Source organism: Coregonus lavaretus, assembly GCF_964263955.1.
Source record: "Coregonus lavaretus genome assembly, chromosome: 38".
Lineage (NCBI taxonomy): Eukaryota > Metazoa > Chordata > Actinopteri > Salmoniformes > Salmonidae > Coregonus > Coregonus lavaretus.
The window spans coordinates 3,780,558-3,924,736 of NC_140025.1; the positions used below are offsets into that span (position 1 = coordinate 3,780,558).

Genomic DNA, 144,179 nt, shown 5'->3' on the forward strand with positions numbered 1-144,179 from the left:
CTTGTATTCTTATGTGAGTGGTGTGGTGTATTTCTTTGATTGATTGAAATGTAATGGATGCTATATATAGAAAACAGAGGGGAGTTTTGAGATCCATTATACACATTGTGGATCGTACGAGAACCAGTGTACCGGAGATTCCTTTCCTTTTCAAACACAACAGCTTGCCATGTCTTTGGCCACTCAGAAACTCTACATCGCCTTGAGTTATGCAGTTACTCTGATGTGGGTCAACCATGTCATGTTGTCCTTCTCTTTGAGGAACTGTTTGATCTGGACTTGAAATTACTCTAATGCAAACCTACATACTTTGATGACCACTAATCTCTTTATGTGTACGTTTTCAGTGACCTGTTACTATATCATTTTGGATTTCGAGATTAGCGAGATAATCCAGATAGGTAAAGTGATAACATGAGATTGAATCTGTCTTGGAGATAGCCAGGCCTGTTGCTGATGAAATGATAGCTCAAGTCCACCCACCTCCTAAGGGATATGTCTGGATCTGACATTGTGCCAGCAGCCAGCATCAGCTCACGTCCTCCACGTGTTAGTCTATCAACAATGGGACTCTGATAGTGTTAGGTTGAATCACTCTTTTCGTGTCTGAGATAGAGAGATTATGTTTTCACATGCAATGGTGGGAAAAGCAGGACATCAATTATGTGGGCAATGTAATCTTGATATGGGATGTCCATCACCTTATTTGTGTGGGTTTATTCCTCTTAGAAAAACCTACCAATATCACAGAAATACAAATATTTAAACTGGCTACGGATTCACACATAATTTTGGTATCTTTGGTATCCAATGGACTGATAGTGTGGGAGTGCTGGTTTAACATCTACTGTAGTTACAATGAATAAATAACAGGCATAAGCAAACTTTGTCTCATTGGATTTTATAAGAAGTATTATAAGCACAAGATGCTTGAGTTTATTTATTTTTTCTAAGTATGCTATGCTCCACTGCATCCTTTTTTTCTGGCAAAATAGCCTATGTGAGAAAGAGAAAATTAATGACATCCCTTACCACAAACATAGTTTACTGTTGAAAAGGTGCACTTATATCAACCTCAGAATTACATTGACTAAAATAGATTAATTTGGATTGTTGTGGCAAAAAGGTGAGCTGGATTAAATCATGTAGTACCTAAAAAAGCCTTAAAATGTCTAGGGGAAGAGTCAACACATGTAGAAGTCCCAGGGGTGGACATGTGATCCCAACCAGAGTCCCATTCACCATCATCTGAACACAATTCAGGAGAGTCTTAATCAATTGTTAACTAAATGTAAAACATGTGCTAGAGAAAAAAAACATTAATTGAAGTCTGAACCCTGTTAGGATATAGAGTAGTCAATGGTGGACATTATTTTGCTCACCAGCCCAATCAGGCTTGTTACAAGAGTAGAGAGGATATTTACTATCCAAAAGGTCACTTACCTTCCGGCACACACATCGGTGAGAGAGGTCTGAGCATGTGAGCCAGGGCAGTGTCTGATATTCCAGGCCCAGCTTTGGTAGTTGTACCTGGATAACCTGAATATTTGCTAATTGGAGCACCTGTTACGAATGGAAATCAGTGTTATATAAGGTATATGACTAGCTGACAATTCTCTCTCTCTCTCTCTCTCTCTCTCTCTCTCTCTCTCTCTCTCTCTCTCTCTCTCTCTCTCTCTCTCTCTCTCTCTCTCTCTCTCTCTCTCTCTCTCTCTCTCTCTCTCTCTCTCTCTCTCTCTCTCTCTCTCTCTCTCTCTCTCTCTCTCTCTCTCTCTCTCTCTCTCTCTCTCTCTCTCTCTCTCTCTCTCTCTCTCTCTCTCTGTGTGTGTGTGTGTGAAATGTGAGCTAGCTAAAGCATAATCACCTACTTTCATTGAATATGGGTTAACTCCATTTTGGGCTCTTTGGAAACCCTGTGGTGGAGGTGAATTGAAGAAATCCTTGGCCCTTTGGAAACCCTGTGGTGGAGGTGAATGGAAGACATTCTGGGCCCTTTGGAAACCCTGTGGTGGAGGTGAATCGAATAAATTCTGGGCCCTTTGGCAACCCTGTGGTGGAGGTGAATTGAAGAAATCCTGGGCCCTTTGGCATCCCTGTGGTGGAGGTGAATTGAAGAAATCCTGTGCCCTTTGGCATCCCTGTGGTGGAGGTGAATTGAAGAAATCCTTTGGCCATTGGCATCCCTGTGGTGGAGGTAAATTGAAGAAATCCTGGGCCCTTTGGCATCTCTGTGGTGGAGGTGAATTAAAGCAATCCTGTGCCCTTTGGCATCCCTGTGGTGGAGGTGAATTGAAGAAATCCTGTGCCCCTTGGCCTCCCTGTGGTGGAGGGAAATAATCAGATAGGCAGGGAGGAGGTGGAGTAGTTTTGGTCTGTGGAACTGAAGTTTCCATGTCTTTTTGTCTTTTTTTATGTTGCTGTTTCAGACCCTTCAGCTGCTTATTTTTCTGCGGTAGTGGGGCAAACCGGGTAAGGACATAAACAAGCAATATAAACATGAGAATTGCTGATTGCAGTTAAAATAGGACTATGATTTACAAATTAAAAGGAACAGTTTGGAGTGAGTAGCCTACCTCAAATCTCTGAAGAGACTCAGCTACCACTGGAGAGATGGGCCGTTCAACCACTATGGGCTCCACTGGTGAAGAGATGGGCAGCTCAAACATGACAGGCTTCACTGGTGAAGAGATGGGAAGCTCAAACATGACAGGCTTCACTAGTGGAGAGATGGGCCGTTCAACCACTATGGGCTCCACTGGTGAAGAGATGGGCAGCTCAAACATGACAGGCTTCACTGGTGAAGAGATGGGAAGCTCAAACATGACAGGCTTCACTAGTGGAGAGATGGGCAGCTCAGCCACGATGGGCTCCACTGGTGAAGAGATGGGCAGCTCAAACATGACAGGCTTCACTGGTGAAGAGATGGGAAGCTCAAACATGACAGGCTTCACTAGTGGAGAGATGGGCAGCTCAGCCACAATGGGCTTCACTGGTGGAGAGATGGGAAGCTCAACCATGATGGGCTTCACTGGTGGAGAGATGGGAAGCTCAACCATGATGGGCTTCACTGGTGGAGAGATGGGCAGCTCAGCCACGATGGGCTTCACTGGTGGAGAGATGGGAAGCTCAAACATGACAGGCTTCACTGGTGAAGAGATGGGAAGCTCAAACATGACAGGCTTCACTAGTGGAGAGATGGGCCGTTCAACCACTATGGGCTCCACTGGTGAAGAGATGGGCAGCTCAAACATGACAGGCTTCACTGGTGAAGAGATGGGAAGCTCAAACATGACAGGCTTCACTAGTGGAGAGATGGGCAGCTCAGCCACGATGGGCTCCACTGGTGAAGAGATGGGCAACTCAAACATGACAGGCTTCACTAGTGGAGAGATGGGCAGCTCAGCCACGATGGGCTTCACTGGTGGAGAGATGGGAAGCTCAACCATGATGGGCTTCACTGGTGGAGAGATGGGAAGCTCAACCATGATGGGCTTCACTGGTGGAGAGATGGGCAGCTCAGCCACGATGGGCTTCACTGGTGGAGAGATGGGCTATAGATAGTGGTATAGAAAGAGAAGTTTAGTCCAGAAACTCCTGACACTTCTGCCATGCAATCTCAATCATCTCCTCAAGAGTCCCAACGCTACAGGAGAGGAAACACACCAGGTTGTTTAGAATGTGTGGAAAGAGGCTTCATACCGTGGATACGAAACAGTCTTCAGATCTGAACTCAATCTAGGTACTCTGGGTAATCCAGGTAATCTGAAACTCCATTACATTGGTCCAACATCTCAATCAACTTCACTGTAAAGGCAGTGTAATCATAGCACTCCAAATCCCAAAATGAATGTATCTGGTGGATTGTGTAGCTGTGCAGATGTCAATGCTGTGTTAACGAACAAAGTGCTTACTTTGCAAGAGGCCAAGGGGATGCTGCGAGGAATCCAGGCTTCTCCTGTGGGCTCTGCTGAGGGAGATCAGAGGAAGTAGGGAGGGGGAGATGGGCAGGAGCATCGACAATCTGAGAAGAACCAGCCTCTATTTCCCATTTGGCCCCTTGACCAGGTTGATCCTGGTCATACTTGTACGCATACTCATAGTTGTACTCGTTGTTGTTTAGGGTCCACCTCTCTGTAAAAAGAATGAGAGCAGAAGCTTGATCCTCTCATTTCCATAAAGGAATGGTAATACAATGATTAAACCAAGACCCAACAGAGGTGTGAAATGCTTACCCCAATGGCCATGTTCTTCATTCCAGTGGAAATATCCATAATCATCGCCCACGTAAAACCCGTCTGCATCAGCCTTAACAACATAATCAACATGGAGACAGTCAGGTGAGAACAACTTTAAAGAGCAAAACCTGTTATCAAAGCAAAAAAGCTGGAAGGTACAGTATAAATTGAATCCCTTTTAATGTTCTCAGAATGTATTGGAGAAAACATTATACCGAGACCTTTTAAAGCTAGAATCCTTAATTGAAACAATAACAAAGCGGACACCCCACCTCTCTTTTGGTAAAAAACTAAGGGATGGGCCTGGAGAAATATAACCACTCTCAAATTCAGACAGAGCTGGCCATCCATGATATCAACATTACAGTTTTAACCATGTTTTAAGGTTATACAGTGTTGTTTTCATTACATTTACATTGTTTACACACATTGGAGTAAAACAAGCTTCTATTTTGGGTTCTGATGGGGTACATATGACAGTTGAATTAAGATCATGAGGCATTTATAATTATATTCTTCAAGAATCAAATGGGTATATATCATTAACCTCTTAAGGATCGTACACTTTCTTTTGCCTAAAATGACATACCCAAATCTAAATGCCTGTAGCTCAGGACCTGAAGCAAGGATCTGCATATTCTTGATACCATTTTAAAGGAAACACTTTGAAGTTTGTGAAAATGTGAAATGAATGTAGGAGAATATAACACATTAGATCTGGGAAAAGATAATACAAACAAAAAATCATGTGTTTTCTACATATTCTTTTGTTCCATCATCTTTGAAATGCAAGAGAAAGGCCACAATATAATAATGCTGTTTAGGCGCAATTTAGATTTTGGACACTAGATGGCAGCAGTGTGTATGTAAAGTTTCAGATTGATCCAGTGAAGCGTTGCAATACGCTTAGTCTGCTAAATGGTCTGCTAAATGAACTGGAGTGAGTTTCTTAAAAGCCTTGTAGCTACCATTGTAGTTTATTTATAGCATGACTCTATCTCTGTGCAGCTGGGTTTTCAAGATAAATAATGTGTGATGTTAGCTAGAAGGCTTTCTGGAAATGCACATTTACATTTACATTTACGTCATTTAGCAGACACTCTTATCCAGAGAGACTTACTTTTTTTTTTTTTTTTTTTTTTTTTTAGGGGGGGTAGAAGGATTACTTTATCCTATCCCAGGTATTCCTTAAAGAGGTGGGGTTTCAAATGTCTCCGGAAGGTGGTGAGCGACTCCGCCGTCCTGGCGCTGGTAGGGAGCTTGTTCCACCATTGGGGTGCCAGAGCAGCGAACAGTTTTGACTGGGCTGAGCGGGAACTATGCTTCCGCAGAGGAAGGGGAGCTAGCAGGCCAGAGGTGGATGAACGCAATGCCCTCGTTTGGGTGTAGGGACTGATCAGAGCCTGAAGGTACGGAGGTGCCGTTCCTCTCACAGCTCCATAGGCAAGCACCATGGTCTTGTAACAGCTGCGAGCTTCAACTGGAAGCCAGTGGAGTGTGCGGAGGAGCGGGGTGACGTGAGAGAACTTGGGAAGGTTGAACACCAGACGGGCAGCGGCATTCTGGATGAGTTGTAGGGGTTTAATGGCACAGGCAGGGAGCCCAGCCAACAGCGAGTTGCAGTAATCCAGACGGGAGATGACAAGTGCCTGGATTAGGACCTGTGCCGCTTCCTGTGTAAGGCAGGGTCGTACTCTCCGAATGTTGTAGAGCATGAACCTGCAGGATCGGGTCACCGCCTTGATGTTAGCGGAGAACGACACGGTGTTGTCCAGGGTCACGCCAAGGCTCTTCGCACTCTGGGAGGAGGACACAACGGAGTTGTCAACCGTGATGGCGAGATCATGGAACGGGCAGTCCTTCCCCGGGAGGAAGAGCAGCTCCGTCTTGCCAAGGTTCAGCTTGAGGTGGTGATCCGTCATCCATACTGATATGTCTGCCAGACATGCAGAGATGCGATTCGCCACCTGGTTATCAGAAGGGGGAAAGGAGAAGATTAGTTGTGTATCGTCAGCGTAGCAATGATAGGAGAGGCCATGTGAGGATATGACAGAGCCAAGTGACTTGGTGTATAGCGAGAATAGGAGAGGGCCTAGAACTGAGCCCTGGGGGACACCAGTGGTGAGAGCACATGGTGCGGAGACAGCTTCTCGCCACGCCACTTGGTAGGAGCGACCGGTCAGGTAGGATGCAATCCAAGAGTGAGCCGCGCCGGAGATGCCCAGCTCGGAGAGGGTGGAGAGGAGGATCTGATGGTTCACAGTATCAAAGGCAGCAGACAGGTCTAGAAGGACAAGAGCAGAGGAGAGAGAGTTAGCTTTAGCAGTGCGGAGAGCCTCCGTGACACAGAGAAGAGCAGTCTCAGTTGAATGACCAGTCCTGAAACCTGACTGGTTTGGGTCAAGAAGGTCATTCTGAGAGAGATAGCAAGAGAGTTGGCTAAAGACGGCACGCTCAATAGTTTTGGAAAGAAAAGAAAGAAGGGATACTGGTCTGTAGTTGTTGACATCAGAGGGATCGAGTGTTGGTTTTTTGAGAAGGGGTGCAACTCTCGCTCTCTTGAAGACGGAAGGGACATAGCCAGCGGTCAAGGATGAGTTGATCAGCGAGGTGAGGTAGGGGAGAAGGTCACCGGAGATGGTCTGGAGAAGAGAGGAGGGGATGGGGTCAAGCGGGCAGGTTGTTGGGCGGCCTGCAGTCACAAGTCGCGAGATTTTATCTGGAGAGAGAGGGGAGAAAGAAGTCAAAGCATAGGGTAGGGCAGTGTGAGCAGGACCAGCAGTGTCATTAGACTTAACAAACGAGGATCGGATGTCATCAACCTTCTTTTCAAAGTGGTTGACGAAGTCATCCACAGAGAGGGAGGGGGGGGGGGGGGGGGGATTCAGCAGGGAGGAGAATGTGGCAAAGAGCTTCCTAGGGTTAGAGGCAGATGCTTGGAATTTAGAGTGGTAGAAAGTGGCCTTAGCAGCAGAAACAGATGAAGAGAATGTAGAGAGGAGGGAGTGAAAAGATGCCAGGTCCGCAGGGAGTCTAGTTTTCTTCCATTTCCGCTCAGCTGCCCGGAGCTCTGTTCTGTGAGCTCGCAATGAGTCATCAAGCCACGGAGCTGGAGGGGAGGACCGAGCCGGCCGGGAGGATAGGGGACACAGAGAGTCAAAGGATGCAGAAAGGGAGGAGAGGAGGGTTGAGGAGGCAGAATCAGGAGATTGGAGGGAGAAGGATTGAGCAGAGGGAAGAGATGATAGGATGGAAGAGGAGAGAGTAGTGGGAGAGAGAGAGCGAAGGTTGCGGCGGCGCATTACCATCTGTGTAGGGGCAGAGTGAGTAGTGTTGGAGGAGAGCGAGAGAGAAAAGGATACAAAGTAGTGGTCGGAGACATGGAGGGGAGTTGCAGTGAGATTAGTAGAACAGCAGCATCTAGTAAAGATGAGGTCAAGCGTATTGCCTGCCTTGTGAGTAGGGGGGGACGGTGAGAGGGTGAGGTCAAAAGAGGAGAGGAGTGGAAAGAAGGAGGCAGAGAGAAATGAGTCAAATGTAGATGTAGGGAGGTTGAAATCCTCCAAAACTGTGAGGGGTGAGCCATCCTCAGGAAAGGAACTTATCAAGGCGTCAAGCTCATTGATGAACTCTCCAAGGGAACCTGGAGGGCGATAGATGACAAGGATATTAAGCTTAAATGGGCTAGTGACTGTGACAGCATGGAATTCAAATGAGGAGATAGACAGATGGGTTAGGGGAAAAATTGAGAATGTCCACTTGGGAGAGATGAGGATTCCTGTGCCACCACCCCTCTGACCAGATGCTCTCGGGGTATGCGAGAACACATGGTCAGACGAGGAGAGAGCAGTAGGAGTAGCAGTGTTTTCAGTGGTAATCCATGTTTCCGTCAGCGCCAGGAAGTCGAGGGACTGGAGGGTAGCATAGGCTGGGATGAAGTCAGCCTTGTTGGCAGCAGAACGGCCGTTCCAGAGGCTGCCTGAGACCTGGAACTCCAGGTGTGTGGTGCGTGCAGGGACCACCAGGTTAGAGAGGCAGCAGCCACGCGGTGTGAGGCGTTTGTGTAGCCTGTGCGGAGAGGAGAGAACAGGGATAGGCAGAGGCATAGTTGACAGGCTGTAGCAAATGGCTACAATAATGCAGAGGAGATCGGAATGAAATGAACTAAATATCTGGGAAAGGAGAGAGTAGGGCCTCCCTCACCACAACTCCCAAATATAACTCTCCCAACTTCCACCTCAGAAACTATAATTGTTTCACTGAAACACCCGAATAAAACTCTCCCAACTTCCACTTTAGAAATTAGAATTGTTGCAAACTACAGCGGTTCAATGTTTCAAGGAATAGACTCAACTTACTTTATTCAGCTAGCTAACTATGATGCCATAGCTAACTAGCATGCTAGCATCCAATAACACACCCTTGGTAAGTACAGCAGGAGTTAAATGCTTGCATTACCTTTGACTTTTCAGGTGTCCGCATTGACCTCTGCTTGGTTTTGGTCAGAGGCTGTATCAAGGAGACAGGTGGAGGCCCTCGACTGTCAACAAACAGAACTTCTCTTGCATGTCCCATGTCTTTCTCCTGTTGACTGGGTCAGAAACAACACCAATAAATGTATGTAGCATGTTTCCTGCAGTCAAATGACCAAATTGCAATCTAGTGGCCTCATCGGTGGAATGTTATTAATATTTTTTTTATAATTTCACAATTCACAACAGTATTTCAAAAAGCCAGTGGAAAATCATGTGTTTCTCTGTCAAACGGTTTTGTAATATTTCAGTCTTCTGTGATGTGTAATATTGGGATGCAAACTCAAAATGTAATACAATTTAACTCTATATCTGACATGGTACAGGTGTCTTCTTTTTTTAAAGCCCATAACCATGTGTGTGAGGTGTATACTTTTGTTTCAAAGTAGATTTGTTTAAGACTACCAAGAAACACTCTGCGTGACCCTGATTTAGCCCACTGCAGTAAAATTTCAATAATAAACTTTTATTGCGGGTCCAGGGAGAAGTAAACATGGGAATATTTGATCCAAAGCACACACATTGAATGGATTGGAAACCAATGCATTTTGATATGACTGCAGTTCCCTTGCTTGATGAATCATTAACTTATTTCAGTCATAACACAGGGGAGTAAAACTCGTCCACTGTCAGTGATGGAGTACACCCATTTTCTCATGGGAACTGAATCAAAAATTATATTTTATATACAGACTCGAAACAAGAACAACCTGTTTATCAGTATAAGTGACTGTGTGTGGTTTTGAGTCTGTAGCCCAAGACTAAACAAAGAAGTTAGCCATGAACAGAAATCAATGGAACAGAAGGGTATCATCATCATTTGAATCGTGCAGAAGAACCATATACAGTGGGGAGAACAAGTATTTGATACACTGCTGATTTTGCAGGTTTTCCTACTTACAAAGCATGTAGAGGTCTGTAAATTTTATTATAGGTACACTTCAACTGTGAGAGACGGAATCTAAAACAAAAATCCAGAAAATCACATTGTATGATTTTTAAGTAATTAATTTGCATTTTATTGCATGACATAAGTATTTGATACATCAGAAAAGCAGAACTTAATATTTGGTACAGAAACCTTTGTTTGCAATTACAGCGATCATACGTTTCCTGTAGGTCTTGACCAGGTTTGCACACACTGCAGCAGGGATTTTGGCCCACTCCTCCATACAGACCTTCTCCAGATCCTTCAGGTTTCAGGGCTGTCGCTGGGCAATATGGACTTTCAGCTCCCTCCAAAGATTTTCTATTGGGTTCAGGTCTGGAGACTGGCTAGGCCACTCCAGGACCTTGAGATGCTTCTTACGGAGCCACTCCTTAGTTGCCCTGGCTGTGTGTTTCGGGTCATTGTCATGCTGGAAGACCCAGCCACGACCCATCTTCAATGCTCTTACTGAGGGAAGGAGGTTGTTGGCCAAGATCTCACGATACATGGCCCCATCCATCCTCCCCTCAATACGGTGCAGTCGTCCTGTCCCCTTTGCAGAAAATCATCCCCAAAGAATGATGTTTCCACCTCCATGCATCACAGTTGGGATGGTGTTCTTGGGGTTGTACTCATCCTTCTTCTTCCTCCAAACACGGCGAGTGGAGTTTAGACCAAAAGGCTCTATTTTTGTCTCATCAGAACACATGACCTTCTCCCATTCCTCCTCCGGATCATCCAGATGGTCATTGGCAAACTTCAGACGGGCCTGGACATGCGCTGGCTTGAGCAGGGGGACCTTGCGTGCGCTGCAGGATTTTAATCCATGACGGCGTAGTGTGTTACTAATGGTTTTCTTTGAGACTGTGGTCCCAGCTCTCTTCAGGTCATTGACCAGGTCCTGCCGTGTAGTTCTGGGCTGATCCCTCACCTTCCTCATGATCATTGATGCCCCACGAGCTGAGATCTTGCATGGAGCCCCAGACCAAGGGTGATTGACCGTCATCTTGAACTTCTTCCATTTTCTAATAATTGCGCCAACAGTTGTTGCCTTCTCACCAAGCTGCTTGCCTATTGTCCTGTAGCCCATCCCAGCCTTGTGCAGGTCTACAACTTTATCCCTGATGTCCTTACACAGCTCTCTGGTCTTGGCCATTGTGGAGAGGTTGGAGTCTGTTTGATTGAGTGTGTGGACAGGTGTCTTTTATACAGGTAACAAGTTCAAACAGGTGCAGTTAATACAGGTAATGAGTGGAGAATAGGAGGGCTTCTTAAAGAAAAACTAACAGGTCTGTGAGAGTCGGAATTCTTACTGGTTGGTAGGTGATCAAATACTTATGTCATGCAATAAAATGCAAATTAATTAATAAAAAATCATACAATGTGATTTTCTGGATTTTTGTTTTAGATTCCGTCTCTCACAGTTGAAGTGTACCTATGATAATAATTACAGACCTCTACATGCTTTGTAAGTAGGAAAACCTGCAAAATTGGCAGTGTATCAAATACTTGTTCTCCCCACTGTATGTGCATTTTTTGAAAAATGTAGATACACAGAATGCATCATTATAAAACATTTAGAAAAAAAAATGATTCAAGTATCTATCAACCGTAAAAATCCTAATGTGGTATATACACACTTAAAAACAGATAAATATTTGATTATAAGAAAATGGAACAGTATGCACTTGTATGGTTCTTCACTGCAAGGGTTCATTTTTATCTCTCTAAATGTTTGTACAATTTCCATTTTCAAAGTTTGCAGATGGAGAGTTTCAATACAGTACATGTGCAGCACTTGGTCTCTCTCTCAGCAGTTGCTCTATGAAATGTGCGTAACCACTTAACAATCACGTTTCCATTCTTATCAGTAAAATAAATATATTTGGCTCAGTGCATTAATTGATGGAACTCACAATGACACCAAATAACAAGCAATAACATGATACAAACCAAGAAAACAGGAACTTTGCTGACCATATATATATATATATATATATAAATAAAAGACTGGTATATATACCAGTCTTGTCATTGTAACTATGACCTGGTAAAAGTGACATAATTCAATATAATGTTTGATGAATTAACCTGTAACATTTCAAAATGGATCTGAGATACCTGAGAGGCAGGTGGGGCGAGGAGGACCCGCTGAGGGTGCAGACGTAGGGTTTGGAATTGAACTGGGAGATGACCACTTGTAGAGTGACCTGGGACGTGTCATACTGGAAGGGCCTGAATGTGACGGTCACCTCCACCTTCCCATTGGCTGGAATCACTCCTAGAATCACACACAAACAAAGGATTATACCGGTCTTGAATGTAACGCATTTGTTAAAGGAAAACATTACGTAGGCCTACCTAAACTCAACACTTCAATACCCTCAAACCATGGGAAACATAGAGAGATACTTTTTCAGACATCTCTACCCAGTCTGAGTACTAGGCTATTTGCGTAACCCCGGAAATCCATCATCATGCATTGCCTGGAAAGCGTCACCATCCATGCCAGAGACAAAACAACACAGCTCCCCCCTGTGCTAGATGCACTGAGTCCCTGACTGCTTTGTGTCAAGGTGGCAGTTGCAGACTATGAGCATCTGTCCACAGTAATTCAGACACAAGACATGATGGTGATGTTGAGGAATCACAGGTCAGGGCTAGGTAATCAGCTAATAATATTACGTGAGTTTATACAGGTGAGTCTGGGTCTCTGGGAGCCAGCAAAAAATGTTTTATGTGGTTCAAAGTTTTAACTAATCACCTCAAGGAACTAACACAAAAACATAGCTGGAACCTTATTGTGAACCAGAAATTATCCTACCATCAAATATAAAAAAATAAATTGATACATATCTGGCAAATAGACTCACAGGCTTAATACATTAATCAAATAATATATACCTACTGTAGATAGAATAATACAGGGGTTTTCCTCACTGTCTGTCTGAGTGAGCAGGTAGGATGTTGTTGCTATCTTGTTAAGGACTGTGTTATTACTACTTTATTCAGTGGCCTAATGTAAAGTGCTACCAAGTCTGCTGATTGGAGTTACCTGACAGGGGCTGGACCGAGAAGGCCTTGTGTGGCTGGATGATGTACACCTGGAACTCAAAGTCAATGGGACAGCTGCAGCTCAGAGGGATCACATGGCTGACACTGGAAGGTCAAAGACAGGTCAAAGGTCAAAGATAACAAGCATATACACCACCAGTCAAAGTTTGGACACACCTACTCATTCAAGGGTTTTTCTTTATTTTTTTACATTGTAGAATAATAGTGAAGACATCAAAACTATGAAATAACACATATGGAAACATGTAGTAACCAAAGAAGTGTTAAACAAAGATTCTTCAAATAGCCATCGTTTGCCTTGATGACAGCTTTGCACACTCTTGGCATTCTTTCAACCAGCTTCATGAGGTAGTCACCTGGAATGCATTTCAATTAACAGGTGTGCCTTGTTAAAAGTTAATTTGTGGAATGTATTTCCTTCTTAATGAGTTTGAGCCAATCAGTTGTGTTGTGACAAGGTAGGGGGAGTATACAGAAGATAGCCCTATTTGATAAAAGACCAAGTCCATATTATGGCAAGAACAGCTCAAATAAGCAAAGAGAAACGACAGTCCATCATTACTTTAAGACATGAAGGTCAGTCAATACGGAACATTTCAAGAACGTTGAAACTGGTTCTCATGAGGACCACCACAGGAATAGAAGACCCAGAGTTACCTCTGCTGTAGAGGATAAGTTCATTAGAGTTACCAGCCTCAGAAATTGCAACCCAAATAAATGATTCACAGAGTTCAAGTAACAGACACATCTAAACGTCAACTGTTCAGAGGAGACTGTGTGAATCAGGCCTTCATGGTCGAATTGCTGCAAAGAAACCACTACTAAAGGACACCAATAATAATAAGAGACCTGCTTGGGCCTAGAAACACGAGCAATGGACATTAGACCGGTGGAAATCTGTCCTTTGATCTGGAGTCCAAATTGGAGATTTTTGGTTCAAACCGCGGTGTCTTTGTGATACGCGGTGTTGGTGAACGGATGATCTCCGCATGTGTAGTTCCCACCGTAAAGCATGGAGGAGGAGGTGTTATGGTGCTTTGCTGGTGACACTGTCTGTGATTTATTTAGAATTCAAGGCACACTTAACCAGCATGGCTACCACAGCATTCTGCAGCGATACGCCATCCCATCTGGTTTGGGCTTAGTGGGACTATCATTTGTTTTTCAACAGGACAATGACCCAACCCACCTCCAGGCTGTGTAAGGGCTATTTTACCAAGAAGGAGAGTGATGGAGTGCTGCATCAGATGACCTGGCCTCCACAATCCCCCGACCTCAACCCAATTGAGATGGTTTGGGATGAGTCGGACGGCAGAGTGAAGGAAAAGCAGCCAACAAGTGCTCAGCATATGTGGGAACTCTTTCAAGACTGTTGGAAAAGCATTCCAGGTGAAGCTGGTTGAGAGAATGCCAAGAGTGTATAAAGCTGTCATCAAGGCAAAGGGTGGCTATTTTAAGAATCTTAAATATAAAATATATTTTGATTTGTTTATCACTTTTTTTGGTTACTACATGATTCCATATGTGTTATTTCATAGTTTTGATGTCTTCACTATTATTCTACAATGTAATTTTTTTTACAAATAAAGAAAAACCCTTGAATGAGTAGGTGTGTCCACACTTTTGACTGGTACTGTATATCACACAGACCCAGAGAGAAAGGACAACAGCCTACATGTTCATTGAGACCTACAATAAAATGTAAAGATAAATCAAATTCAGCCAGCGACTCAGTTCAAAAGACAATCATTTTTATCAAGAGATAAAAATGCCCTCCTATAAAAAATTGTGGAAAGTGGATTGTGTCACAATCTGTAAAATGTAAATAATTATTATATTGTATCTCTATGGCCTTACATATGTTTATATTTGGATTTTTTTTTTAATATTCTCTTTCCAAGTGTATTGTTTTGACTGAAGATTGTTGAACATGCAAGACAAATACTACTGACCCTAGCATATACCCAGCATACGGCTTACTTAGAGAACTACAATTAGCTATCTACTGTGCAAATGGACTCTAATATATTGACTGCTCACCGCATCGTTAGTGTCAACAGAGATTATTAAAAACCAATGTTTATGATGCGTTACATGACCATAATAACACACTGAGTTTATTCCTCAAACAAGCCTTTGTTGCCACTCATCATGTTTATCTGGCAGGCTAATTCAGAAACTGGTGCACTTAGCAACTACTTAGCAGACTAGGCTGTAGCTGTAGCCTATCCCTTACGGAAAGAACATATGAATTTCACATGTGAAGTGTTCCAAAAACACATGTTTTCATGTGATCATATGTGATCTTATGTGAAGTTAATGTGATAACTTGCGACAACATTTAAAGTAACATGTGATAAAATTAAACTACACGTGTGGAAACGTGATCATATGTGAAGTGTTCCAAAAACACATGATTTCACATGTGAAATTATGTGTTTTTTCTGTAAGGGATTTGAGTGGCCATGCAACTCATGTACAATCCTCTTATGAAGGTTCATTGGTGGGTTTAAAGACTATTCAAAGGGCAAAGATGCACAGTGAGACACGATTGTCCACTTCACCTCACCTTTGACCCAGTGGGACAGCTGGTATGGTGATGTGTGTTGGGATGTGCAAGTCATCGATGATGGGGTAGGCATGGACTGGTACCTGTAAATTCTCTTCCCCCTGGAGAGAGATTGAGAGAGAATAACAATGCTCCCTGATGCATTCATTTCCTGGAGTTCTAAACAGGAGGGAACCTCCTAGCAGTAAGTACTCTGGTTCCAGATCAGTTTGCCATGGAGTGACAATGACCTTAGAAGTTTGCAAGACAGCACAAACAGATCTGGGACCAGGCTTACCATGCAGCAACTATGGAGAGAAACGTTGACAACAAACAACATGTGATGCATAAACACAGCAAATCCCTCTTTTGATGGACAGTTGAATAGATTAGAAGTAGAAGTTGAAGAGATCACTGTCAGGCATGACGGCATGCGAACTTGATTAGAAATTAACATAGCACTGGATTCCAACCTTGCAATGAACCCGAATACAGTCGTAGAAGTAGCGCCATTCTTTAGGACAGAAGTGTACTTTCACTGTGTAGGACAGTCCGGGGACAAGAAGATGCTGCATAGAATATCAAAATGGAGGAATTAACCATCAACACTGACACGCATACGAATCAAAGATCATAGACGGAATGCATAACATGACATCAAATAGTAATAAACAAACACCTTTTTTAAATATTTCGTTTGGAAGTGCTTTGTTTGGGTGGGGATAATGTGAATGTTGATCACTTCAGATGATATGTTGATAAGTTTCTGAGGAAGATTAAAACAAAGATGAATTACATGACGCCTTGTATAAGAATGTACTGGTACATGAAGTGCATATATCGGCACAATCCATCTAAAGTCAGTGCTTTGTCTTTTGTTCTCTTGGAACAGTCAACACTCTTTGCTTCACTCACCAAGGTCCTCTGATAATCCTTCCCCAGTTTAAACCCACTGAAGTGAAGTGCTGAGGGTTCTGCATGGATTGCACTGTTGCTCTTGAGTTTGGTATAGGTTTCTGGAAAGTATAATATAAATGAGATGTCTTCACCATCTGCTTAGTCCCGTGTGGCTCAATTGGTAGAGCATGATGCTTGCAATGCCAGGGTTGTGGGTTTGATTCCCATGGGGGACCAGTACGGGGGAAAAGTATGAAAATGTATGCACTCACTACTATAAGTCGCTCTTGATAAGAGCATTTGCTAAATGAAGTAAATATTAAAACCCAAAACAAGTGGAAAATATTATCAAACGCCTGAGGAACCACACACTGCATAATGTAGGCTACGGTAACTCAGATAGCATCATGAGCATGCATATTATAGTTCTAGCCCTAGCGCTCTACTACAATAAACATATTATTATTGACTGAATATAGCCTGTTAAATATATGACTGAGATGTATCAAATTGTTTAAGTGTAAGGGTCCTACGGGTCTCTAGTAGGTGATGAGGGACATTAGAGGGCCTTATTTTTGTGTCCTCCACCAGTTGGCACAGGGGAAGAGGGGTCTTCTTCCTTTGACTGTCTGTGAATGTCTCTGATGCAGAGTGTGCCACTTCCATCACTTCTCCATTAAAAACAGGGCTGAAGAAGATAGCAAACAATATCACAATTCATATCACATCAGATATGTAACGTTAAACGCTTGCATTTCAAAGATGCAATGTTGTCCATATGATAATGAAAAGAACCAAATGACACAAAGCTAGCAAGCCAACTTTGTGCATGTGCAGCTACTGTGGTTGACACAGGAAAGTAAGCAAACTAGCTAGGGACGGGTTAGCAAGAAAGAGTGGAAGCTAGCAGCTAGCAGAGAGAAACAGCTAGCAAAGAAAAAGAGCTAACGTCGTTAGCTAGCTTGTTATCAAACTTCATCAAACAGTTGTTTTAGGTTCGATTTGGTAACGTTAGCTCATAAACAACACAAGTTTTTATTCGTTGCATGATGTGGGTGCTTTTCAAGGATGAAAACTGAACGTACCTGTTGTTTCACTGATAGAACATCCACCAAACACTCTCGTCACCATAGTGATTCTTCCGTGGGGCGGGATATTTTTTCAAGGGTTAGTATTAGCAAAGCGTTTCTAAACCCAGAGGCGCAACATCTGGGAACGCTTGCGAAACAGGCCAAGCAGACAAGACCGGGGTTTGGGGTTTATGAAGTCAATGAGAGAAGCAGTGGCGGCTCCTGAAAAAATTCTCAGGAGGGGCAATTTTTCTGATGATTTAGGTGACCTACACACATTTAAAAAAAGATATGTCCAGCAACAACATGAAGACAGGGGCAGCATATAAGTCAATACCAGAAGCATTTATTGACTGATCTCAAAAGTGTTGGCTTACCAGGGTTGGTGGAGCCCTCAGTTTCATCTTTGCCTCGCAAAGCTAACTCAAACACTCCGCAAAACTTCACACACTGGATTAGCCGGCTGAGGATGTGGCGGTTCTTGCTAATGTCGTAGTAAATATATTTGTTATAGTGAATATGGAATATGATATGTTGAGTAAAATGTTGTGCTAAGATCTATTTAGGTCAGGAGCTGGTTATAAGTTCTGTTCCTATCCAATAACAATGGACAAAAGGGTCCTATCTTGTCAGCCTTGTCAGCAGGTGGCCAAGGACAACACCCACGCCATAGGCCTCTCAGTTCTTCCAACTCACGAGTTCTTGCTCTGAGGACACACACACACACAAACACACACACACACACATCATCACTGTTAAACACACACACACACACACACACATCATCACTGTTAAACACACACACACACACACACACACAAAAATCCCCTCTCTTAGGCTGAACATTTGAAGACAGAGAACCCGACTCAGAGCCAATGCAACAGTGACAGTAGCCTGCAGGGGACCTCGCCCAACTCATCAGGACCAATCAGAAGATCAGAACTACTAGATTGAACCTACTTCATTTATTGCATAAAATGTCTGCACACAATGTTTCGGGGCTCTCTTCAGATAATAATAATAATAATAATAATATGCCATTTAGCAGACGCTTTTATCCAAAGCGACTTACAGTCATGCGTGCATACATTTTTGTGTATGGGTGGTCCCGGGAATCGAACCCACTACCTTGGCGTTACAAGCACCATGCTCTACCAGCTGAGCTACAGAAAGTGGATACTCATGGATGCGCATTGCAATTGTAAAATGTCAACACAATTGGAGACACCACGTCATTTTTGGAGACATGTTATTGACAGTAAACTATTGTAGATGCGACTGCTAACTAAATAAAACATTTTAGCTGGCTAGCTAATCATCTTAGCTAAATGAGGGGCAAACAATTCAGTTATTTACCGTTAATTTGAGGGATTGGGGTGAAAGAAATCGAGTTACATAGTGATACTTTACGATATACTGTATTGACAATATCGCAATATTTTAGCGCTAGTTGGCTGTACCTGCACCAAAACACCATTATTGTTCCTTCATAGCTTGTTCTCAATCTTTTCACATTGGGAGCAAATTTGTTTTCAGCACTTTTATTTCCATGACTGATCAAAACTCGTTCTCATGGCTTTCTGATCCCTCTGCAACAGACATATGGTGCGCAATAAAATCACAGTATCGAATCGCAATACGTATAGAATCATGAGACTCGCAATGCTGATGCATATATCTTATCGTGAGGTTCCTGGCAATTCCCAGCCCAAGTTCATTTGCCACAACAAATCTCTTCGCTAGCAAACGCGATGTCTTCTCCAAAACGGCAATGTGTCTCCAGCAATGTTTACTTTTTTGACGTTCTATGGCATCTCCACTTTCCAAGCATATATGACCACATGTAATATTTTGGTAAGTGATGCAAATAGTGAACTATGTAGGGCCAGGATGTAAAATATATGTAGCTGCAGCAATTTCTCTTATCTGATATGGTAAGTAATGGGGCTTAATTTATAGCTCCCTAAGAGTTTGACGAACGGGTCCGTGAACGCGATTCCAGATATATTTAACTCTGAATAAACTGCCTTTATTACACCATATCCACATCCAGTAAACTTGTGATTATCAACACTAACCTCATCGTTGTGGCGGCGGACAGCTAGCCTGTATCCCTCGTCATCCAGTTGAGTGAGTGGCAATGTCTTTTTTCGTTCGTACCAATTTTTGGAAAATCCTCGGGTGTAGGACTTTCCGCCTTTAGTAGAAACCTGTTGAATTATTAAATTTGGTCTGGGAGGTCCTAATTGTTTCGTTGCCAATTTATCTCCATTTGTTCGCCGACAAAAAGGAACTTCTTTCAAACAATCCACTCTTTTCTCAGTTACGTTCATGGTTACGTAACGTATGACGAAAGCGCGTAAGTGCAAGCCCACAGACACCCATTGAGATTGTATTGAAGGCTCTGAAATTTGAAAAAAATAGATTTTACATGGGAGTCTATTACAGACTTCTGGGCGATTTTCAACCTGACTGAAATCGCCCCAAAAGGGGGGGGGGAGCCATTTGAAGCACGACTTTAGCCTGATTCGACATTTAGTGGCAGTGTGGCACTGTGGCAGATCAGACGTATAGATTACAACACTGATAACTACTGTTGCCGTGATATAATTGATTAGAAAAAAAATCCCTTCCTTTTCCCGTTTGGCAGTGCGTCGCCCATATCGCCCTATTGAACAGGCCGCCCCTGGAGAGAAGTAAAAATATATTCATTTGTTGTACATTTTCTCGAAATCTAAAGGCACACCCTGGAGTTGAGACATCGTCTTAAGTAGTTGAACATGGTATTACTACAACCTCGTGAAAGTGACACACTGACACGTTTTCATTTTTGTCAAAAACAACTTTATATCAAAAGAGTGCCTTTGACATGACGGTCTGCACATGTGCAGTACAGCGTGAGAAGACCATTAGACCCAATGACGTATTTCTGCGCATGAGTTAAGCGAGCCAACGTTGCCATGACTTCGCCTACATGCGTTATCGGGGATTTATATTGGAGAAGCAGTTTCTGCCTATCTTCATACTGTACTGTCTTTGGTACTAGTCTATTATAAAATTGGTCAGGTGTAATAACTGCTCAAACAAAACACATGCAGTTGGTTTGGACAAAGCCAGTGGATGCTGTTTGATGACTTGCTGGTTTGAATTGGACGATTATTTCAGACTTTTAGTACCGAAAGTCAGTTTGCAGTTTATTAAAGTCTATCATTAGGTTACATTTTTCTGGTATATGATGCTTGTGACTGACAAAATGCACATTGGAATTATTGGAATCCTACTGGGCATGTACTTGAAGGTAAGAATGAACGCGCGTGTTTGAAACAGCTGGGCATGTTTGGCAAAGGTACATACATATACACTGAGTGTACGAAACATTAGGAACACCTTCATAATACTGAGTTTGTACCCCTTTTGCCCCTAGAACAGTCTCAATTATTCGGGGCATGGACTACAAGGTGTCGAAAGCGTTCCACAGGGATGCTGGCCCATGTTGACTCCAATGCTTCCCACAGTTGTGTCAAGTTAGCAGAATGTTTGGTGGACCATTCTTGATACACACTGGAAACTGTTGAGCGTGGAAAAACCCAGCAGTGTTGCAGTTCTTGACACACTCAAACTTGTGCACCTGGCACCTACTACTACCATACCCCGTTCAAAGGCACTTGCATTTTTTGTCTTGCCCATTCACATTTAAATTGACGCATACACAATCCATGTCTCAAGGCTTCAAAATCCATATTTAACCTGTCTCCTCCTCTTCATCTATACTGATTTTAAGTGGATTAAACAGGTGACATCAATAACGGATCATAGCTTTCACCTGGATTCACCTGGTCAGTCTACTATGTCATGGAAAAATAATCTAGGTTGAAGGTTATGCCTTTAGATTTTGAGAAAATGTGCAACTAAGGAATACTTTTTTAATGTTTTGTACACTCAGTGCCTTCAGAAATTATTCACACCCCTTGACCTTTTCCAAATGTTGTTGTTACAAAGAGGGTTAAAAATTGGTCAACTATCTACACAAAATACTTTCATGTCAAAGTGGGGGGGAAATGCTAACACATATTAGGAAGGTGTTCCTAATGTTTGGTATACTCAGTGTATATTAGAATCACCTTTGGCAGAGACTTTTCTACAGAGACTACAGCTGTGAGTCTTTTCTGGGTAAGTCTCTCTAAGAGCTTTCCACAGCAGGATTGTGCAACATTTGCCCATTATTCATTTCAAAATTCTTCAAGCTCTGTCAAATTGGTTGTTGATCATTGCAAGACAACCATTTTCAGATCTTGCCATAGATTTTAAAGCAGATTTAAATCAAAACTGTAACTCGGCAACTCAGGAACACTCCAGTGTAGATGTGGTCTTATGTTTTGTCCTGCTGAAAGGTGAATTAATCTCCCAGTGTCTGGTGGAAAGCAGACTGAAGCAGGTTTTTTTCTAGGATTTTGCCTGTGCCCATTCCAATGATTACAAGCATACCCATAACATGATGCAGCCACCACTATGCTTGAACATATGGAGAGTGCTACTCAGTAATGTGTTGTATTGAATTTCCCCCAAACATAACACTGTGTATTCAGGACAAAAAGTACATTGTTTTGTCAATGTTTTTGCTGTATTACTTTAGTGCCTTGTTGCAAACAGGATGCATGTTTTGGAATATTTTTGTTCTGTACAGGCTTCCTTATTTTCCCTGTCAATTAAGTTAGTATTGTGGAGTAACTACAATGTTGATCCATCCTTAGTTTTCTCTTATCACAGCCATTAAACTCTTAACTGTTTTAAAGTCATCGTTGGCCTCATGGCGAAATCCCTGAGTGGTTTCCTTCCTCTCCAGCAACTGAGTTAGGAAGGACACCGCTATCTTTTTAGTCACTAGGTGTATTGATACACCATCCAAAGTGTAGTTAATAACTTCACCATGCTCAAAGGGATATTCAATGTCTGCTTTAATTTTTTTTTACCCATCTACCAATAGGTGCCCTTCTTTATGAGGCATTGGAAAACCTCTGTGGTCTTTGTGGTTGAATATGTGTGTAAAGTTGACTGCTCGACTGAGGGACCTTACAGATAATTGTATGTGTGGGGTACAGAGATGAGGTAGTCATAAAAAAAACAAAAAACTATTATGTGACTTGTTAACATATGTTTACTCCTGAACTTATTTAGGCTTGCAATAACAAAGGGGTTGAATACTTATTGACTAAAGACATTTAAGCTTTTCATTTTTTATTTATTTGTAAACATTTCAAAAAACATAATTCCACTTAATTCCAGTGACAAAAAACTCAATTGAATCCATTTTAAATTCAGTCTGTTACAACAAAATGTGGAAAAAGTCAAGGGGTGTGAATACCTTCTGAAGGCACTGTAGGCTATGGGGAGATGACACATGCACACATTATTTTTCTTTTTAACTATGAAAGGTTCAAGCAGACTGTGAGCCGTACATCATTCTTATTCGAGAGGAGGAGAGGTGCCTTCATGAGTTGCGGCTGCATAATGTGTCCAAAACTCCCCAACCAGGTGAGATGAGACTGTTTCTATATTTTCACCTTAGAAATTCATACCCAGCATGGTTTGTCATGTATTCCTAAGCTAAACAAATATAGGTTAACATGTTCCTTCTCTATTCCATAATAGTCAATGTTCTTAGACATTTTCTGTTCGTTTTTTAAAGTTTTCTCTGAATGGCATTATATGATATACATACAACATAAGAGGAAAATCATTTCCAGTCCCATAGGTATCAAAATCTGAAACTGCACATCAGCACATCACTGGGAACCAGGCCAGTTTGACAGTGGACTACAGTGGACTGCAAGGGTATGTGGGACCACTTGAATTGCTGGTCACCTGCTTTTGTAGGGGAAACTGCATCACATAACTGTCCCAATTTCTTCAAATCAGAAGGTGAGAGACCCCCACCCCACCCCTGGCTGTTACGATGTGTGTGTTAGACCCCCACCCCACCCCTGGCTGTTATGTGTTAGACCCCCACCCCACCCCGGCTGTGATGATGTGTTAGACCCCCACCCCACCCCTGGCTGTTATGATGTGTTAGACCCCCACTCCACCCCTGGCTGTTATGTGTTAGACCCCCACCCCACCCCTGGCTGTTATGTGTTAGACCCCCACCCCACCCCTGGCTGTTATGATGTGTTAGACCCCCACCCCACCCCTGGCTGTTACAATGCGTTAGACGCCCACCCCACCCCTGGCTGTTATGTGTTAGACCCCCACCCCACCCCTGGCTGTTATGTGTTAGACCCCCACCCCACCCCTGGCTGTTATGCGTTAGACCCCCCCCCCCCACCCCTGGCTGTTATGTGTTAGACCCCCACCCCACCCCTGGCTGTTATGCGTTAGACCCCCCCCCCCCCCCCCCACCCCTGGCTGTTATGTGTTAGACCCCCACCCCACCCCTGGCTGTTATGATGTGTTAAACCCCCACCCCACCCCTGGCTGTTATGATGTGTTAGACCCCCACCCCACCCCTGGCTGTTATGTGTTAGACCCCCACTCCACCCCTGGCTGTTATGTGTTAGACCCCCACCCCACCCCTGGCTGTTATGTGTTAGACCCCCACCCCACCCCTGGCTGTTATGATGTGTTAGACCCCCACCCCACCCCTGGCTGTTACAATGCGTTAGACCCCCACCCCACCCCTGGCTGTTATGTGTTAGACCCCCACCCCACCCCTGGCTGTTATGTGTTACACCCACATCCCAGCCCTGGCTGTTATGATGTGTTAGACCCCCACCCCACCCCTGGCTGTTACAATGCGTTAGACCCCCACCCCACCCCTGGCTGTTATGCGTTAGACCCCCCCCCCCACCCCTGGCTGTTATGTGTTAGACCCCCACCCCACCCCTGGCTGTTACAATGCGTTAGACCCCCACCCCACCCCTGGCTGTTATGTGTTAGACCCCCACCCCACCCCTGGCTCTTATGATGTGTTAGACCCCCACCCCACCCCTGGCTGTTATGTGTTAGACCCCCACCCCACCCCTGGCTGTTATGTGTTAGACCCCCACCCCTGGCTGTTATGATGTCTTAGACCCCCACCCCACCCCTGGCTGTTATGATGTGTTAGACCCCCACCCCACCCCTGGCTGTTATGATGTCTTAGACTCCCACCCCACCCCTGGCTGTTATGATGTGTGTTAGACCCCCACCCCACCCCTGGCTGTTATGATGTGTTAGACCCCCACCCCACCCCTGGCTGTTATGTGTTAGACCCCCACCCCACCCCTGGCTGTTATGATGTGTTAGACCCCCACCGCACCCCTGGCTGTTATGTGTTAGACCCCCACCCCACCCCTGGCTGTTATGTGTTAGACCCCCACCCCTGGCTGTTATGATGTCTTAGACCCCCACCCCACCCCACCCCTGGCTGTTATGTGTTAGACCCCCACCCCACCCCTGGCTGTTATGATGTCTTAGACTCCCACCCCACCCCTGGCTATTATGTATGTGTTAGTTAATGATCCACTACTAAGATAATTTGTTTCCATTCAATACAAAAATGTTTGTTTTTCTACCATAAACTGTTGATTGATGCTCATATATGCGATAGACTAAAATAACAGAGGAGTGGTAAAGAGTTCATAAAAGGTCTGCTTGTGGAAACAGCGGCATCATGAAGTGATTTATGACAACCTTACATAACACAAATGAAGCCTGCAAAAACTACTGCCTGCACTAAAATACCAGAGAGATTGAACCTGCGTACTATGTAGGTCTGTGTGTCTTAGAAAATATTTGGTCTGTTCCACCATGCTCTGCATGGTCAAGTTTTTTTACTCTGATGCCGACTATTTTGATGGCCATAATTCGTTTATTTGAACAGAACAGTAAGTAAGTATTGATGAGACTGTATGATTTTCCAGGTAAAGTGTACCGGAACTGCACAGACACGGGCTGGACGGACCCATTCCCTCCTTACGAGCATGCATGTTTCAACGAAACCTTACACTTACTTGGAGAGGTGGGTACATGTGTAATCTTAGTATATGCTACATCAATGGTTTTGTCTTTGATTCAGGACAAATACATAAAAATAAGGGAAAGCCATAGAAGTGTTGAGCAGTGATTTAAAAATACATGGACAATTTTCATAAAAATATATTCTTACACCAGGCCACTTTTTCCTCCCAGTCACATGACTCCCACATGTACTTCCCCTACGTGAAGACCATGTACACTGCAGGCTACGCTCTCTCTCTAATCTCTCTCACCATCGCCATCACCATCCTCTGTCTCTTTAGGTGAGAAACAGAGAATCAAGTCTAAGAATTATTATGATAAAAATATATGATAATCCATTTGGATACCCAATAAACCAGACTGTAACCAACATGCTTATCTTAATATTGTGTCTCAGTGGAGGATTAAACATATTACAACATGGGTGTCAAAAGCATGTTGGTCAAGGAGGACATTTACAGCTGCTTTGACACTTTTCCTGTTGTCTAGGAAACTGCACTGCACCAGAAACTACATCCACATCCAACTCTTTGTCTCCTTCATCCTGCGTGCTTCCTTCATCTTCATCAAAGACTCTGTGCTCTTCACCGATGAAGACTTCTACCATTGTGACGACTACCCAGTACGTATCTACTGTACTTTGTAGTGACTGTCAATGCATGTGTAAATGGATGAACACATTGATAGAGAGAAATGTGTAATTTAGTGTGTGAAAGCAGAATAACTCACTTTTCTAACTCTTCAAAAAATTCCTGGTTTTGATAGTTATTAATCTTTCAACATGATATGAACATACTAAAATACCCCTCCTACACTATACAGTGCATTCGGAAAGTATTCGGACCCCTTGACTTTTCCACATTTTGTTACGTTACAGCCTTATTCTAAAATGGATTACATTGTTTTTTTCCCTCATCAATCTACACACAATACCCCATAATGACAAAGCAAAAACAGGTTTTTAGAAATGTTTGCAAATTTATGAAACATAAAAAACGGAAATATCACATTTACATAAGTATTCAGACCCTTTACTCAATAGTTTGTTGAAGCACCTTTGGCAGCGATTACAGCCTCAAGTCTTCTTGGGTATGACGCTACAAGCGTGGCACACCTGTATTTGGGAATTTCTCCCATTCTTCTCTGCAGATCCTCTCAAGCTCTGTCAGGTTGGATGGGGAGCATTGCTGCACACCTATTTTCAAGTCTCTCCAGAGATGTTCGATGGGGTTCAAGTCCAGGCTCTGGCTGGGCCACTCAAGGACATTCAGAGACTTGTCCCGAAGCCACTCCTGCGTTGTCTTGGCTGTGTGCTTAGGGTCGTTGTCCTGTTGGAAGGTGAACCTTCGCCTAAGTCTAAGGTCCTGAGCGCACTGGAGCAGGTTTTCATCAAGGATCTCTCTGTACTTTGCTCTGTTCATCTTTCCCTCAATCCTGACTAGTCTCCCAGTCCCTGCCGTTGAAAAACATCCCCACAGCATGATGCTGCCACCACCATGCTTCACCGTAGGGATGGTGCCAGGTTTCATCAGACCAGAGAATCTTGTTTCTCATGGTCTGAGAGTCCTTTAGCCAAACTCCAAGCGGGCTGTCATGTGCCTTTTACTGAGGAGTGGCTTCCGTCTGGCCACTTTACTATAAAGGCCTGATTGGTGGAGTGCTGCAGAGATGGTTGTCCTTCTGGAAGGTTCTCCCATCTCCACAGAGGAACTCTGAAGCTCTGTCAGAGTGACCATCGGGTTCTTGGTCAACTCCCTGACCAAGGCCCTTCTCCCCCGATTGCTAAGTTTGGCCGGGCAGCCAGCTCTAGGAAGAGTCTTGGTGGTTCCAAACTTCTTCCATTTAAGAATGATGGAGCCCACTGTGTTCTTGGGGACCTTCAATGCTGCAGACATTGCTGTACCCTTCCCCAGATCTGCGCCTCAACACAATCCTGTCTCGGAGCTCTACGGACAATTCCTTCGACCTCATGGCTTGGTTTTTCCTCTGACATGCACTGTCAACTGTGGTACCTTATATAGACAGGTGTGTGCCTTTCCAAATCATGTCCAATCAATTGAATTTACCACTGGTGGACTCCAATCAAGTTGTAGAAACATCTCAAGGATGAACAATGGAAACAGGATGCACCTGAGCTCAATTTCGAGTCTCATAGCAAAGGGTCTGAATACTTATGTAAATAAGGTGTTTTTAGTTTTCGCTTTGTCATTATGGGGTATTGTGTGTAGATTGATGAGTAAATATAACTTGACTGGCCTGCACAGATCCCTGACCTCAACCCCATCAAACACCTTTGGGATAAATTGGACCGCCGACTGCGATTCAGGCCTAATCGCCCAACATCAGTGCCCGACCTCACTTATACTCGTGGCTGAATGGAAGCAAGTCCCCGTGGCAATGTTCCAACATCTAGTGGAAAGCCTTCCCAGAAGTGGAGGCTGTTATAGCAGCAAAGGGGGGACAAACTCCATATGAATGCCCATGATTTTGGAATGAGACGTTTGACAAGCAGGTGTCCACATACTTTTGGTCATGTAGTGTATCTTTTCTCATCATATCCTGTAGGTGGTGTGTAAGTTAGTGGTGATGTTCTCCAACTACTGCATCATGGCTAACTACAGCTGGCTGCTGGTGGAGGGACACTACCTCCACACCCTGGTCAGCGTCTCCTTCTTCTCCAAGAAGAAACCCCTGTGGTGGTACATCATCCAGGGCTGGGGTACGGACACCTGTCCCCTCTACATTACAACAACACTACACATGCCATGTCATTGATGTCATCTAGCAATGTCATGTCATAGTGAACTGTTCACTGAAAAGAGGGATTGAATTTAACTAAACAGTTTTTGTTTTTCTACATAGGTTTGCCAATGATTGTCATTGTATCCTGGGGCTTGGCAAAATACTTCTATGAGGATGAAGGGTAAGATACAGATGAATGGGATGTCATAGACCATTTTAAACAGATGACAATTGCATCATCATCATAGTTCACATACATTAATAGGTTTCTCTTTCTCCTCAAGCTGCTGGGAGACAAGGGTACATGACTGGGTTTGGTGGATTCTCAGAGTACCAGTCCTACTCTTCATAGTTGTAAGTGCATCAATCTCTGTTGATAACTAATGATTAGGCCTATTCATTGTTCAAGATTCTTCAAGACAGAATACCAGGGCACATTCTCAGAGCATGCGCAGACCAGCTGGCAAGTGTCTTCACGGACATGTTCAATCTCTCCTTGTACCAGATTGTAATCCTAACATGTTTCAAGCTGACCACCATTGTACCTGTTCCCAAGAACTCCAAGGTAAACTGCCTAAATGACTATCGCCCTGTAGCATTCGCATCTTTAATTATTAAGTGCTTTGGAAGGCTGGTCAAGTCACACATCAACACCATTATCCCAGACACCCTGGAACCACTCCCAATTCACATACTGCCCCAACAGATCCACAGATGATGCTATCTCAATTGCATTTCACACCGCCCTCTCCCACCTGGACAAGAGGGGAAATCACTATGTGAGATTGCTGTTCATAGACTACAGCGCAGCATTTAACACCATATTCCCCTCCAAGCTCCTCACCAAGCTCGGGACCCTGGGACTGAACCTCTGTAACTGGATCCTGGACTTCCTGACGGGCCGGCCCCAGATGGTGAGGGTAGGCAACAACACCTCCGCCACGCTGACCATCAACACGGGGGCCCCTCAGGGGTGTGTGCCTAGTCCCCTCCTGTACTCCCTGTTCACCCACGACTCCAGCACCATCAAGTTTGCTGACGACAACGGTGGTAGGCCTGATCACTGATGGTGATGAGACAGCCTACAGGGAGGAGGTCAGAGACTTGGCAGTTTGGTGGCAGGACATCAGCCTCTCCTCAACATCAGTAAGACCAAGGAGCTGAGTGTGGACTACAGGAGAAAGAGGGGAGAGCATGTCCCGATCCACATCGATGGGGCTGTAGTGGAGCAGGTCGAAAGCTTCAAGTTCCTTGGCGTCCACATCACTAAGGACTTAACATGGTGTACACACACCCGCACAGTCGTGAAGAGGGCACGAAAGTGTCTCTTCCCCTCAGGGCCGAAAATATTTGGCATGGGCCCTTGGATCGTCAAAAAGTTACACAGCTGCATCGAGAGCATTTTGATTGGGTGCATCACCGCTTGGTATGGAAAATGCACCGCCCTCGACCGCAAAGCGCTACAGAGGGTGGTGCGGACGGCTCAGTACATCACTGGGACCGAGCTCCCTGCCATCCAGGACCTCTATATCAGGCAATGTCAGAGGAAGGCCTAAAAATGTGTCAAAGACACCCACCCAAGTTCACTGTTCACTCTGGTACCGTCCGGCAAATGGTACCGGAGCATCAGCTCTCGGCCCAACAGGTTCCGAGACAGCTTCTACCCCCAAGCCGTAAGACTGCTAATAGCCATAAATAGTTAATTAAATGGTTACCCGGACTATCTGCATTGACCCTATCTTGCACTGACTAGCCCTCTCTATACATTTTATATATATATATATATACACACACACACACACACATACATACATACACACACACACACTGAGTGTACAAAACATTACGAACACCTTCCTAATATTGAGTTGCACCCCCTTTTGTCATCAGAATAGCCTCAATTCATCAGGGCATGGACTACAAGGTGTCGAAAGCGTTCCACAGGGATGCTGGCCCACGTTGACTTCAATGCTTCCCACAGTTGTGTCAAGTTGGCTGGATGTCCTTTGGGTGGTGGAGCATTCTTGATACACACAGGAAACTGTTGAGCGTGAAAAACCCAGCAGCGTTGCATTTCTTGAAACATTCAAACCGGTGTACCTGGCACCTACTACCATTCCCTATTCAAAAGCACTTAAATCTTTTGTCTTTCCCATTCACCCTCTGAATGGCACACACACACAATCCATGTCTCAAGGATTAAACATCCTTCTTTAACCTGTCTCCTCCCCTTCATCTACACTGATTGGAGTAGATTTAACAGGTGACATCAATAAGGGACCATAGCTTTCACCTGGTCAGTCTGTCATGGAAAGAGCAGGTGTTCTTAATGTTTTGTATACAAAAAAAGAAACACACACATGCTGCTGCTGCTACTCTGTGCTTTATTTTACTTATATTTTTATCTATCCTGATGCCTAGTCCCTTTACCCTGACTTCATGTACTTATCTACCTCAAATAGTGTACCCCATACCCATGCACATTGATCTGGTACTCCCTGTATACAGCTTCATTCTTGTATATGTTTTTACTGCATTGTTGTAAAGGGCTCGTAAGCAAGCGTTTCACTGTCAGTTAACACCCTTTGTATTCGGTGTATGTGACAAATACAATTTGATGTTTGTTTTTTATAAAACTGAGAATGTAAATATTTGTTTTACTCCCTACGGTAATCATTTGTTGCCATTTCATTGCAGATTAATTTTATATTTTTTCTGAGTATCATACGAATTCTGGTGGGGAAACTGCGGATGCCAGACATGCATGGAACTGAATTCAGCCAATACAAGTGAGTTGTCAAAATCACCAGAATGTACTATTACCAAAGCATTTCAAGGATGTTTATTCTGTAGGGTAAAATAAATCACTTAAAACAGTGTTACAGTACCTGTGCTAACTTTCTGTAAGCGTTGCCCAGTCAAACCTGAAAGACCAGCACAACGGCAAACTAATGGAATCTCTCCAAACATGTGTACAGTATTGATTGATGTATTTTGTGTATTGTAAAATTGCATATTTTCCTTGTATCTTTTCAGGAGACTTACCAAATCTACTTTTCTTTTGGTGACCCTCTTTGGTTTGTACTACATCCTCTTTGCCTTCTTACCCATCAAAGTCAGTGGTTTAACTTACAAAATATGGACCTTTGTTGAGCTGGCTCTTGCATCAACACAGGTAATTTTGATTTTTACTTTTTTACTTTGCAGGAATACTATTTGATGTCTAAATTCCCCTTTCTTCCTTTCCAGGGCTTTGGAGTTGCTGTTCTTTACTGTTTTCTAAATGGGGAGGTAGGTTTTTTGTCAATTTCTCAAAACTATGATGTAAAATGAAGTTGAAATAAGTGGTATAAATGTGCTATTGCTAATATTAGGCAGCTAGCCCTGATTAACTAGTGCTCGATGATACACTTTCTCCATCCCCTCCCCCCACACACAGGTACAGTACGAGGTACAGAGGAGATGGCGAAGGTGGAGGCTGAAGCAGCATCTACACGGGGCGCCAAGACACCATGGCTCCATGAGCCAAAGCGGCTCTCCCCTTACCCAGGTCTCCTTGCTTCCCTGTTCCGGACCGGCCAGCCTGGCATGACCTTTGACGACCCCCCCCCCCCCCCCCCCCCCAATCACTGGAGATCTCTTAGACATGCCAGATAAAAACACTCATACAGAGGGACTCTCTCAAGACATCAAGGGTACTTAAGTTACATAACTTTATTTAACTTGAGGAATGGTCCACAGAATCACTTGGCCACTCTTGAAGACTTGGACATTGCATGGGAAACAGCACTGTTATTTTGTGTCATTCCCTCAAGCTCAAGCAACATTTCTACGACTATGGACCAGGCCTGAAGATCTAGGACATTTTGGGTTCAGTGGAAATCCTAAGAAACAGGAAGATATTCAAAAACAAGAAGTAGGCCTCAGCTCTTCATCATCAACATGTGAAAGATAAATCCTGGAAAGGGGTCTGGTTATGGCCAGCCTCTTGTCCAGAGAATGTATCGACATGATTGAACATTCTCACTTTTTATTATACTTCAAAGACAGATCTTTTAAGAAACATAATTTACTGTTCTTTTGCGTCAATGTACTGTATTTTCTCACAATTTGACATTTTCTGAAATAAATACCCAGATCAAAAGGCTGCACTTTTTCAAGAGGATAACAAATTGCTGGTGAGTTGTCTAACAAACTGTCATCTTGGTTGTCTCAACACTTCACCCACGTAAAATGTCAGATTTGGTCCCTTTTCTTCTTGCTCATGGTAATTTATTATAAACTGGATGGTTCAAGCCCTGAATGCGGATTTGGCTGACAGCCGTGGTATATCAGACCTTATACCACGGGTATGACAAAACATTTATTTTTACTGTTCTAATGACATTGGTAACCAGTTTATAATAGCAATAAGGCACCTCTGGGATTTGTGGTAGATGGCCAATATACCATGGCTAAGGGCTGTTCTTAGGCACGCACGATGCAGAGCAGAGTGCCTTGATACAGCCCTTAACCGTGGTATATTGGCCATATACCACACCCCCTCGTGCCTTATTGCTTTATTATAAAATGGTTCTTAGAAAAATATGTGCACTAATGTCCTAAAGATAACCTCTACATTGGATACTTTGCTTTCATTTCTTCCACAAAGGCAATATATTATTTTATGGCATCTTCTTTTGGACTTTCCTATTGGATTGAAAATAGAAACAGGACACATTGAAGATTTGTGTTACATTCAAAACAGAGAGAGTGGAAAGGCAGAATAATACATTGTCCAAAATACTTACCTTCCTGTGCTTTCCAAACATCCCATTTAGATTTTCCTTGGAAGTCAAATATTCCCGGACGCTCTGTGGACACAACATATACATTTTCAAAGTTACTCTTACATCAACAAAAATATTACTTTAACTGGCAGGTATTGACAAAGTCTGAAAGACACTTGCCCATCGGGTAAGTCAGGATTATTTTTTGGTTACCCGAAGATTATGATCGCTTTCCCGATAATGTAAAAATAAACTACACTGAACCAAAATATAAAACGCAACATGCAACAATTTTACAGTTCATATAAATAAATACATTAGGCCCTAATCTATGGATCTCACATGACTGGGAATACAGATTTGCCTCATGCAGCCCGACATCTTCGCATTGAGTTGATCAGGCTGTTGATTGTGGCCTGTGGAATGTTGTCTCACTCCTCTTCAATGGCTGTGCGAAGTTGCTGGATATTGGCGGGAACTGGAACACGCTGTCGGAAACATCAATCCAGAGCATCCCAAACATGTTCAATGGTTGACATGTCTTGGTATGCAGGCCATCGAAGAACTGGGACATTTTCAGCTTCCAGGAATGGTGTACAGATCCTTGCGACATCGGGCCGTGCATTATCATACTGAAACATGAGGTGATGGTGGCGGATGAATGGCACAACAATGGGCCTCAGGGTATCGTCACTGTATCTCTGTGCATTCAAATTGACATCAATAAAATGCAACTGTGTTCGTTGTCCATAACTTCTGCCTGCACTACCATAACCCCACAGCCACCATGGGGCACTCTATTCACAACGTTAAGATCAGTAAATCGCTCACCCACATGACATCATACACGCTGTCTGCCATCTGCCCAGTACAGTTGAAACCAGAACTCATACATGAAGAGCATACTTCTCCAGTGTGCCAGTGGCCATCGAAGGTGAGCATTTGCCCACTGAAGTCCGTTATAACATCGAACTGCAGTCAGGTCAAGATCCTGTTGAGGACAATGAGCACACAGATGACATTCCCTGAGATGGTTTCTGACAGTTTGTGCAGAAATTCTTCAGTTGTGCATACCCACAGTTTCATCAGCTGTCCGGGTGGCTTGTCTCAGACCATCCTGCAGGTGAAGATGCCAGATGTGGAGGTCCTGGGCTGGCATGGTTACACGTGGTCTGCGGTTGTGAGGCCAGTTGGACGTACTGCCAAATTCTCTAAAACGTTCAGTTCTGGCAACAGCTCTGGTGGACATTCCTGCAGTCAGCATGCAAATTGCACACTCCCTCAACTTGAGGGACATTTTAGAGTGGCCTTTTATTGTCCCCAGCACAAGGTGAACCTAGGTAATGATCATGCTGTTTATTCAGCTTATTGATATGCCACACCTGTCAGGTGGATATATTATCTTGGCAAAGGAGAAATGCAACAGGGATGTAAACAAATGTGTACACACAATGAGAGAAATAAGCTTTTTGTGCATATGGAACATTTCTGGGATATTTTTCAGCTTTTGAAACATGGGACCAACACTTTACATGTTGCATTTATATTTTTTTGTTCAGTATATTTTACACGCAATAGTGCCATATATTGCCTGCCTTTCACATACACAGGGGAGGAATCTGAAAAAGAAGAACTGGAATTCTTTGTATTTTGGTTGTTCTCAGAGCAGGCTCAACTTGCCCGACTGCCAAACATCGTCTGTCTTTCACAAAGATCAGTTTTAGGCTAGGCCTACTGGAAGTATTCACTTTTTAAATCACCTGCCCAACGGGGCAACATCAGAGCATGTTCAGGTCACCGGCCTAAATGTCCGTCCCTGAATGGTTTACTTACAGACAAAAAGGCAGCTAAACAATTGATAAGTCAAGACATTTAACTCTTGAGAAATGCATATAGAGACAAAATTATAAGCCTTGGTCTCACGAGTGGCGCAGTGGTCTAAGGCGCATTGCCTTTAAAATTGTAACTACAGACCCGGGTTCGATCCCAGGCTGTGTCACAACCGGCCGTGATCGGGAGTCCCATTTGGCGGCGCACTATTGGCTCAACGTCGTCCGGGTTAGGTGAGGGTTTGGCCGGTGAGGCTCTAGCGACTCCTTGTGGCACGCCGGACGCCTGCAGGCTGACCTCGGTAGTCAGTTGAACAGTGTTTCCTACGACACATTGGTGCGGCTGGCTTCCGGGTTAAGCAGGTGGGTGTAAGAAGCGCGGTTTGGCGGGTCATGTTTCGAAGGACGCATGACTGGACCTTCGCCTCCCGAGCCCGTTGGGGAGTTGCAGTGATGAGAAGATCGAAAAAGGGGGCAAAATACAACAAAAAAATTACAAATAATTATATATACAGTTGAAGTCGGAAGTTTACATACATCTTAGCCAAATACATTTAAACTCAGTTTTTCACAATTCCTGACATTTAATCCTAGTAAAAATTCCCCGTCTTATTTTAAGAATGTGAAATGTCAAAATAATAGTAGAGAGAATGATTTATTTCAGCTTTTATTTCTTTCATCACATTCCTAGTGGGTCAGAAGTTTTACATACTAATTGAGTGTATTTGGTAGCATTGCCTTTAAATTGTTTAACTTGGGTCAAACATTTCGGGTAGCCTTCCACAAGCTTCCCACAATAAGTTGGGTGAATTTTGGCCCATTCCTCCTGACAGAGCTGGTGTAACTGAGTCAGGTTTGTAGGCCTCCTTACTCGCACACGCTTTTTCAGTTCTGCCCACAAATGTTCTATAGGATTGAGGTCAGGGCTTTGTGATGGCCACTCCAATACCTTGACTTTGTTGTCCTTAAGCCGTTTTGCCACAACTTTGGAAGTATGCTTGGGGTCATTGTTCATTTGGAAGACCCATTTGCGACCAAGCTTTAACTTCCTGACTGATGTCTTGAGATGTTGCTTCAATATATCCACATAATGTTCCTTCCTCATGATGCCATCTATTTTGTGAAGTGCACCAGTCCCTCCTGCAGCAAAGCACCCCCACAGCATGATGCTGCCACCCCCGTGCTTCACGGTTGGGATGGTGTTCTTCGGCTTGCAATCGTTCCCCTTTTTCCTCAAAACATAACGATGGTCATTATGTCCAAACAGTTCTATTTTTGTTTCATCAGACCAGAGGACATTTCTACAAAAAGTACGATCTTTATCCCCATGTGCAGTTGCAAACCGTAGTCTGGCTTTTTTATGGTGGTTTTGGAGCAGTGGCTTCTTCCTTGCTGAGCAGCCTTTCAGGTTATGTCGATATAGGACTAGTTTCACTGTGGATATAGATACTTTTGTACCCGTTTCCTCCAGCATCTTCACAAGGTCTGTTGCTGTTGTTCTGGGATTGATTTGCACTTTTCGCACCAAAGTACCTTAATCTCTTGGAGACAGAACGCGTCTCCTTCCTGAGCGGTATGACGGCTGCGTGGTCCCATGGTGTTTATACTGCGTACTATTGTTTGTACAGATGAACGTGGTACCTTCAGGCATTTGGAAATTGCTCCCAAGTAGTAACCAGACTTGTGGAGGTCTACTATTTTTTTTCCTGAGGTCTTGGCTGATTTCTTTTGATTTTCCCATGATGCCAAGCAAAGAGGCACTGAGTTTGAAGGTAGGCCTTGAAATACATCCACAGGTACACCTCCAATTGACTCAAATGATGTCAATTATCCTATCAGAAGCTTCTAAAGCCAAGACATCATTTTCTGGAATTTTCCAAGCTGTTTAAAAAGGCACAGTGAACTTAGTGTATGTAAACTTCTGACCCACTGGAATTGTGATACAGTGAATTATAAGTGAAATAATCTGTCTGTAAACTATTGTTGGAAAAATGACTTGTGTCATGCACAAAGTAGATGTCCTAACCGACTTGCCAAAACGATATTCTGTTAACAAGAAATGTGTGGAGTGGTGGAAAAACAGGTTAACGACTCCAACCTAAGTGTATGTAAACTTCCGACTTCAACTGTTATATATATATATGCCTTGTAATAAGACACTATAGGCTGATACCTGTTTATAAGTAGGACCAGGGGTTTTGGGGCACTGAGACACTACTTTTATTGGTATTACCTGCATCATCCACTAGCGCTGCAGCAGGTAGGAAATGTTCTGGAATTGACACAAGCTGTCTCCAATCAATCCATATCCAGTTGTGCGTGTGTGTTTGGCAGGGGGATTGCCTAAGCCAGGGGATGAGTAGCTCTGCTAATCTTAAATCGCACAAAATCTATTATTTGGCAAGGAATACCATTTGTAGATCAGTGATTCTAAACCTCACTTTACTCAAACTGATCCTCCCCAACGGAGTCCAAAGTTGTAGCTAAAAAAGGGTAAATTAGAGGCAGTTTAAGGGGAGAGTCAATGAAACCAACCATGGATGTACTGTATGTTGTAGAAAACTTGGGGGGTAGCCCCAACCGGGACTTGAACCTGTGCCCAGTGACTGTCAAGCCAACACATGAACCGTTACGCCAAGAGGTCCGAACCTCTTGGTGTACAGTCGTGGTCAAAAGTTTAGAATGACACAAATATTAATTTTCACAAAGTCTGCTGCCTCAGTTTTTATAATGCCAATTTGCATATACTCCAGAATGTTATGAAGAGTGATCAGATGAATTGCAATTAATTGCAAAGAATTAATTAATTGCCATGAAAATGAACTTAATCCCCCAAAAAAACATTTCCACTGCATTTCAGCCCTGCCACAAGAGGACCAGCTGACATCATGTCAGTTATTCTCTTGTTAACACAGGTGAGAGTGTTGACGAGGACAAGGCTGGAGATCACTCTGTCATGCTGATTGAGTTAGAATAACAGACTGGAAGCTTTAAAAGGAGGTTGGTGCTTGAAATCATTGTTCTTCCTCTGTTAACCATGGTTACCTGCAAGGAAACACGTGCCATCATCATTGCTTTGCACAAAAAGGGCTTCACAGGCAAGGACATTGCTGCTAGTAAGATTGCACCTAAATCAACCATTTATCAGATCATCAATGAAGGCTTCAGGGCACCCAAGAAAGTCCAGCAAGCGCCAGGACCGTCTCCTAAAGTTGATTTAGCTGCGGGATCGGGGCACCACCAGTGCAGAACTTGCTCAGGAATGGCAGGAGGCAGGTGTGAGTGCATCTGCACGCACAGTGAGGCAAAGACTTTTGGAGGATGGCCTGGTGTCAAGAAGGGCAGAGAGGAGGCCACTTCTCTCCAGGAAAACATCAGGGACAGACTGATATTCTGCAAAAGGTACAGGGATTGGACTGCTGAGGACTGGGGTAAAGTCATTTTCTCTGATGAATCCCCTTTCCGATTGTTTGGGGCATCCGGAAAAAAGCTTGTCCGGAGAAGACAAGGTGAGCGCTACCATCAGTCCTGTGTCATGCCAACAGTAAGGCATCCTGAGACCATTCATGTGTGGGGTTGCTTCTCAGCCAAGGGAGTGGGTTCACTCACAATTTTGCCTAAAAACACAGCCATAAATAAAGAATGGTACCAACACATCCTCCGAGAGCAACTTCTCCCAACCATCCAAGAACAGTTTGGTGACGACCAATGCCTTTTCAAGCATGATGGAGCACCTTGCCATAAGGCAAAAGTGATAACTAAGTGGCTCTGGGAACAAAACATCAACATTTTGGGTCCATGGCCAGGAAACTCCCCAGACCTTAATCCCGTTGAGAACTTGTGGTCGATCCTCAAGAGGCGGGTGGACAAACAATAACCCACAAATTCTGACAAACTCCAAGCATTGATTATGCAAGAATGGGCTGCCATCAGTCAGGATGTGGCCCATAAGTTAATTGACAGCATGCCAGGGCGGATTGCAGAGGTCTTGAAAAAGAAGGGTCAACACTGCAAATATTGACTCTCTGCATAAACGTAATGTAATTGTCAATAAAAGCCTTTGACACTTATGGAATGCTTGTAATTATACTTCAGTATACCATAGTAACATCTGACAAATATCTAAAAACACTGAAGCAGCAAACTTTGTGAAGACCAATACTTTGTCATTCTCAAAACTTGACCTCGACTGTACGGTTAAGGTGTTGGTTTAACAGTCGCAGGACCCGTGTTCGAGTCCTATTCGGGGCTACTCACCGAATTCACTAAAATATACTTTCATGGTTGGTTTCATTGACTCTCCACATTAACTGCCCTTAATTGACAATTTTTTTGCTACAACTTCCGAGTCCGTTAGAGGATCAGTTTGAGAAAAGTGAGGTGTACAAATAGTATTCCCTGCCAAATAATAGGCTTTGTGCGATTAAGATTCACAGAGCTATGCCTCCCTTGCTTTAAGCGATACCCCCGCCAACCAGACATGGATTGATTGAGTGGAGACAGCTTGCGTCAATTACAGAACATTTCCTACCTGCAGCAGCACTAGCTGACAATGCTGGAAATACCGGTAAAAGCACAGTGCCTCAAAGTGCCCCAAAACTCCTGGCCATACTTATAAGAAGTTGTATGTCATTATCTTGATGCTTGAAGTGGTACCAGAAAGATTAGACAAAAATCAGGGATTTGGCTTTAAGAATGAGGTGCAGCCTGTAGGACAGGTTGAACAGAATGACTCACCCGTGTTGACGTTGCCAATTGTTGCCTGCTTGTACAAACCATATACCACTGCTAGTTCTATATCGTGGAGCTCCGCCCCATAGGGGAGCTCTGCTCCTAGTGGTTTACCCTCTGCCCTAAGGCAGCAACAGCCTGAGACAAAATTATGCACACACCTACAGCCAATAGGAGTACAGGTGTCCCTATAAGAGGGGATGCCTCCCCTCAATCAGCCTCCCTTTTTCTTCAGCGACTGGATGACTAGACTGAAGAGCCAAGAAGAGACGAAGCACAAGACTCAGGACGAAAACGCCGTTGATATTCCAGTCATCAACGTCGTCTAAATGAGCACACCGGGAGATTTTCCACCCCCAAAAGCTCTTTTCAGAGCTCAGTGCAGATGCACTTCCATGGCGGCCGGTGACCACCACGACCTGTGCTTCGTTTGTTTGGGATCCCAGCATGCCAAGGAAGGCGTCTGCAGTCCCCCGAATTGCGCCTCCTGCGCCCTTCTTTCTTTAAAGGAGAGGAAGCAGCGTTGGGCGTTTTTCAGGGAGGACATCCCCCTTGAGGACGTGCTGTCGATACTAGCCTCTGCTTCAGAGGCGTCGTCCGACGGCGCAAACTCGGGGGAAGATAGGGACTTTGAGGAGGGGTCTGGCATTCCAATGGAACAGTCGGACCACATCCCTCATACTTTCAAGCCCCCCTTTCCTTTGGAGAGCGAGAGGGCTTGTAGTCCCTATAGTGAAGGGGATACGAGCTCTGAGAGATCAGAAGCTCTCTCTTTCGCTGCAGCCTCTCTGAGATCTGATTTTCCGGGTCTCATTGAGAGAGCTGCTCAACAGCTGGTGATAAGGCTGCCCCCTCTTCCCTCCGCACCGGAGGTTGATATGATGGAGGGCGGTCCTTATTCCAGGCCAAGGAAGGCAGCAGAGCCAGTGGCTCCTGCCATGCCTTCTTTGGCTAGGTACGTTGAGGGCTCGTGGGAGGCACCTTTAGCGGCGCGTTCGCCGGTAAAAGCGGATCTCCCATTCACGAGAGTGGAAGGAAGGTTTCAGGGTCAGGGAATCCCCATGGCGGCGTATCTCGTACCGGGTTCGAGCCCTTGGCCCTCTTCCAAGAAGGCCACGTTGCCATCCCAGAAGGACCGACTCACAGCGTCGCTGTTAGAGAAGTCCTTTGGGTTGGGAGCCCAAGCTGTAGCAGCAGCTAACAATATTGCCCTCTTGGCGGCCTCTCTGTCCCGTTTAACCACGGGCAAGACAGAGCTGGCACCGGAGGAGGTGGAGGAGGCGTCCAGAATTTCTGGCGCCATACTCCACCTGACACAGGCGTCCGCAGTCTGCGCGGGGAGGTCCATGGCCACTTCGGTGGTCGGGGAACGACACCTCTGGTTGTCCTTGACATCCATGAAAGAGGCAGACAGGACGTCTCTCTTGAACGCCCCCCTCTCTGACGACGGCCTCTTTGGGGTCGCAGTCAAAGAGGCGACGGAGCGCTTTTCCAAGCTGGAGGAGGAGAAGAAGCAGCTGGCCAAGCACCTGCCGTTGGCAGGACGACTCGGCCCCCCTCCATCCCAAAGGCCATCTACCTCCGCCCCTCTAAGTAGACCGGGGTCTACGGCGAGGCGGCGTAATCGGCGTCATCCGGCGGCCACGAGCAGCAAGGGAACGGGCCCCGCCCTTCCAGCAGCTACGGTAGCCCCACTACAGCTGGCGAGGGAGGTGACGAGGACGCCGACCTGGCCCTCCAAGGGAGGCAAGAGGAGGCGTACGTGACGGGACGCGGGGGAGAGGATGGAGGACGCATCGATGGTGTCGAACGTGCCCACTGTTCCCCCCCACCCTTCGGTTGAAGGGATGGGTGTTGATGTAAATGCCTTTGTTGATGTATTTAATAAAGAGTTGGCTCCACCTGACTTTGTCAAAAAATAGCCTCTTTTCCATAATACGTCCGAGAGCGTTCAAATCTCACCCTCTCTTCCTTACCATTCTAAGAGCCGTTCAGCCCACCGAGGGTGCGTTGCTGAACAGGCACTTAGAGTAGGTATCCGTAAGACCTCAATCAGGTCGTCACATCACACTTCACGTATAAGAAGTGCTTTACATAGAAAGCAGCAGTCCCGGTCAGATTCTGACATGAGGACGCAGCCGCTATTTGGGGATGGCGCACTAGCACAGACTAAGGTCTCCGCTAGTACGAGCCAGACCCATGCTGCGTTCACAGAGGGCCCGATTACCGCGGTCACTAAGGTGTCCAGAGTATCGGCGCCCCCAGGCATTGTAACACAGCAGCTATCTGGGGACGGCGCATTATCGCAGACTAAGGTCTCGGTTAATGCGATTCAGACCCATGCTACGTTCACGGAGGGCCGGATTACTAGGGTTATGGGTATAACCAAAGTATCAGCTCCCCTGACAGAACGAGCCAGTACTCACCACACTGAGCGTGAATCAACCCACCAGGGGTGCAGAGTTGAACACACACAGAAGGTGAAAGTTAAGAAGGTATCAAGGCGCCGCCTTGTTTTACCTCAGAGACCTCATACTACAGACTTCTAGGAGTACTGTAGTGAAGGGCTCTGATAGCGAATTGCAGTCACCTAAGATGACGCAATCGCTTGCTGGGGATGGTGCCCTGCCGCAGGCTGTGACCTCGGTCAGTGCAATTCAGACCCGCGATGCGTTCAAGGAGGGCAGGAATACGACGGTTACGGGTTTAACCGACGTCCCTGCTCCTCTTTCTTTCTCAGAACGCATTGATGATTCCTCTCCCTTTCACGGGAGGCCCACCTTGGGCTGTTCCACCACTTCAATGTTGGGGAACAGTGGCGGTAAGGGCCATGGAGGAATACAGGTCCTTCCTACTGAATGCACCACAGCTTCGTGCTCAGCCACTTTCTCTGCATTGCTGGCAGTGGCGAAGAAGCTGCACCCTCTCACGCTGGCTAGAACAGACGTTGCAGAAGGGTTATGCTCTCCAATTCCACCGGACCCCACCCCCGTTCAGGGGAGTGGTGGAGACGGTGATGAAAACGCCAGACAAAGTGGCCGCTCTGATGACAGAGATTACGGAACTTTTGGCGAAGGAGGCGGTGACAGTAGTTCCCCGGGAGCAAAGGAACAAAGGGCTATATTCGCCTTATTTCCTAGTGCCCAAAAAGACGGGGGGAGTGAGGCCGATTTTGGACTTACGCATTCTCAACGAGAGCATAACCAAACGGCCCTTCCGAATGCTAACGACAAAACGTCTGCTGGAATGTGTCCAGAGAGGGGACTTTTGTACGAGCATAGACCTAAAGGACGCGTACTTTCATGTGCCGGTTCAGCCGCGTCACAGGAAGTTTCTGCGGTTCGCCTTTCAAGGGGTGGCGTACGAATACACGAGGATGCCATTTGGGTACGCCCTGGCACCTCGCACATTTTCCAAGTGTGTGGAGGCGGCATTGGAACCGTTGCGTCATCAGGGAATACGGCTACTAGCCTACCTGGACGACCTACTGGTTCTCGCCCCGTCAGCAGAGCTGGCGATCACTCACACAACACAGACAGTGATGCATCTCACAAGTCTGGGGTTTGCTGTGAATTGGAAAAAGAGCGCGCCCTGGCCCACTCATCAGATTGTCTACCTGGGGATACAGCTAGACACTGTGAGGATGAGGGCTCGAATTTCGGACCCCCGAAGGGTAGCCTTGTTGCTAGCCCTGAGGAAGCGTCGTCCGAATCACACGGTGACGGCGCTGTCGATCATGTCACTTTTGGGTCTCATGTCGTCAGCCCACTCTGTGGTTCCGCTGGGACTCCTGCATATGCGCAGGATGCAGCGATGGTTCGCCCAACTAAGACTAGACCCATTGCGTCAACGTCATCGGTTGGTGGTGGTTCCACTCTCGCTCAGTGCAGATCTGAACTATTGGAGAAACCCGCGCGTTCTCACGCACGGAGTCCCGATAGGAAAGGTGTCCTCTCACATCCCAGTATTCACGGATGCGTCCCTGACGGGATGGGGAGGGACATGTCAGACCCAAGCGATAGGAGGTGTGTGGCCTCAATCAGGTCGTCATATCAACCTCTTGGAGTTGGAAACGGTTCGACTGGTTCTGACCCACTTGCGATGTGCTGGTCTGGTCAGACAACCGGACCACAGTAGCTCACATAAATCGCCAGGGAGGAGTCAGGTCTCCTGCTCTCCATCGGGCGGCAGAGGAATTGTGGCTGTGGGCTCACGAGCACCTTCGCTCATTGAGAGCAGCACACATTCCGGGCTACTTGAACGTAGGAGCAGACCTCATGTCAAGAGGGGGTCCTCGAGGCGACGAGTGGTGTCTGCATCCGGACATTGTTCTTCAGATTTGGGAACAATTCGGGAGAGCCGAGGTGGACCTATTCGCATCACGTGTGAACGCGCAATGTCCTCTGTGGTTCTCTCCGAGGGAACAGGACGAACCGCCACTGGGAAGGGACGCCTTTGCGCACCAACCGTGGCCGAGAGTTCTCCTGTATGCATTCCCTCCGCTGTCCTGCATTCTCCCACTGCTAGCCAGGGTGAGGTCAGGGGGGCTGTCAGTGATACTGATAGCGCCCGATCGCCCGGGGGCTCCTTGGTTTGCGGAGATGAGTCAGATGTTGATTGCGCCACCTTGGCCAATTCCACATCGACGGGACGCGTTGTCTCAGGCGGGAGGCACGATAGGGAAATTGCCCATAATCGGCCAACCACTGAAGGCCTGGCTGCTGAGAGGGACAGGCTAGAGCGCCGTGGGTTATCTGATGCAGTGATCAGGACCATACAGGGTTCACGTGCCAGTTCCACTTCTAAGATGTATGCCAGTAGATGGAACGTGTTTTCACGATGGTGTGTCACACAAGGTGTAGACCCCATGAGCTGTCAAGTGGAGAGTATTCTCTCTTTTCTACAGCTCATGTTTGATAAGCAAAAATCGCCTGCCACTTTTAGGGTGTTTGCAGCAGCGATTTCAGCTTGTCATGAGGGGTTTGGCAGAGACAATGTCTTTAGCCACCCTCTAGTGAAACGCTTCCTATTAGGAACGCGGCGACTTAGGCCAACACCTAGAGTCACGCTTCCTCAGTGGGATTTGGCTTTGGTACTCGAAGCGCTATGTAAGTCGCCGTTCGAGCCATTGAATCAAATACCCCTCAAGATGCTGTCTATTAAGACAGCACTGTTGCTCGCTTTGACTACAGCTAAGCGGGTTAGTGATTTGTGTGCTCTTTCGACGAGACCTGACTGCCTGGCCATCAATGGTGACCTGAGCAGAGCAGTGTTACGTCCTAACCCGGCATTTGTGCCGAAGGTTATTAAGAGTTCATATAGGTCACAGACCGTGGAGCTGTGGGCTTTTTCTCCTCCTCCTCATAGAGAGAGGAGTGAGGAAAAGCTCCATCGCCTGTGCCCGGTACGCGCTTTGGCGTGTTACGTCGAGCGCACAGCAGCGATTAGGTCATCGCCTCAGTTGTTTGTGTGTCACGGTGCGGCTGCACTAGGTAGACCACTTTCAAAACAGCGGTTGTCTCACTGGCTTTGTGAAGGCATTGAGACAGCTTATGAGGCAGCAGGGCAGCAATTGCCTCAGGGTATCAGAGCTCACTCCACTCGTGGAGTAGCGGCTTCTACTGCCATTTTCAGAGGAACAGGGGTAGAGGATATCTGTAGAGCAGCATCCTGGTCGACGCCGTCTCCATTTATCCGTTTATATCTCTTAGATATGTCTTCTAACTCTCTGGCTCGATCTGTACTCAGCGTGGCTGAAGGGAGATCTTGAGCAAGATCGAGAGGAGAAGCAGGACTGTGGACACAGGTTTCCATCAGGTCCGCTTTGGTTAAGAAGACGTGTTTTTTGATAGATGTGTTTTCTAACTCTTTGGCTCGGTCTGTACTCAGCATAGCTGAAGGGAGATCTTGAGCTAGGAAGAGAGGGAAAAGCAGGACTATGGACAAGGTTTCCATCAGGTCCGCTTTGGATAAGAAAACATATTTTGTGGCATGAATCCTGACTGACAGGTTCAGTACAGTAGAGGCATGTGTTGATTGACAGAAGGTGAGGTCATCTATCTGCTTGTTCAGTTTAGTATGACTCATGTTTTGTTCCTGCCCACTAATCTCTGGGATTCCATTGAGTGAGTGAGGCGGTCTACCGCGTTTACAATGTAGAGTGACACTTGGTGTCATTCCATTAGTGGTTGGTAGTGTTTTCACAGGATATTGAGGCACATCTATCTGCTAGTACAGATTAGTATGGCTTCTATTCTGGTGATCTGCCCACTAGTCATTGGCATTGCCATTGGACTAGGTGGTGCGGGTCTTTAACCGATGACGCGGTATATTGTGACGCCCGTAGGGGTTTTTAGTTGCAGTACTGCGGGACTCGGTTGCAGCCATTGCTAGGCCTGACCTTCTCGTTTCGATGGGAAGTGTTAGGCTCGGCAGGGAGTACATTTTGGAGCACTACGCTCCGCCTTAAACCACTAGGAGCAGAGCTCCCCTATGGGGCGGAGCTCCACGATATAGAACGATTAGTTACCGGAGTGTAACTCCAGTTCTATGAGTGGAGCGGAGCCCCATAGGACTTAAGGCCCTGCCGACCCTCTCTAGTCTCGCTGAAGAAAAATATCTCGGGAGGCTGATTGAGGGGAGGCATCCCCTCTTATAGGGACACCTGTACTCCTATTGGCTGTAGGTGTGTGCATAATTTTGTCTCAGGCTGTTGCTGCCTTAGGGCAGAGGGTAAACCACTAGGAGCAGAGCTCCCCTATGGGGCTCCGCTCCACTCATAGAACTGGAGTTACACTCCGGTAACTAATCGTTCAGCGTAGCTAGGTTGTACGGTCAGCCTCCTCACCTCATCCGCAGCCTTTTCAAATTCAGCCTCGAGAAGAGAAAAAAAAGTTTTGTATTGCGCTCCTTGTGGGGACCAAAGAATCGATTCCCATCCAAAATCCTATTTTCCTTAACCCTAAATCTAACCCTTAACCTAACATTAACCCAAACCCTAACCCTAATTGTAACCCTAAACCTAAAATAGTATTTAGTCCCCACTTGTCAAAATGTTCTTGTTTTACTATCCTTGTGAGGACTTCTGGTACCACAAGGTCAGTTAAACAAAACCACACACATAATTTCCCCTATATACTGAGAATAATATGTAAATCAGCGGATGCTGAAAATACTTCCACACCACAATTGTGTCAAAATATTTGTATCCGACTTAAAAATAAGTTGAATACCTTAACACCCCAAAAATTCTCCCTATGACAAAATCAGTCCTATATGCCACACACATCAGTTAAAATGCATGTGTCTACACGAAGCTATTTGCAGTAGCGTCATAATAGATTCGCTGCAAAAATTGTTTTAAAAAGAAATGCATGACACCTAGAAGATATCTAACATTTTAAACAGATGATTGTTAGTTACTGCACATAAAAACAAAAAAATAACGAGGTTTCTGTTTACCATAGACATGTTGTTCCCCAGAAAAAGACCCAGCTACTCCTTACATGTGGGAATGCTCACTTCCGTCATTTCATATGGGAGTTGTCTTACCTTTAACCCTTGAGTAGGTGGTGGTGACATCTCAAATTCCATTGGAAAGCAATGAAATGAGAGGTGACAAATGCAATAGCCTATAGCTACCACAAGAGGACAGCATGTGTCCACAATCTATCTCCAGGTCAGTAAGGAGTGAGACAATAAAAATACATTCATGAACTTCTACATAACAATGAATTGGTAAGTTGTGGAAAATACTGTGTTTATTCTGAAAATAAGCACTATCAAAATATACATGTCTTTGATTTCATTTTGTGGATAAACCAATGGAAATTCGTACATTTAACAGAACCACAAGTGACGCAAGAAAAAATGTAACAGTCAGAGAATATAAAATAGCTCTTACAATTTCAGATGTACCATTGAGTCACCATGACAGCAGGTTTGTTTGATCATTTAATAAAATTAGTACATTTTATACAATGTCATATTTAAATTATACCTATATCACAGTGTAACTTCAACACAGAAACAAAACATGAGCCATCCTCGACTGGGTTTGGTGCCAGCAACAATTTGGGACTTGATAGTACATTTCTCCAATCTTTGACACACATTTGATCTTTGAAAGACTCTGACCAGGTAAAGTCTAAACATTATAGTGCATTCATTGACGCGTAAAAACAGTGCAACAATAATCTAAGGCAGAAAATATAAAGGTCTATTTTCTAAACACATCTCCGAGCAGTAAGAAGCGATTACACAGCAGAAGCAGGCATGACACCCCCAAACAACCGATGACATTGTTGTGAGTTGCAACATTTTGGCTCTGACTGACCTTAGCGTCAGGGCAGGCAAATCAGACAGCTGAGCCAGATTCAGCCGCGAGCAGGACAGAGCTGAGGCATCTAACAGTACTACAAGTACAGCCTCGGATGCCCAGGCTTCGCTCACATTGAAGTGAAAGCCTGAGACAGAGGCTACTACAAGTACAATGTATTTTATTTTGATTTGTGTGATAGCATTGGATGCCCAGTATTTGACTGGCTAAGAGACTAGTAGGAAGACAATGACAATGTCTGGTTTCCAGTTTAGTCAAAGGGAGTAGCGGCAGCAAATTTAAAAGCAGCACTATAATAGCCATATCCGAAATGCATAACTGTACATGTGCCGGAGGCTTAGTGAGCAATACAACCATAGTTCATTTCTCTTGATAAATATACCAAGGTAAACAGTAGTGCTATAGATGAAATGGCATCCAAACAAGTAGCATGTTCACTAGTAAAACAAAGGCCATTGAAATCCCTAAATTGTTTTTGATGCATAAGGCTACTGTTGGTGATATTCCATCCCTTATAATGACACGGTCAGTACTTCTCTCCCATCGCCACTTGCCTGTGTGTGTGTGTGTCTTCCATGCTTCCTTCATTCAACCCTGCATGTAAGACTAAACCAAGCATCTCTCTCAAACATTACTGATGTCATCCTGTGATGGCCCGTTACACTCGTCCTCAGGCAGTGTGAAGCGGATGGCTCTTCTCCCAACCCCTCCTGATACGACTCAGCCGGAGAGCCACACACGGCAGGGACAGAGCCAGCATCCCCAGCAGCACAGCCAGCGGCAGGGCCAGCACCAGCAGGAAGGTGGTAGAAGCGATACTGCTCCGGGTCCAAGCCCCGGTCCCAGCCGTAGGTCAGCGTGTGGAGGGTGGCCATCACCAGGGCGGTGTAGCCAAGTCTGGACTGGAGGGGAGAAAACGTATTTGAATTGAACTGAATCTGGGTGATAGCCGGCTTCAGATGTACTCACTATAAGTTAATTTGGTTTGAAATCCAGTTTTTTTTATTCAATACAATGTCAGGTCGTGAGATCCGATGGTGATGGCCCATTTTATATTGAACGTTTTAAAAAATACACTTCTGAATTTATAAATCCCCCAATACTCCATCCATACCCAAACAAACCCCTTTATGAAAGACTGTAAATGCAAACGAGGTTGGCCTACCCAGATGTACAGAACACTGGGGATCTGGCTGTTGACCTTTCAACCTTCTACATAACCTAATAACTCAACATCTTAGTGAGGTGAAAGGAAGTGGTGACTTGAGTGGTATATTATATGTGCAGTATATTAGCTCACGAGTGTAGTAAAGAGGCCCAAGGGGACAGTATGACCTACAAGCTCAACATTTGTCCTTAATGAGCCCCTGTAGTCAGCGCGTGTGTGTGTCTGTGTGTGTGTTCCCTCTAATTATTAGCACAGTACAGGGCACTACAGAGAGCAGCTGAATTATAATTACCCTTGACAGGCGGGAAGGTTCACTGTCGTGACTCACCCATTTCATCCCCATCCCTAAGTATACTGAACAAAAATATAAACGCAACATGTAAAGTGTTGGTCCCATGTTTCATGAGCTGAAATAAAAAATCCCAGAAATGTTCCACAACCACAAAAAGCTTATTTTTCTTACATTTTGTGCACAAATTTGTTTACATCCCTGTTAGTGAGCATTTCTCCTTTGCCAAGATAATCCATCCACTTGACAGGTGTGGCATATTGTGCTGCCATCTTGTTAGAAGGTAACAGATTATTTTATTATAGTGATTAAGAGTGACTTTCATTGTGTTCCATGGTGTTTAGCGCCCCCTAGTGGAGCTTTCTGGTACTTAGAATTATGTAAAGTAGTAAAGTAGTAAAGTAGTCATTCTGCACGCAGACAAGCAGCTAGAAACAACGCTACTGTACAGTTCTTTCAGTGCAACTATTTCTTGTTACGCTTCAGCCTCGGAAAATATTTGTTTGTAAGTTCAATTCAAGCATATTGCAAGTGATGATAATATTGTTATTGACAGAATTGCTTACTTATCAATGTTAGTTGGTTACATTTACTCACGCAAATTGCATTGACTTTCATGGATGCCGTTAGCTGTATTAGTTTGCTCGTGCGTCATGTGAAAGAAGTGTAAAACATACTATAGTTTGTTACTGTTTCTAGTGTAATATGCTTTGTTATTGTACAGAGGTGTTTGTACATTATTAGAGTAATGAAAGGAGTTGGCTAGTTGTTACTCATAGAGTAATTATCTATTTGGTTTGTCGTCATGCCAGATATATGGTAACTTGGCACTTGCTTTGTATTTATGCAACTTCAACTTGAAATGTATAATGTACAGCTACAGTATGTCAATGTGAATTGAATACTAAAGTATATTATTTTCTGTATTTGCAGTTTCACAACATAAACGTTTTCAATACATTCGTTCAAGAAAAGTCACGCCTTGGAAGTTTTATTGAAGACTCAGTTGTTAGCTATCTGTCTAGTTTTGCACGGGAACGCAATTCCAGGGCAGAATAGTGAAAAAACATCATCACGGCGGGCTCAAGCACAAGAATAATCGCACGTGGTGGTTATGATTCTACGTTCATTAGCCAACAAAGCCTCTGATCCTAGGGATGACCAGCAGTCTACGATGCAGCAACCAGAGGCAAGTGTTTGACAGAAAGAGGAAGAGGAGCGAGTAAGAGAGATGGAGGAGCCTCTTCAGCACATTGAGACCAAGTCTCAGTCTACAAGATCAAGGTCATCAAAACAGTCAAGCAGATCCTCAACGGCGAGTTGTGCAGCCATCAAAGCACGTGCCAAGGCAGACGCAGTGCGTGCTCGAGTCTCCTATGCTGAAAAGGAAGCTTCTATGATGAAACAAAAAGCAGAACTGGATGCAAGTTTATATGTTCTCCAAGTTGAGAGAACAGCTGCTGCTGCGTTGGCTGAAGCTGTAGCCTTTGAAGAAGCTGTAGAGTCTGAACGCAGAGAGCTCCACAGAGAACTCAACACAGGGACACAGCCCTTAAGTCCAGTCCAACGTACTTGTGAGTATGTGCAACAACATGCTAGGCCCTACTTTGCTGAAATGCCATTTGAAGTAGAGACACAAGAGCTTAGTGTTGACCCAGCTACAGGCCACAATCCAGAAAGTAGCAAACAACGGAGCATGAGCAGAGACTCTCCGTACAAAAGAAATGAAAAGCAGCATGGTGGAAAGGGAAAACAGACCCACTTCCAGTCACCGACACAAAGCTTCCCTGAGTCACAAGTGGCACCAGAACTCACCAAGTACCTCCTGCGCCGTGAGATGGTGAGTTCCGGACTCCTGAAGTTTGATGATCGTCCTGAAAATTATTGGGCATGGAAAGCATATTTTCTCAATGCGACCAGAGACTTGAATCTATCAGCCAGGGAAGAGTTAGATCTAATTACCAAGTGGCTAGGGGCAGAGTCGTCTGAGCAAGCAAAGATAATTAGATCTGTCTATATTCTCAATGCAACAGCAGGGCTTAACATGGTCTGGCAACGACTAGAAGAGTGCTATGGTACACCCGAAGTGATCGAGAATGCACTGTTGAAGAAAATTGATGAATTTCCAAAACTGTCTAACAAAGACAATCACAAACTAAGAGAACTGGGAGACATTCTTCTCGAACTGGAGTGTGCTAAAGAAGAAGGGTACCTTCCAGGCCTCGCTTATCTGGACACATCTCGTGGGGTAAACCCTATAGTAGAGAAACTTCCATTCAGTTTACAAGAGAAATGGATAGCACAGGGATCCAAATACAAGGAGGACTATCGGGTAGCATTCCCACCATTCTCGAGATTCATCAGGAACCAGGCGAAAATTAGAAACGACCCCAGCTTCACCCTCTACACCTCAACTACCCAGGTGTCTGTGAAAAGTGAGAAACCTGTCAGGTACAGCAGCAGGACACCTGTGACTGTACACAAAACAGATGTGTCATCTGAGCCCTCAGACCACCAAACCAAACCCAGTAAGACAAAGGTTGAAAGCCCTGACCATCACTGTCCAATACATAACAAGCCTCATCCTCTTAAAAAGTGTCGCGGATTTAGATACAAAACGCTAGATGAGCACAAATCATATATCAAAGAGAATGGCATTTGTTTCCGATGTTGTGGGTCAACTCAGCACAGAGCTAAAGACTGTAAGGTGTCAATCAAGTGCTCCGAGTGTGACAGCGACAAACATCTTGCTGCTCTGCATCCAGGTCCAGCTCCTTCAACGATAGACACCGCTACAGCAGAGAAAGAGCATGGCGGGGAGCAAGGTGAAGATGCTCTTCTATCAGTCACCTCAAAGTGTACCGAGATCTGTGGTGAGGCAGCCAATCCAAGATCATGTTCAAAAATATGCCTAGTCAAAGCTTATCCAGCTGGGAAAAGAGAGAAAGCTGTCAAAATGTATGCAGTGCTTGATGAACAGAGCAACAAATCTCTGGCCAAGACAGAGTTTTTCAATCTCTTCAACATCAATGACAACTAGGGCTGAACGATTAATTGCATTCGCGATAATATCGCGATTTGACTGAACGCGATTTTCTAATCGCAACGTGCGCGATTTGAGGTGGTCACGTGACGCGACTTTTCATGCTGTCCAGCGCAATGGCCTCTTGCTCGACGGAACAGTCAGAAACTGACACAGCTGATACTTTAATATCGAAGAGGAACAGCACGTCGGTGGTGTGGAACTATTTTGGTTTTAAAAAAGAAGATGCTGAGCAGCGTCAGGTGTTGTGCAGAGCATGCCGTGCTCCGATTGCTACTTCACGGGGTAACACTACAAACCTGTTTCAGCACTTAAAAAAATACCACAAATCAATGCATGACAGTTGTATGACCAAAATGCCGAGCATCAGTGCGCGAGACAAGCCAAATACCTCAAGACAGGGATCACTGACAGAAATGTTCGAAAGTGTCACTCCGTATGAACGTAATTCAAAACGGCACGGAGAAATCACTCGGACAATAACCGAGTTCATAGCCAAAGATATGATGCCTCTCAGCACGGTGACCAAGCCTGGGTTCATGGCATTAATACATACGCTTGATAAACGTTACAGTATACCCTCCCGCACATACTTCAGTCAGACTGCCATACCGGAGCTGTACAAAAAGTGCAAAGAGAAAGTCGCCGCGGAACTTAAAACGGTGGAGTTTTTTGCTAGCACTACTGATATGTGGTCAAGCCGCACAGCTGAGCCGTACCAGAGTCTTACAGTCCATTTTATTGATGAAGATTTCAACCTCCGAGCTCGCTGCCTACAAACTACCTACTTCCCAGACGATCACACAGGGGAAAATATTGCAGCCGGCCTGAGAGAAGGGCTTGTCAGCTGGGATCTCCACGAGGAGAATCACGTCTGCATCACGACGGACAACGCGTCGAATATGGTGCTTGCTGCGCGGCTTAATGAATGGACGAGGCTCCAATGTTTTGGCCACAGATTACATCTTGCCATTGGTAAGTTATCGTGTGTGTGTGTGTGTGTGTGTGTGTGTGTGTGTGTGTTTGTGTGTGTGTGTGTGCGCGAGTGCGAGAGAGAGAGATGCGTCGATTAGTAAAGCTGAATATACAAATATATATAAATGATATTATATAAATCGGATGGGATTAAATAAATTCATACTTCCACTCCTTTTCTAATATGTAAATTCATTTTACTTGCTTATATCATATGTCTGTCTGTGGTGGAATGCCCACCTGCATTTTTTTTCTTTTCTTGTTTTTGTTTTTTACATGTTTTTTTAGTGTTTATGAGAGAGAGAGAGAGAGAAAGAGAGAGAGAATTGACATGCAAATAAAGACCCTTTGAATTGAGAGAGAGAGAGAGGATGTGTTGTGGATGTGTGTATTTCAGAATTACAGCTAATTTGAGTGTGTAATAGTGAGAGCCTTGTATCAAAACTCAAATTGTGTGTAATACACTACTTTTTATTTCTTTTAGAAAATGCACTCAAAGATGACAGTGTCAAGGGCAACAGCACTGTGCAGGAAGCTGGTGGGGCACTTTTCCCACAGTTGGAAGAAGAAAGCAGCCCTGACGGAGGCACAGAGAGAGCTCAAACTCCCTGAGCACAACCTCATAACGGAGTGCCCAACAAGATGGGGTTCTAAAGAAATGATGATTGCCAGAGTGCTTGAACAGGCCAAAGCCATTTCTCAGGTATTGTCTGGAGATCGATATGCACGCTCCCTTATCCCAACCTGGCAGGATATTGACGTGTTGGAGTCGATTCACAAGGCACTGCATCCTCTACTGGAGTTTACTGATGCTCTTTCTGGAGAGGAGTATGTAAGCATCTCCTACCTCAAGCCAGTTCTCCACCTTTTTGCCACATCAGTCCTGGCTGAAGATGCTGAGGACACTGACCTGACTAAATCAATAAAAACCAAAGTCCTAGCATACCTCAATAACAAATATGGAGACCCAAACATCCAGGAGCTTTTGGATGTTGCCTGTTTCCTGGACCCTAGGTTCAAAATACAGTACATCAGTACAGACAACATCCCTGCTATCAAGACTCGTCTGAAGACAGAGATAGTAGACTTGGCACAACGTACATATCATTGGGTAAATAATTATGTATTTCACAAAAACAAAAAATTTCTGTAAAATCTAACTGGAAAACTAATGGCTGTTGTTTTCATCTAATAGGAGAAGAGGTCTCGTACTGAAACTGTTCAGATGCCTCAAAGTGCACAGTCCTTGGGGGAAAAGACGAAGAGGTCTCTTGGCAGTTTTTTCAAGACCAGTTCAGCCTCTCCTTCTTTGCCTGTAAATCTTGAAGATGTCGCAGAGGCAGAGATAAACAATTACCTGATGACTCCTACCATTGATGGAGAAGATGATCCATTGGCTTGGTGGAGGGTGCACAAGATCAGCTACCCACAGTTGTGCACCATGGCACGCAAGTATCTTTGTGTACCTGCTACAAGCGCTCCCTCAGAGCGTCTTTTTAGCACAGGAGGGAATATTGTGACTTGCACTCGCTCAGCCTTGAAGCCAGAAAAAGTCAATATTCTGGTTTTCTTAGCAAAAAACCTGTGAGCCACTGAGAACAGAACTGTTGGATAAGTATGGCTGGCAGTGCCATACTCGTAGTGAACTTTAGTCTGTGTGGTGTGTTATTGTTGTGTACTTGAGATAAGTGAGGCTCATCTATTTTATATTATAATATTCAAATCGTTTATAAAAAATAGTTTGTCTAAATTAAAAGTGCATTTCTCATTTTTTATTTATAACTTTATTTACTTTGATTTTACAAAATATTTTCAAAGCAAATTCCTTGTTTCAGTTGTGTGAAATGTTACTGACTTGGGAGCAGTAAGATACATACAATTTAAAATTATTTTTTTCTTAAGACTGTACCTTTTGCACACAGTGTTTACAAAGTTCATGCCTTTGTTTAAATTATTTAAATGCACAGTGGCAAAGCCACAGATGTTTCTGTAATGAGCAGTTCAATAAAAATGTCATTTATTTCAAGTCATACATGTTTGAATTTAATTCTAACAAATAGACCCAGCCTATGGGAAAGAACATTTCACACTAAATGTATATACTATTGTGTTGGTCATATTTAAATCATTCATTATGTTTTGTAGGGGAAAAAGGATAAATAAATTAAATCGCATATTAAATCGCAATCGCAATATTGGGGGCAAAAAATCGCAATTAGATTATTTTCCAAAATCGTTCAGCCTTAATGACAACTCTGCTCCATACACCATGAAGACCTGTTCTGGGGTAACAGAGACTTCAGGCAGGAGAGCCGTCAACTTCATGGTGGAGTCTATAGACGGACACAAGCAGCTCACTCTCCCTACTCTGATAGAGTGTGACATGATGCCAGACGATAGAATGGAGATTCCCTCCCCAGACACTGCGCATCATCATCCCCATCTGCAACCAGTTGCGGACAAAATTCCAGCTGTGGACCCAGACGCTCCCATCCTCCTGCTCTTAGGACGAGACATCTTAAGGGTACACAAGGTACGAGAACAAATCAATGGGCCCCGACGACACTCCTTATGCACAGCGACTCGACCTCGGGTGGGTCATCGTGGGTGAAGTTTGTCTGCGAACGGCTCACCGACCAGCCAGTGTTAACGTGTTCAGGACAAACATACTTCAAAATGGTCGCACGTCCTATCTGAGCCCTTGCCCTGACATCATCCAGGTGAAAGAGAACTACAGCAGCGTAGCTCAGCAACACATTTCTCTCTCTACAGGGCACTCGAGAGATCCAAGCACAACTGTGAACACAGACAGCCTGGGATGTTCCGTGTTCAACAAAACACAAGACGATGATAAACCAGCACCATCTGTGGAAGACAAAGCTTTCTTGGACATTATGGACAAACAGGTTTTCCAGGATGATGGAAACAACTGGGTGGCTCCACTACCCTTTCGCCCCACTAGACGTCATCTTCCTAATAACAGGGAGCAGGCCATGAAGCGTCTCACATCACTTCGTAGGACTTTAGACAAAAAGCCTGACATGAAACTTCAATTTATTGACTTCATGCAAAAGATGCTGGATAACGACCAAGCTGAACATTCTCCGACACTAGAGGGAGACAAAGAACGCTGGTATCTGCCAATATTTGGGGTTTACCATCCACAAAAGCCTGAACAAATAAGAGTGGTGTTTGACTCCAGCGCTGAGTGTCAAGGCGTGTCACTGAACGACGTCCTGCTCAGGGGTCCAGACTTAAACAACACACTCTTGGGCGTCTTAATGCGCTTCCGCAAGGATGGCATTGCACTAACGACAGATGTGCAACAAATGTTTTACTGTTTTGGTGTACGTGAGGATCACAGAGATTACTTAATGTTTCTCTGGTATGAAGACAACAAACCAGATAGAAACATAACTGAGTACAGGATGAAAGTCCATGTATTTGGGAACAGCCCCTCACCAGCCGTAGCCATCTACTGCATGAGACGAGCAGCTCTACAGGGTGAGAAGGAATACGGGTCAGAACCCAAGCAGTTTGTAGTGAGGAACTTTTATGTCGATGATGGGCTGATATCAGTAGCTACTCCAGAAGAAGCTATCAACATTATGAGAAAAACACAAGCAATGTTAGCGGAGTCCAACATGAAACTACACAAGATTGCATCCAATAGCAAAACAGTTATGGAAGCCTTCCCCATGGAGGACCGTGCCAAGGACTTAAAAGACTTGGAACTCGGAGTAGATCCTCTCCCTTTTCAACGGAGCCTGGGACTTTCCTGGAACCTGGAAACAGACAGCTTCACATTCCAGGTGTCCCACAATGAGAAGCCTTTTACACGGAGAGGCATCCTGTCCACAGTGAATAGTCTTTATGACCCCCTTGGGTTTGTGGCTCCAATAACAATGCAAGGGAAAGCCTTAATCAGAGAACTCTCTTCTGATCAGAGTGAGTGGGATGCCCCCCTTCCCACAGAAAAAGAAGAGGAATGGAAAATGTGGAAGGAATCTTTGATGGCGTTGGAACATCTGTATATTCAGCGGCCCTACATCCTAGTCTCCTTGTCTACCACTCAAAGAAGAGAGCTGCACATCTTCTCGGATGCCTCTACAGTAGCCATAGGAGCGGTAGCCTATCTGAGAGTTATTGACTCGGAAGGTCAATGCCATGTTGGATTTGTCATGGGGAAATCTAAATTGGCCCCTCGACCGGCCCACACTATCCCACGCCTAGAACTGTGTGCGGCTGTGCTAGCTGTTGAGATGTATGAACTGATCAGAGACTAAATAGACATTGATGTAAATGCAGCCAAGTTCTACACAGACAGTAAGATAGTTCTCGGTTACATCCACAATGTCACCAAAATATTTTATGTGTATGTTGCCAATAGGGTAACTCGTATCAGGAAGTCTACCCATCCAGACCAGTGGTGTTACGTAAACACTGACAGCAATCCAGCAGACCATGCAACCAGGCCCATACGAGCCGCACTCTTAAAGCACACCAGTTGGTTCTCAGGTCCCCCTTTTCTGGCTCAAGCAAACTCAAGTGAGTCTGAGACCATCAATTTTGACCTTGTAGAGCCTGACGCAGAGATTCGGCCAGACGTCACTGCCTTCGTCACTAAGGTTTCTGGAGCTCAATTCGGCTCTCATCGCTTTGAGAGGTTCTCGAACTGGAAAGCTCTCAATCGAGCCACAGCACGACTCATTCATGTTGCCAGATCCTTTCACGAAAGTGCGGACGACAACAACTGCAGAGGCTGGCATCAGTGTAAAAAACCATGCAGTACAAGTGAGTTGTCACAAGCCAAAACAACAATCATTCACTGTGTGCAACATGAAGCCTTCAAAGAGGAATTCAAATGCCTTGAGAAAGGAAAAGAGTTACCAAAACAAAGTACACTCAAAAAGCTGAACCCAGTGATTGATGAGGATGGGTTGCTGAGGGTGGGAGGCCGATTATCCTCTGCTGACCTGTCACAAGACGAAAAACATCCTCTCATCATCCCACGGACGCATCATGTCGCCACTCTGCTGGTAAGACATTATCACGAGCAAGTGGCTCACCAGGGCTGTCATTTTTCAGATGGAGCTATTCGAGCAGCAGGCTTCTGGATTATTGGGAGCAAACATCTGGTCTCTGGTATCATCCACAAGTGTGTCACCTGCCGTAAGGTTAGAGGAAAGTCAGTTGACCAAAAGATGGCGGACTTACCTGCAGACAGACTCACATCAGAGCCACCATTCACCAGTGTTGGACTTGATGTGTCTGGACCATGGAATGTCATAACTCGTCGCACTAGAGGTGGTAGTGCAGACTCCAAGCGCTGGGCGGTACTCTTTACATGTATGTCTACTAGAGCAGTCCATATTGAGCTCATCGAATCCATGTCCACATCCAGCTTCATCAACGCGCTGAGGCGTTTTTTCTCTATCCGTGGTCCAGCAAAAGTGCTACGCTCTGATCGAGGTACAAACTTTATATGTGCCTGCAGGGAACTGGGAATCGACACAAATGACTCAGAGTTGACTAAATACCTCTCAGACAAGGGATGTACTTGGATATTTAATCCCCCACACTCGTCTCATATGGGTGGTTCTTGGGAGAGACTCATTGGGGTTGCCAGACGTATCCTTGATGCTATGCTGATTCAGACGGGCTCCACTCGTCTCACACATGAGGTCTTGAGCACTCTTATGTCTGAAGTTATGGCAATAATCAATGCGAGACCCCTAGTGTCAGTGTCAACCGATCCTGACATGCCTGCCATTCTTACACCCTCAATGTTACTGACACAAAAGACCAACGCTACCTCAGCCCCTTCTGGATATTTCCACATGAACGATCTTCATGGAAAACAGGGGAAGCAAGTCCAGTGTCTCGCTGACACTTTTTGGAAAAGGTGGAGACAGGAGTACCTGACAACACTGCAGAGACGCAGAAAATGGACAGCAGAAAAGCCAAATGTGAAAGTGGGAGATGTTGTCTTATTGAAAGACAGTCAGACGCACAGAAATGACTGGCCAGTCGGACTTGTGGTCAAAACCTTTCCCAGTACTGACGAAAAGGTCAGGAAAGTAGAACTAAAGGTTGTCAAGCAAGGGATTGCTAAGGTGTTTCTGAGACCAATCTCAGAGTTTGAGTTTGAGTTTATTTTTACAGGGACAGTGCACATTAATCAACGTTTCAGTAAAAGTGCCGGTTTTAGCCAGCCGGCTAATTTTCAACCGCAGTCCCTGGGCAGGATATTAAAAACAATTACAATATAGACAATAACAACATAGAACAAGACATAGCATACAGACATAGCAACATAGGACAAACAAGACGTAGCATACAGACCGAGCAACATAGAACAAAAAGCAGCAAGACAAAATTCATAAAAGCAACAAAGTGTTTCCACACCTCACAAGTTACAGACAACAGACATGGAAAGCGGCAACACACAGCTAGGGACCATGTTCACAAATCTGATTGACCTTTAGCCATGTCTTCAAGCATTTTGTGAAAGTGTGATATGTGGTGCAGTTATGTGTGTCTGATGGCAGTGTATTCCAGACATGGGAAGCTCTCACAGAAAAAGCGGATTTACTAAAGGTGCTTTTCCTTAGGGGAACTACACAGTCACCTCTCATGGCAGACCTTGTGGATCTGCTGCCATATGTTTGGGTTTTCTGTTTAACAAAAATACTGAGTGGAGGGGGAGCCAAGCCATTTAGGATCTTGAATACAAGACATGCATCGGTGTATTGCACAAGATTTTCCCAACTCAGGAGCTCATGCTTTCTAAGGATGTGACAGTGATGATGGCTATTGGGCTTCCTATCAAGCACTTTGAGAGCCTGTTTGTAGACTGTTGTACAGCAAGCTTGGGCCCACCTAGTCAAGCAGTATGTTAAGTGGGGGGGTATCATAGATTTGAAGTACAGTTTTGCTACCTCTGTAGTCAAACAATTTCGTATAAATCGGAAATTAGCTAGGTTGAATTTGGTTATTTGAATTACCTTTTTCACATGCTTTTTAAAAGAGAGGTTGGAATCAAGTATGATGCCAAGGTACTTAAAATCAGATACCCCCTGGAGCTTCTCCCCTGACACATAGACTTCTGGCTCAGTAGCATCTGTTGCCCCCTTTGTGAAGAACATGCAAACAGTTTTTTTCACATTGAGATGCAAACACGAGTCACTGAGCCACTTTGTAACCTGGACCATTACAGTAGTGAGTTCTTGTGCAGCTTGTTGTTTGCTCTTTGCATGCACATATATCACTGTATCATCTGCATACATTTGAACTTCAGACCCAGTACAGACAGAAGGCAGATCATTAATGTACAGGCTGAACAGGAGGGGCCCCAGTATTGACCCTTGGGGCACACCCACATCATAGCTAAGAGTGGGCGACAGCTCATTGCTCACTCTGACACACTGAGTTCTGCCTTCAAGGTATGATTTCATCCATCTCAAGGCATCGGGGGAAAAGTTGAACTTGGACAATTTTGTGATGAGAATCTCATGGTTAACAGTATCAAAAGCCTTCCTTAGGTCCAGAAACACAGCCCCAACAACGCCCCCTTTGTCCATCTTGGACTTCACATTTTCCAGAAAAAAGCAGTTGGCCATTTCTGTGGAGTGTTTCGCTCTGAAGCCAAACTGCATGGAATGTAATGTGAAGGGGCTGTTGTGGGTGGGCAATCAGTTGTTCTGCTACACACTTTTCAACAATCTTTGACACCACAGGTAGTATACTAATGGGCCTGTAGTTACTCACATCAGCAGGGTCGCCTGATTTAAAGATGGCCGTTATTATGGCCGACTTCCATACCCTTGGAAACACCCCGAGACCAATAGATGTGTTGGTGACCTTAGTAATGGGGCCAATGAGTGACTCTTTGTAGTTTTTAAGAAAGGTAGAGTCCATCCCAAACACATCTTTGGCTTTAGAGTTCTTTAGTGAGCTAATCACCTTGTCTACCTTTGACTCAGAAACCTCCCTTATGATGAAGACAGGTTGAGCATCATTTACTAGCACTGAGCCCAAGAAACCAGTGGAGGGGTTCTGTGTCAGTACCCTGACAGAGTCAATAAAGTAGGAATTGAAGGCTATTGCTATTTCGACTGCATCCTGTGTTAGATTGTTATTCACCATGATTTCTAGAGAGATTGTTGTTCTTCTTTCTGAAGCATCCTAGAGGCAAAATATTTTATTTCATAGTGGCACAATTTCATTATACCAGGTGGGGAGTGTGCTGCCATCTTGTTAGAAGGTAACAGATTATTTTATTATAGTGATTAAGAGTGACTTTCATTGTGTTCCATGGTGTTTAGCGCCCCCTAGTGGAGCTTTCTGGTACTTAGAATTATGTAAAAAAAAAAAAACGGAAGTAAAGTAGTCATTCTGCACGCAGACAAGCAGCTAGAAACAACGCTACTGTACAGTTCTTTCAGTGCAACTATTTCTTGTTACGCTTCAGCCTCGGAAAATATTTGTTTGTAAGTTCAATTCAAGCATATTGCAAGTGATGATAATATTGTTATTGACAGAATTGCTTACTTATCAATGTTAGTTGGTTACATTTACTCACGCAAATTGCATTGACTTTCATGGATGCCGTTAGCTGTATTAGTTTGCTCGTGCGTCATGTAAAAGAAGTGTAAAAGATACTATAGTTTGTTACTGTTTCTAGTGTAATATGCTTTGTTATTGTACAGAGGTGTTTGTACATTATTAGAGTAATGAAAGGAGTTGGCTAGTTGTTACTCATAGAGTAATTATCTATTTGGTTTGTCGTCATGCCAGATATATGGTAACTTGGCACTTGCTTTGTATTTATGCAACTTCAACTTGAAATGTATAATGTACAGCTACAGTATGTCAATGTGAATTGAATACTAAAGTATATTATTTTCTGTATTTGCAGTTTCACAACATAAACGTTTTCAATACATTCGTTCAAGAAAAGTCACGCCTTGGAAGTTTTATTGAAGACTCAGTTGTTAGCTATCTGTCTAGTTTTGCACTGGAACGCAATTCCAGGGCAGAATACATATCAAGAAGCTGATTAAACAGCATGATCATCACACAGGTTCACGTTGTGCTGAGGACAATAAAAGGCCACTTTAAATTGTGCAGTTTTGTCACAACACAATGCCAGAGATGTCTCAAGTTTTGAGGGAGTGTACAATTGGCATGCTGACTGCAGGAATGTCCACCAGAGCTGTTGCCAGAGAATTGAATGTTAATTTCTCTACCATAAGCTGCCTCCAATAAAATTTTACTGAATTTGGCAGTACATCCAACTGGCCTCACAACCGCAGACCACATGTAACCACACCAGCCCAGGACCTCCACATCCGGCTTCTTCACCTGCGGGATCGTCAGAGGGAGGGTGGGGGGGTATGCTGAGGAGTATTTCTGTCCGTAATAAAGCCCTTTTGTGGGGAAAAACTCATTCTGATTGGCTGGGCCTGGCTTCCCAGTGGGTGAGCCTATTCCCTCCAGGGCCCACCCATGGCTGCACTGCTGCCCAGTCATGTGAAATCCATAGATTAGGGCCTAATTTTTTTATTTAAATTGACTATTTTCCTTATAAGAACTGTAACTCAGTAAAATCGTTGAGATTGTTGCATTTATACTTTTGTTCAGTATACATGTTTATTACTTTTATACTTAATGCATCTCATTTTACCAATAATTATACAAGGCTCTGTTAAGAAAGTCTGGGCAAGTTAACAGTTCCTAATACCAGCCTAACTCACTTAAAGCCATGTCCGTCTGTCGTCCGCACTATGAATCAGCAGGACTGAACTCACTACATTATGTCTGGCTGGCTGCAAGCTTAAGGGACTGCAAGACTGTAATCTTGATGGAGAATAATGCTCAAATGTTTTACTGCGGCTCCGGGCTGTTGGCAGACAGGCCATTCTGACAGGCCAAGCAGAACCCAGGCCTTTTATCACAGGGACTAGCAGCATGTGACTAATCTGGCGCCGACTGGATCAGCTTAACATACATATGAAGGGGAAGTTCTAAAAGCTCCAAAGAAGGACAAATCCCTGGAAAATGGAACCATTATAGTAAAGTTCCCCCTTTATGAATTCGGAGGCATGCGAGAAGAAGAGTTGACACGCATAGCTCAGAGGTTGTCTTTCTACAGTAGGCTACAATGTTAATGTATTTTGCCAGTCTTCGACTGCTCCATTGACTTACTGCTCATGTACACAGAAAAGGTGTGTGTGTGCAAATGTGCTGACCTGTACGAAGCTGAACTCCCTCCAGTTGAGAGATTTGCCCACGGTGGGCAGTGAGGAGATAGCCAGCAGAGAGAGCAGGCCCAGGGCCAGGATGCCTATAGACAGATACAGCTCCATCCTTCACACCTTCTCCTCTACCCACGAGTCCTCCTGGCCTGCCTTCACCTGCACAGCAAACACACATTGTTGCTTACTGTGAGGTCAGGTGGTTACACTATAATATGCATAATCCATTACAAATGTTTTACCATATTGAAAACGTTATAAATGCTGATGAGTAGAAATGTTTTTAATGCTTATGTTTAGACCCATACATTTATACTTCAATACTAATTCATTTATAGTATGTTGGCTACACTATTTATAAATAGTTTGATGACGCTTTCTCACCTGTTTGAAGGCAGCATTGAGCAGACTGTAGCGTGCAGACCTGCGCATGGGCAAACACAGGCTATAGACGGCATGCAGGGCTGCGCAGAGGAAGGCACAGAGGCCCAACTGCTTCCGAAGCTGCAGCCAGCGATCCAACCAGTTGGGGAAGCGCCTGTACTTGGTGCCCCACGACAGCTGCAGGAAGGCAGCCACGAGGCCCGGCAGGTAGACCAGAGCCAGGGTCACCAAGGCCACCGAGGGGAGAGTCACGTTTACCACCTCCACCGGCATTTTGTAGAATGCGCTCTTCCCCGCCGTGGCGTAAGGGTGGATGACGTCACGTAGGAAGTTGTAGGCGTAGAAGAAGAGGAAAAGGCAGAGGGTGGAGAGACAAGGGAGACGCCACGAAGGGAAGAGGTACAGGGGGGTGTTCTCTATCTCCTGGGCAGAGGAGAGGCGGCCCATGTCAACAGGGATGAAGCCTAGACTGCGGCAGATCTGGAGTACAGCGCTCTTGGCCCTACTGCTGTCACTGCAAATCAGCACCTGGATAGTAAAGAGAAGAGTGTCAGCTAAGGGAAGGGAATCTTCACCAAGGAGAACCCAACTGAAGAGACACTATACTTCACCAATAGCCTACCCTACATCACATCGTTTAGCTACAGTGACATCGTATGACCAACACCTGTGAGAATATGGTTGCAAGATGAGAATGTGTGAAACATCTAACATTACATAAACTGCAGACATTGTCCGGTTTAGAGCAAAAAATATATAAAAACTGTACGTCCAAATGTCATTCAGAGTAGTAATGTCTGTCTGTCTGTCTCTTCTCTGGCACTGTTGTGTGTTCAGAGGACTTAGGCCTTACCTGTCTGCTGCCGTCCCGTGGCCCCGTCTGCAGGCTCCAGGCCGAGATCACATTGAAGCCCTTCACCACACTGCTCTCTGGGAAGATATCGGCCAGCTGCTCCGCGTAGGACTGCTTATCCCTGTTGATCTTAGTACCGTTACTAACATCCACCAGAATCTTCCCCACTAGCGGCTCCCTCAGCCCAGCCAGGGTGGAGTAGTGCTCGGGGAAGAGGGCCACGAACACCAGGTCGGCCTGGGTGGCAGCCTGGTGCTGGGTGGTCACCTCAGCCTCCTCGGGAAAGAGGGAGGCACAGCGCTTGGGGTTGCGGCTGCCCACCACCACCCGGTACCCGGAAGCTACCAGCCCGGTGGCTAAGGAGCGGGACAAGTCACCTGTGCCCAGGATGCCAACCAAGGGGGTACCTGGATCGGAAATTGAGGTTTTGAGGTGTCTGGGGCTGGGGCAGGCACCACCCCATATTAGAGGCTTCTTCATCTTCTCCTGGGGCATCCTGTCCTGCGCTGAAAAAAACAAAAGGTCACTAACAGTGTCACATGTCTATCAATAGACAATTGTGTCTGTGCAGCATTCAATGTAAAGATGATTTTGTTATTGACACAAATTAACACTGATGTACTACTTGATTCAACTGGCAAACTAGCTAGCTAGCTAATGCAACCTGCTTATAACTGCTATAGCTAGCTAGCTAGCTAACTAACTAACTAGCTAACTAACTCTACTACTACTACTACTACTACTACTACTACTACTACTACTACTACTACTCCTCCTCCTCCTCCTCCTCCTCCTCCTCCTCCTCCTCCTCCTCCTCCTCCTCCTCGCAGGCTAACGAAGTTACTAGCTAGACATCCTTTATTTGTGCACACCTCTTGCAGGTGTACTGCCTTCAATACTTAGACAATGAGGTATTGAAGCCAGGGCTACGCAAATGGATATTCTAGCTAGCTACTCCTACTCCAAAGGAGAACTCATGTTAGCTAGCTAACAGTTAGCTAGCTGAGCTGGCTACCTACCTGTCCTTGCTTGGTTGAACGCAATGCTAGCTAGCTAAGAAAGTTAGCTAGCTAACATTTGGGCAAAAATATAGAACACAGAAGTACCAACTATTTTCGACAAAATTGGTCAACTTCTATAAATGTCCTATGTATACTTTAACTAACTAGCTACAGCAAAACAGTAGACACAAATAACTTTTTAATTCATCTTGGTTGGCTCACCTCCTTTCTTGACGTCTGTGTATTTTTGTCCTATGCTCAAAACTTTATGACGCAGAAATCTGTCCCCACCCCAACCGCGCCTCTGTGTGAAGAAGATAAATTCCTCGCCAAACTGACATGAAAGCTGACCTACAGTAGGCTAGGACTGGCCCATTAAGTTAACAGTAGCTACAGTATAAGTTATTCCTAGCAAGAAGACAGTAGACAACCCATAATTAACATGGTTCGAAAAGCTCTGACTCTTATGTAAATTGATTGCAGTGTCTATGGGTATTTAGAATTTTTATTTCAAGATGTTCTCTGTGGTGCATTAATTTTACATTGGATGTTTGGCTTGCTGTATCACAAGTTTATTTTCCATGGGGATCTTAAATGCTGTTGTTAAAAGTCAGCCCTGGGATTTACTGTAAATTAAAAACATAGGCCCACTAAAAGTAAAAGGGAGATTTGACTGCAGGTCAGAGGCTGTCAACACAGCTGTAACAGTCTGCCTTTGCCAGCTGTAGAAGGTTAAATGTATCCTTCTCTCTCTCTCTCTCTCTCTCTCTCTCTCTCTCTCTCTCTCTCTCTCTCTCTCTCTCTCTCTCTCTCTCTCTCTCTCTCTCTCTCTCTCTCTCTCTCTCTCCTCACATAACCTACATTTGTCGATGTTCCATCCATTTGTAAATTATGGTTATTGATGGCTAACACTTGGGATGTTGAAGTAAAGTAAAGCACTGGAATTGAAACTGTCATTTTGTGGCTATGACCTATGATGGAGATATTGTAATCTAATTTTGGAAGGTCATGTGACATTGATTGTGCAATTTGTTTTGACATGAGTAGGCTACATCTGAATGTTATGTGACTCCAGTGCCATGCCACTCCTATGAAATGATAAGTGATCTAATGAGAATGAGATATGACAAGGTTTTGTCTCTATCCAGATTCAGGAGATTCAAGGCTACTTGATTTAAGGCTACAGTGCATAGGCCTACATAATGTAAGTAGGCTAAAGACAATTAACCAACGACTGTAGCAGTCCGTTCCATTTCAAAAGATGGTTATGAAGACATTTCTGTCAGCCACCGCCTTATATTGCTGCAGCATTTTAGGCCACTTTAAACTCTGACTTTACACTCCGAGATCCGTTATGGCATCAGTGTCTGTGGTTAACTTTAATCTCAGCAGACAGCTCTATCTGGGCTCATGTTGGATGCCAGGCATGTCCGAACTATTTCCCCGCCTGCCTTGCTCCCAAGCCCTGGCTGCTCCTCCGTATTACTGTAACCTTCCCGGCTCCGTCGGTCAAGATGAGCGTGGAAAGCTGGGATTTCTGTGGAAAGCCTCAGCCTTGATCACAGAATCACACAAATATATGACCATCAGCAGCCGTCCGTGACAGATTTGGAGTGTAATATCACACTGATCCATCTTGTAATCTATAAATCACAGAGCATTTAATGTGATTTATTGGAAATAAATGACTGTCTTTGATACAGGACCACATTTTTTTCATGAAGATTGTATACATATTTCATATACATTAGCCTATGTTTCAGTCTATTTTAACATCTAAGATTTCCCTTCATGCCAACAACTGTAAGAATGCATTTGCTGGCCTCCTGAGTGGCGCAGTGGTCTAAGGCACTGCATCGCAGTGCTAGAGGTGTCACTACAGACCTGGGTTCGATCCCAGGCTGTGTCGCAGTTGGCTGCGACCGGGAGACCCATGAGGTGGCGCACAATTGGCTCAGCGTCATCCTGGTTAGGGGAGGGTTTGGTCGGCCGGGATGTCCTTGTCCCGTTGTGCTCTAGCAACTCCTTGTGGCGGGCTGGGCGCATGCACGCTGACATCGGTCGCCAGTTGTACGGTGTTTCCCGCCGACACATTGGTGCGGCTGGCTTCTGGGTTAAGTGAGCAGTGTGTCAAGAAGCAGAGCGGCTTGGCGGGTCGTGTTTCGGAGGATGTGTGGCAATGTACCTTCGCCTCTCTCTCGAGTCCGTACGGGAGTTGCAGCGATGGGACAAGACTGTAACTACCAATTGGGGAGAATAATGCATTTGCCTACCAGCAGCAGATAACCATTGTCACATTCAGTTTGCTTATAGTGAGGTGTTAAGTTATTTATCTTCTACAACATGTTTTAAGTTTTTAATGTAAAGATTTGATTTGTAAAAGAACAAGGGACTACCGGTCACTCTGTGACCTCTAGGGTCAAAGGTCAACAGAAATCCAGCCAAGTCTAAAAACCTTCCTCCACGTCATCCACTGGCACCATGTCAACCACTGCCCAAATCTTTTCATCATGAGCTGGGCAGTGGGCACTAATGCAGCCCAGGGGACCATGACTCTGTGAGTCCAGTCTTACTGCATCAGATAACGCAGACTGGGCTGGAGAACTGGGTCAGGCTAGAGTTGGAGCCTGGGAGCAGACATTTATAGCCAGCAGTAGCAACGCATGTTCAATGTGTAGACAATGGAACACTTTGGTGCTTCAAAATCGGACACATACACAGAGAGTGGCGCAGATCAATGTCAAATGCTGTGTTTAGCTGGGATTCGATCTTTAATTTTGCTGAAATTTTGCTGATGATATTTCAATGGGCATTGCTCATTTGAATCACATAATTTCAAAAAATGTATTGCATTGTACCAGTTATTATTATTCACCAACTACTTCTCAGATATAGTTCAATGTGTCAAATCGGAGGGCCTGTTGTCTGGACCTATGGCAGTCTCTATGGGGGTGCCAAAGGGTTCAATTCTTGGGCCGACTCTTTTCTCTGTGTATATCAATGATGTCGCTCTTGCTGCTGGTGACTCTCAGTTCCACCTCTACGCAGACGACACCATTTTGTATACATCTGGCCCTTCATTGGACACTGTGTTAACAAACCTCTAAATGAGCTTCAATGCCATACAACACTCCTTCAGTAGCCTCCAACTGCTCTTAAACACTAGTAAAACTAAATGCATACTCTTCAATCGAACGCTGCTGGCACCCGCCCACCCAACTAGAATCACTACTCTCGACGGGTCTGACCTAGAGTATGTGGACAACTACAAATACCTAGGTGTCTGGTTAGACTGTAAACTCTCCTTCCAGACTCACATTAAGAATCTCCAATCCAAAGTTAAATCTAGAATCGCTTCCTATTTCGCAACAAAGCCTCCTTCACTCATGCTGCCAAACATGCCCTCGTAAAACTGACTATCCTACCGATCCTTGACTTCGGCGATGTAATTTACAAAATAGCCTCCAACACTCTACTCAGCAAATTGGATGTAGTCTATCACAGTGCCATCCATTTTGGCACCAAAGCCCCATATACTACCCCCCACTGTGACCTGTACGCTCTTGTTGGCTGGTCCTCACTACATATTAGTCGCCAAACCCACTGGGTCCAGATCATCTATAAATCACTGCTAGGCAAATCCCCGCCTTATCTTAGCTCATTGGTCACCATAGCAACACCCACCCGTAGTATGCGCTCCAGCAGGTATATCTCACTGGTCATCCCCAAAGCCAACACCTCCTTTGGCCGCCATTCCTTCCAGTTCTCTGCTGCCAATGACTGGAACGAATTGCAAAAATCTCTGAAGCTGGAGACTCTTATCTCCCTCACTAACTTTAAGCATCAGTTGTCAGAGCACCTTACCGATCACTGCACCTGTACACAGCCCATCTGAAATGAGCCCACCCAACTACCTCATCCCTATATTGTTATTTATTTTGCTCATTTGCACCCCAGTATCTCTATTTGCACATCATCTCTTGCACATCTATCATTCCAGTGTTAATACTAATTGTAATTATTTTGCACTATAGCCTATTTATTGCCTTACCTCCATAACTTGCTACATTTGCACACACTGTATATATATTTTCTGTTGTATTTTTGACTTTATGTTTTGTTTTACCCCATATGTAACTCTGTTGTTGTTTTTATCGCACTGCTTTGCTTTATCTTGGCCAGTTCGCAGTTGTAAATGAGAACTTGTTCTCAACTGGCTTACCTGGTCAAATAAAGGTGAAATAAAAATTTAAAAAAATATTCTGCATGTTCCTAACTAAGGTTGGATATGCTGGGCTATGTGACGTTTGATTGAGTCCTCTACCTCCATTGGCCTCTGAAAACATAGCATCCTCCTGACGAGTTGTGCGATTAGGGACATTGTACCTAATGACTGTATCACAGGGCAGCAGTTCATTGCAATGACCTCCATAGCATGGATAGTGGTGCACCATCCCGTCCTCTTTCCCTTGTTTTGTTATCGCCCAAAGGTGTATTGTACAAATCCCTGGGAAAGGTCACATCAGCAGCCATGTGAGTAATGAGGCAGTAAGCATTTATCCTTTGTTGATGGAAACAAATGTGTTTCTACTGAACTGGATGGAGCACAGATAAGAGTTTGGTTTCACTTGTGCTAAATGAAACAGGTCCAACTTAATATACAATTGATCCTCAGATAAAAGCTCATACATTTTACTTGTATTCTTATGTGAGTGGTGTGGTGCATTTCTTTGATTGATTGAAATGTAATGGATGCTATATATAGAAAACAGAGGGGAGTTTTGAGATCCATTATACACATTGTGGATCGTACGAGAACCAGTGTACCGGAGATTCCTTTCCTTTTCAAACACAACAGCTTGCCATGTCTTTGGCCACTCAGAAACTCTACATCGCCTTGAGTTATGCAGTTACTCTGATGTGGGTCAACCATGTCATGTTGTCCTTCTCTTTGAGGAACTGTTTGATCTGGACTTGAAATGACTCTAATGCAAACCTACATACTTTTATGACCACTAATCTCTTTATGTGTACGTTTTCAGTGACCTGTTACTATATCATTTTGGATTTCGAGATTAGCGAGATAATCCAGATAGCTAAAGTGATAACATGAGATTGAATCTGTCTTGGAGATAGTCAGGCCTGTTGCTGATGAAATGATAGCTCAAGTCCACCCACCTCCTAAGGGATATGTCTGGATCTGACATTGTGCCAGCAGCCAGCATCAGCTCACGTCCTCCACGTGTTAGTCTATCAACAATGGGACTCTGATAGTGTTAGGTTGAATCACTCTTTTCGTGTCTGAGATAGAGAGATTATGTTTTCACATGCAATGGTGGGAAAAGCAGGACATCAATTATATGGGCAATGTAATCTTGATATGGGATGTCCATCACCTTATTTGTGTGGCTTTATTCCTCTTAGAAAAACCTACCAATATCACAGAAATACAAACATTTAAACTGGCTACGGATTCACACATAATTTTGGTATCTTTGGTATCCAATGGACTGATAGTGTGGGAGTGCTGGTTTAACATCTACTGTAGTTACAATGAATAAATAACAGGCATAAGCAAACTTTGTCTCACTGGATTTTATAAGAAGTATTATAAGCACAAGATGCTTGAGTTTATTTATTTTTTCTAAGTATGCTATGCTCCACTGCATCCTTTTTTCTGGCAAAATAGCCTATGTGAGAAAGAGAAAATTAGTGACATCCCTTACCACAAACATAGTTTACTGTTGAAAAGGTGCACTTATATCAACCTCAGAATTACATTGACTAAAATAGATTAATTTGGATTGTTGTGGCAAAAAGGTGAGCTGGATTAAATAATGTAGTACCTAAAAAAGCCTTAAAATGTCCAGGGGAAGAGTCAACACATGTAGAAGTCCCAGGGGTGGACATGTGATCCCAACCAGAGTCCCATTCACCATCATCTGAACACAAATCAGGAGAGTCTTAATCAATTGTTAACTAAATGTAAACCATGTGCTAGAGAAAAAAAACATTAATTGAAGTCTGAACCCTGTTAGGATATAGAGTAGTCAATGGTGGACATTATTTTGCTCACCAGCCCAATCAGGCTTGTTACAAGAGTAGAGAGGATATTTACTATCCAAAAGGTCACTTACCTTCCGGCACACACATCGGTGAGAGAGGTCTGAGCATGTGAGCCAGGGCAGTGTCTGATATTCCAGGCCCAGCTTTGGTAGTTGTATCTGGATAACCTGAATATTTGCTAATTGGAGCACCTGTTACGAATGGAAATCAGTGTTATATAAGGTATATGACTAGCTGACAATTCTCTCTCTCTCTCTCTCTCTCTCTCTCTCTCTCTCTCTCTCTCTCTCTCTCTCTCTCTCTCTCTCTCTCTCTCTCTCTCTCTCTCTCTCTCTCTCTCTCTCTCTCTCTCTCTCTCTCTCTCTCTCTCTCTCTCTCTCTCTCTCTCTCTCTCTCTCTCTCTCTCTCTCTCTCTCTCTCTCTCTCTCTCTCTCTCTCTCTCTCTCTCTCTCTCTCTCTCTCTCTCCTCTCTCTCTCTCTCTCTCTCTCTCTCTCTCTGTGTGTGAAATGTGAGCTAGCTAAAGCATAATCACCTGCTTTCACTGAATATGGGTTAACTCCATTTTGGGCTCTTTGGAAACCCTGTGGTGGAGGTGAATGGAAGACATTCTGGGCCCTTTGGCAACCCTGTGGTGGAGGTGAATCGAACCAATTCTGGGCCCTTTGGCAACCCTGTGGTGGAGAAAATAATCCGATAGGCAGGGAGGAGGTGGAGTACTTTTGGTCTGTGGAACTGAAGTTTCCATGTCTTTTTGTCTTTTTTTATGTTGCTTCAGCAGACCCTTCAGCTCAAACATGACATGCTTCATAATTGGAGCGATGGGCAGCTCAGCCACGATGAGCTTCACTGGTGGAGAGATGGGAAGCTCAAACATGATGGGCTTCACTAGTGGAGAGATGGGCAGCTCAGCTACGATGGGCTTCACTGGTAGAGAGATGGGAAACTCAACCATGATGGGCTTCACTGGTGGAGAGATGGGAAGCTCAACCATGATTGGCTTCACTGGTGGAGAGATGGGAAGCTCAACCACGATGGGCTTCACTGGTGGAGAGATGGGAAGCTCAACCATGATTGGCTTCACTGGTGGAGAGATGGGCAGCTCAACCACAATGGGCTTCACTGGTGGAGAGATGGGAAGCTCAACCACAATGGGCTTCACTGGTGGAGAGATGGGAAGCTCAACCATGATGGGCTTCACTGGTGGAGAGATGGGCAGCTCAGCCACGATGGGCTTCACTGGTGGAGAGATGGGAAGCTCAACCAAGATAGGCTTCACTGGTGGAGAGATGGGAAGCTCAGCCACGATGGGCTTCACTGGTGGAGAGATGGGCAGCTCAACCACAATGGGCTTTACTGGTGGAGAGATGGGAAGCTCAACCATGATGGGCTTCACTGGTGGAGAGATGGGCAGCTCAGCCACGATGGGCTTCACTGGTGGAGAGATGGGCAGCTCAACCACAATGGGCTTCACTGGTGGAGAGATGGGAAGCTCAACCATGATGGGCTTCACTGGTGGAGAGATGGGCAGCTCAGCCACGATGGGCTTCACTGGTGGAGAGATGGGAAGCTCATCCATGATGGGCTTCACTGGTGGAGAGATGGGCAGCTCAGCCACGATGGGCTTCACTGGTGGAGAGATGGGAAGCTCAACCAAGATGGGCTTCACTGGTGGAGAGATGGGAAGCTCAGCCACGATGGGCTTCACTGGTGGAGAGATGGGCAGCTCAACCACAATGGGCTTCACTGGTGGAGAGATGGGAAGCTCAACCATGATGGGCTTCACTGGTGGAGAGATGGGCAGCTCAGCCACGATGGGCTTCACTGGTGGAGAGATGGGCAGCTCAACCACAATGGGCTTCACTGGTGGAGAGATGGGAAGCTCAACCATGATGGGCTTCACTGGTGGAGAGATGGGCAGCTCAGCCACGATGGGCTTCACTGGTGGAGAGATGGGCAGCTCAGCCACGATGGGCTTCACTGGTGGAGAGATGGGCTATAGATAGTGGTATAGAAAGAGAAGTTTAGTCCATAAACAACATATAATCAATTACAATGAAATAGACGCATGGCCTAAAACATATCTGTTTGCTTACTTATGAATATGCAAACCATAATAATCATCCCCTCCCTCATCATCCATTCTAACTCTGCTGTCTCATCCAACGAATAAACGTACCTGTGCCCTACTCTGTGAGAACAACAGCGTAACACAATACCACATGAAGAACTTAGATTGGTACTCCTGACACTTCTGCCATGCAATCTCAATCATCTCCTCAAGAGTCCCAACGCTACAGGAGAGGAAACACACCAGGTTGTTTAGAATGTGTGGAAAGAGGCTTCATACCGTGGATACGAAACAGTCTTTATATTTCAGATCTGAACTCAATCTAGGTACTCTGGGTAATCCAGGTAATCTGAAACTCCATTACATTGGTCCAACATCTCAATCAACTTCACTGTAAAGGCAGTGTAATCATAGCACTCCAAATCCCAAAATGAATGTATCTGGTGGATTGTGTAGCTGTGCAGATGTCAATGCTGTGTTAACGAACAAAGTGCTTACTTTGCAAGAGGCCAAGGGGATGCTGCGAGGAATCCAGGCTGCTCCTGTGGGCTCTGCTGAGGGAGATCAGAGGAAGTAGGGAGGGGGAGATGGGCAGGAGCATCGACAATCTGAGAAGAACCAGCCTCTATTTCCCATTTGGCCCCTTGACCAGGTTGATCCTGGTCATACTTGTACGCATACTCATAGTTGTACTCGTTGTTGTTTAGGGTCCACCTCTCTGTAAAAAGAATGAGAGCAGAAGCTTGATCCTCTCATTTCCATAAAGGAATGGTAATACAATGATTAAACCAAGACCCAACAGAGGTGTGAAATGCTTACCCCAATGGCCATGTTCTTCATTCCAGTGGAAATATCCATAATCATCGCCCACGTAAAACCCGTCTGCATCAGCCTTAACAACATAATCAACATGGAGACAGTCAGGTGAGAACAACTTTAAAGAGCAAAACCTGTTATCAAAGCAAAAAAGCTGGAAGGTACAGTATAAATTGAATCCCTTTTAATGTTCTCAGAATGTATTGGAGAAAACATTGTACCGAGACCTTTTAAAGCTAGAATCCTTAATTGAAACAATAACAAAGCGGACACCCCACCTCTCTTTTGGTAAAAAACTAAGGGATGGGCCTGGAGAAATATAACCACTCTCAAATTCAGACAGAGCTGGCCATCCATGATATCAAAATTACAGTTTTAACCATGTTTTAAGGTTATACAGTGTTGTTTTCATTACATTTACATTGTTTACACACATTGGAGTAAAACAAGCTTCTATTTTGGGTTCTGATGGGGTACATATGACAGTTGAATTAAGATTATGAGGCAGTTATAATTATATTCTTCAAGAATCAAATGGGTATATATCATTAACCTCTTAAGGATCGTACACTTTCTTTTGCCTAAAATGACATACCCAAATCTAAATGCCTGTAGCTCAGGACCTGAAGCAAGGATATGCATATTCTTGATACCATTTTAAAGGAAACACTTTGAAGTTTGTGAAAATGTGAAATGAATGTAGGAGAATATAACACATTAGATCTGGTAAAAGATAATACAAACAAAAAAACATGTGTTTTCTATATATTTTTTTGTTCCATCATCTTTGAAATGCAAGAGAAAGGCCACAATATAATAATGCTGTTTAGGCACAATTTAGATTAATCAGAGCAAGATTACTGAATGTAACGCACATTATTTACCTTCAGAGAGGTGAATGTATCAAACCAGTTGCCGTAGAGGTTAATTAATAAGTCCAACAATGGATGTGGCAACTAAGGGTTCTAGTTTTAAGGAACCAAACAGCTAATGTTGGGAATATCTTGAAAAACTTCCAGTCCTAGACCTATGTCCCTGGAATCTTCTGACTGTAACATCATACTACTGACATTCCATGGACCAAAAGAAAACGTATTGAATGTTGCCAGAACTTCCTGGAGAAATACGTTACATAAAGAACATTATAAACTGGGTGGTTTGAGCCCTGAATGCTGATTGGCTGACAGCCGTGGTATATCAGACCGTATACCATGGGTATGACAAAACACTTATTTTTTCTACTCTAATTACGTTGGTAACCAGTTTATAATAGCAATAAGGCACCTCTGGGGTTTGTGATATATGGCCAATATACCATGGCTGAGGGCTGTGTCCAGGCACTCCACGTTGCGTTTTGCCTTTGCATCGTGCATAAGAACAGCCCTTAGCCTTGGTATATTGGCCATATACCAGACCCCCTCTGGCCTTATTGCTTAAGTAACCCACTGGGCACAGACATAATTTCAACATCTAGTTTGGAATTCAGTTTGGTTGAGTTGTCAACTAAGGTGAATTCAACTTGAAATCAACAACAACAAAAATCACTGGGTACTTGCTAACTCTGGTCAATGGTGATAGTGTGGAGAAACTCACACTACCGCCCTGAACCAGAGCTAAATATGCTACTCGCTACCGCCCTGCTCCAGAGTGAGGTGTTTGATTACTCACATTATATGGATCCATAGTTGCTGGATCCATGGTTAGCCAATTTTCAACACAGACGCACCATCCAACATCTCCGGTAAAATTTACGGTAAGGTCTCCAACATCCGGAACAACAGACCGTAATGGTTTCAAAGAGTGATCCAAGTAGTAGTCTCCAGAAACAATTCGTTGCTACTAATAAACGAAAATCGATTGCTCGGGGTTATTTATAGGCTAGATAACGTCACAATACTAATCGTCAGATTGGAACTCACAGAGATTCTGTAGCTCATTCTGTAAATGTTTTAACTCTACTTTGAGTCATAATGTAAGTAATTACACTGCACGCGACCACTATTGACATGGGACGGGTTGTTCATTTGAGTCAAATATTTGGCTACTTCCTTGTGTTTGTTTATAATTGAAAATCAATAAACAATTTATCGTAAAGTTTTGGTCACTCACATTTGTCTCGATTGATTGTTTCTAAATATTTCCCGCAAATGTTCCACTAGTAGCCTAGGCCTAGCCAACAAGACAAAATAGGTTTCAAGGGAACACACAGCAACACATTAAATTACTATTCTGTTCTATTTATGGGAACACCTATAGGGAACACGCATAGGGAACGTGCATAGGAAATGTTTAGTCTGTCTGCATTACCAGTGTCTATTGGTAGCTTATAATGACAGACTCAATCACAAGGTGACAGACTCAATCACAAGGGATGACCGCGAATAAATGTTAGCTTTGCTGTTAGCTGATTGCTTATCTGCTGAGACAGGGTGGTAGATGTTAAACCCCAGCTCTAGAACATAAGGATTAACAGATTTGTTTCAGACATGAAGCCATCACTTTCTTAGAGATTGAAGACAGAATACAAGAATGTGTGAATGTAAATGTAGGTTGACTTGGATGGTGTGGGGTATGCCATTTGTTACAAAGGGGAGGTGACGAACTAATGAACTAATGACGAACTAATTAATGAAACAAATATTAGATTGGCCTACAGCAAAATTACTAAATTGTTATGTTGCTTTTAAAGCGCATTGATACATAGGCTAAATGTTTTGATGCATGTGGATTTCCAGTTGGGCGCCAGCGTCCTAATGATTGGGAGTGGTGCTGAAAGGACAGCTACTGCACCATACACAGAGCCTTTCGTTTCAGCAAAATAATGGCTATTCTGTTCTATTTAATTATATGGGGACACGTTCTGTACAACCACATGGTGTGCATGTTTCAAAATATAAATGGATCAAAAGTGTTTAATGCTTTCTAATTCCATATGCTCCTTGTTGTAACACCCACCCGTAGTATGCGCTCCAGCAAGTATATCTCACTGGTCATCCCCAAAGCCAACACCTCCTTTGGCCGCAATTCCTTCCAGTTCTCTGCTGCCAATGACTGGAACGAATTGCAAAAATCTCTGAAGCTGGAGACTCTTATCTCCCTCACTAACTTTAAGCATCAGTTGTCAGAGCACCTTACCGATCACTGCACCTGTACACAGCCCATCTGAAATTAGCCCACCCAACTACCTCATCCCCATATTGTTATTTATTTTGCTCATTTGCACCCCAGTATCTCTATTTGCACATCATCTCTTGCACATCTATCATTCCGTGTGTTAATACTAATTGTAATTATTTTGCACTATAGCCTATTTATTGCCTTACCTCCATAACTTGCTACATTTGCACACACTGTATATATATTTTCTGTTGTATTTTTTGACTTTATGTTTTGTTTTACCCCATATGTAACTCTGTGTTGTTGTTTTTATCGCACTGCTTTGCTTTATCTTGGCCAGTTCGCAGTTGTAAATGAGAACTTGTTCTCAACTGGCTTACCTGGTTAAATAAAGGTGAAATAAAATTGTAAAAAAATATTCTGCATGTTCCTAACTAAGGTTGGATATGCTGGGCTATGTGACGTTTGATTGAGTCCTCTACCTCCATTGGCCTCTGAAAACATAGCATCCTCCTGACGAGTTGTGTGATTAGGGACATTTTACCTAATGACTCTATCACAGGGCAGCAGTTCATTGCAATGACCTCCATAGCATGGATAGTGGTGCACCATCCCGTCCTCTTTCCCTTGTTTTGTTATCGCCCAAAGGTGTATTGTACAAATCCCTGGGAAAGGTCACATCAGCAGCCATGTGAGTAATGAGGCAGTAAGCATTTATCCTTTGTTGATGGAAACAAATGTGTTTCTACTGAACTGGATGGAGCACAGATAAGAGTTTGGTTTCACTTGTGCTAAATGAAACAGGTCCAACTTAATATACAATTGATCCTCAGATAAAAGCTCATACATTTTACTTGTATTCTTATGTGAGTGGTGTGGTGTATTTCTTTGATTGATTGAAATGTAATGGATGCTATATATAGAAAACAGAGGGGAGTTTTGAGATCCATTATACACATTGTGGATCGTACGAGAACCAGTGTACCGGAGATTCCTTTCCTTTTCAAACACAACAGCTTGCCATGTCTTTGGCCACTCAGAAACTCTACATCGCCTTGAGTTATGCAGTTACTCTGATGTGGGTCAACCATGTCATGTTGTCCTTCTCTTTGAGGAACTGTTTGATCTGGACTTGAAATTACTCTAATGCAAACCTACATACTTTGATGACCACTAATCTCTTTATGTGTACGTTTTCAGTGACCTGTTACTATATCATTTTGGATTTCGAGATTAGCGAGATAATCCAGATAGCTAAAGTGATAACATGAGTTTGAATCTGTCTTGGAGATAGCCAGGCCTGTTGCTGATGAAATGATAGCTCAAGTCCACCCACCTCCTAAGGGATATGTCTGGATCTGACATTGTGCCAGCAGCCAGCATCAGCTCACGTCCTCCACGTGTTAGTCTATCAACAATGGGACTCTGATAGTGTTAGGTTGAATCATTCTTTTCGTGTCTGAGATAGAGAGATTATGTTTTCACATGCAATGGTGGGAAAAGCAGGACATCAATTATGTGGGCAATGTAATCTTGATATGGGATGTCCATCACCTTATTTGTGTGGGTTTATTCCTCTTAGAAAAACCTACCAATATCACAGAAATACAAACATTTAAACTGGCTACGGATTCACACATACTTTTGGTATCTTTGGTATCCAATGGACTGATAGTGTGGGAGCGCTGGTTTAACATCTACTGTAGTTACAATGAATAAATAACAGGCATAAGCAAACTTTGTCTCATTGGATTTTATAAGAAGTATTATAAGCACAAGATGCTTGAGTTTATTTATTTTTTCTAAGTATGCTATGCTCCACTGCATCCTTTTTTTCTGGCAAAATAGCCTATGTGAGAAAGAGAAAATTAGTGACATCCCTTACCACAAACATAGTTTACTGTTGAAAAGGTGCACTTATATCAACCTCAGAATTACATTGACTAAAATAGATTAATTTGGATTGTTTTGGCAAAAAGGTGAGCTGGATTAAATCATGTAGTACCTAAAAAAGCCTTAAAATGTCCAGGGGAAGAGTCAACACATGTAGAAGTCCCAGGGGTGGACATGTGATCCCAACCAGAGTCCCATTCACCATCATCTGAACACAAATCAGGAGAGTCTTAATCAATTGTTAAATAAATGTAAACCATGTGCTAGAGAAAAAAAACATTAATTGAAGTCTGAACCCCGTTAGGATATAGAGTAGTCAATGGTGGACATTATTTTGCTCACCAGCCCAATCAGGCTTGTTACAAGAGTAGAGAGGATATTTACTATCCAAAAGGTCACTTACCTTCCGGCACACACATCGGTGAGAGAGGTCTGAGCATGTGAGCCAGGGCAGTGTCTGATATTCCAGGCCCAGCTTTGGTAGTTGTACCTGGATAACCTGAATATTTGCTAATTGGAGCACCTGTTACGAATGGAAATCAGTGTTATATAAGGTATATGACTAGCTGACAATTCTCTCTCTCTCTCTGTCTCTCTCTCTCTCTCTCTCTCTCTCTCTCTGTGTGTGTGTGTGTGAAATGTGAGCTAGCTAAAGCATAATCACCTACTTTCATTGAATATGGGTTAACTCCATTTTGGGCTCTTTGGAAACCCTGTGGTGGAGGTAAATCGAATAAATTCTTGGCCCTTTGGCAACCCTGTGGTGGAGGTAAATTGAAGAAATCCTGGGCCCTTTGGCATCCCTGTGGTGGAGGTGAATTGAAGAAATCCTGGGCCCTTTGGCATCCCTGTGGTGGAGGTGAATTGAAGAAATCCTTTGGCCATTGGCATCCCTGTGGTGGAGGTGAATTGAAGAAATCCTGGGCCCCTTGGCCTCCCTGTGGTGGAGGGAAATAATCCGATAGGCAGGGAGGAGGTGGAGTAGTTTTGGTCTGTGGAACTGAAGTTTCCATGTCTTTTTGTCCTTTTTATGTTGCTGTTTCAGACCCTTCAGCTGCTTATTTTTCTGCGGTAGTGGGGCAAACCGGGAAAGGACATAAACAAGAAATATAAACATGAGAATTGCTGGTTGCAGTTAAAATAGGACTATGATTTACAAATTAAAAGGGACTGTTTGGAGTGAGTAGCCTACCTCAAATCTCTGAAGAGACTCAGCAACCACTGGAGCGATGGGCAGCTCAAACATGACAGGCTTCACTGGTGGAGAGATGGGCCGTTCAACCACGATGGGTTTCACTGGTGAAGAGATGGGCAGCTCAAACATGACAGGCTTCACTGGTGGAGAGATGGGCAGCTCAGCCACGATGGGCTTCACTGGAGGTGGAGGGAAGAAATCCTGGGTCCTTTGGCATCTCTGTGGTGGAGGTGAATTGAAGAAATCCTGGGCCCTTCGGCGGAGGTGAATTGAAGAAATCCTGGGCCCTTTGGCATCCCTGTGGTGGAGGTGAATTGAAGAAATCCTGTGCCCTTTGGCATCCCTGTGGTGGAGGTGAATTGAAGAAATCCTTTGGCCATTGGCATCCCTGTGGTGGAGGTGAATTGAAGAAATCCTGGGCCCTTTGGCATCTCTGTGGTGTAGGTGAAGGGAAATAATCCGATAGGCAGGGAGGAGGTGGAGTAGGTCTGGCCTGTGGAACTGAAGTTTCTATGTCTTTCTGGGGTTTTTTATGTCGCTGTGTTAGATCCTTCAGTGGCTTATTTTTCCGTGGTGGTGGGGCAAACTGGGAAAGGACATAAACAAATAAAATAAAATCTATTAATTGTATTTGTCAAATGCACCGAATACAACAGGTGTTGACCTTACCGTGAAATGCTTGCTCACAAGCCCTGAACAAACAATTACGTTTTAAGAAAATAAGTGTTAAGAAAATATTTACTAAATAAGCTAAAGTAAAAAAACAACAACATATAAACGTGAGAATTGCTGATTGCAGTTAAAATACGACCGTGATGTACAAATTAAAAGGGACAGTTTGGAGTGAGTAGCCTACGTCAAATCTCTGAAGAGACTCAGCTACCACTGGAGAGATGGGCCGTTCATCTCTATTTGCACATCATCTCTTGCACATCTATCATTCCAGTGTTAATACTAATTGTAATTATTTTGCACTATAGCCTATTTATTGCCTTACCTCCATAACTTGCTACATTTGCACACACTGTATATATATTTTCTGTTGTAGTTTTGACTTTATGTTTTGTTTTACCCCATATGTAACTCTGTTGTTGTTTTTATCGCACTGCTTTGCTTTATCTTGGCCAGTTCGCAGTTGTAAATGAGAACTTGTTCTCAACTGGCTTACCTGGTTAAATAAAGGTGAAATAAAATTGTAAAAAAATATTCTGCATGTTCCTAACTAAGGTTGGTTAGCTGGGCTATGTGACGTTTGATTGATTCCTCTACCTCCATTGGCCTCTGAAAACATAGCATCCTGCTGACGAGTTGTGTGATTAGGGAAATTTTACCTAATGACTCTATAACAGGGCAGCAGTTCATTGCAATGACCTCCATAGCATGGATAGTGGTGCACCATACCGTCCTCTTTCCCTTGTTTTGTTATCGCCCAAAGGTGTATTGTACAAATCCCTGGGAAAGGTCACATCAGCAGCCATGTGAGTAATGAGGCAGTAAGCATTTATCCTTTGTTGATGGAAACAAATGTGTTTCTACTGAACTGGATGGAGCACAGATAAGAGTTTGGTTTCACTTGTGCTAAATGAAACAGGTCCAACTTAATATACAATTGATCCTCAGATAAAAGCTCATACATTTTACTTGTATTCTTATGTGAGTGGTTTGGTGTATTTCTTTGATTGATTGAAATGTAATGGATGCTATATATAGAAAACAGAGGGGAGTTTTGAGATCCATTATACACATTGTGGATCATACGAGAACCAGTGTACCGGAGATTCCTTTCCTTTTCAAACACAACAGCTTGCCATGTCTTTGGCCACTCAGAAACTCTACATCGCCTTGAGTTATGCAGTTACTCTGATGTGGGTCAACCATGTCATGTTGTCCTTCTCTTTGAGGAACTGTTTGATCTGGACTTGAAATTACTCTAATGCAAACCTACATACTTTGATGACCACTAATCTCTTTATGTGTACGTTTTCAGTGACCTGTTACTATATCATTTTGGATTTCGAGATTAGCGAGATAATCCAGATAGCTAAAGTGATAACATGAGTTTGAATCTGTCTTGGAGATAGCCAGGCCTGTTGCTGATGAAATGATAGCTCAAGTCCACCCACCTCCTAAGGGATATGTCTGGATCTGACATTGTGCCAGCAGCCAGCATCAGCTCACGTCCTCCACGTGTTAGTCTATCAACAATGGGACTCTGATAGTGTTAGGTTGAATCATTCTTTTCGTGTCTGAGATAGAGAGATTATGTTTTCACATGCAATGGTGGGAAAAGCAGGACATCAATTATGTGGGCAATGTAATCTTGATATGGGATGTCCATCACCTTATTTGTGTGGGTTTATTCCTCTTAGAAAAACCTACCAATATCACAGAAATACAAACATTTAAACTGGCTACGGATTCACACATACTTTTGGTATCTTTGGTATCCAATGGACTGATAGTGTGGGAGCGCTGGTTTAACATCTACTGTAGTTACAATGAATAAATAACAGGCATAAGCAAACTTTGTCTCATTGGATTTTATAAGAAGTATTATAAGCACAAGATGCTTGAGTTTATTTATTTTTTCTAAGTATGCTATGCTCCACTGCATCCTTTTTTTCTGGCAAAATAGCCTATGTGAGAAAGAGAAAATTAGTGACATCCCTTACCACAAACATAGTTTACTGTTGAAAAGGTGCACTTATATCAACCTCAGAATTACATTGACTAAAATAGATTAATTTGGATTGTTGTGGCAAAAAGGTGAGCTGGATAAAATCATGTAGTACCTAAAAAAAACCTTAAAATGTCCAGGGGAAGAGTCAACAAACGTAGAAGTCCCAGGGGTGGACATGTGATCCCAACAGAGTCCCATTCACCATAATCTGAACACAATTCAGGAGAGTCTTAATCAATTGTTAACTAAATGTAAACCCTGTGCTAGAGAAAAAAAACATTAATTGAAGTCTGAACCCTGTTAGGATATAGAGTAGTCAATGGTGGACATTATTTTGCTCACCAGCCCAATCAGGCTTGTTACAAGAGTAGAGAGGATATTTACTATCCAAAAGGTCACTTACCTTCCGGCACACACATCGGTGAGAGAGGTCTGAGAATGTGAGCCAGGGCAGTGTCTGATATTCCAGGCCCAGCTTTGGTAGTTGTACCTGGATAACCTGAATATTTGAAATCCTTGGCCCTTTGGAAACCCTGTGGTGGAGGTGAATGGAAGACATTCTGGGCCCTTTGGCAACCCTGTGGTGGAGGTGAATCGAACCAATTCTGGGCCCTTTGGCAACCCTGTGGTGGAGGGAAATCATCCGATAGGCAGGGAGGAGGTGGAGTAGTTTTGGTCTGTGGAACTGAAGTTTCCATGTCTTTTTGTCTTTTTTTATGTTGCTTCAGCAGACCCTTCAGCTCAAACATGACATGCTTCATAATTGGAGAGATGGGCAGCTCAGCCACGATGGGCTTCACTGGTGGAGAGATGGGAAGCTCAAACATGACGGGCTTCACTAGTGGAGAGATGGGCAGCTCAGCTACGATGGGCTTCACTGGTGGAGAGATGGGAAGCTCAACCATGATGGGCTTCACTGGTGGAGAGATGGGAAGCTCAACCATGATTGGCTTCACTGGTGGAGAGATGGGAAGCTCAACCACGATGGGCTTCACTGATGGAGAGATGGGAAGCTCAACCATGATTGGCTTCACTGGTGGAGAGATGGGCAGCTCAACCACAATGGGCTTCACTGGTGGAGAGATGGGAAGCTCAACTATGATGGGCTTCACTGGTGGAGAGATGGGCAGCTCAGCCACGATGGGCTTCACTGGTGGAGAGATGGGCAGCTCAACCACAATGGGCTTCACTGGTGGAGAGATGGGAAGCTCAACCATGATGGGCTTCACTGGTGGAGAGATGGGCAGCTCAGCCACGATGGGCTTCACTGGTAGAGAGATGGGAAGCTCAACCAAGATGGGCTTCACTGGTGGAGAGATGGGAAGCTCAACCATGATGGGCTTCACTGGTGGAGAGATGGGCAGCTCAGCCACGATGGGCTTCACTGGTGGAGAGATGGGAAGCTCAGCCACGATGGGCTTCACTGGTGGAGAGATGGGCAGCTCAACCACAATGGGCTTCACTGGTGGAGAGATGGGAAGCTCAACCATGACAGGCTTCACTGGTGGAGAGATGGGCAGCTCAGCCACGATGGGCTTCACTGGTGGAGAGATGGGAAGCTCAAATATGACAGGCTTCACTAGTGGAGAGATGGGCAGCTCAGCCACGATGGGCTTCACTGGTGGAGAGATGGGAAGCTCAACCATGATGGGCTTCACTGGTGGAGAGATGGGAAGCTCAACCATGATGGGCTTCACTGGTGGAGAGATGGGCAGCTCAGCCACGATGGGCTTCACTGGTGGAGAGATGGGAAGCTCAACCATGATGGGCTTCACTGGTGGAGAGATGTGCAGCTCAGCCACGATGGGCTTCACTGGTGGAGAGATGGGCAGCTCAACCACAATGGGCTTCACTGGTGGAGAGATGGGAAGCTCAACCATGATGGGCTTCACTGGTGGAGAGATGGGCAGCTCAGCCACGATGGGCTTCACTGGTGGAGAGATGGTTAGCTCAGCCACGATGGGCTTCACTGGTGGAGAGATGGGCTATAGATAGTGGTATAGAAAGAGAAGTTTAGTCCAGAAACAACATATAATCAATTACAATGTAATAGACGCATGGCCTAAAACATATCTGTTTGCTTACTTATGAATATGCAAACCATAATAATCATCCCCTCCCTCATCATTCATTCTAACTCTGCTGTCTCATCCAACGAATAAACGTACCTGTGCCCTACTCTGTGTGCACAACAGGGTAACACAATACCACATGAAGAACTTAGATTGGTACTCCTGACACTTCTGCCATGCAATCTCAATCATCTCCTCAAGAGTCCCAACGCTACAGGAGAGGAAACACACCAGGTTGTTTAGAATGTGTGGAAAGAGGCTTCATACCGTGGATACGAAACAGTCTTTATATTTCAGATCTGAACTCAATCTAGGTAATCTGAAACTCCATTACATTGGTCCAACATCTCAATCAACTTCACTGTAAAGGCAGTGTAATCATAGCACTCCAAATCCCAAAATGAATGTATCTGGTGGATTGTGTAGCTGTGCAGATGTCAATGCTGTGTTAACGAACAAAGTGCTTACTTTGCAAGAGGCCAAGGGGATGCTGCGAGGAATCCAGGCTGCTCCTGTGGGCTCTGCTGAGGGAGATCAGAGGAAGTAGGGAGGGGGAGATGGGCAGGAGCATCGACAATCTGAGAAGAACCAGCCTCTATTTCCCATTTGGCCCCTTGACCAGGTTGATCCTGGTCATACTTGTACGCATACTCATAGTTGTACTCGTTGTTGTTTAGGGTCCACCTCTCTGTAAAAAGAATGAGAGCAGAAGCTTGATCCTCTCATTTCCATAAAGGAATGGTAATACAATGATTAAACCAAGACCCAACAGAGGTGTGAAATGCTTACCCCAATGGCCATGTTCTTCATTCCAGTGGAAATATCCATAATCATCGCCCACGTAAAACCCGTCTGCATCAGCCTTAACAACATAATCAACATGGAGACAGTCAGGTGAGAACAACTTTAAAGAGCAAAACCTGTTATCAAAGCAAAAAAGCTGGAAGGTACAGTATAAATTGAATCCCTTTTAATGTTCTCAGAATGTATTGGAGAAAACATTATACCGAGACCTTTTAAAGCTAGAATCCTTAATTGAAACAATAACAAAGCGGACACCCCACCTCTCTTTTGGTAAAAAACTAAGGGATGGGCCTGGAGAAATATAACCACTCTCAAATTCAGACAGAGCTGGCCATCCATGATATCAAAATTACAGTTTTAACCATGTTTTAAGGTTATACAATGTTGTTTTCATTACATTTACATTGTTTACACACATTGGAGTAAAACAAGCTTCTATTTTGGGTTCTGATGGGGTACATATGACAGTTGAATTAAGATCATGAGGCATTTATAATTATATTCTTCAAGAATCAAATGGGTATATATCATTAACCTCTTAAGGATCATACACTTTCTTTTGCCTAAAATGACATACCCAAATCTAAATGCCTGTAGCTCAGGACCTGAAGCAAGGATATGCATATTCTTGATACCATTTTAAAGGAAACACTTTTAAGTTTGTGAAAATGTGAAATGAATGTAGGAGAATATAACACATTAGATCTGGGAAAAGATAATACAAACAAAAAATCATGTGTTTTCTATATATTCTTTTGTTCCATCATCTTTGAAATGCAAGAGAAAGGCCACAATATAATAATGCTGTTTAGGCGCAATTTAGATGTTGGCCACTAGATGGCAGCAGTGTGTATGCAAAGTTTCAGATTGATCCAGTGAAGCGTTGCAATACGCTTAGTCTGCTAAATGGTCTGCTAAATGTCTGCTAAATGAACTGGAGTGAGTTTCTTAAAAGCCTTGTAGCTACCATTGTAGTTTATTTCTAGCATGACTCTATATCTGTGCAGCTGGGTTTTCAAGATAAATAAGGTGTGATGTTAGCTAGAAGGCTTTCTGGAAATGCACATTCACATTCACATTTACGTCATTTAGCAGACGCTCTTATCCAGAGCGACTTACAAATTGGTGCATTCACCCTATAGCCAGTGGGATAAAGAGGTGGGGTTTCAAATGTCTCCGGAAGGTGGTGAGCGACTCCGCCGTCCTGGCGCCGTGAGGGAGCTTGTTCCACCATTGGGGTGCCAGAGCAGCGAACAGTTTTGACTGGGCTGAGCGGGAACTATGCTTCCGCAGAGGAAGGGGAGCCAGCAGGCCAGAGGTGGATGAACGCAATGCCCTCGTTTGGGTGTAGGGACTGATCAGAGCCTGAAGGTACGGAGGTGCCGTTCCCCTCACAGCTCCATAGGCAAGCACCATGGTCTTGTAACAGATGCAAGCTTCAACTGGAAGCCAGTGGAGTGTGCGGAGGAGCGGGGTGACGTGAGAGAACTTGGGAAGGTTGAACACCAGACGGGCAGCGGCATTCTGGATGAGTTGTAGGGGTTTAATGGCACAGGCAGGGAGCCCAGCCAACAGCGAGTTGCAGTAATCCAGACGGGAGATGACAAGTGCCTGGATTAGGTCCTGTGCCGCTTCCTGTGTAAGGCAGGGTCGTACTCTCCGAATGTTGTAGAGCATGAACCTGCAGGATCGGGTCACCGCCTTGATGTTAGCGGATAACGACACGGTGTTGTCCAGGGTCACGCCAAGGCTCTTCGCACTCTGGGAGGAGGACACAACGGAGTTGTCAACCGTGATGGCGAGATCATGGAACGGGCAGTCCTTCCCCGGGAGGAAGAGCAGCTCCGTCTTGCCAAGTTTCAGCTTGAGGTGGTGATCCGTCATCCATACTGATATGTCTGCCAGACATGCAGAGATGCGATTCGCCACCTGGTTATCAGAAGGGGGAAAGGAGAAGATTAGTTGTGTATCGTCAGCGTAGCAATGATAGGAGAGGCCATGTGAGGATATGACAGAGCCAAGTGACTTGGTGTATAGCGAGAATAGGAGAGGGCCTAGAACTGAGCCCTGGGGGACGCCAGTGGTGAGAGCACGTGGTGCGGAGACAGCTTCTCGCCACGCCACTTGGTAGGAGCGACCGGTCAGGTAGGACGCAATCCAAGAGTGAGCCGCGCCGGAGATGCCCAGCTCGGAGAGGGTGGAGAGGAGGATCTGATGGTTCACAGTATCAAAGGCAGCAGACAGGTCTAGAAGGACAAGATCAGAGGAGAGAGAGTTAGCTTTAGCAGTGCGGAGAGCCTCCGTGACACAGAGAAGAGCAGTCTCAGTTGAATGACCAGTCCTGAAACCTGACTGGTTTGGGTCAAGAAGGTCATTCTGAGAGAGATAGCAAGAGAGTTGGCTAAAGACGGCACGCTCAATAGTTTTGGAAAGAAAAGAAAGAAGGGATACTGGTCTGTAGTTGTTGACATCAGAGGGATCAAGTGTTGGTTTTTTGAGAAGGGGTGCAACTCTCGCTCTCTTGAAGACGGAAGGGACATAGTCAGCGGTCAAGGATGAGTTGATCAGCGAGGTGAGGTAGGGGAGAAGGTCACCGGAGATGGTCTGGAGAAGAGAGGAGGGGATGGGGTCAAGCGGGCAGGTTGTTGGGCGGCCTGCAGTCACAAGTCGCGAGATTTTATCTGGAGAGAGAGGGGAGAAAGAAGTCAAAGCATAGGGTAGGGCAGTGTGAGCAGGACCAGCAGTGTCATTAGACTTAACAAACGAGGATCGGATGTCGTCAACCTTCTTTTCAAAGTGGTTGACGAAGTCATCCACAGAGAGGGAGGAGGGGGGGGGGGGATTCAGCAGGGAGGAGAATGTGGCAAAGAGCTTCCTAGGGTTAGAGGCAGATGCTTGGAATTTAGAGTGGTAGAAAGTGGCCTTAGCAGCAGAAACAGATGAAGAGAATGTAGAGAGGAGGGAGTGAAAAGATGCCAGGTCCGCAGGGAGTCTAGTTTTCTTCCATTTCCGCTCAGCTGCCCGGAGCTCTGTTCTGTGAGCTCGCAATGAGTCATCAAGCCACGGAGCTGGAGGGGAGGACCGAGCCGGCCGGGAGGATAGGGGACACAGAGAGTCAAAGGATGCAGAAAGGGAGGAGAGGAGGGTTGAGGAGGCAGAATCAGGAGATTGGAGGGAGAAGGATTGAGCAGAGGGAAGAGATGATAGGATGGAAGAGTAGAGAGTAGTGGGAGAGAGAGAGCGAAGGTTGCGGCGGCGCATTACCATCTGTGTAGGGGCAGAGTGAGTAGTGTTGGAGGAGAGCGAGAGAGAAAAGGATACAAAGTAGTGGTCGGAGACATGGAGGGGAGTTGCAGTGAGATTAGTAGAAGAGCAGCATCTAGTAAAGATGAGGTCAAGCGTATTGCCTGCCTTGTGAGTAGGGGGGGACGGTGAGAGGGTGAGGTCAAAAGAGGTGAGGAGTGGAAAGAAGGAGGCAGAGAGAAATTAGTCAAATGTAGATGTAGGGAGGTTGAAATCCCCCAAAACTGTGAGGGGTGAGCCATCCTCAGGAAAGGAACTTATCAAGGCGTCGAGCTCATTGATGAACTCTCCAAGGGAACCTGGAGGGCGATAGATGACAAGGATATTAAGCTTAAATGGGCTAGTGACTGTGACAGCATGGAATTCAAATGAGGAGATAGACAGATGGGTTAGGGGAAAAATTGAGAATGTCCACTTGGGAGAGATGAGGATTCCTGTGCCACCACCCCTCTGACCAGATGCTCTCGGGGTATGCGAGAACACATGGTCAGACGAGGAGAGAGCAGTAGGAGTAGCAGTGTTTTCAGTGGTAATCCATGTTTCCGTCAGCGCCAGGAAGTCGAGGGACTGGAGGGTAGCATAGGCTGGGATGAAGTCAGCCTTGTTGGCAGCAGAACGGCAGTTCCAGAGGCTGCCTGAGACCTGGAACTCCAGGTGTGTGGTGCGTGCAGGGACCACCAGGTTAGAGAGGCAGCAGCCACGCGGTGTGAGGCGTTTGTGTAGCCTGTGCGGAGAGGAGAGAACAGGGATAGGCAGAGGCATAGTTGACAGGCTGTAGCAAATGGCTACAATAATGCAGAGGAGATCGGAATGAAATGAACTAAACATCTGGGAAAGGAGAGAGTAGGGCCTCCCTTACCACAACTCTCAAATATAACTCTCCCAACTTCCACCTCAGAAACTATAATTGTTTCACTGAAACACCCGAATAAAACTCTCCCAACTTCCACTTTAGAAATTAGAATTGTTGCAAACTACAGCGGTTCAATGTTTCAAGGAATAGACTCAACTTACTTTATTCAGCTAGCTAACTATGATGCCATAGCTAACTAGCATGCTAGCATCCAATAAAGTAAGTTCTTTCCATCTGGCTACCACTAACCCGGCCACCAACTCTGCACCCTCTGCTGCAACTTGCCTATGCCCCCCCCGCTTCTCCTTCACACAAATTCAGACAGCTGATGTTTTGAAAGCGCTGCAAAATCTGGACCCCTACAATTCAGCTGGGCTAGACAATCTGGACCCTTTCTTTCTAAAACTAGCCGCCGAAATTGTCGCAACCCCTATTACTAGTCTGTTCAACCTCTCTTTCATAACGTCTGAGATCCCCAGAGATTGGAAAGCTGCCGCGGTCATCCCCCTCTTCAAAGGGGGTGACACTCTAGATCCAAACTGCTACAGACCTATATCCATCCTGCCCTGCCTTTCGAAAGTATTCGAAAGCCAAGTTAACAAACAGATCATCGACCATTTCGAATACCACCGTACCTTCTCCGCTATGCAATCCGGTTTCCGAGCTGGTCACGGGTGCACTTCAGCCACGCTCAAGGTCCTAAACGATATTATAACCGCGATTGATAATAGACAGTACTGTGCAGCCGTCTTCATCGACCTGGCCAAGGCTTTCGACTCTGTCAACCACCGCATTCTTATTGGCAGACTAAATAGCCTTGGTTTCTCAAATGACTGCCTCGCCTGGTTCACCAACTACTTCTCAGATAGAGTTCAGTGTGTCAAATCGGAGGGCCTGTTGTCTGGACCTATGGCAGTCTCTATGGGGGTGCCACAGGGTTCAATTCTTGGGCCGACACTTTTCTCCGTGTATATCAATGATGTCGCTCTTGCTGCTGGTGACTCTCAGATCCACCTCTACGCAGACGACACCATTTTGTATACATCTGGCCCTTCATTGGACACTGTGTTAACAAACCTCCAAACAAGCTTCAATGCCATACAACAATCCTTCAGTAGCCTTCAACTGCTCTTAAACACTAGTAAAACTAAATGCATGCTTTTCAATCGAACGCTGCTAGCACCCGCCCACCCGACTAGAATCACCACTCTCGACGGGTCTGACCTAGAGTATGTGGACAACTACAAATATCTAGGTGTCTGGTTAGACTGTAAACTCAACTTCCAGACTCACATAAAGAATCTCCAATCCAAAGTTAAATCTAGAATCGGCTTCCTATTTCGCAACAAAGCCTCCTTCACTCATGCTGCCAAACATGCCCTCGTAAAACTGACTATCCTACTGATCCTTGACTTCGGCGATGTCATTTACAAAATAGCCTCCAACACTCTACTCAGCAAATTGGATGTAGTCTATCACAGTGCCATCCGTTTTGTCTCCAAAGCCCCATACACTACCCACCACTGTGACCTGTACGCTAGGGGTGTAACGATCCATCTACTACATTGATGTATCGATTTATATTCATATGATCCAACTACATCGATCTGTGCTCGGCGAGTTGGCCTTTTGGACAACATATATCGATCTAACATCGTTTTAAAATGTAATAAATCGATTGTATCGATACTAGGAAATAACCCATTGGATTTAAGCACGTCAGACTTTATATGCAGGGGTGCACATAACTGGTACGCAGATACGCAAGCGCGACAAAAATCAGGAATGCGTAATGCCACTTGTGTTACTACGCGCCTTTGCGTACTTGACCGATCTTCTCATCTAACCTTACACATGACATGTTGCTTGTCAACTACTGTCAGGGATGTCCAAAAAGCAACAGACATTAAGCAGATTCTTTGGCGTTTCGCCACCTACAAAGAAACGCCAACTGGAGCCAGAGCCGAAGAAAATACTTTTTTCGGAAAAGTGGCTTGAAGCTAACGATGAGCGCACTGAAATGTGGTGCAAGATTTGCCGCTCAAATCCACATCTAGCAGACAAAACAGGTGCATTTTATAAAGGCTCAAAGAATTTCAACCATCCTTTATTTGACAAACATGAAAAGAGCAAGGAGCACACGAATGTGGCGCAAGCCATTGCTAAAAGCTAGCCGAGAATAAATGTCCAGTCGCCGAGACAAGCTGAATGAAGAACAGCGGCAAGCTCTGTTTAATATTTTTCTCTTTCCATAAAGCTAAACACGCACGTCCCATGTCTTCCTATTCTGAGGATGTTCCTTTACTGAATGCTTTTTGATGGATCTGAGGACATCACAAAAACTGAGCAGGAAATAGTTTACATTGTGTCTGTGTCCAGCAACGGAGAGTTTACTTCGGACTTTATTGGACTGATTGAATTGGGTGCTGACCGAACCGCACAGGCCATAACAGACGGACTTGTGAGACTTTTGGTAAGTTTCATAATACCAGATGGTCTGCATGGAGTCATGAAACACTGTTAAAAATATCAAGACTATTGCCAGCCATTAAAATGCAACTGGTTACCAGGTATTTATTTCAGTCACACTGGTTGAATTTTTGGCTAAAAGGTTACTGAATCGATTTCAAGTCACTGAATCGTTTCGGATCGTATCGTTCTAAATGAACCAATATCGTCCTTGAATCGTATCGACAACCACGAATCGTGATACAAATCGTTGTTAAAACGAATCGTTACACCCCTACTGTACGCTCTTGTTGGCTGGTCCTCACTACATGTTCGTCGTCAAACCCACTGGCTCCAGGCCATCTATAAATCACTGCTAGGCAAATCCCCGCCTTATCTTAGCTCATTGGTCACCATAGCAGCACCCACCCGTAGTCTGCGCTCCAGCAGGTATATCTCTCTGGTCATTCCCAAAGCCAACACCTCCTTTGGCCGCCATTCCTTCCAGTTCTCTGCTGCCAATGACTGGAACGAATTGCAAAAATCTCTGAAGCTGGAGACTCTTATCTCCCTCAATAACTTTAAGCATCAGTTGTCAGAGCACCTTACCGATCACTGCACCTGTACACAGCCCATCTGAAATTAGCCCACCCAACTACCTCATCCCTATATTGTTATTTATTTTGCTCTTTTGCACCCCAGTATCTCTATTTGCACATAATCTCTTGCACATCTAGCATTCCAGTGTTAATACTATTGTAATTATTCTGCACTATAGCCTATTTATTGCCTTACCTCCATAACTTGCTACATTTGCACACACTGTATATATATTTTCTGTTGTATTTCTGACTTTATGTTTTTTTTTACCCCATATGTAACTCTGTGTTGTTTTTATTGCACTACTTTGCTTTATCTTGGCCAGGTCGCAGTTGTAAATGAGAACCTGTTCTCAACTGGCTTACCTGGTTAAATAAAGGTGAAATAAAAATTTTAAAAAATAACACACCCTTGGTAAGTACAGCAGGAGTTAAATGCTTGCATTACCTTTGACTTTTCAGGTGTCCGCATTGACCTCTGCTTGGTTTTGGTCAGAGGCTGTATCAAGGAGACAGGTGGAGGCCCTCGACTGTCAACAAACAGAACTTCTCTTGCATGTCCCATGTCTTTCTCCTGTTGACTGGGTCAGAAACAACACCAATAAATGTATGTAGCATGTTTCCTGCAGTCAAATGACCAAATTGCCCTCTAGTGGCCTCATCGGTGGAATGTTATTAATATTTTTTTTATAATTTCACAATTCACAACAGTATTTCAAAAAGCCAGTGGAAAATCATGTGTTTCTCTGTCAAACGGTTTTGTAATATTTCAGTCTTCTGTGATGTGTAATATTGGGATGCAAACTCAAAATGTAATACAATTCAACTCTATATCTGACATGGTACAGGTGTCTTCTTTTTTTAAAGCCCATAACCATGTGTGTGAGGTGTATACTTTTGTTTCAAAGTAGATTTGTTTAAGACTACCAAGAAACACTCTGCGTGACCCTGATTTAGCCCACTGCAGTAAAATTTCAATAATAAACTTTTATTGCGGGTCCAGGGAGAAGTAAACATGGGAATATTTGATCCAAAGCACACACATTGAATGGATTGGATACCAATGCATTTTGATATGACTGCAGTTCCCTTGCTTGATGAATCATTAACTTATTTCAGTCATAACACAGGGGAGTAAAACTCGTCCACTGTCAGTGATGGAGTACACCCATTTTCTCATGGGAACTGAATCAAAAATTCTATTTTATATACAGACTCGAAACAAGAACAACCTGTTTATCAGTATAAGTGACTGTGTGTGGTTTTGAGTCTGTAGCCCAAGACTAAACAAAGAAGTTAGCCATGAACAGAAATCAATGGAACAGAAGGGTATCATCATCATTTGAATCGTGCAGAAGAACCATATATGTGCATTTTTTGAAAAATGTAGATACACAGAATGCATCATTATAAAACATTTAGAAAAAAAAATGATTCAAGTATCTATCAACCGTAAAAATCCTAATGTGGTATATACACACTTAAAAACAGATAAATATTTGATTATAAGAAAATGGAACAGTATGCACTTGTATGGTTCTTCACTGCAAGGGTTCATTTTTATCTCTCTAAATGTTTGTACAATTTCCATTTTCAAAGTTTGCAGATGGAGAGTTTCAATACAGTACATGTGCAGCACTTGGTCTCTCTCTCAGCAGTTGCTCTATGAAATGTGCGTAACCACTTAACAATCACGTTTCCATTCTTATCAGTAAAATAAATATATTTGGCTCAGTGCATTCATTGATGGAACTCACAATGACACCAAATAACAAGCAATAACGTGATACAAACCAAGAAAACAGGAACTTTGCTGACCATATATATATATATATATATATATATATATATATATAAAAGACTGGTATATATACCAGTCTTGTCATTGTAACTATGACCTGGTAAAAGTGACATAATTCAATATAATGTTTGATGAATTAACCTGTAACATTTCAAAATGGATCTGAGATACCAGAGAGCCAGGTGGGGCATGGAGGACCGGCTGAGGGTGCAGACGTAGGGTTTGGAATTGAACTGGGAGATGACCACTTGTAGAGTGACCTGGGACGTGTCATACTGGAACGGCCTGAAAGTGACGGTCACCTCCACCTTCCCATTGGCTGGAATCACTCCTAGAATCACACACAAACAAAGGATTATACCGGTCTTGAATGTAACGCATTTGTTAAAGGAAAACAATACGTAGGCCTACCTAAACTCAACACTTCAATACCCTCAAACCATGGGAAACATAGAGAGATACTTTTTCAGACATCTCTACCCAGTCTGAGTACTAGGCTATTTGCGTAACCCCGGAAATCCATCATCACGCATTGCCTGGAAAGCGTCACCATCCATGCCAGAGACAAAACAACACAGCTCCCCCCTGTGCTAGATGCACTGAGTCCCTGACTGCTTTGTGTCAAGGTGGCAGTTGCAGACTATGAGCATCTTTCCACAGTAATTCAGACACAAGACATGATGGTGATGTTGAGGAATCACAGGTCAGGGCTAGGTAATCAGCTAATAATATTACGTGAGTTTATACAGGTGAGTCTGGGTCTCTGGGAGCCAGCAAAAAATATTTTATGTGGTTCAAAGTTTTAACTAATCACCTCAAGGAACTAACACAAAAACATAGCTGGAACCTTATTGTGAACCAGAAATTATCCTACCATCAAATATAAAAAAATAAATTGATACATATCTGGCAAATAGACTCACAGGATTAATACATTAATCAAATAATATATACCTACTGTAGATAGAATAATACAGGGGTTTTCCTCACTGTCTGTCTGAGTGAGCAGGTAGGATGTTGTTGCTATCTTGTTAAGGACTGTGTTATTACTACTTTATTCAGTGGCCTAATGTAAAGTGCTACCAAGTCTGCTGATTGGAGTTACCTGACAGGGGCTGGACCGAGAAGGCCTTGTGTGGCTGGATGATGTACACCTGGAACTCAAAGTCAATGGGACAGCTGCAGCTCAGAGGGATCACATGGCTGACACTGGAAGGTCAAAGACAGGTCAAAGGTCAAAGATAACAAGCATATACACCACCAGTCAAAGTTTGGACACACCTACTTATTCAAGGGTTTTTCTTTATTTTTTACATTGTAGAATAATAGTGAAGACATCAAAACTATGAAATAACACATATGGAAACATGTAGTAACCAAAGAGGTGTTAAACAAATCAAAATATATTTTATATTTGAGATTCTTCAAATAGCCATCGTTTGCCTTGATGACAGCTTTGCACACTCTTGGCATTCTTTCAACCAGCTTCATGAGGTAGTCACCTGGAATGCATTTCAATTAACAGGTGTGCCTTGTTAAAAGTTAATTTGTGGAATTTATTTCCTTCTTAATGAGTTTGAGCCAATCAGTTGTGTTGTGACAAGGTAGGGGGAGTATACAGAAGATAGCCCTATTTGATAAAAGACCAAGTCCATATTATGGCAAGAACAGCTCAAATAAGCAAAGAGAAACGACAGTCCATCATTACTTTAAGACATGAAGGTCAGTCAATACGGAACATTTCAAGAACGTTGAAACTGGTTCTCATGAGGACCACCACAGGAATAGAAGACCCAGAGTTACCTCTGCTGTAGAGGATAAGTTCATTAGAGTTACCAGCCTCAGAAATTGCAACCCAAATAAATGATTCACAGAGTTCAAGTAACAGACACATCTAAACGTCAACTGTTCAGAGGAGACTGTGTGAATCAGGCCTTCATGGTCGAATTGCTGCAAAGAAACCACTACTAAAGGACACCAATAATAATAAGAGACCTGCTTGGGCCAAGAAACATGAGCAATGGACATTAGACCGGTGGAAATCTGTCCTTTGATCTGGAGTCCAAATTGGAGATTTTTGGTTCAAACCGCCGTGTCTTTGTGATACGCGGTGTTGGTGAACGGATGATCTCCGCATGTGTAGTTCCCACCGTAAAGCATGGAGGAGGAGGTGTTATGGTGCTTTGCTGGTGACACTGTCTGTGATTTATTTAGAATTCAAGGCACACTTAACCAGCATGGCTACCACAGCATTCTGCAGCGATACGCCATCCCATCTGGTTTGGGCTTAGTGGGACTATCATTTGTTTTTCAACAGGACAATGACCCAACCCACCTCCAGGCTGTGTAAGGGCTATTTTACCAAGAAGGAGAGTGATGGAGTGCTGCATCAGATGACCTGGCCTCCACAATCCCCCGACCTCAACCCAATTGAGATGGTTTGGGATGAGTCGGACGGCAGAGTGAAGGAAAAGCAGCCAACAAGTGCTCAGCATATGTGGGAACTCTTTCAAGACTGTTGGAAAAGCATTCCAGGTGAAGCTGGTTGAGAGAATGCCAAGAGTGTATAAAGCTGTCATCAAGGCAAAGGGTGGCTATTTTAAGAATCTTAAATATAAAATATATTTTGATTTGTTTATCACTTTTTTGGTTACTACATGATTCCATATGTGTTATTTCATAGTTTTGATGTCTTCACTATTATTCTACAATGTAATTTTTTTTTACAAATAAAGAAAAACCCTTGAATGAGTAGGTGTGTCCACACTTTTGACTGGTACTGTATATCACACAGCCCCAGAGAGAAAGGACAACAGCCTACATGTTCATTGAGACCTACAATAAAATGTAAAGCTAAATCAAATTCAGCCAGCCACTCAGTTCAAAAGACAATCATTTTTATCAAGAGATAAAAATGCCCTCCTATAAAAAATTGTGGAAAGTGGATTGTGTCACAATCTGTAAAATGTAAATAATTACTATATTGTATCTCTATGGCCTTACAAATGTTTATATTTGGATTTTTAAAAAAGTATTCTCTTTCCAAGTGTATTGTTTTGACTGAAGATTGTTGAACATGCAAGACAAATACTACTGACCCTAGCATATACGAAATATTTAAAAAATATTGTATTTTTGACTTTGTTTTGTTTTACCCCATATGTAACTCTGTGTTGTTGTTTTTATCGCACTGCTTTGCTTTATCTTGGCCAGGTCGCAGTTGTAAATGAGAACTTGTTCTCAACTGGTTTACCTGGTTAAATAAAGGTGAAATAAATAAATAAAAAATATACCCCAGCATACGGCTTACTTAGAGAACTACAATTAGCTATCTACTGTGCAAATGGACTCTAATATATTGACTGCTCACCGCATCGTTAGTGTCAACAGAGATTATTAAAAACCAATGTTTATGATGCGTTACATGACCATAATAACACACTGAGTTTATTCCTCAAACAAGCCTTTGTTGCCACTCATCATGTTTATCTGGCAGGCTAATTCAGAAACTGGTGCACTTAGCAACTACTTAGCAGACTAGGCTGTAGCTGTAACCTATCCCTTACGGAAAGAACATGTGAATTTCACATGTGAAGTGTTCCAAAAACACATGTTTTCGTGTGATCATATGTGATCTTATGTGAAGTTAATGTGATAACTTGCGACAACATTTAAAGTAACATGTGATAAAATTAAACTACACGTGTGGAAACGTGATCATATGTGAAGTGTTCCAAAAACACATGATTTCACATGTGAAATTATGTGTTTTTTCTGTAAGGGATTTGAGTGGCCATGCAACTCATGTACAATCCTTTTATGAAGGTTCATTGGTGGGTTTAAAGACTATTCAAAGGGCAAAGATGCACAGTGAGACACGATTGTCCACTTCACCTCACCTTTGGCCCAGTGGGACAGCTGGTATGGTGATGTGTGTTGGGATGTGCAAGTCATCGATGATGGGGTAGGCATGGACTGGAACCTGTAAATTCTCTTCCCGCTGGAGAGAGATTGAGAGAGAATAACAATGCTCCCTGATGCATTCATTTCCTGGAGTTCTAAGCAGGAGGGAACCTCCTAGCAGTAAGTAGACTGGTTCCAGATCAGTTTGCCATGGAGTGACAATGACCTTAGAAGTTTGCAAGACAGCACAAACTGATCTGGGACCAGGCTTACCATGCAGCAACTATGGAGAGAAACGTTGACAACAAACAACATGTGATGCATAAACACAGCAAATCCCTCTTTTGATGGACAGTTGAATAGATTGGAAGTAGAAGTTGAAGAGATCACTGTCAGGCATGACGGCAAGCGAACTTGATTAGAAATGAACATAGCACTGGATTCCAACCTTGCAATGAACCCGAATACAGTCGTAGAAGTAGCGCCATTCTTTAGGACAGAAGTGTACTTTCACTGTGTAGGACAGTCCGGGGACAAGACGATGCTGCATAGAATATCAAAATGGAGGAATTAACCATCAACACTGACACGCATACGAATCAAAGATCATAGACGGAATGCATAACATGACATCAAATAGTAATAAACAAACACCTTTTTTAAATATTTCGTTTGGAAGTGCTTTGTTTGGGTGGGGATAATGTGAATGTTGATCACTTCAGATGATATGTTGATAAGTTTCTGAGGAAGATTAAAACAAAGATGAATTACATGACGCCTTGTATAAGAATGTACTGGTACATGAAGTGCATATATCGGCACAATCCATCTAAAGTCAGTGCTTTGTCTTTTGTTCTCTTGGAACAGTCAACACTCTTTGCTTCACTCACCAAGGTCCTCTGATAATCCTTCCCCAGTTTAAACCCACTGAAGTGAAGTGCTGAGGGTTCTGCATGGATTGCACTGTTGCTCTTGAGTTTGGTATAGGTTTCTGGAAAGTATAATATAAATGAGATGTCTTCACCATCTGCTTAGTCCCGTGTGGCTCAATTGGTAGAGCATGATGCTTGCAATGCCAGGGTTGTGGGTTTGATTCCCATGGGGGACCAGTACGGGGGAAAAGTATGAAAATGTATGCACTCACTACTGTAAGTCGCTCTTGATAAGAGCATTTGCTAAATGAAGTAAATATTAAAAACCAAAACAAGTGGAAAATATTATCAAACGCCTGAGGAACCACACACTGCATAATGTAGGCTACGGTAACTCAGATAGCATCATGAGCATGCATATTACATTTACATTTTAGTCATTTAGCAGACGCTCTTATCCAGAGCGACTTACAGTTAGTGAGTGCATACATTATTTTTTTATACTGGCCCCCCGTGGGAATCAAACCCACAACCCTGGCGTTGCAAACGCCATGCTCTACCAACTGAGCTACACCCCTGCCGGCCATTCCCTCCCCTACCCTGGACGACGCAGGGCCAATTGTGCGCCGCCCCATGGGTCTCCCGGTCGCGGCCGGTTATGACAGAGCCTGGATTCGAACCAGGATCTCTAGTGGCACAGCTAGCACTGTGCTGCAGTGCCTTAGACCACTGCGCCACACTAGTTCTAGCCCTAGCGCTCTACTACAATAAACATATTATTCTTGACTGAATATAGCCTGTTAAATATATGACTGAGATGTATCAAATTGTTTAAGTGTAAGGGTCCTACGGGTCTCTAGTAGGTGATGAGGGACATTAGAGGGACTTCTTTTTGTGTCCTCCACCAGTTGGCACAGGGGAAGAGGGGTCTTCTTCCTTTGACTGTCTGTGAATGTCTCTGATGCAGAGTGTGCCACTTCCATCACTTCTCCATTAAAAACAGGGCTGAAGAAGATAGCAAACAATATCACAATTCATATCACATCAGATATGTAACGTTAAACGCTTGCATTTCAAAGATGCAATGTTGTCCATATGATAATGAAAAGAACCAAATGACACAAAGCCAACAAGCCAACTTTATGCATGTGCAGCTACTGTGGTTGACACAGGAAAGTAAGCAAACTAGCTAGGGACGGGTTAGCAAGAAAGAGTGGAAGCTAGCAGCTAGCAGAGAGAAACAGCTAGCAAAGAAAAACAGCTAACGTCGTTAGCTAGCTTGTAATCAAACTTCATCAAACAGTTGTTTTAGGTTCGATTTGGTAACGTTAGCTCATAAACAACACACGTTTTTATTCGTTGCATGATGTGGGTGCTTTTCAAGGTTGAAAACTGAACGTACCTGTTGTTTCACTGATAGAACATCCACCAAACACTCTCGTCACCATAGTGATTCTTCCGTGGGGCGGGATATTTTTTCAAGGGTTAGTATTAGCAAAGAGTTTCTAAACCCAGAGGCGCAACATCTGGGAACGCTTGCGAAACAGGCCAAGCAGACAAGACCGGGGTTTGGGGTTTATGAAGTCAATGAGAGAAGTAAAAATATATTCATTTGTTGTACATTTTCTCGAAATCTAAAGGCACAACCTGGAGTCGAGACATCGTCTTAAGTAGATGAAAATGGTATTACTACAACCTCGTGAAACTGACAACCTCGATTACTACAACCTCGATACACTGACACGTTTTCATTTTTGTCAAAAACAACTTTATATCAAAAGAGTGCCTTTGACATGACGGTCTGCACATGTGCAGTACAGCGTGAGACGACCATTAGACCCAATGACGTATTTCTGCGCATGAGATAAGCGAGCCAACGTTGTCATGACTTCGCCTACATGCGTTATCGGGGATTTATATTGGAGAAGCAGTTTCTGCCTATCTTCATACTGTACTGTCTTTGGTACTAGTCTATTATAAAGTTGGGCAGGTGTAATAACTGCTCAAACAAAACACATGCAGTTGGTTTGGACAAAGCCAGTGGATGCTGTTTGATGACTTGCTGGTTTGAATTGGACGATTATTTCAGACTTTTAGTACCGAAAGTCAGTTTGCAGTTTATTAAAGTCTATAATTAGGTTACAGTTTTCTGGTATATGATGCTTGTGACTGACAAAATGCACATTGGAATTATTGGAATCCTACTGGGCATGTACTTGAAGGTAAGAATGAACGCGCGTGTTTGAAACAGCTGGGCATGTTTGGCAAAGGTACATACATATACACTGAGTGTACGAAACATTAGGAACACCTTCATAATACTGAGTTTGTACCCCCTTTTGCCCTTAGAACAGCCTCAATTCGTCGGGGCATGGACTACAAGGTGTCGAAAGCGTTCCACGGGGATGCTGGCCCATGTTGACTCCAATGCTTCCCACAGTTGTGTCAAGTTAGCAGGATGTTTGGTGGACCATTCTTGATACACACTGGAAACTGTTGAGCGTGGAAAAACCCAGCAGTGTTGCAGTTCTTGACACACTCAAACTTGTGCACCTGGCACCTACTACTACCATACCCCGTTCAAAGGCACTTACATTTTTTGTCTTGCCCATTCACATTTAAATTGAAGCATACACAATCCATGTCTCAAGGCTTCAAAATCCATATTTAACCTGTCTCCTCCTCTTCATCTATACTGATTTTAAGTGGATTAAACAGGTGACATCAATAACGGATCATAGCTTTCACCTGGATTCACCTGGTCAGTCTACTATGTCATGGAAAAATAATCTAGGTTGAAGGTTATGCCTTTAGATTTTGAGAAACTTTGCAACTAAGGAATACTTTTTTAATGTTTTGTACACTCAGTGCCTTCAGAAATTATTCACACCCCTTGACCTTTTCCAAATGTTGTTGTTACAAAGAGGGTTAAAAATTGGTCAACGATCTACACAAAATACTTTCATGTCAAAGTGGGGGGAAAATGCTAACACATATTAGGAAGGTGTTCCTAATGTTTGGTATACTCAGTGTATATTAGAATCACCTTTGGCAGATACTTTTCTACAGAGACTACAGCTGTGAGTCTTTTCTGGGTAAGTCTCTCTAAGAGCTTTCCACAGCAGGATTGTGCAACATTTGCCCATTATTCATTTCAAAATTCTTCAAGCTCTGTCAAATTGGTTGTTGATCATTGCAAGACAACCATTTTCAGATCTTGCCATAGATTTTAAAGCAGATTTAAATCAAAACTGTAACTCGGGAACACTCCAGTGTAGATGTAGTCTTATGTTTTGTCCTGCTGAAAGGTGAATTAATCTCCCAGTGTCTGGTGGAAAGCAGACTGAAGCAGGTTTTTTTCTAGGATTTTGCCTCTGCCCATTCCAATGATTACAAGCATACCCATAACATGATGCAGCCACCAGTATGCTTGAACATATGGAGAGTGCTACTCAGTAATGTGTTGTATTGAATTTCCCCCAAACATAACACTGTGTATTCAGGACAAAAAGTACATTGTTTTGTGAATGTTTTTGCAGTATTACTTTAGTGCCTTGTTGCAAACAGGATGCATGTTTTGGAATATTTTTGTTCTGTACAGGCTTCCTTATTTTCCCTGTCAATTAGGTTAGTATTGTGGAGTAACTACAATGTTGATCCATCCTTAGTTTTCTCTTATCACAGCCATTAAACTCTTAACTGTTTTAAAGTCATAGTTGGCCTCATGGCGAAATCCCTGAGTGGTTTCCTTCCTCTCCAGCAACTGAGTTAGGAAGGACACCGCTATCTTTTTAGTCACTAGGTGTATTGATACACCATCCAAAGTGTAGTTAATAACTTCACCATGCTCAAAGGGATATTCAATGTCTGCTTTAATTTTTTTTTACCCATCTACCAATAGGTGCCCTTCTTTGTGAGGCATTGGAAAACCTCTGTGGTCTTTGTGGTTGAATATGTGTGTAAAGTTGACTGCTCGACTGAGGGACCTTACAGATAATTGTATGTGTGGGGTACAGAGATGAGGTAGTCATAAAAATAAAATAAACTATTATGTGACTTGTTAACATATGTTTACTCCTGAACTTATTTAGGCTTGCAATAACAAAGGGGTTGAATACTTATTGACTAAAGACATTTAAGCTTTTTGTTTTTTATTTATTTGTAAACATTTCAAAAAACATAATTCCACTTAATTCCAGTGACAAAAAACTCAATTGAATCCATTTTAAATTCAGTCTGTTACAAGAAAATGTGGAAAAAGTCAAGGGGTGTGAATACCTTCTGAAGGCACTGTAGGCTATGGGGAGATGACACATGCACACATTATTTTTCTTTTAACTATGAAAGGTTCAAGCAGACTGTGAGCCGTACATCATTCTTATTCGAGAGGAGGAGAGGTGCCTTCATGAGTTGCGGCTGCATAATGTGTCCAAAACTCCCCAACCAGGTGAGATGAGACTGTTTCTATATTTTCACCTTAGAAATTCATACCCAGCATGGTTTGTCATGTATTCCTAAGCTAAACAAATATAGGTTAACATGTTCCTTCTCTATTCCATAATAGTCCATGTTCTTAGACATTTTCTGTTCGTTTTTTAAAGTTTTCTCTGAATGGCATTATATGATATACATACAACATAAGAGGAAAATCATTTCCAGTCCCACAGGTATCAAAATCTGAAACTGCACATCAGCACATCACTGGGAACCAGGCCAGTTTGACAGTGGACTAGGTTTCCCTCTAGTGGCAGTATAGAGTAGGTTACAGCTCAACATACTGTATTATTGTTGTAGTTAGTTACCCCTTTTGAGTTCAACATTACTGTCATGTTGGTGAGAGCAATTCATCAGGTTATCAGAGCTGTTTGTCTTGCTCCTCTTGTTATTACTGTACTTGTTATTACTGTACTATGGGCGGCAGGTAACCGAAGAGCGTTTGGCCAGTAACCGAAAGGTCGCTGGTTTGAATCCCCGAGCCGACTAGGTGAAAAATCTGTCAATGTGCCCTTGAGCAAAGCATTTAACCTCAATTGCTCCTGTAAATGTAAATTATTCACAACGATCAAACAAGGACTGTCATTGTACTGTTTGCCATATAATGCATGACAATAAACCACCAAACACATGTATACCTCCCCCCCAAAAACAAAAACAAAACAAAAACGTTGATTAGAATTTGAGAGAAAAAAGATAATGGTAACTGATTTTTTTTTCTTATACAGACTGCAAGGGTATGTGGGACCACTTGAATTGCTGGTCTCCTGCTTTTGTAGGGGAAACTGCATCACATAACTGTCCCAATTTCTTCAAATCAGAAGGTGAGAGACCCCCACCCCACCCCTGGCTGTTATGATGTGTGTGTTAGACCCCCACCCCACCCCTAGCTGTTATGTGTTAGACCCCCACCCCACCCCTGGCTGTTATGTGTTAGACCCCCACCCCACCCCTGGCTGTTATGTGTTAGACCCCCACCCCACCCCTGGCTGTTACAATGCGTTAGACCCCCACCCCACCCCTGGCTGTTATGTGTTAGACCCCCACCCCACCCCTGGCTGTTATGTGTTAGACCCCCACCCCACCCCTGGCTGTTATGTGTTAGACCCCCACCCCACCCCTGGCTGTTATGATGTGTTAGACCCCCACCCCACCCCTGGCTGTTATGTGTTAGACCCCCACCCCTGGCTGTTATGTGTTAGACCCCCACCCCACCCCTGGCTGTTATGTGTTAGACCCCCACCCCACCCCTGGCTGTTATGTGTTAGACCCCCACCCCACCCCTGGCTGTTATGTGTTAGACCCCCACCCCACCCCTGGCTGTTACAATGCGTTAGACCCCCACCCCACCCCTGGCTGTTATGTGTTAGACCCCCACCCCACCCCTGGCTGTTATGTGTTAGACCCCCACCCCACCCCTGGCTGTTATGTGTTAGACCCCCACCCCAGCCCTGGCTGTTACAATGCGTTAGACCCCCACCCCAGCCCTGGCTGTTATGTGTTAGACCCCCACTCCACCCCTGGCTGTTATGTGTTAGACCCCCACCCCACCCCTGGCTGTTATGATGTGTGTATTAGACCCCCACCCCACCTCTGGCTGTTATGATGTGTTAGTTAATGATCCACTACTAAGATAATTTGTTTCCATTCAATACAAAAATGTTTGTTTTTCTACCATAAACTGTTGATTGATGCTCATATAGGCGATAGACTAAAAGGACAGAGGAGTGGTAAAGAGTTCATAAAAGGTCTGCTTGTGGAAACAGCGGCATCATGAAGTGATTTATGACAACCTTACATAACACAAATGAAGCCTGCAAAAACTACTGCCTGCACTAAAATACCAGAGAGATTGAACCTGCGTACTATGTAGGTCTGTGTGTCTTAGAAAATATTTGGTCTGTTCCACCGTTGCTCTGCATGGTCAAGTTTTTTTACTCTGATGCCGACTATTTTGATGGCCATAATTTGTTTATTTGAACAGAACAGTAAGTAAATATTGATGAGACTGTATGATTTTCCAGGTAAAGTGTACCGGAACTGCACAGACACGGGCTGGACGGACCCATTCCCTCCTTACGAGCATGCATGTTTCAACGAAACCTTACACTTACTTGGAGAGGTGGGTACATGTGTAATCTTAGTATATGCTACATCAATGGTTTTGTCTTTGATTCAGGACAAATACATAAAAATAAGGGAAAGCCATAGAAGTGTTGAGCAGTGATTTAAAAATACATGGACAATTTTCATAAAAATATATTCTTACACCAGGCCACTTTTTCCTCCCAGTCACATGACTCCCACATGTACTTCCCCTACGTGAAGACCATGTACACCGCAGGCTACGCTCTCTCTCTAATCTCTCTCACCATCGCCATCACCATCCTCTGTCTCTTTAGGTGAGAACCAGAGAATCAAGTCTAAGAATTATTATGATAAAAATATATGATAATCCATTTGGATACCCAATAAACCAGACTGTAACCAACATGCTTATCTTAATATTGTGTCTCAGTGGGGGATTAAACATATTACAACATGGGTGTCAAAAGCATGTTGGTCAAGGAGGACATTTACAGCTGCTTTTACACTTTTCCTGTTGTCTAGGAAACTGCACTGCACCAGAAACTACATCCACATCCAACTCTTTGTCTCCTTCATCCTGCGTGCTTCCTTCATCTTCATCAAAGACTCTGTGCTCTTCACCGATGAAGACTTCTACCATTGTGACGACTACCCAGTACGTATCTACTGTACTTTGTAGTGACTGTCAATGCATGTGTAAATGGATGAACACATTGATAGAGAGAAATTTGTAATTTAGTGTGTGAAAGCAGAATAACTCACTTTTCTAACTCTTGAAAAAATTCCTGGTTTTGATAGTTATTAATCTTTCAACATGATATGAACATACTAAAATACCCCTCCTACACTATACAGTGCATTCGGAAAGTATTCGGACCCCTTGACTTTTCCACATTTTGTTACGTTACAGCCTTATTCTAAAATGGATTACATTGTTTTTTTCCCTCATCAATCTACACACAATACCCCATAATGACAAAGCAAAAACAGGTTTTTAGAAATGTTTGCAAATTTATGAAACATAAAAAACTGAAATATCACATTTACATAAGTATTCAGACCCTTTACTCAATAGTTTGTTGAAGCACCTTTGGCAGCGATTACAGCCTCACGTCTTCTTGGGTATGACGCTATAAGCGTGGCACACCTGTATTTGGGAATTTCTCCCATTCTTCTCTGCAGATCCTCTCAAGCTCTGTCAGGTTGGATGGGGAGCATTGCTGCACACCTATTTTCAAGTCTCTCCAGAGATGTTCGATGGGGTTCAAGTCCAGGCTCTGGCTGGGCCACTCAAGGACATTCAGAGACTTGTCCCGAAGCCACTCCTGCGTTGTCTTGGCTGTGTGCTTAGGGTCGTTGTCCTGTTGGAAGGTGAACCTTCGCCTAAGTCTAAGGTCCTGAGCGCACTGGAGCAGGTTTTCATCAAGGATCTCTCTGTACTTTGCTCTGTTTATCTTTCCCTCAATCCTGACTAGTCTCCCAGTCCCTGCCGTTGAAAAACATCCCCACAGCATGATGCTGCCACCACCATGCTTCACCGTAGGGATGGTGCCAGGTTTCATCAGACCAGAGAATCTTGTTTCTCATGGTCTGAGAGTCCTTTAGCCAAACTCCAAGCGGGCTGTCACGTGCCTTTTACTGAGGAGTGGCTTCCGTCTGGCCACTTTACTATAAAGGCCTGATTGGTGGAGTGCTGCAGAGATGGTTGTCCTTCTGGAAGGTTCTCCCATCTCCACAGAGGAACTCTGAAGCTCTGTCAGAGTGACCATCGGGTTCTTGGTCAACTCCCTGACCAAGGCCCTTCTCCCCCGATTGCTAAGTTTGGCCGGGCAGCCAGCTCTAGGAAGAGTCTTGGTGGTTCCAAACTTCTTCCATTTAAGAATGATGGAGCCCACTGTGTTCTTGGGGACCTTCAATGCTGCAGACATTGCTGTACCCTTCCCCAGATCTGCCCCTCAACACAATCCTGTCTCGGAGCTCTACGGACAATTCCTTCGACCTCATGGCTTGGTTTTTCCTCTGACATGCACTGTCAACTGTGGTACCTTATATAGACAGGTGTGTGCCTTTCCAAATCATGTCCAATCAATTGAATTTACCACTGGTGGACTCCAATCAAGTTGTAGAAACATCTCAAGGATGAACAATGGAAACAGGATGCACCTGAGCTCAATTTCGAGTCTCATAGCAAAGGGTCTGAATACTTATGTAAATAAGGTGTTTTTAGTTTTCGCTTTGTCATTATGGGGTATTGTGTGTAGATTGATGAGTAAATATAACTTGACTGGCCTGCACAGATCCCTGACCTCAACCCCATCGAACACCTTTGGGATAAATTGGACCGCCGACTGCGATTCAGGCCTAATCGCCCAACATCAGTGCCCGACCTCACTTATACTTGTGGCTGAATGGAAGCAAGTCCCCGTGGCAATGTTCCAACATCTAGTGGAAAGCCTTCCCAGAAGTGGAGGCTGTTATAGCAGCAAAGGGGGGACAAACTCCATATTAATGCCCATGATTTTGGAATGAGACGTTTGACAAGCAGGTGTCCACATACTTTTGGTCATGTAGTGTATCTTTTCTCATCATATCCTGTAGGTGGTGTGTAAGTTAGTGGTGATGTTCTCCAACTACTGCATCATGGCTAACTACAGCTGGCTGCTGGTGGAGGGACACTACCTCCACACCCTGGTCAGCGTCTCCTTCTTCTCCAAGAAGAAACCCCTGTGGTGGTACATCATCCAGGGCTGGGGTACGGACACCTGTCCCCTCTACATTACAACAACACTACACATGCCATGTCATTGATGTCATCTAGCAATGTCATGTCATAGTGAACTGTTCACTGAAAAGAAGGATTGAATTTAACTAAACAGTTTTTGTTTTTCTACATAGGTTTGCCAATGATTGTCATTGTATCCTGGGGCTTGGCAAAATACTTCTATGAGGATGAAGGGTAAGATACAGATGAATGGGATGTCATAGACCATTTTAAACAGATGACAATTGCATCATCATCATAGTTCACATACATTAATATGTTTCTCTTTCTCCTCAAGCTGCTGGGAGACAAGGGTACATGACTGGGTTTGGTGGATTCTCAGAGTACCAGTCCTACTCTTCATAGTTGTAAGTGCATCAATCTCTGTTGATAACTAATGATTAGGCCTATGCATTGTTCAAGATTCTTCAAGACGGAATACCAGGGCACATTCTCAGAGCATGCGCAGACCAGCTGGCAAGTGTCTTCACGGACATGTTCAATCTCTCCTTGTACCAGATTGTAATCCTAACATGTTTCAAGCTGACCACCATTGTACCTGTTCCCAAGAACTCCAAGGTAAACTGCCTAAATGACTATCGCCCTGTAGCACTCGCATCTTTAATTATTAAGTGCTTTGGAAGGCTAGTCAAGTCACACATCAACACCATTATCCCAGACACCCTGGAACCACTCCCAATTCACATACTGCCCCAACAGATCCACAGATGATGCTATCTCAATTGCATTTCACACCGCCCTCTCCCACCTGGACAAGAGGGGAAATCACTATGTGAGATTGCTGTTCATAGACTACAGCGCAGCATTCAACACCATATTCCCCTCCAAGCTCGGGACGCTGGGACTGAACCTCTGTAACTGGATCCTGGACTTCCTGACGGGCCGGCCCCAGATGGTGAGGGTAGGCAACAACACCTCCGCCACGCTGACCATCAACACGGGGGCCCCTCAGGGGTGTGTGCCTAGTCCCCTCCTGTACTCCCTGTTCACCCACGACTCCAGCACCATCAAGTTTGCTGACGACAACGGTGGTAGGCCTGATCACTGATGGTGATGAGACAGCCTACAGGGAGGAGGTCAGAGACTTGGCAGTGTGGTGGCAGGACATCAGCCTCTCCTCAACATCAGTAAGACCAAGGAGCTGAGTGTGGACTACAGGAGAAAGAGGGGAGAGCATGTCCCGATCCACATCGATGGGGCTGTAGTGGAGCAGGTCGAAAGCTTCAAGTTCCTCGGCGTCCACATCACTAAGAACTTAACATGGTGTACACACACCCGCACAGTCGTGAAGAGGGCACGAAAGTGTCTCTTCCCCTCAGGGCCGAAAAGATTTGGCATGGGCCCTTGGATCGTCAAAAAGTTACACAGCTGCATCGAGAGCATTTTGATTGGGTGCATCACCGCTTGGTATGGAAAATGCACCGCCCTCGACCGCAAAGCGCTACAGAGGGTGGTGCGGACGGCTCAGTACATCACTGGGACCGAGCTCCCTGCCATCCAGGACCTCTATATCAGGCAATGTCAGAGGAAGGCCTGAAAATGTGTCAAAGACACCCACCCAAGTTCACTGTTCACTCTGCTACCGTCCGGCAAATGGTACCGGAGCATCAGCTCTCGGCCCAACAGGTTCCGAGACAGCTTCTACCCCCAAGCCGTAAGACTGCTAATAGCCATAAATAGTTAATTAAATGGGTTACCCGGACTATCTGCATTGACCCTATCTTGCACTGACTAGCTCTCTCTATACATTTGATATATATATATATATATATATATATATATATATATATATATATATATATATATATATATATATATATACACACACATACACATACACACAGTGTACAAAACATTACGAACACCTTCCTAATATTGAGTTACACCCCCTTTTGCCCTCAGAATAGCCTCAATTCATCAGGGCATGGACTACAAGGTGTCGAAAGCGTTCCACAGGGATGCTGGCCCACGTTGACTTCAATGCATCCCACAGTTGTGTCAAGTTGGCTGGATGTCCTTTGGGTGGTGGAGCATTCTTGATACACACAGGAAACTGTTGAGCGTGAAAAACCCAGCAGCGTTGCATTTCTTGAAACATTCAAACCGGTGTACCTGGCACCTACTACCATTCCCTATTCAAAAGCACTTAAATCTTTTGTCTTTCCCATTCACCCTCTGAATGGCACACATACACAATCCATGTCTCAAGGATTAAAAATCCTTCTTTAACCTGTCTCCTCCCCTTCATCTACACTGATTGGAGTAGATTTAACAGGTGACATCAATAAGGGACCATCGCTTTCACCTGGTCAGTCTGTCATGGAAAGAGCAGGTGTTCTTAATGTTTTGTATACAAAAAAAGAAACACACATGCTGCTGCTGCTACTCTGTGCTTTATTTTACTTATATTTGTATCTATCCTGATCAGGGGCGGTGTGTTCAATAGGGCGATATGGGCGACGCACTGCCAAACGGGAAAAGGAAGGGATTTTTTTTCTAATCAATTATATCACGCAACAGTAGTTATCAGTGTTGTAATCTAGACGGCTGATCTGCCACAGTGCCACTAAATGTCCAATCAGGCTAAAGTCGTGCTTCAAATGCCCCCCCCCCCCCCTTTTGGGGCGATTTCAGTCAGGTTGAAAATCGCCCAGAAGTCTGTCATAGACTCCCATGTAAAATCTATTTTTTTCAAATATCAGAGCTTTCAATACAATCTCTATGGGTTTCTGAGGGCTTGCACTTACGCGCTTTCGTCATACGTAACATATAACCATGAACGTAACTAAGAAAAGAGCGGGTAGCAGCGTCAATCAATTCACTACTTCTATCAAAATGGCTAGGCTTCAGTGCAACTCGATTGTGTCTTTGAAAGAAGTTCCTTTTTGTCGGCGAACAAATGAAGATAAATTGGCAACGAAACAATTAGGACCTCCCAGACCAAATTTAATAATTCAACAGGTTTCTACTAAAGGGGGGAAGTCCTACACCCGAGGATTTTCCAAAAATTGGTACGAACGAAAAACCTGGCTAGCAGGCTGCGATGTAGCTAATGCAGTCTTCTGCTACCCCCTGCTTACTCTTTCACCCTGAAGGCGGCACGGCAGACAGCACCGCTTGGACAGCGACTGGTGTGTAACGGACATGCACCATCTTTCAGGAAAGATTAAGAAACATGAGCTGTCAAAGACCCACATGGATAGCTGTTTGAGATTGTCTGCTTTGGGGAGAGTGAACATTCCCACTCAACTGGATGAGGGATACAGGCTAGCTGTCCGCCGCCACAACGATGAGGTTAGTGTTGATAATCACAAGTTTACTGGAGAACTGAAACTGACAAGGCTGACAAGATAGGACCCTTTTGTCCATTATTATTGGATAGGAACAGAACTTATAACCAGCTCCTGACCTAAATAGATCTTAGCACAACATTTTACTCAACATATCATATTCCATATTCACTATAACAAATATATTTACTACGACATTAGCAAGAACCGCCACATCCTCAGCCGGCTAATCCAGTGTGTGAAGTTTTGCGGAGTGTTTGAGTTAGCTTTGCGAGGCAAAGATGAAACTGAGGGCTCCACCAACCCTGGTAAGCCAACACTTTTGAGATCAGTCAATAAATGCTTCTGGTATTGACTTATATGCTGCCCCTGTCTTCATGTTGTTGCTGGACATATCTTTTTTTAAATGTGTGTAGGTCACCTAAATCATCAGAAAAATTGCCCCCCCTGAGAATTTTTTCAGGAGCCGCCACTGATCCTGATGCCTAGTCCCTTTACCCTGACTTCATGTACTTATCTACCTCAAATACTGTACCCCATACTCATGCACATTGATCTGGTACTCCCTGTATACAGCTTCATTCTTGTATATATGTTTTTACTGCATTGTTGTAAAAAGGGCTCGTAAGCAAACATTTCACTGTTAGTTAACACCCATTGTATTCGGTGTATGTGACAAATACAATTTGATGTTTGTTTTTTATATAACTGAGAATGTAAATATTTGTTTTACTCCCTACGGTAATCATTTGTTGCCATTTCATTGCAGATTAATTTTATATTTTTTCTGAGTATCATACGAATTCTGGTGGGGAAACTGCGGATGCCAGACACGCATGGAACTGAATTCAGCCAATACAAGTGAGTTGTCAAAATCACCAGAATGTACTATTACCAAAGCATTTCAAGGATGTTTATTCTGTAGGGTATAAAAAAAACTTAAAACAGTGTTACAGTACCTGTGCTAACTTTCTGTAAGCGTTGCCCAGTCAAACCTGAAAGACCAGCACAATGGCAAACTAATGGAATCTCTCCAAACATGTGTACAGTATTGATTGATGTATTTTGTGTATTGTAAAATTGCATATTTTCCTTGTATCTTTTCAGGAGACTTACCAAATCTACTTTTCTTTTGGTTACCCTCTTTGGTTTGTACTACATCCTCTTTGCCTTCTTACCCATCAAAGTCAGTGGTTTAACTTACAAAATATGGACCTTTGTTGAGCTGGCTCTTGCATCAACACAGGTAATTTTGATTTTTACTTTTTTACTTTGCAGGAATATTATTTGATGTCTAAATTCCCCTTTCTTCCTTTCCAGGGCTTTGGAGTTGCTGTTCTTTACTGTTTCCTAAATGGGGAGGTAGGTTTTTTGCCCATTTCTCAAAACTATGATGTAAAATGAAGTTGAAATAAGTGGTATAAATGTGCTATTGCTAATATTAGGCAGCTAGCCCTGATTAACTAGTGCTTGATGATACACTTTCTCCATCCCCTCCCCCCACACACAGGTACAGTACGAGGTACAGAGGAGATGGCGAAGGTGGAGGCTGAAGCAGCATCTACACGGGGCGCCAAGACACCATGGCTCCATGAGCCAAAGCGGCTCTCCCCTTACCCAGGTCTCCTTGCTTCCCTGTTCCGGACAGGCCAGCCTGGCATGACCTTTGACAACCCCCCCCCACCAACCAATCAATCACTGGAGATCTCCTAGACATGCCAGATAAAAACACTCATACAGAGGGACTCTCTCAAGACATCAAGGGTACTTAAGTTACATAACTTTCTTTAACTTGAGGAATGGTCCACAGAATCACTTGGCCACTCTTGAAGACTTGGACATTGCATGGGAAACAGCAATGTTATTTTGTGTCATTCCCTCAACCTCAAGCAACATTTCTACGACTATGGACCAGGCCTGAAGATCTAGGACATTTTAGGTTCAGTGGAAATCCTAAGAAACAGGAAGATATTCAAAAACAGGAAGTAGGCCTCAGCTCTTCATCATCAACATGTGAAAGAGAAATCCTGGAAAGGGGTCTGGTTATGGCCAGCCTCTTGTCCAGAGAATGTATCGACATGATTGAAAATTCTCACTTTTTATTATACTTCAAAGACAGATCTTTTAAGAAACATAATTTACTGTTCTTTTGCGTCAATGTACTGTATTTTCTCACAATTTGACATTTTCTGAAATAAATACCCAGATCAAAAGGCTGCACTTTTTCAAGAGGATAACAAATTGCTGGTGAGTTGTCTAACAAACTGTCATCTTGGTTGTCTCAACACTTCACCCATGTAAAATGTCAGATTTGGTCCCTTTTCTTCTTGCTTTATTATAAACTGGATGGTTCAATGGATAAACTGGATGGTCCTGAATGCGGATTTGGCTGACAGCCGTGGTATATCAGACCTTATACCACGGGTATGACAAAACATTTATTTTTACTGTTCTAATGACATTGGTAACCAGTTTATAATAGCAATAAGGCACCTCTGGGATTTGTGGTAGATGGCCAATATACCATGGCTAAGGGCTGTTCTTAGGCACGCACGATGCAGAGCAGAGTGCCTTGATACAGCCCTTAACCGTGGTATATTGGCCATATACCACACCCCCTCGTGCCTTATTGCTTTATTATAAAATGGTTCTTAGAAAAATATGTGCACTAATGTCCTAAAGATAACCTCTACATTGGATACTTTGCTTTCATTTCTTCCACAAAGGCAATATATTCTTTTATGGCATCTTCTTTGGACTTTCCTATTGGATTGAAAATAGAAACAGGACACATTGAAGATTTGTGTTACATTCAAAACAGAGAGAGTGGAAAGGCAGAATAATACATTGTCCAAAATACTTACCTTCCTGTGCTTTCCAACCATCCCATTTAGATTTTCCTTGGAAGTCAAATATTCCCGGACGCTCTGTGGACACAACGCATACATTTTCAAAGTTACTCCTACATCAACAAAAATATTGCTTTAACTGGCAGGTATTGACAAAGTTTGAAAGACACTTGCCCATCGGGTAAGTCAGGATTATTTTTTGGTTACCCGAAGATTATGATCGCTTTCCCGATAATGTAAAAATAAACTACACTGAACCAAAATATAAAACGCTACATGCAACAATTTTACAGTTCATATAAATAAATACATTAGGCCCTAATCTATGGATCTCACATGACTGGGAATACAGATATGCATGTTGGTCACAGATATCTTTTAAAAAATAAAGTAGAGGCGTGGATCAGAAAACCAGTCTGTATCTGGTTTGACCACCATTTGCCTCATGCAGCCCGACATCTTCGCATTGAGTTGATCAGGCTGTTGATTGTGGCCTGTGGAATGTTGTCTCACTCCTCTTCAATGGCTGTGCGAAGTTGCTGGATATTGGCGGGAACTGGAACACGCTGTCGGAAACATCAATCCAGAGCATCCAAAACATGCTCAATGGTTGACATGTCTAGGTATGGATATATTATCTTGGCAAAGGAGAAATGCTCACCCACAGGGATGTAAACAAATTTGTACACACAATGAGAGAATTAAGCTTTTTGTGCATATGGAACATTTCTGGGATATTTTTCAGCTTTTGAAACATGGGACCAACACTTTACATGTTGCATTTATATTTTTTGGTTCAGTATATTTTACACGCAATAGTGCCATATATTGCCTGCCTTTCACATACACAGGGGAGGAATCTGAAAAAGAAGAACTGGAATTCTTTGTATTTTGGTTGTTCTCAGAGCAGGCTCAACTTGCCCAACTGCCAAACATCGTCTGTCTTTCACAAAGATCAGTTTTAGGCTAGGCCTACTGGAAGGATTCACTTTTTAAATCACCTGCCCAACGGGGCAACATCAGAGCATGTTCAGGTCACCGGCCTTAATGTCCGTCCCTGAATGGTTTACTTACAGACAAAAAGGCAGCTAAACAATTGATAAGTCAAGACATTTAACTCTTGAGAAATGCATATAGAGACAAAATTATAAGCCTTGGTCTCACGAGTGGCGCAGTGGTCTAAGGCGCATTGCCTTTAAAATTGTAACTACAGACCCGGGTTCGATCCCAGGCTGTGTCACAACCGGCCGTGATCGGGAGTCCCATTTGGCGGCGCACTATTGGCTCAACGTCGTCCGGGTTAGGTGAGGGTTTGGCCGGTGAGGCTTTACTTGGCTCATCGCGCTCTAGCGACTCCTTGTGGCACACCGGACGCCTGCAGGCTGACCTCGGTAGTCAGTTGAACAGTGTTTCCTACGACACATTGGTGCGGCTGGCTTCCGGGTTAAGCAGGTGGGTGTAAGAAGCGCGGTTTGGCGGGTCATGTTTCAAAGGACGCATGACTGGACCTTCGCCTCCCGAGCCCGTTGGGGAGTTGCAGCGATGAGAAGATTGAAAAAGGGGGTAAAATACAACAAAAAAACAACAAATAATTATATATACAGTTGAAGTCGGAAGTGTACATACATCTTAGCCAAATACATTTAAACTCAGTTTTTCACAATTCCTGACATTTAATCCTAGTAAAAATTCCCCGTCTTATTTTAAGAATGTGAAATGTCAAAATAATAGTAGAGAGAATGATTTATTTCAGCTTTTATTTATTTCATCACATTCCTAGTGGATCAGAAGTTTTACATACTAATTGAGTGTATTTGGTAGCATTGCCTTTAAATTGTTTAACTTGGGTCAAACATTTCGGGTAGCCTTCCACAAGCTTCCCACAATAAGTTGGGTGAATTTTGGCCCATTCCTCCTGACAGAGCTGGTATAACTGAGTCAGGTTTGTAGGCCTCCTTACTCGCACACGCTTTTTCAGTTCTGCCCACAAATGTTCTATAGGATTGAGGTCAGGGCTTTGTGATGGCCACTCCAATACCTTGACTTTGTTGTCCTTAAGCCATTTTGCCACAACTTTGGAAGTATGCTTGGGGTCACTGTCCATCTGGAAGACCCATTTGCGACCAAGCTTTAACTTTCTGACTGATGTCTTGAGATGTTGCTTCAATATATCCACATAATGTTCCTTCCTCATGATGCCATCTATTTTGTGAAGTGCACCAGTCCCTCCTGCAGCAAAGCACCCCCACAGCATGATGCTGCCACCCCCGTGCTTCACGGTTGGGATGGTGTTCTTCGGCTTGCAAGCGTTCCCCTTTTTCCTCAAAACATAACGATGGTCATTATGGCCAAACAGTTCTATTTTTGTTTCATCAGACCAGAGGACATTTCTACAAAAAGTACGATCTTTATCCCCATGTGCAGTTGCAAACCGTAGTCTGGCTTTTTTATGGCGGTTTTGGAGCAGTGGCTTCTTCCTTGCTGAGCAGCCTTTCAGGTTATGTCGATATAGGACTAGTTTCACTGTGGATATAGATACTTTTGTACCCGTTTCCTCCAGCATCTTCACAAGGTCTGTTGCTGTTGTTCTGGGATTGATTTGCACTTTTCGCACCAAAGTACCTTAATCTCTTGGAGACAGAACGCGTCTCCTTCCTGAGCGGTATGACGGCTGCGTGGTCCCATGGTGTTTATACTGCGTACTATTGTTTGTACAGATGAACGCGGTACCTTCAGGCATTTGGAAATTGCTCCCAAGGATGAACCAGACTTGTGGAGGTCTACTATTTTTTTTCCTGAGGTCTTGGCTGATTTCTTTTGATTTTCCCATGATGTCAAGCAAAGAGGCACTGAGTTTGAAGGTAGGCCTTGAAATACATCCACAGGTACACCTCCAATTCACTCAAATGATGTCAATTATCCTATCAGAAGCTTCTAAAGCCAAGACATAATTTTCTGGATTTTTCCAAGCTGTTTAAAAGGCACAGTGAACTTAGTGTATGTAAACTTCTGACCCACTGGAATTGTGATACAGTGAATTATAAGTGAAATAATCTGTCTGTAAACTATTGTTGGAAAAATGACTTGTGTCATGCACAAAGTAGATGTCCTAACCGACTTGCCAAAACTATATTCTGTTAACAAGAAATGTGTGGAGTGGTGGAAAAACAAGTTAACGACTCCAACCTAAGTGTATGTAAACTTCCGACTTCAACTGTTATATATATATATATATATATATATGCCTTGTAATAAGACACTATAGGCTGATACCTGTTTATAAGTAGGACCAGGGGTTTTGGGGCACTGAGACACTACTTTTATTGGTATTACCTGCATCATCCACTAGCGCTGCAGCAGGTAGGAAATGTTCTGGAATTGACACAAGCTGTCTCCAATCAATCCATATCCAGTTGTGCGTGTGTGTTTGGCAGGGGGATTGCCTAAGCCAGGGGATGAGTAGCTCTGCTAATCTTAAATCGCACAAAATCTATTATTTGGCAAGGAATACCATTTGTAGATCAGTGATTCTAAACCTCACTTTACTCAAACTGATCCTCCCCAACGGAGTCCAAAGTTGTAGCTAAAAAAGGGTAAATTAGGGGCAGTTTAAGGGGAGAGTCAATGAAACCAACCATGGATGTACTGTATGTTGTAGAAAACTTGGGGGGTAGCCCCAACCGGGACTTGAACCTGTGTCCAGTGACTGTCAAGCCAACACATGAACCGTTACGCCAAGAGGTCCGAACCTCTTGGTGTACAGTCGTGGTCAAAAGTTTAGAATGACACAAATATTAATTTTCACAAAGTCTGCTGCCTCAGTTTTTATAATGCCAATTTGCATATACTCCAGAATGTTATGAAGAGTGATCAGATGAATTGCAATTAATTGCAAAGAATTAATTAATTGCCATGAAAATGAACTTAATCCCCCCCCAAAAAATGTCCACTGCATTTCAGCCCTGCCACAAGAGGACCAGCTGACATCATGTCAGTTATTCTCTTGTTAACACAGGTGAGAGTGTTGACGAGGACAAGGCTGGAGATCACTCTGTCATGCTGATTGAGTTAGAATAACAGACTGGAAGCTTTAAAAGGAGGTTGGTGCTTGAAATCATTGTTCTTCCTCTGTTAACCATGGTTACCTGCAAGGAAACACGTGCCATCATCATTGCTTTGCACAAAAAGGGCTTCACAGGCAAGGACATTGCTGCTAGTAAGATTGCACCTAAATCAACCATTTATCAGATCATCAATGAAGGCTTCAGGGCACCCAAGAAAGTCCAGCAAGCGCCAGGACCGTCTCCTAAAGTTGATTTAGCTGCGGGATCGGGGCACCACCAGTGCAGAACTTGCTCAGGAATGGCAGCAGGCAGGTGTGAGTGCATCTGCACGCACAGTGAGGCGAAGACTTTTGGAGGATGGCCTGGTGTCAAGAAGGGCAGAGAGGAGGCCACTTCTCTCCAGGAAAAACATCAGGGACAGACTGATATTCTGCAAAAGGTACAGGGATTGGACTGCTGAGGACTGAGGTAAAGTCATTTTCTCTGATGAATCCCCTTTCCGATTGTTTGGGGCATCCGGAAAAAAGCTTGTCGGGAGAAGACAAGGTGAGCGCTACCATCAGCCATGTGTCATGCCAACAGTAAAGCATCCTGAGACCATTCATGTGTGGGGTTGCTTCTCAGCCAAGGGAGTGGGTTCACTCACAATTTTGCCTAAAAACATGAATAAAGAACGGTACCAACACATCCTCCGAGAGCAACTTCTCCCAACCATCCAAGAACAGTTTGGTGATGACCAATGCCTTTTCAAGCATGATGGAGCACCTTGTCATAAGGCAAAAGTTATAACTAAGTGGCTCGGGGAACAAAACATCAACATTTTGGGTCCATGGCCAGGAAACTCCCCAGACCTTAATCCCATTGAGAACTTGTGGTCGATCCTCAAGAGGCGGGTGGACAAACAATAACCCACAAATTCTGACAAACTCCAAGCATTGATTATGCAAGAATGGGCTGCCATCAGTCAGGATGTGGCCCATAAGTTAATTGACAGCATGCCAGGGCGGATTGCAGAGGTCTTGAAAAAGAAGGGTCAACACTGCAAATATTGACTCTCTGCATAAACGTAATGTAATTGTCAATAAAAGCCTTTGACACTTATGGAATGCTTGTAATTATACCATAGTAACATCTGACAAATATCTAAAAACACTGAAGCTGCAAACTTTGTGAAGACCAATACTTTGTGTCATTCTCAAAACTTGACCACGACTGTACGGTTAAGGTGTTGGTTTAACAGTCGCAGGACCCGTGTTCGAGTCCTATTCGGGGCTACTCACCGAATTCACTAAAATATACTTGCATGGTTGGTTTCATTGACTCTCCACATTAACTGCCCTTAATTGACAATTTTTTTGCTACAACTTCCGAGTCCGTTAGAGGATCAGTTTGAGAAAAGTGAGGTGTACAAATAGTATTCCCTGCCAAATAATAGGCTTTGTGCGATTAAGATTCACAGAGCTATGCCTCCCTTGCTTTAAGCGATACCCCCGCCAACCAGACATGGATTGATTGAGTGGAGACAGCTTGCGTCAATTACAGAACATTTCCTACCTGCAGCAGCACTAGCTGACAATGCTGGAAATACCGGTAAAAGCACAGTGCCTCAAAGTGCCCCAAAACTCCTGGCCATACTTATAAGAAGTTGTATGTCATTATCTTGATGCTTGAAGTGGTACCAGAAAGATTAGACAATAATCAGGGATTTGGCTTTAAGAATGAGGTGCAGCCTGTAGGACAGGTTGAACAGAATGACTCACCCGTGTTGACGTTGCCAATTGTCGCCTGCTTGTACAAACCATATACCACTGCTAGTTCAGCGTAGCTAGGTTGTACGGTCAGCCTCCTCACCTCATCCGCAGCCTTTTCAAATTCAGCCTTGAGAAGAGAAAAAAAAGTTTTGTATTGCGCTCCTTGTGGGGACCAAAGAATCGATTCCCATCCAAAATCCTATTTTCCTTAACCCTAAATCTAACCCTTAACCTAACATTAACCCTAAACATAAAATAGTATTTAGTCCCCACTTGTCAAAATGTTCTTGTTTTACTATCCTTGTGAGGACTTCTGGTACCACAATGTCAGTTAAACAAAACCACACACATAATTTCCCCTATATACTGAGAATAATATGTAAATCAGCGGATGCTGAAAATACTTCCACACCACATTCTGCCAAAATATTTGTATCCGACTTAAAAATAAGTTGAATACCTTCTTAACACCCCAAAAATTCTCCCTATGACAAAATCTGTCCTATATGCCACACACATCAGTTAAAATGCATGTGTCTACACGAAGCTATTTGCAGGAGCGTCATAATAGATTCGCTGCAAAAAAACTGTTTAAAAAAGAAATGCATGACACCTAGAAGGTATCTAACATTTTAAAAAGATGATTGTTAGTTACTGCACATAAAAACAAAAAATAACGAGGTTTCTGTTTACCATAGACATGTTGTTCCCCAGAAAAAGACCCAGCTACTCCTTACATGTGGGAATGCTCACTTCCGTGATTTCATATGGGAGTTGTCTTACCTTTAACCCTTGAGTAGGTGGTGGTGACATCTCAAATTCCATTGGAAAGGAATGAAATGAGAGGTGACAAATGCAATAGCCTATAGCTACCACAAGAGGACAGCATGTGTCCACAATCTATCTCCAGGTCAGTAAGGAGTGAGACAATAAAAATACATTCATGAACTTCTACATAACAATGAATTGGTAAGTTGTGGAAAATACTGTGTTTATTCTGAAAATAAGCACTATCAAAATATACATGTCTTTGATTTCATTTTGTGGATAAACCAATGGAAATTCGTACATTTAACAGAACCACAAGTGACGCAAGAAAAAATGTAACAGTCAGAGAATATAAAATAGCTCTTACAATTTCAGATGTACCATTGAGTCACCATGACAGCAGGTTTGTTTGATCATTCAATAAAATTAGTACATTTTATACAATGTCATATTTAAATTATACCTATATCACAGTGTAACTTCAACACAGAAACAAAACATGAGCCATCCTCGACTGGGTTTGGTGCCAGCAACAATTTGGGACTTGATAGTACATTTCTCCAATCTTTGACACACATTTGATCTTTGAAAGACTCTGACCAGGTAAAGTCTAAACATTATAGTGCATTCATTGACGCGTAAAAACAGTGCAACAATAATCTAAGGCAGAAAATATAAAGGTCTATTTTCTAAACACATCTCCGAGCAGTAAGAAGCGATTACACAGCAGAAGCAGGCATGACACCCCCAAACAACCGATGACATTGTTGTGAGTTGCAACATTTTGGCTCTGACTGACCTTAGCGTCAGGTCAGGCAAATCAGACAGCTGAGCCAGATTCAGCCGCGAGCAGGACAGAGCTGAGGCATCTAACAGTACTACAAGTACAGCCTCGGATGCCCAGGCTTCGCTCACATTGAAGTGAAAGCCTGAGACAGAGGCTACTACAAGTACAATGTATTTTATTTTGATTTGTGTGATAGCATTGGATGCCCAGTATTTGACTGGCTAAGAGACTAGTAGGAAGACAATGACACAATGTCTGGTTTCCAGTTTAGTTAAAGGGAGTAGCGGCAGCAAATTTAAAAGCAGCACTATAATAGCCATATCCGAAATGCATAACTGTACATGTGCCGGAGGCTTAGTGAGCAATACAACCATAGTTCATTTCTCTTGATAAATATACCAAGGTAAACAGTAGTGCTATAGATGAAATGGCATCCAAACAAGTAGCATGTTCACTAGTAAAACAAAGGCCATTGAAATCTCTAAATTGTTTTTGATGCATAAGGCTACCTTTGGTGATATTCCATCCCTTATAATGACACGGTCAGTACTTCTCTCCCATCGCCACTTGCCTGTGTGTGTGTGTGTCTTCCATGCTTCCTTCATTCAACCCTGCATGTAAGACTAAACCAAGCATCTCTCTCAAACATTACTGATGTCATCCTGTGATGGCCCGTTACACTCGTCCTCAGGCAGTGTGAAGCGGATGGCTCGGCTCTTCTCCCAACCCCTCCTGATACGACTCAGCCGGAGAGCCACACACGGCAGGGACAGAGCCAGCCTCCCCAGCAGCACAGCCAGCGGCAGGGCCAGCACCAGCAGGAAGGTGGGAGGGAGGTAGAAGCGATACTGCTCCGGGTCCAAGCCCCGGTCCCAGCCGTAGGTCAGCGTGTGGAGGGTGGCCATCACCAGGGCGGTGTAGCCAAGTCTGGACTGGAGGGGAGAAAACGTATTTGAATTGAACTGAATCTGGGTGATAGCCGGCTTCAGATGTACTCACTATAAGTTAATTTGGTTTGAAATCCAGTTTTTTTTTATTCAATACAATGTCAGGTTGTGAGATCCGATGGTGATGAACCATTTTATATTGAACGTTTTAAAAAATACACTTCTGAACTTATAAATCCCCCAATACTCCATCCATACCCAATCAAACCCCTTTATGAAAGACTGTAAATGCAAACGAGGTTGGCCTACCCAGATGTACAGAACACCGGGGATTTGGCTGTTGACCTTTGAACCTTCTACATAACCTAATAACTCAACATCTTAGTGAGGTGAAAGGAAGTGGTGACTTGAGTGGTATATTATATGTGCAGTATATTAGCTCACGAGTGTAGTAAAGAGGCCCAAGGGGACAGTATGACCTACAAGCTCAACATTTGTCCTTAATGAGCCCCTGTAGTCAGCGCGTGTGTGTGTCTGTGTGTGTGTTCCCTCTAATTATTAGCACAGTACAGGGCACTACAGAGAGCAGCTGAATTATAATTACCCTTGACAGGCGGGAAGGTTCACTGTCGTGACTCACCCATTTCATCCCCATCCCTAAGTATACTGAACAAATATATAAACGCAACATGTAAAGTGTTGGTCCCGTGTTTCATGAGCTGAAATAAAAAATCCCAGAAATGTTCCACAAGCACAAAAAGCTTATTTTTCTTACATTTTGTGCACAAATTTGTTTACATCCCTGTTAGTGAGCATTTCTCCTTTGCCAAGATAATCCATCCACTTGACAGGTTGGCATATCAAGAAGCTGATTAAACAGCATGATCATCACACAGGTTCACGTTGTGCTGAGGACAATAAAAGGCCACTTTAAAATGTGCAGTTTTGTCACAACACAATGCCAGAGATGTCTCAAGTTTTGAGGGAGTGTACAATTGGCATGCTGACTGCAGGAATGTCCACCAGAGCTGTTGCCAGAGAATTGAATGTTCATTTCTCTACCATAAGCTGCCTCCAATAAAATTTTACAGAATTTGGCAGTACATCCAACTGGCCTCACAACCGCAGACCACATGTAACCACACCAGCCCAGGACCTCCACATCCGGCTTCTTCACCTGCGGGATCGTCAGAGGGAGGGTGGGGGGGTATGCTGAGGAGTATTTCTGTCCGTAATAAAGCCCTTTTGTGGGGAAAAACTCATTCTGATTGGCTGGGCCTGGCTTCCCAGTGGGTGAGCCTATTCCCTCCAGGGCCCACCCATGGCTGCACTGCTGCCCAGTCATGTGAAATCCATAGATTAGGGCCTAATTTATTTATTTAAATTGACTATTTTCCTTATAAGAACTGTAACTCAGTAAAATCGTTGAGATTGTTGCATTTATACTTTTGTTCAGTATACATGTTTATTACTTTTATACTTAATGCATCTCATTTTACCAATAATTATACAAGGCTCTGTTAAGAAAGTCTGGGCAAGTTAACAGTTCCTAATACCAGCCTAACTCACTTAAAGCCATGTCCGTCTGTCGTCCGCACTATGAATCAGCAGGACTGAACTCACTACATTATGTCTGGCTGGCTGCAAGCTTAAGGGACTGCAAGACTGTAATCTTGATGGAGAATAATGCTCAAATGTTTTACTGCGGCTCCGGGCTGTTGGCAGACAGGCCATTCTGACAGGCCAAGCAGAACCCAGGCCTTTTATCACAGGGACTAGCAGCATGTGACTAATCTGGCGCCGACTGGATCAGCTTAACATACATATGAAGGGGAAGTTCTAAAAGCTCCAAAGAAGGACAAATCCCTGGAAAATGGAACCATTATAGCATAGTTCCCCATTTATGAATTCCGAGGCATGCGAGAAGAAGAGTTGACACGCATAGCTCAGAGGTTGTCTTTCTACAGTAGGCTACAATGTTAATGTGTTTTGCCAGTCTTCGACCGCTCCATTGACTTACTGCTCATGTACACAGAAAAGGTGTGTGTGTGCAAATGTGCTGACCTGTACGAAGCTGAACTCCCTCCAGTTGAGAGATTTGCCCACGGTGGGCAGTGAGGAGATAGCCAGCAGAGAGAGCAGGCCCAGGGCCAGGATGCCTATAGACAGATACAGCTCCATCCTCCACACCTTCTCCTCTACCCACGAGTCCTCCTGGCCTGCCTTCACCTGCACAGCAAACACACATTGTTGCTTACTGTGAGGTCAGGTGGTTACACTATAATATGCATAATCCATTACAAATGTTTTACCATATTGAAAACGTTATAAATGCTGATGAGTAGAAATGTTTTTAATGCTTATGTTTAGACCCATACATTTATACTTCAATACTAATTCATTTATAGTATGTAGGCTACACTATTTATAAATAGTTTGATGACGCTTTCTCACCTGTTTGAAGGCAGCATTGAGCAGACTGTAGCGTGCAGACCTGCGCATGGGCAAACACAGGCTATAGACGGCATGCAGGGCTGCGCAGAGGAAGGCACAGAGGCCCAACTGCTTCCGAAGCTGCAGCCAGCGATCCAACCAGTTGGGGAAGCGCCTGTACTTGGTGCCCCACGACAGCTGCAGGAAGGCAGCCACGAGGCCCGGCAGGTAGACCAGAGCCAGGGTCACCAAGGCCACCGAAGGGAGAGTCACGTTTACCACCTCCACCGGCATTTTGTAGAATGCGCTCTTCCCCGCCGTGGCGTAAGGGTGGATGACGTCACGTAGGAAGTTGTAGGCGTAGAAGAAGAGGAAAAGGCAGAGGGTGGAGAGACAAGGGAGACGCCACGAAGGGAAGAGGTACAGGGGGGTGTTCTCTATCTCCTGGGCAGAGGAGAGGCGGCCCATGTCAACAGGGATGAAGCCTAGACTGCGGCAGATCTGGAGTACAGCGCTCTTGGCCCTACTGCTGTCACTGCAAATCAGCACCTGGATAGTAAAGAGAAGAGTGTCAGCTAAGGGAAGGGAATCTTCACCAAGGAGAACCCAACTGAAGAGACACTATACTTCACCAATAGCCTACCCTACATCACATCGTTTAGCTACAGTGACATCGTATGACCAACACCTGTGAGAATATGGTTGCAAGATGAGAATGTGTGAAACATCTAACATTACATAAACTGCAGACATTGTCCGGTTTAGAGCAAAAAATATATAAAAACTGTACGTCCAAATGTCATTCAGAGTAGTAATGTCTGTCTGTCTGTCTCTTCTCTGGCACTGTTGTGTGTTCAGAGGACTTAGGCCTTACCTGTCTGCTGCCGTCCCGTGGCCCCGTCTGCAGGCTCCAGGCCGAGATCACATTGAAGCCCTTCACCACACTGCTCTCTGGGAAGATATCGGCCAGCTGCTCCGCGTAGGACTGCTTATCCCTGTTGATCTTAGTACCGTTACTAACATCCACCAGAATCTTCCCCACTAGCGGCTCCCTCAGCCCAGCCAGGGTGGAGTAGTGCTCGGGGAAGAGGGCCACGAACACCAGGTCGGCCTGGGTGGCAGCCTGGTGCTGGGTGGTCACCTCAGCCTCCTCGGGAAAGAGGGAGGCACAGCGCTTGGGGTTGCGGCTGCCCACCACCACCCGGTACCCGGAAGCTACCAGCCCGGTGGCTAAGGAGCGGGAGAAGTCACCTGTGCCCAGGATGCCAACCAAGGGGGTACCTGGATCGGAAATTGAGGTTTTGAGGTGGCTGGGGCTGGCACCACCCCATATTAGAGGCTTTTTCATCTCCTCCTGGGGCATCCTGTCCTGCGCTGAAAAAAACAAAAGGTCACTAACAGTGTCACATGTCTATCAATAGACAATTGTGTCTGTGCAGCATTCAATGTAAAGATGCTTTTGTTATTGACACAAATTAACACTGATGTACTACTTGATTCAACTGGCAAACTAGCTAGCTAGCTAATGCAACCTGCTTATAACTGCTATAGCTAACTAACTAACTAACTAACTAACTAACTACTACTACTACTACTACTACTACTACTACTACTACTACTACTACTACTACTACTACTACTACTACTACTACTACTACTACTACTACTACTACTACTACTCCTCCTCCTCCTCCTCCTCGCAGGCTAACGAAGTTACTAGCTAGACATCCTTTATTTGTGCACACCTCTTGCAGGTGTACTGCCTTCAATACTTAGACAATGAGGTATTGAAGCCAGGGCTACGCAAATTGATATTCTAGCTAGCTACTCCTACTCCAAAGGAGAACTCATGTTAGCTAGCTAACAGTTAGCTAGCTGAGCTGGCTACCTACCTGTCCTTGCTTGGTTGAACGCAACGCTAGCTAGCTAAGAAAGTTAGCTAGCTAACATTTGGGCAAAAATATAGAACACAGAAGTACCAACTATTTTCGACAAAATTGGTCAACTTCTATAAATGTCCTATGTATACTTTAACTAACTAGCTACAGCAAAACAGTAGACACAAATAACTTTTTAATTCATCTTGGTTGGCTCACCTCCTTTCTTGACGTCTGTGTATTTTTGTCCTGTGCTCATAACTTTGTGACGCAGAAATCTGTCCCCACCCCAACCGCGCCTCTGTGTGAAGAAGATAAGTTCCTCGCCAAACTGACATGAGAGCTGGCCTACAGTAGGCTAGGACTGGACCATTAAGTTAACAGTAGCTACAGTATAAGTTATTCCTAGCAAGAAGACAGTAGACAACCCATAATTAACATGGTTCGAAAAGCTCTGACTCTTATGTAAATTGATTGCAGTGTCTATGGGTATTTATAATTTTTATTTCAAGATGTTCTCTGTGGTGCATTAATTTTACATTGGATGTTTGGCTTGCTGTATCACAAGTTTATTTTCCATGGGGATCTTAAATGCTGTTGTTAAAAGTCAGCCCTGGGATTTACTGTAAATTAAAAACATAGGCCCACTAAAAGTAAAAGGGAGATTTGACTGCAGGTCAGAGGCTGTCAACACAGCTGTAACAGTCTGCCTTTGCCAGCTGTAGAAGGTTAAATGTATCCTTCTGGCTTACATGGTTTCCTCTCTCTCTCTCTCTCTCTCTCTCTCTCTCTCTCTCTCTCTCTCTCTCTCTCTCCTCACATAACCTACATTTGTCGATTTTCCATCCATTTGTAAATTATGGTTATTGATGGCTAACACTTGGGATGTTGAAGTAAAGTAAAGCACTGGAATTGAAACTGTCATTTTGTGGCTATGACCTATGATGGAGATATTGTAATCTAATTTTGGAAGGTCATGTGACATTGATTGTGCAATTTGTTTTGACATGAGTAGGCTACATCTGAATGTTATGTGACTCCAGTGCCATGCCACTCCTATGAAATGATAAGTGATCTAATGAGAATGAGATATGACAAGGTTTTGTCTCTATCCAGATTCAGGAAATTCAAGGCTACTTGATTCAAGGCTACAGTGCATAGGCCTACATAATGTAAGTAGGCTAAAGACAATTAACCAACGACTGTAGCAGTCCGTTCCATTTCATAAGATGGTTATGAAGACATTTCTGTCAGCCACCGCCTTATATTGCTGCAGCATTTTAGGCCACTTTAAACTCTGACTTTACACTCCGAGATCCGTTTTGGCATCAGTGTTTGTGGTTAACTTTCATCTCAGCAGACAGCTCTATCTGGGCTCATGTTGGATGCCAGGCATGTCCGAACTATTTCCCCGCCTGCCTTGCTCCCAAGCCCTGGCTGCTCCTCCGTATTACTGTAACCTTCCCGGCTCCGTCAGTCAAGATGAGCGTGGAAAGCTGGGATTTCTGTGGAAAGCCTCAGCCTTGATCACAGAATCACACAAATATATGACCATCAGCAGCCGTCCGTGACAGATTTGGAGTGTAATATCACACTGATCCATCTTGTAATCTATAAATCACAGAGCATTTAATGTGATTTATTGGAAATAAATGACTGTCTTTGATACAGGACCACATTTTTTTCATGAAGATTGTATACATATTTCATATACATTAGCCTATGTTTCAGTCTATTTTAACATCTAAGATTTCCCTTCATGCCAACAACTGTAAGAATGCATTTGCTGGCCTCCTGAGTGGCGCAGTGGTTTAAGGCACTGCATCGCAGTGCTAGAGGTGTCACTACAGACCTGGGTTCGATCCCAGGCTGTGTCGCAGTTGGCTGTGACCGGGAGACCCATGAGGTGGCGCACAATTGGCTCAGCGTCATCCTGGTTAGGGGAGGGTTTGGTTGGCCGGGATGTCCTTGTCCCGTTGTGCTCTAGCAACTCCTTGCGGCGGGCTGGGCGCATGCACGCTGACATCGGTCGCCAGTTGTACGGTGTTTCCCGCTGACACATTGGTGCAGCTGGCTTCCGGGTTAAGTGAGCAGTGTGTCAAGAAGCAGAGCGGCTTGGCGGGGTCGTGTTTCGGAGGATGTGTGGCAATGGACCTTCGCCTCTCTCTCGAGTCCGTACGGGAGTTGCAGCGATGGGACAAGACTGTAACTACCAATTGGGGAGAATAATGCATTTGCCTACCAGCAGCAGATAACCATTGTCACATTCAGTTTGCTTATAGTGAGGTGTTAAGTTATTTATCTTCTACAACATGTTTTAAGTTTTTAATGTAAAGATTTGATTTGTAACAGAACAAGGGACTACCGGTCACTCTGTGACCTCTAGGGTCAAAGGTCAACAGAAATCCAGCCAAGTCTAAAAACCTTCCTCCACGTCATCCACTGGCACCATGTCAACCACTGCCCAAATCTTTTCATTATGAGCTGGGCAGTGGGCACTAATGCAGCCCAGGGGACCATGACTCTGTGAGTCCAGTCTTACTGCATCAGATAACGCAGACTGGGCTGGAGAACTGGGTCAGGCTAGAGTTGGAGCCTGGGAGCAGACATTTATAGCCAGCAGTAGCAACGCATGTTCAATGTGTAGACAATGGAACACTTTGGTGCTTCAAAATCGGACACATACACAGAGAGTGGCGCAGATCAATGTCAAATGCTGTGTTTAGCTGGGATTCGATCTTTAATTTTGCTGAAATTTCAATGGGCATTGCTCATTTGAATCACATAATTTCAAAAAATGTATTGCATTGTACCAGTTATTATTATTCACCAACTACTTCTCAGATATAGTTCAATGTGTCAAATCGGAGGGCCTGTTGTCTGGACCTATGGCAGTCTCTATGGGGGTGCCACAGGGTTCAATTCTTGGGCCGACTCTTTTCTCCGTGTATATCAATGATGTCGCTCTTGCTGCTGGTGACTCTCAGTTCCACCTCTACGCAGACGACACCATTTTGTATACATCTGGCCCTTCATTGGACACTGTGTTAACAAACCTCTAAATGAGCTTCAATGCCATACAACACTCCTTCAGTAGCCTCCAACTGCTCTTAAACACTAGTAAAACTAAATGCATACTCTTCAATCGAACGCTGCTGGCACCCGCCCACCCGACTAGAATCACTACTCTCGACGGGTCTGACCTAGAGTCTGGTTAGACTGTAAACTCTCCTTCCAGACTCACATTAAGAATCTCCAATCCAAAGTTAAATCAAGAATCGCTTCCTATTTCGCAACAAAGCCTCCTTCACTCATGCTGCCAAACATGCCCTCGTAAAACTGACTATCCTACCGATCCTTGACTTCGGCGATGTAATTTACAAAATAGCCTCCAACACTCTACTCAGCAAATTGGATGTAGTATCACAGTGCCATCCATTTTGGCACCAAAGCCCCATATACTACCCCCCATTGTGACCTGTACGCTCTTGTTGGCTGGTCCTCACTACATATTCGTCGCCAAACCCACTGGGTCCAGATCATCTATAAATCACTGCTAGGCAAATCCCCGCCTTATCTTAGCTCATTGGTCACCATAGCAACACCCACCCGTAGTATGCGCTCCAGCAGGTATATCTCACTGGTCATCCCCAAAGCCAACACCTCCTTTGGCCGCCATTCCTTCCAGTTCTCTGCTGCCGATGACTGGAACGAATTGCAAAAATATCTGAAGCTGGAGACTCATCTCCCTCACTAACTTTAAGCATCAGTTGTCAGAGCACCTTACCGATCACTGCACCTGTACACAGCCCATCTGAAATTAGCCCACCCAGCTACCTCATCCACATATTGTTATTTATTTTGCTCATTTGCACCCCAGTATCTCTATTTGCACATCATCTCTTGCACATCTATCATTCCAGTGTTAATACTAATTGTAATTATTTTGCACTATAGCCTATTTATTGCCTTACCTCCATAACTTGCTACAATTGCACGTTGCTACATTTTTGACTTTATGTTTTGTTTTACCCCATATGTAACTCTGTTGTTGTTTTTATCGCACTGCTTTGCTTTATCTTGGCCAGTTCGCAGTTGTAAATGAGAACTTGTTCTCAACTGGCTTACCAGGTCAAATAAAGGTGAAATAAAATTGTAAAAAATATTCTGCATGTTCCTAAGGTTGGATATGCTGGGCTATGTGACGTTTGATTGATTCCTCTACCTCCATTGGCATCTGATAACATAGCATCCTCCTGACGAGTTGTGTGATTAGGGACATTGTACCTAATGACTGTATCACAGGGCAGCAGTTCATTGCAATGACCTCCATAGCATGGATAGTGGTGCACCATCCTGTCCTCTTTCCCTTGTTTTGTTATCGCCCAAAAGGTGTATTGCACTAATTCCTGGGAAAGGTCACATCAGCAGCCATGTGAGTAATGAGGCAGTAAGCATTTATCCTTTGTTGATGGAAACAAATGTGTTTCTACTGAACTGGATGGAGCACAGATAAGAGTTTGGTTTCACTTGTGCTAAATGAAACAGGTCCAACTTAATATACAATTGATCCTCAGATAAAAGCTCATACATTTTACTTGTATTCTTATGTGAGTGGTTTGGTGTATTTCTTTGATTGATTGAAATGTAATGGATGCTATATATAGAAAACAGAGGGGAGTTTTGAGATCCATTATACACATTGTGGATCGTACGAGAACCAGTGTACCGGAGATTCCTTTCCTTTTCAAACACAACAGCTTGCCATGTCTTTGGCCACTCAGAAACTCTACATCGCCTTGAGTTATGCAGTTACTCTGATGTGGGTCAACCATGTCATGTTGTCCTTCTCTTTGAGGAACTGTTTGATCTGGACTTGAAATTACTCTAATGCAAACCTACATACTTTGATGACCACTAATCTCTTTATGTGTACGTTTTCAGTGACCTGTTACTATATCATTTTGGATTTCGAGATTAGCGAGATAATCCAGATAGCTAAAGTGATAACATGTGATTGAATCTGTCTTGGAGATAGCCAGGCCTGTTGCTGATGAAATGATAGCTCAAGTCCACCCACCTCCTAAGGGATATGTCTGGATCTGACATTGTGCCAGCAGCCAGCATCAGCTCACGTCCTCCACGTGTTAGTCTATCAACAATGGGACTCTGATAGTGTTAGGTTGAATCACTCTTTTCGTGTCTGAGATAGAGAAATTATGTTTTCACATGCAATGGTGGGAAAAGCAGGACATCAATTATGTGGGCAATGTAATCTTGATATGGGATGTCCATCACCTTATTTGTGTGGGTTTATTCCTCTTAGAAAAACCTACCAATATCAAAGAAATACAAACATTTAAACTGGCTACGGATTCACACATAATTTTGGTATCTTTGGTATCTAATGGACTGATAGTGTGTGAGTGCTGGTTTAACATCTACTGTAGTTACAATGAATAAATAACAGGCATAAGCAAACTTTGTCTCATTGGATTTTATAAGAAGTATTATAAGCACAAGATGCTTGAGTTTATTAATTTTTTCTAAATATGCTATGCTCCACTGCATCCTTTTTTTCTGGCAAAATAGCCTATGTGAGAAAGAGAAAATTAATGACATCCCTTACCACAAACATAGTTTACTGTTGAAAAGGTGCACTTATATCAACCTCAGAATTACATTGACTAAAATAGATTAATTTGGATTGTTGTGGCAAAAAGGTGAGCTGGATTAAATCATGTAGTACCTAAAAAAGCCTTAAAATGTCTAGGGGAAGAGTCAACACATGTAGAAGTCCCAGGGGTGGACATGTGATCCCAACCAGAGTCCCATTCACCATCATCTGAACACAATTCAGGAGAGTCTTAATCAATTGTTAACTAAATGTAAAACATGTGCTAGAGAAAAAAAACATTAATTGAAGTCTGAACCCCGTTAGGATATAAAGTAGTCAATGGTGGACATTATTTTGCTCACCAGCCCAATCAGGCTTGTTACAAGAGTAGAGAGGATATTTACTATCCAAAAGGTCACTTACCTTCCGGCACACACATCGGTGAGAGAGGTCTGAGAATGTGAGCCAGGGCAGTGTCTGATATTCCAGGCCCAGCTTTGGTAGTTGTACCTGGATAACCTGAATATTTGAAATCCTTGGCCCTTTGGAAACCCTGTGGTGGAGGTGAATGGAAGACATTCTGGGCCCTTTGGCAACCCTGTGGTGGAGGTGAATCGAAGCAATTCTGGGCCCTTTGGCAACCCTGTGGTGGAGGGAAATCATCCGATAGGCAGGGAGGAGGTGGAGTAGTTTTGGTCTGTGGAACTGAAGTTTCCATGTCTTTTTGTCTTTTTTTATGTTGCTTCAGCAGACCCTTCAGCTCAAACATGACATGCTTCATAATTGGTGAGAAAGGCAGCTCAGCCACGATGGGCTTCACTGGTGGAGAGATGGGAAGCTCAAACATGACGGGCTTCACTAGTGGAGAGATGGGCAGCTCAGCTACGATGGGCTTCACTGGTGGAGAGATGGGAAGCTCAACCATGATGGACTTCACTGGTGGAGAGATGGGAAGCTCAACCACGATGGGCTTCACTGGTGGAGAGATGGGAAGCTCAACCATGATTGGCTTCACTGGTGGAGAGATGGGCAGCTCAACCACAATGGGCTTCACTGGTGGAGAGATGGGAAGCTCAACCATGATGGCCTTCACTGGTGGAGAGATGGGCAGCTCAGCCACGATGGGCTTCACTGGTGGAGAGATGGGAAGCTCAACCAAGATGGGCTTCACTGGTGGAGAGATGGGAAGCTCAGCCACGATGGGCTTCACTGGTGGAGAGATGGGCAGCTCAACCACAATGGGCTTCACTGGTGGAGAGATGGGAAGCTCAACCATGATGGGCTTCACTGGTGGAGAGATGGGCAGCTCAGCCACGATGGGCTTCACTGGTGGAGAGATGGGCAGCTCAACCACAATGGGCTTCACTGGTGGAGAGATGGGAAGCTCAACCATGATGGGCTTCACTGGTGGAGAGATGGGCAGCTCAGCCACGATGGGCTTCACTGGTGGAGAGATGGGAAGCTCAACCAAGATGGGCTTCACTGGTGGAGAGATGGGAAGCTCAACCATGATGGGCTTCACTGGTGGAGAGATGGGCAGCTCAGCCACGATGGGCTTCACTGGTGGAGAGATGGGAAGCTCAACCATGATGGGCTTCACTGGTGGAGAGATGGGCAGCTCAGCCACGATGGGCTTCACTGGTGGAGAGATGGGCAGCTCAACCACAATGGGCTTCACTGGTGGAGAGATGGGAAGCTCAACCATGACAGCCTTCACTGGTGGAGAGATGGGCAGCTCAGCCACGATGGGCTTCACTGGTGGAGAGATGGGAAGCTCAAATATGACAGGCTTCACTAGTGGAGAGATGGGCAGCTCAGCCACGATGGGCTTCACTGGTGGAGAGATGGGAAGCTCAACCATGATGGGCTTCACTGGTGGAGAGATGGGAAGCTCAACCATGATGGGCTTCACTGGTGGAGAGATGGGCAGCTCAGCCACGATGGGCTTCACTGGTGGAGAGATGGGAAGCTCAACCATGATGGGCTTCACTGGTGGAGAGATGGGCAGCTCAGCCACGATGGGCTTCACTGGTGGAGAGATGGGCAGCTCAACCACAATGGGCTTCACTGGTGGAGAGATGGGAAGCTCAACCATGATGGGCTTCACTGGTGGAGAGATGGGCAGCTCAGCCACGATGGGCTTCACTGGTGGAGAGATGGGCAGCTCAGCCACGATGGGCTTCACTGGTGGAGAGATGGGCTATAGATAGTGGTATAGAAAGAGAAGTTTAGTCCAGAAACAACATATAATCAATTACAATGTAATAGACGCATGGCCTAAAACATATCTGTTTGCTTACTTATGAATATGCAAACCATAATAATCATCCCCTCCCTCATCATTCATTCTAACTCTGCTGTCTCATCCAACGAATAAACGTACCTGTGCCCTACTCTGTGTGCACAACAGGGTAACACAATACCACATGAAGAACTTAGATTGGTACTCCTGACACTTCTGCCATGCAATCTCAACCATCTCCTCAAGAGTCCCAACGCTACAGGAGAGGAAACACACGAGGTTGTTTAGAATGTGTGGAAAGAGGCTTCATACCGTGGATACGAAACAGTCTTTATATTTCAGATCTGAACTCAATCTAGGTACTCTGGGTAATCCAGGTAATCTGAAACTCCATTACATTGGTCCAACATCTCAATCAACTTCACTGTAAAGGCAGTGTAATCATAGCACTCCAAATCCCAAAATGAATGTATCTGGTGGATTGTGTAGCTGTGCAGATGTCAATGCTGTGTTAACGAACAAAGTGCTTACTTTGCAAGAGGCCAAGGGGATGCTGCGAGGAATCCAGGCTGCTCCTGTGGGCTCTGCTGAGGGAGATCAGAGGAAGTAGGGAGGGGGAGATGGGCAGGAGCATCGACAATCTGAGAAGAACCAGCCTCTATTTCCCATTTGGCCCCTTGACCAGGTTGATCCTGCTCATACTTGTACGCATACTCATAGTTGTACTCGTTGTTGTTTAGGGTCCACCTCTCTGTAAAAAGAATGAGAGCAGAAGCTTGATCCTCTCATTTCCATAAAGGAATGGTAATACAATGATTAAACCAAGACCCAACAGAGGTGTGAAATGCTTACCCCAATGGCCATGTTCTTCATTCCAGTGGAAATATCCATAATCATCGCCCACGTAAAACCCGTCTGCATCAGCCTTAACAACATAATCAACATGGAGACAGTCAGGTGAGAACAACTTTAAAGAGCAAAACCTGTTATCAAAGCAAAAAAGCTGGAAGGTACAGTATAAATTGAATCCCTTTTAATGTTCTCAGAATGTATTGGAGAAAACATTATACCGAGACCTTTTAAAGCTAGAATCCTTAATTGAAACAATAACAAAGCGGGCACCCCACCTCTCTTTTAGTAAAAAACTAAGGGATGGGCCTGGAGAAATATAACCACTCTCAAATTCAGACAGAGCTGGCCATCCATGATATCAAAATTACAGTTTTAACCATGTTTTAAGGTTATACAGTGTTATTTTCATTACATTTACATTGTTTACACACATTGGAGTAAAACAAGCTTCTATTTTGGGTTCTGATGGGGTACATATGACAGTTGAATTAAGATCATGAGGCATTTATAATTATATTCTTCAAGAATCAAATGGGTATATATCATTAACCTCTTAAGGATCGTACACTTTCTTTTGCCTAAAATGACATACCCAAATCTAAATGCCTGTAGCTCAGGACCTAAAGCAAGGATATGCATATTCTTGATACCATTTTAAAGGAAACACTTTGAAGTTTGTGAAAATGTGAAATGAATGTAGGAGAATATAACACATTAGATCTGGTAAAAGATAATACAAACAAAAAAACATGTGTTTTCTATATATTTTTTTGTTCCATCATCTTTGAAATGCAAGAGAAAGGCCACAATATAATAATGCTGTTTAGGAACAATTTAGATTAATCAGAGCAAGATTACTGAATGTAACGCACATTATTTACCTTCAGAGAGGTGAATGTATCAAACCAGTTGCCGTAGAGGTTAATTAATAAGTCCAACAATGGATGTAGCAACTAAGGGTTCTAGTTTTAAGGAACCAAACAGCTAACGTTGGGAATATCTTGAAAAACTCCTGATCCCAAACTGGAACGTTTCCAGTCCTAGACCTATGTCCCTGGAATCTTCTGACTGTAACATCATACTACTGACATTCCATGGACCAAAATAAAACGTATTGAATGTTGCCAGAACTTCCTGGAGAAATACGTTACATAAAGAACATTATAAACTGGGTGGTTTGAGCCCTGAATGCTGATTGGCTGACAGCCGTGGTATATCAGACCGTATACCATGGGTATGACAAAACACTTATTTTTTCTACTCTAATTACGTTGGTAACCAGTTTATAATAGCAATAAGGCACCTCTGGGGTTTGTGATATATGGCCAATATACCATGGCTGAGGGCTGTGTCCAGGCACTCCAAGTTGCGTTGTGCCTTTGCGTCGTGCATAAGAACAGCCCTTAGCCTTGGTATATTGGCCATATACCAGACCCCCTCTGGCCTTATTGCTTAAGTAACCCACTGGGCACAGACATCATTTCAACATCTAGTTTGGAATTCAGTTTGGTTGAGTTGTCAACTAAGGTGAATTCAACTTGAAATCAACAACAACAAAAATCACTGGGTACTTGCTAACTCTGGTCAATGGTGATAGTGTGGAGAAACTCACACTACCGCCCTGAACCAGAGCTAAATATGCTACTCGCTACCGCCCTGCTCCAGAGTGAGGTGTTTGATTACTCACATTATATGGATCCATAGTTGCTGGATCCATGGTTAGCCAATCTTCAACACAGACGCACCATCCAACATCTCCGGTAAAATTTACGGTAAGGTCTCCAACATCCGGAACAACAGACCGTAATGGTTTCAAAGAGTGATCCAAGTAGTAGTCTCCAGAAACAATTCGTTGCTACTAATAAACGAAAATCGATTGCTCGGGGTTATTTATAGGCTAGATAACGTCACAATACTAATCGTCAGATTGGAACTCACAGAGATTCTGTAGCTCATTCTGTAAATGTTTTAACTCTACTTTGAGTCATAATGTAAGTAATTACACTGCACGCGACCACTATTGACATGGGACGGGTTGTTCATTTGAGTCAAATATTTGGCCACTTCCTTGTGTTTGTTTATAATTGAAAATCAATAAACAATTTATCGTAAAGTTTTGGTCACTCACATTTGTCTCGATTGATTGTTTCTAAATATTTCCCGCAAATGTTCCACCAGTGGCGGCTGGCCGATAGAGGGCGCTAGGGCGCCGCCCCCTTAAATAAAATTATTTAAAAAAATAAAATAAAAAATAAATAAAAATAATAATAATAATAATAAAAACATCAGTATGTCAATATTTGTGTGTTTGAAATATGGAATGCACACAGTAATATGTGTAAGATATGATAGAAAATCATATTCGCAACCTTTCCTCTGCCTGTCAAACGCCTCGTCAGCTCTGGGCGATACAGAAAGTGCCCCGAGGAGGCGGGTCTACGTAGCAGTTAAGCCAATTGCTAATTTAAGATATGAATGTATGACATAAAATGTAGCCAATCAGCGATCTTAAATCGAATCCAAGGAGGGCGATTATTTTATCGCCCCAAGCTCGCCCCTGATAAAATAAGGACCGGGCTCCAGTGGCGCCATTTTTACTAGACGACAATGGCGAGCGCAAACGTTACTCCTCCAAGACCCAACCCTAACTCGGTGAAATCTCTCCTCCAAGATCCGTTTGAGAGGAGAACTTTGTCAGAGAAAGTTCGGGTGAAAGAGCTGGGCCCAGATCAACCTGACCTCTCAATCAGACAGCAGGCTAGCGAGAAAGGGAAGCAGTATATGCGCGGCTTCTCCCGTAGCTGGTACACCAGGAAGGCTTGGCTAGCTGGGTGCACTGATGCTAATGCTTTATTTTGCTTTCCGTGCTTGCTTTTTAAAACGACGGGGTCAGATTCAGCATGGACAGGTACCGGAGTGAGGGATATGAAGCACCTGTCAGAGAAGGTAAAGAAACATGAGAACACCAGGGCACACATGGACAACTCTGTAAAGCTAGCTGTATTAGGAAGGGTGAACATTGCTACGCAGCTGGATGACGGCCACAGGATTGCGGTGAGGAAACACAATGAGGAGGTGGATAAAAACAGGCACATTCTATCCAAAATTATCGATTGTGTGAAGTTCTGTGGGGCTTTTGAGTTGGCCTTGCGTGGGCACGAGGAGACTGACTCCTCGGACAACCCCGGCATTTTCCGGGGCTTAGTGGATTTTGTTGCCTCCCTCAGTGTGCTGGAGGAGCACCTGAAGACAGCTACCGTTTTTAAGGGCACGTCAAAGACGATACAGAACGAGCTGTTGGACTGTATGCTGTCAGTGCTTAAGGATTACATCCTGGAGGAAGTAAAGAGTGCTGATTTTATCGCCATTCAAGCTGACGAGACGACTGACGTTTCCACCCACTGCCAGTTGGTGCTTGTGATACGCTACATCGATGCTAAAAGTAACGTCCAAGAGCGTTTTTTCGAGTTAATTTTGATCGAGAACGCAACCGCCGACACCATCGCTACAGCGCTGCTGGAGAGGCTCAGCACCATACTCTCACATGGACAAAAGGCCAAACTTATTGCCCAGGCTTACGACGGAGCAAGTGTGATGAGGGGAGCCACCGGCGGAGTGCAGCGTAAAATAGTGGATGTGTACGAAAATGCGCACTACGTCCACTGCTATGCACATCAGCTGAACCTCATCATGCAGCAGGCTACTTCACGCATCCCCAGGATCGGCACTTTCTTTTCCGACCTTGCAGGATTTTCTGCTTTCTTCTCCAGGTCTCCCAAGCGAACCACCGTGCTTGACGAAGTGGTTGCGCATAGACTCCCCAGAGCCTCTACAACACGGTGGAACTTCCACAGTCGCGCTGTAAACACTGTGTACGAGTACATGGATGACCTCCTAACGTGTTTCCAGACCATCAGAGACTCTGGGAACTTTGATGCCCCGACTGTCAGAGAGGCGGGGGGCTTTGTGAGGATGCTCGAAGACGAGGCTTTCTGTTTTTTCCTGGCACTGTTCCACAAGATCATGCCAAATGTGGACATGCTTTTCAGCCAGCTGCAGAAGAGGAACATCGACCCTGTCTTCATTAAAGCACTTGTCCAGAGGTTCACAGACAGCATGCTAACAATCAGGTAAATAACTATATTTACTATTGGCTGATAAAGATGTTGTTAGAAAGATGAATAGTTCACTTACAACAGTTTAAAAGCCTAAATGTGTCTGGTCATCAAAGTGAGTGATTATCATAGAGCCGTCACAATTATATTTGTTTTAGTATTTTAAAAGGAAAGAGAAGACACAATCAGACGTTGATAATAATGCAGGAAAGTACTACACAGTTTGTAATAATTATTCAGGTGTCCACCAGGTCAATTTCTAGAAGAGGCCTAGTTGTTATTGAAGATTAACTTTATTGCTAAGTGCACAGCAGAACAAAATGATGTTGCATCCCTCTCACAAATGTAATAGAAAAAGGCTTTAAAACGTAATAACATCAGTTAATTATGTACATCACAGGTTAAAAGCAGTTACTAGACATAGTTTGTGTGTATATACACACTATCTGTCTGTCTGTCTGTCTGTCTATATATATATATATATATATATATATATATATATATAAAAGTCACTGGTTGTGTGTTGAGGGGGAATTACAGTGAGTTAAGAAATCTGATTGCAAGTTATCAAATTAAACTTTATTTTTTGGACCCAGGGCCTCAATTCCCTCTTTGTGTGGGGACAGCGCATCTGACGAGCAGCAACAGCCCATCAAGCGACGGAGGATGCTGGGACCAGGAGAACAACAGGTTGAACAAGGCCAAGCTCAAAACCGAACTGTCCCTCATCTATGAGAACAGTAAGTTCAAGGCTTGTAGTGGTGCAGTGCCCCTGTACCAGTTCTTCATGGAGAACAACCTTCAGAGCACTTTCACAAAGACTGCCAGCCTCCTCAAGATCCTCATCACCACACCCATGACAACTGCTGAGTCAGAAAGGTGCTTCTCTACACTGAAAAGGATCAAGACCTTCCTGAGAAACAGCATGACACAGGATCGCCTGAACGCTCTGGCCATGCTCTCCATGGAGAAGAAACTTGTCAGGGACATTCCTGACTTTAATCAAAGGGTCATTGAGAGGTTTGCCACTCAGAAGGACAGACGGGCAAAATTCCTGTACAAATAAGATGACAGACACACACACACAGAGCAGCTCTGGCCGCATGTTTCTTTGTATATAGTTGACCTTAGCATAAAAAATCCAGTTATATATGGTACTCTAGAAAGTCTTAATAGTGTCTTTGCTAATATTACTGTATATATGTTGTTTTGTATCAATTGATTGTTGCAGTTCTGGAGCACATTAACAATTAGTCACATTTAGTATGATCATAAAATACTGTATGCTATTCTTCCAGTCAAAGGTTTGAGTTCATCCACTTGATATCCATTTCTATATTATACATCCTTTTATACAGTGTAAGATTTCCTATAAACTTTATAATAATTTCATGTTATTGTCCACTTTCCACTCTGTTCTGACAGCATGCCTGTTGCGTTGCCTGTTTACTACCAATGGTGAAAAGTTCACTTTAAATGCAAATGAAAGGCTTGGGTTTGTGTAATATGTTTTTGTGTAAGAATGCCTCAACTTTTTAATATTGGCATTAAATAATTACTGAATGTTTCACTGAGCACTGCTGTCCTGCAGTTTGTGTTAAAATATATCGCGATGGTTACAGGAAAAAAAAAGTATGGCACAGCCCCACCGAGAATATTTTTCACCAGCCGCCACTGTGTTCCACTAGTAGCCTAGGCCTAGCCAACAAGACAAAATAGGTTTCAAGGGAACACACAGCAACACATTAAATTACTATTCTGTTCTATTGATGGGAACACCTATAGGGAACACGCAAATAAGGAACGTGCATAGGAAATGTTTAGTCTGTCTGCATTACCAGTGTCTATTGGTAGCTTATAATGACAGACTCAATCACAAGGGATGACCGCGAATAAATGTTAGCTTTGCTGTTAGCTGATTGCTTATCTGCTGAGACAGGGTGGTAGATGTTAAACCCCAGCTCTAGAACATAAGGATTAACAGATTTGTTTCAGACATGAAGCCGTCACTTTCTTAGAGATTGAAGACAGAATACAAGAATGTGTGAATGTAAATGTAGGTTGACTTGGATGGTGTGGGGTATGCCATTTGTTACAAAGGGGAGGTGACAAACTAATATTTAATGAAACAAATATTAGATAGGCCTACAGCAAAATTACTAAATTGTTATGTTGCTTTTAAAGCGCATTGATACATAGGCTAAATGTTTTGATGCATGTGGATTTCCAGTTGGGTGCCAGCGTCCTAATGATTGGGAGTGGTGCTGAAAGGACAGCTACTGCACCATACACAGAGCCTTTCGTTTCAGCAAAATAATGGCTATTCTGTTCTATTTAATTATATGGGGACACGTTCTGTACAACCACATGGTGTGCATGTTTCAAAATATAAATGGATCAAAAGTGTTTAATGCTTTCTAATTCCATATGCTCCTTGTTGTAACACCCACCCGTAGTATGCGCTCCAGCAGGTATATCTCACTGGTCATCCCCAAAGCCAACACCTCCTTTGGCCGCCATTCCTTCCAGTTCTCTGCTGCCAATGACTGGAACGAATTGCAAAAATCTCTGAAGCTGGAGACTCTTATCTCCCTCACTAACTTTAAGCATCAGTTGTCAGAGCACCTTACCGATCACTGCACCTGTACACAGCCCATCTGAAATTAGCCCACCCAACTACCTCATCCCCATATTGTTATTTATTTTGCTCATTTGCACCCCAGTATCTCTATTTGCACATCATCTCTTGCACATCTATCATTCCGTGTGTTAATACTAATTGTAATTATTTTGCACTATAGCCTATTTATTGCCTTACCTCCATAACTTGCTACATTTGCACACACTGTATATATATTTTATGTTGTATTTTTTGACTTTATGTTTTGTTTTACCCCATATGTAACTCTGTGTTGTTGTTTTTATCGCACTGCTTTGCTTTATCTTGGCCAGTTCGCAGTTGTAAATGAGAACTTGTTCTCAACTGGCTTACCAGGTCAAATAAAGGTGAAATAAAATTGTAAAAAATATTCTGCATGTTCCTAACTAAGGTTGGATATGCTGGGCTATGTGACGTTTGATTGAGTCCTCTACCTCCATTGGCCTCTGAAAACATAGCATCCTCCTGACGA

General features: G+C 44.0%; 5 protein-coding genes, 2 long non-coding RNA genes and 1 pseudogene across 10 annotated transcripts; 2 read left to right on the plus strand and 6 right to left on the minus strand.

Annotated features, from left to right (window-relative positions):
* Positions 1 to 20,517: 20,517 nt before the first annotated feature.
* LOC311112220 (secretin receptor-like) lies at positions 20,518 to 31,614 on the plus strand (the record flags this gene model as incomplete). Its single annotated transcript, XM_084155242.1, has 13 exons — positions 20,518 to 20,583; positions 22,718 to 22,817; positions 23,106 to 23,204; positions 25,184 to 25,281; positions 25,452 to 25,561; positions 25,770 to 25,902; positions 27,846 to 27,999; positions 28,143 to 28,203; positions 28,307 to 28,376; positions 30,720 to 30,811; positions 31,059 to 31,197; positions 31,272 to 31,313; positions 31,462 to 31,614. The coding sequence occupies 13 exons, from the start codon at positions 20,518 to 20,520 to the stop codon at positions 31,612 to 31,614; spliced, it is 1,317 nt and encodes a 438-aa protein (XP_084011368.1).
* A 104-nt stretch (positions 31,615 to 31,718) lies between these two features.
* LOC311112224 lies at positions 31,719 to 46,899 on the minus strand. Its single transcript, XR_014610849.1, has 3 exons — positions 46,813 to 46,899; positions 32,813 to 32,875; positions 31,719 to 31,906 (listed from the first exon to the last, which is right to left on the minus strand). It is a non-coding gene; the product is annotated as an uncharacterized lncRNA (long non-coding RNA).
* Positions 46,900 to 47,089: 190 nt separating this feature from the next.
* Positions 47,090 to 65,901, minus strand: LOC311112219 (metalloreductase STEAP3-like; annotated as a pseudogene). The gene is made up of 5 exons: positions 65,884 to 65,901; positions 64,661 to 65,166; positions 63,808 to 64,335; positions 63,418 to 63,582; positions 47,090 to 48,591 (listed from the first exon to the last, which is right to left on the minus strand). The product of its transcript is annotated as a metalloreductase STEAP3-like (transcript).
* A 13,610-nt stretch (positions 65,902 to 79,511) lies between these two features.
* On the minus strand, positions 79,512 to 80,128 carry LOC311112226. The gene is made up of 3 exons (XR_014610851.1): positions 80,026 to 80,128; positions 79,735 to 79,830; positions 79,512 to 79,578 (listed from the first exon to the last, which is right to left on the minus strand). It is a non-coding gene; the product is annotated as an uncharacterized lncRNA (long non-coding RNA).
* Positions 80,129 to 83,642: 3,514 nt separating this feature from the next.
* On the minus strand, positions 83,643 to 100,235 carry LOC311112482 (cilia- and flagella-associated protein 221-like; the record flags this gene model as incomplete). Its single annotated transcript, XM_084155617.1, has 10 exons — positions 83,643 to 83,705; positions 85,666 to 85,780; positions 86,038 to 86,093; positions 86,359 to 86,431; positions 95,549 to 95,708; positions 96,483 to 96,586; positions 99,277 to 99,377; positions 99,729 to 99,824; positions 99,935 to 100,021; positions 100,209 to 100,235. 10 exons carry the CDS (start codon positions 100,233 to 100,235, stop codon positions 83,643 to 83,645), a joined length of 882 nt encoding a protein of 293 aa, XP_084011743.1.
* Positions 100,236 to 102,270: 2,035 nt separating this feature from the next.
* LOC311112221 (secretin receptor-like) lies at positions 102,271 to 114,469 on the plus strand (the record flags this gene model as incomplete). Its single annotated transcript, XM_084155243.1, has 13 exons — positions 102,271 to 102,374; positions 104,500 to 104,599; positions 105,375 to 105,470; positions 106,671 to 106,768; positions 106,939 to 107,048; positions 107,257 to 107,389; positions 109,333 to 109,486; positions 109,630 to 109,690; positions 109,794 to 109,863; positions 113,576 to 113,667; positions 113,914 to 114,052; positions 114,127 to 114,168; positions 114,317 to 114,469. The coding sequence occupies exons 1-13, from the start codon at positions 102,309 to 102,311 to the stop codon at positions 114,467 to 114,469; spliced, it is 1,314 nt and encodes a 437-aa protein (XP_084011369.1). The 5' UTR covers positions 102,271 to 102,308.
* A 133-nt stretch (positions 114,470 to 114,602) lies between these two features.
* Positions 114,603 to 122,239, minus strand: LOC311112222 (acyl-CoA-binding protein-like). 2 transcript variants are annotated; one of them, XM_084155245.1, is made up of 4 exons: positions 122,164 to 122,232; positions 121,480 to 121,597; positions 115,671 to 115,733; positions 114,603 to 114,759 (listed from the first exon to the last, which is right to left on the minus strand). In XM_084155245.1, exons 1-4 carry the CDS (start codon positions 122,170 to 122,172, stop codon positions 114,692 to 114,694), a joined length of 258 nt encoding a protein of 85 aa, XP_084011371.1. In that variant the 5' UTR covers positions 122,173 to 122,232; the 3' UTR covers positions 114,603 to 114,691. The 2 variants fall into 2 exon arrangements, with proteins under 2 accessions (XP_084011371.1, XP_084011370.1); XM_084155244.1 differs by lacking the exon at positions 114,603 to 114,759 and adding an exon at positions 114,889 to 115,569 and having other exon boundaries at positions 122,164 to 122,239.
* Positions 122,240 to 122,440: 201 nt separating this feature from the next.
* LOC311112218 (metalloreductase STEAP3-like) lies at positions 122,441 to 128,500 on the minus strand. 2 transcript variants are annotated; one of them, XM_084155240.1, is made up of 5 exons: positions 128,442 to 128,500; positions 127,220 to 127,719; positions 126,367 to 126,894; positions 125,977 to 126,141; positions 122,441 to 123,957 (listed from the first exon to the last, which is right to left on the minus strand). In XM_084155240.1, the coding sequence occupies exons 1-5, from the start codon at positions 128,479 to 128,481 to the stop codon at positions 123,667 to 123,669; spliced, it is 1,524 nt and encodes a 507-aa protein (XP_084011366.1). In that variant the 5' UTR covers positions 128,482 to 128,500; the 3' UTR covers positions 122,441 to 123,666. The 2 variants fall into 2 exon arrangements, with proteins under 2 accessions (XP_084011366.1, XP_084011367.1); XM_084155241.1 differs by having other exon boundaries at positions 127,220 to 127,714; positions 128,442 to 128,473.
* Between the last annotated feature and the right edge of the window lie 15,679 nt (positions 128,501 to 144,179).

Excerpts from the sequence above, each read along its gene's own strand:
- LOC311112222 (XM_084155244.1), bottom strand. Across the intron at positions 115,734-121,479 it reads AATTGGCAACGTCAACACGG|AGCGTCCGGGAATATTTGAC; the intron begins GTGAGTCATTCT and ends TTGTGTCCACAG. Across the intron at positions 115,570-115,670 it reads TGGTTGGAAAGCACAGGAAG|GAAAGTCCAAAGAAGATGCC; the intron begins GTAAGTATTTTG and ends TCAATCCAATAG.
- LOC311112218 (XM_084155240.1), bottom strand. The coding sequence starts at position 128,481 with ATGAGCACAGGACAAAAATACACAGACGTCAAGAAAGGAG. Across the intron at positions 126,142-126,366 it reads TCAATGCTGCCTTCAAACAG|GTGAAGGCAGGCCAGGAGGA; the intron begins GTGAGAAAGCGT and ends TTTGCTGTGCAG. Across the intron at positions 123,958-125,976 it reads GGGAGTTCAGCTTCGTACAG|TCCAGACTTGGCTACACCGC; the intron begins GTCAGCACATTT and ends TCTCCCCTCCAG.